This window comes from Candoia aspera, chromosome 6 (assembly GCF_035149785.1).
Source record: "Candoia aspera isolate rCanAsp1 chromosome 6, rCanAsp1.hap2, whole genome shotgun sequence".
NCBI classification, from domain to species: domain Eukaryota; kingdom Metazoa; phylum Chordata; class Lepidosauria; order Squamata; family Boidae; genus Candoia; species Candoia aspera.
This window is the reverse complement of record NC_086158.1, coordinates 4264881-4391266: the sequence shown is the minus strand read 5'-3', so window position 1 is coordinate 4391266 and position 126386 is coordinate 4264881. Positions and strand designations below refer to the sequence as shown.

At 47.3% G+C, this 126386-nt stretch overlaps 2 protein-coding genes across 2 annotated transcripts; one reads left to right on the top strand and one right to left on the bottom strand.

The window, feature by feature from the left end:
- Positions 1–50325: 50325 nt before the first annotated feature.
- ECEL1 (endothelin converting enzyme like 1) lies at positions 50326–94446 on the top strand. Its single transcript, XM_063306307.1, has 17 exons — positions 50326–51209; positions 71387–71455; positions 72052–72162; positions 73467–73559; positions 74400–74524; positions 76278–76500; positions 78440–78538; positions 80197–80271; positions 81983–82086; positions 82755–82813; positions 85501–85552; positions 87218–87285; positions 88587–88711; positions 90550–90615; positions 92072–92167; positions 93711–93787; positions 94254–94446. Exons 1-17 carry the CDS (start codon positions 50448–50450, stop codon positions 94351–94353), a joined length of 2304 nt encoding a protein of 767 aa, XP_063162377.1. The 5' UTR covers positions 50326–50447; the 3' UTR covers positions 94354–94446.
- A 2406-nt stretch (positions 94447–96852) lies between these two features.
- LOC134499591 (intestinal-type alkaline phosphatase 1-like) lies at positions 96853–119753 on the bottom strand. The gene is made up of 11 exons (XM_063306306.1): positions 119619–119753; positions 115004–115120; positions 107518–107633; positions 106616–106790; positions 104419–104591; positions 101650–101784; positions 100482–100554; positions 99670–99804; positions 98938–99129; positions 98122–98238; positions 96853–97183 (listed from the first exon to the last, which is right to left on the bottom strand). The coding sequence occupies exons 1-11, from the start codon at positions 119680–119682 to the stop codon at positions 96927–96929; spliced, it is 1554 nt and encodes a 517-aa protein (XP_063162376.1). The 5' UTR covers positions 119683–119753; the 3' UTR covers positions 96853–96926.
- Positions 119754–126386: the final 6633 nt, after the last annotated feature.

Genomic DNA, 126386 nt, shown 5'->3' with positions numbered 1-126386 from the left:
AAGAAAAGCCACAGGTTACGCCTGGAAAGACGACAAAGAATGGTCTGTTCACAGCTGGCCTAACCAGGTTAGGTAAAATCCACACAGCTGCAGCTGCATCCCATGTTAAACTGAGTGCTAATCTGGGCACGTGTTTATTTTTGTTGGTACAGGTAGTCCTCACTTAACAACTATCCATTTAGTGATGGTTCTGACTTACGACGATGCTGAAAAAAACCTACTTATGACCAGTCCTCACAGTTATGACTATCACAGTGTCCCCGCAGTCACATGATCACGATTTGGGCACTTGGCAACCAATTCACATTTATGACTGTCGCAGCATCCCGTGGTCACGTGATCACTATTTTTGACCTTCCTGGCCAGCTTCTGGCAAGCAAAATCTGGGGAAATGCGTGATTTGGTTAATGACTGCCGCAAAAAGGTCATAAAATTGGGTCAGATTCACTTAATGACTGCTTCACTTAGCAACTGAAATTCGGGTCCCAATTGTGATCATTAAGTGAGGACTACCTGTACTGTGTAGTTGTGTATTGTGTGAACCTGAAAGATGGGTCCATTTGTTATCCAGTTAAAGGGTGGTGTGTGAACATGTAATGGTATGTCGGAATGACCTTGGGAGACAGGAGGAAGAGCTGCAGCCTAGACAATGGTCTGATAAATGAAATTTGAGTCCAAAGGAGGAAGGGTGGCAGAAGGATCTCAGAAGGGACCCTCCTTAGTTTTCAGGAGGGTAAAAGTGAAGGAAGTGAGGGATACTTTCAAACTTGCAAGATTCTGTTAATGCAACCTTATAATAAAGGTGGAGCTAGTACTCCTGTGGGCGCTTCTTGTCTGGACTACCTTGCAAGGCTAACATCAATCTTGCAGGCTGAAAGTACCCCTCCCTTCCTTCACTTTTATTCTCCCAAAAACTAGGGAGGGTCCCTTCTGGAACACTTCGCACGCCCTCCCTCCTTCTGTGGGCTGAGATAGTTTTCGCACACCAGTTGTCCAGTCTGCGGCCCTTCCTCCTGTCTCCCCAGGTCATTCCCACATGCCATTACAGAACACCACCAATGTGATAGCTCTGGAGATAAGGGGGTGGTTTGTACTTAAGGACAGAACGAATATTCTTGCACACCAGCCCCCCCCCCCATTTGGTCCTTGGCATCAACGTTTAAAAGGCTTGAGAATCAAGAGTATAAACTAAGCCTATGGCCTTACACTGGCCTTCACCAGCCTTTGGAACCTGCAGGCATCTGGACTACACCTCCCAGAGTTCCCAGCCAGCCCCTGCCAGCTGAAATTACAGAGATCGGTACTGCTGCTGCTGCATTCAAATAGGGCACATGGATCCATGCACATCACCACACTGCAATGTTCAGGATTTATACTTCCTTTTGCACACAGAATTTTCCTTCCGTTCTCTCAATCCTTGCCCAAGTCCCCCTTACAAGCCTGCCGATCAGGACACAACACACTTAACCCCGCAACCCCCTAAATGGCTGCATTCACACAACATAATAAGCTTGGGAGGGGTTAACCTTGACTAGTTTTTGTGGCTAACCCTAGTTTCCTTGTGCAAACCCAGCCTGTTCAACTAGGGGAAAGTTCAGAGGGTGGGGAGGAACCAACAGATTTCTTGGTTTTGCTCTGGGCCTGCTGCTCTGCAGAAATCTGGCTTTGGGGAGACCGTAACAGTGCCAGAATTTTCCAGCACTGCAGGTGTGGGTGGAAGCAATTCCAGGATGTGGTTAATTATATTTACAAACAGGCAGCTTGGCTGGCGCAGGGCAGGAGTAATCAGGGCTGAGGGTCCATAATGTTAATTATCATGATGTAATTAAAAGCACATAAAAAGCCTCACACTTCATTAAATTAACTTCCCAGACTCAGCGCAATCACAGGAGAGTGGCGTTTTAACCCACCCTGTGCTGTGCTGGAGACAGAATCCGAAAAAATTTGATTTGGAAGCCCTGCGATCGTCCCTTCCCGAGATCTGAGAGGCTGTGACATAGACAAATGGGGGAACATTTCCTTCACTTGCGGCCAACGAGAGGTCTCTGGCTGACACTATGGAATTACAAGGAAAGGAATGATGTAGATGATCTATTAGGAAAAAATTGAAGATGCCACAAGCTCTTTGCTGGGGAAACAGGTGGTTTTGCCTTCCGTCCATGTGCCAGGGGAGTGCTGGTCTGAGAATGGTGCCCTGCAGGTACTCACCCAGGGACCCCTTGGTGCTGTGAGGGTGCTGGAGGGTTTGGGAAGCTGAGCTGATGACAGGCTTAAACTTCACCAACCCGGTTCTACAAAGATGGTTTTGCAGGATTTCTTCTGCTCAAGGGGGGCATGTGGGTGCCCATTGTGGGAATTCACAGGACTTCCTCTCACCCAGAACAAGAAATCATGGTGCCTTCCTACTTCCCACACGTTCCTCAGGCCTCTTTCCCCCTACCTCCTTTCCTCATCACAAAATGTCAATGGTTTTTGCCCAGGGTGGGGGCTGGATTAGATGATCTCTACAATCCCTTCCAACCCCATGAACACCAGCTGATTACCATGTCTGGCTCCCTCCCACTGGCCAGCTGATGGACAGCTTGAGCCCCCCCTCCCCCTGGGAGGCTGATCTTTTTAAGAGAGGCAACGGATGTTTTAAACCTATGTGACACTTACAGTGCTATTTTTGCCCCTTGACTTCTCACAACAGCAAAAAAAACATCCAGAACTTCCAACCATTCACCCTAGAGGCTGGGGGTGATCTTGGGGGCTGCAAACAGGGTGTTGGAGACCACCTGTGGCCCACCATTGGCTATAAGACATCTGCTCTTGTTCAGTTTCCCAGTCTAGTGTTGGCATTTATTCAATTTAAATAGTTGTCCGTCTCACATCGGTGACCTTGCACCAACAAGGATTGCCTATGCAGATCATAAATGTTGAAGAATGTGCTTAAATGGGAATTCTGCTTTAATAAGTATTATTCTGAAATAAGACCCTCTGTAGGATTAAATATTCCATTAAGAACCCTTATGTTTCTCTTTTTTTAAAGGAAATATTTACGGTTAGTTATTGTCAAGATGTCTGCTTAAAAAGCCGGTTGCGGGCAGGCTGTTACTGTGCAGTCCCTATGAATGAACAGCAAAAGGGTGGCTGGATTTCCACAACAGATAGAAACACAAATTAACCGTTTTAACGTGTGCAAACCCAGAAAACTGAGTAAATTGAGCAAACCATGATTCAGTTAGCCGTGGGTGAGCATGTCCTCTGAATGCAGCCAGATAGGAAAGGGAAAAAACTTTAAGGGGTGGGACTTCCCACAGGCAGACATCTAACCCCTTTATAAGACAAGCCAGCAAAAGACAGGAGGGGAGTTTCTTGCTGGCTTGTCTTATAAATGGCAACTCAGTTACCATTTATAAATGGTGAGAAACCTGGGGATCAGCGTTTCACAACCTTCAAAGAGATTCCGCCTTAACTCACCCGCTATAAAAGAGGGTGGGAAATTCGTCTTGCACTTTCCAAAATTCTCTACTAATCCCCAATCCTGGCCTTAAAAACACTTTACTAAAGTCCGAGTAATTGATCTTACCAAGACACGTGGGGCATGGCAGATGTTTTAATGGGGATTCCAGGACTGATCAGGGTTCAACTTAATAGTCTCTTTAGGATTCTATGATTCTGCACCCCACCTTTCACCAGCATAATTAGATATTATCTAGACCAGTGTTTGTCAACCTGGGCAACTTTAAGATGGGTGGACTTCAACTCCCAGAATTCAACTCCCACAAGCTGGCTAGGGAATTCTGGGAGTTGAAATCCACCCATCTTAAAGTTGCCAAGTTTGAAAAACACTGAATTAAAGCAATTGCAGGGTTATTCCTACCTGATCCTGTCCAGGCATTCGTTATATGCAGTCTAGATCAGTGTTTCTCAACCTTGGCAACTTTAAGATGGGCGGACTTCAACTCCCAGAATTCCCCAAGGCTGGCTGGGGAATTCTGGGAGTTGAAGTCCACCCATCTTAAAGTTGCCAAGGTTGAGAAACACTGCTTTAGTTTTTGCTGTTCACAGTTACAGCCAGGAGAGAGAGTTTACTGTTTTTAGACCTTCCTTCATCGCTTGTTTCCACTCTGTGCCATGCGCATGAAAAAGTTCTTCAAAAGCACAGCATCATTATCAAAAAATCAGGCGATGGGAGCACGTTCTCCAGCACAATCAGCTTCCGTGGCCAAAGGATGCTTCTTCACAGATTCTGGACAAAAAACACCCAAGCTAACAATGCGCAAAAGTTCTCCATCATTGCTTTGCCAGGGTCATCAGGAAGAGGGCAGTTGAGGACTTCACACAGCAATTGGGCCCTTGGCCAGTTTTTATCAAAAGCTTCGATCTGCCAAGAAAAATGTTGCAAACTTTTTTCCTAACTCTCTCTCTCTTTACCCCTCTGTCCCAAAGGGTTGATATTTAAAAAGTTCCAAGTCTTTCTTTATGATAGGCTCCTTCGCACCAAAGCACAACCGGTGTGTTCCCACATACGTGTCACCAGGCTGAAGTTGCCACAGCTGCATTCACACATCAGAATAACCTTGGTTAGGGTTAAGCCTGGTTTGCTGTTTCTGGCAAACCGCACCTGTTTGATGAGTTTATGGTTTGCATCAGCAAGCGGACCTGGGTGTTTCCTGAATGCTACCTGCTGTTACAAAGATCTGGAGTACAAATGAAAGCCTGACTCTATCCAAGCTATGAGTATAGGCCTGTCTGTCCAGTGGTCACCAGCAAACCAAGTTGCTTCTGGACCGAACAGCGCTGCCATTAGACCTTCTCTCCCCCCAGTTTGTTCCTAACATTTTCGTTCAGAATCTGCTGGAAGGAAAAAGTATTTTGCCATTTGATGGAGAAGGCTCAAAACCTGAATGGCAGCATTTTGTCATGCAAGGAACATAGACAATGGCTTTGCTTCGCAAAAGCTCCTCTTTGCTGAAAGTGGATATTTGAAGGAGACAATTGGAGTTATTTAAAAGAGAATGATGCTGTGACAAACCACTTCTGTCGCTGGGTGATGGAGTGGAGTTCAAGTTTTATTTCGCCATGACCGGGAAGCGAGGCAGGGGGGCGGGGAGAACCAGGACTGAGGACCGGCAGCTATTGTAAAGCTAGGCTAATATTCACCAATATGATAAAACTGTACTGGGGTTGTACCAGCTCCCATCTCTGCACCCAGACAGCCATTCAGAACAAATCCTTCCTTCCTTAGCATGCAATCTTTTTAAAGGGATGGGGTTCTTGTTTTCCATCTGGTGGGATTGTTATTACGAATAAATTTATAAATAAATAAATATAAATAAATAAATCATTAAGAGTAGCAATAGGAGTAGCAATAATTGATTATGATTCTTACTCCTGAGTTAAGGGATTCTTACTCCTGAGTTAATCATGGATTATTATTATTATTGTTAATGTTAATAACCCATAATAATAATTAGTATTAACAATTGCTGGTCATCTTATGATTGGATTACTGCAATTCACTCTGCGTGGGGCTGCCCTTGAAGACCATCTAGAAACGAAGCTGCTTCAGAATGTGGCGACGGTGATGATGATGATTAGATTTTTATCCTGCCTCTCTCTCTCTTTCTTTCTTTCTCTGTCATCTATCTATCTATCCATCCAACTCAAAATGGTGAATGTATCCAATACTCCTGCCTAATATTTCAACTCCCAGAATTCCCCAGCCATTCAGTGTTTTTCCAGCGTTGCAACTTTAAGAAGTGTGGACTTCAGCTCCCAGAATTCCCTAGCCAGCAAGGTAAGAGGTAACAGATGCTTTTTTATTCTCTGCAAAACATGGTCTCATTTTTCAAAGTGTTGCACAATGCAGGACGGAGAGCGGAAGGTCAAAAGTCTCTCCCCATCTCTTGACATCTCCAGGAGACCCTTTTTGGCCCTGGGGATGCTTCCACTTCCCCATCTGTTCTCCTCTGCTTGGCCACAGACTGCTCTGTGCTGAGAGCTGGAAACAGCCACCAAGTTGCCCCCTGCTTGAACTCAGCTTCCACAGCAGAGCACCAATGACCGTCCCCTTGGCCACAGCAGGTTGCAGCTCCCCTGCAGTCATTGCCTTCAGTCCTGGGAGAGCCGTAAGGACTGCTGAACAGTTGGGCTGTTGCCTGGTTAGCAAATTCAGAGCAACCAACTTTGGGTATCCCAGCCAGGGTACTCCGTCCAAAGTATTCATTTCGGTTTTTAATATCACGCTTCATATTGCTCCCAGCAGAAACACTCCCAAAGTGGCTTAGAGCTGTCAAACAAAACCACAGGCTTGTATTCTAATCAAATGCAGGCTTAGAACAAGCAGCTTAAAATATTTCACGAGCCAGCAAGACACTCCTCCCCTGGAACCCAACGCTTCTAAACATATTAAATCATTGGCCATGTGTGCCATTAAAAGGCAGATATTCAGGTCTACAGCTCAGCTAAAAACGACTTAAGACGAACAAGTTTTTCCGAGGGAGATGCAATTATCAAAAACTATGCAGAGGGAGCCAAATGTATTACTAAAAAGCTCTCCAAGCAACGAGAATACAGCATCAAGACAATGTCCGGGTTACACGGCTTCAGACCGTAGGTGGGAATTGCATCTTTAATGCTTCTCCAGGTTAAATAAAATCAGAGAGATGTCGTCATATGTAGAAGCAATAACATATCAAGGAAAAACGCTTAGTGCACTTCTCGTCTTAATGCATTAGTGTTCTAAGGTACCAAAGTTTTAATAAGGAACATTAAAAACATAAGCCTGCTCCATCTGATATTCGGCCTGGAATATAAGCAGCAAGCAAATCGGGAAGCAAGGCTCTGGAGCTGCTGCTTTTCTGCATGCAGAAAGAAAGAAAATTTTAAAAGACAAGCAAATACGCCAAGTGTCTCAGTCCAAAATTTAGCTATCGTAGCTTTTTACCTCAGAGGCTTTATTCCTTGGTCCTCCTAGCCTCATTTATGTATGTATGTATGTATGTATGTATGTCACCATCCATCTCACTCAGAGAGTGACTCTGGGCAATGTACAATAAAACAGGAACAAAAAATTCATTAAAATACAATAAAACAATGCAATGAAAACAATCTTCTTAATTAAATAATATATTCCAAGAGGTAGACAATAAAAAGTTCTTAATTTATCCTGCAACTTTGCTCCAAAATCTGCATCCATGGTTAGTTCCTTCTCAATTCAAAAAAGTGCATTTTCCCCATTCACCATAGGTGCCATGTCTTTTAAATAAACAGCAGCCTGTGAGCCATTAAGGACCATCAGGAAGACACCTATTTTTACTTCAATTCCCCACAAAATGGTTGTGTTCACATGACACATTTAGCCTAATTATGGAATAAGTCCATTGTCTGAGTTCTAAACCTAGATCTGCCTAAACCTAGTCGAACAGGTATGGTTTAAAACTGCTAAGCCACAATCCGACTAAACTAGCCAAGCTTTCCACATTTTGCAAATTCAGCTGCAAGGCTTTACCTGAAGTTGTGTTTCCCTGGTTAAGGAAGTTGTGGAAATCCAACCATATTGTACAATTAATGTGAAGCAGGGCTCATAGGGTCCTTCTCACACACCAGGAAAGGGAAAGAACACATATGCAGCCAGAAACCTTTTTGAAAAACTTGGATTTCAGGAAATAGGGCTTGGAACATCGCTGTCTGGGGCATTTGCAAACAGGGGAAGTAAAAAAAAAAAGTCAAAATTCAGTAGTAGCCACAATCACACAATCAGAGCCTTGCTCCGTTTTGACACCCCACTACAGACAGAAGTCCTGATGAATATTCGTGACCCTCCATGCTTCCACATTTTAAGCCAACAATGGAGGTATTTTTCTTGTGAAAATAGAAGAAGTGTGTGTGGCCTCTTTCATGCAAGACACTTAAACTAGTTACTAAATTCACTCATTTCCTCAATTTGCACAAGACCCTGAACAATAATTAAACCAACTGGATTCATACAATACACCATGCTTCAAAAACACAAATCAGAACTAAAGTTAATTGAATAGTTGGGTGAATGCACCTGCTGGGGCTTTGCTTGGCCAAGTTATGTGCTTTGTGTGAACACCGCCATCCTTAATTAAAGGAAGAAAACGCTGTGGCCCATAATACTTGGGAACTAATTAAACACTGTCATATAGCAGTTTTGGAAGTTTGGGCCAATTCCCTACAGGTTGAGAAGTTCTCCGGCACTTCTGGAGGAGGTCAAGGTGGAAAAGGCTGTTCTACAGCAACCTTGTGATAGAAATCAGGATTATAATGTTTCCATCCAACTCCTGAGGAACTGAGGCTGAGAAAAGGTGCAATTTACCCCCAGCCCACACAGGTCACTACGGGGACAAGACTGAAACACAACCAGACATCAAGAAAGTTCCATCTCCAAAGCTGTGGCTGTAAATCTGCAGGTGGGGAAATGTAACAGGAGAGAGAGAGAAATAAAAAGAAATTTCGCAATCATCACAGTGTTTGATCCAGGACTTTTTAATGCAAAGAGAGCTTATATTAAGCCATATTATATATTGTATTATATTAAGCTTTAGTCCTGTAGCACAACTTTTTAAAGCAACCTGTTTTTTCTTATGAAACTCTTGTTTAGAGTACAGAAGTAAGCCAGGCCTCTTTTTCTGGTCAGTTGGCAACTCTGAACTCCCTAGCCCAGTGATTCTCAACCTTGGCAAATTTAAGAAGTGTGGACTTCAACTCCCAGAATTCTGGATGCTGGCTGGGGAATTCTGGGAGTTGAAGTCTGCACATGTTAAAGTTGCCAGGGTTGAGAAACTCTGCCCTAGCCCATAAGTGGGCATCCTGCAGCAATCGATCAGGTCAGTTAAAGAACTCCAGCTGCATTAAGGTGTTTTGTGGTTGAGCATGCAGTCTGAAGCCAACCCATTTGGTTCCTTCATAGTTTGGTTCATCGTGCCAAGCCAGAAAGGTTCACTCAATAACTAGGGCTAGCATGGTTGTGGCAGAACTCAGGGGCCCCCATATACTTCATCTCAGACAGATGTTCCCAGTCTACATCTGCACAAGGGACAGTTGCATACCTTGGATCAGGCCCAGAGACAGTTTGCAAGCCCCTCTCTTTTTGAAACAGAGGAAAAGTTTTGGTCTTTGAAAAAAAAAAGTAGAGGAATTCCAGGAGAAGAGGAACTAGAAGTTATGTGCTAAGGTGGGGAAGAGGGGAGGAATCTCTTCAAACTATGATAAAAAGGAAAGAAAAGAAAAATGTGCCAGAAACTGAAAAACAGGCCACCGGATCAAGGAAAGAGATTTTAATTTCAAGCATCAGGTCATTCTAATGAACAGGTAACAAGTTCAACTAAAAATATTGCAGAAGATTGATTTCAATGTGGCTGTTTAATGTCTCTGTGATTTATGTTCTCTGAACATGCACAGTAAATTCTGTATTTTTATGCAACTTGCAACTTGTGTACAGCAAAGTTCCTCTAATTTAGGCGCAGACCAACTCTCTCCAGTGGGGGAATCCTTTTAAGCCACTCTCTGTGATTTGCACAATTCTTTATTTTTAATCTCCTTCATCTCAGAATGTTTTATGTGGGACTACTTAAAAGTTAGGAAGTTTTCTCTTCTCCTTTTTAAAATGAAGTTTGATTCTGTTTATGCCTTGTGAGATTGATCACTCAAAGACGAAGAGGTTGATTTCCTTCCTCACACATTTCAGCTCACAGGGCCAAGAGGTAGTGCGACAGAATGTATTTCCCTTTTATTGTTTTATTGTTTTCTTCCTTTGATTTGCTAGTAAGGGACATAGGCCGTGGGAGCCCTACCTCTCTCACAAGCTGAGGTTAAGGGAGGATACTTTTCCCTAGAAAACAGAGGGTGGTAGCTGAAACTGCCAAGCAACTATACCCAGAGGCATCGGATTTCTGGCAGAAGATGGTTGAGACCTCCAACCATTCACCCTACGGGCTCAGTTCCATTTGCGTAAACACAGCTTCTTTGTGTCTCTGGGTGTGTGCACACACGTGTCTACCTGTGATCATAAGAAGCACTGCCAATTCAACCTTGGAAGAGAAGGATCTCCCTCCCTCCATCCCTTTCTTTGCTGGATCTTCTCCTGTTTCCTTACCAACAGGGCAACCCACAGGTATTTAACAGGTGGGGCAAGCCATGGTCCTATCTGTTAGGCTGTTGCAGACATAGGAGCAGAAGTCAACAATCCTGCCAGAAGACTCCCACGGCCCCCCGAATGGAATGGCCCAGCGGCCTTACGTAGCCCCGTTTCCGACAAAGGCTGGAATGCAGGTGTGCAGTTGCCAAATGCGAACTAAGCCAAGGTTTACACATGAGCTACTGTGTTCCAGCAGAAGTCAGACCATCTAACATGTGAGAAAGCTTGGTGGTGGTTCTGTTACCGCTTACGTGTTATGCCCTACTGCATAACAACCCTTTCAGAAAAATCCATTTTGCTTTTGAAAGAGGGCACTTCGCAGCACTGCGGATGCGGATGGGTAAATGGTCACCCATCTGCTGGCAAGCTGCATCCTGGCTGACTTCAGTGCCAGGATCTGCTGCCGCTCCCCTCGCTGCCCGCCTCCCATCAACAGCAGTATGTTGGCCAAGCCTCTTCCAATAATTCTTTTCCGTCCAACATCTGTGGCACTTAAGGATTTGGCTTGGGGAAGGCTAGGCCTTGTTCTTGCTCATAATTTTCTGGGTCACCTTGCGGAGTTGGGTGGAGAATGCTTTTCCACCAAAGGACCAAGTCGCAGACGGTTGCCAAGGGGGTTGGGATTATTCTTAGCTGACTGCCAAGAACATCAAGACATGGGAACGCTGAGGCACGGGCATGTGGAAATTAAACACAGCACTTAAAACTGTTGCTGGGTTTGTCAAGTGGGGGAGGCACGCAGAACTCCAATGGGGCTGCTGTATTGTGTCAGGCAGAAAGTCTGTCTTGCCAAAAGAGGCAGGACAATTGCTTTTTTCCTAGTCCTCTTTGAGCATCTCAGACACAAGGAGGTCACGAAAATACAGGGAAAGGTTGGAGGGTTTCCGCCCCCTTCTTTCTCTAGCATGGAATTGTAGCACTGAAAAAGCTTCCCTTTCTGGATTTCTGCCTGACGTGGCTCTAAAATGTACAGGAGGAAATGGTTGGCTCTGGCTTACATTTGGTTCTCAACTCTCCCCATTTCTCCCTCCCAGCCACTGGCTGATTCCGATTGTAAAGCCTGCAGGGCAGAGACCTCTCCTGGTCTGCTTTGAAAGTTGGAACCTGTGCTGAATAATTTCCCTCCTTCATTTTGCTAGAAATTAAAGAGCTGGTTGATGGCAAACTGGGGAGAGCTAAAATGGAAGCAGGTGATATTCAACTGTTGAAAATCATTACCCAGAAATTGTACTGTACATAGTTCATGACTGAAAGCTGCCAACTTTCAAAACCCATGTTTCTTAATTGCAATTTTCCAGCATAATAAAAGTAGAACTTCCACATGCAGTGACAGTCTACCTCTTGGGTCATCTTCACATCTTCTTAACCATAGCACAAGCATGCTGTGGTAAGCTTTTTATGCCATTTCCTCCTGACATTCCCATCATTTCCTGCCCAGTTCAGCCCAGAGCAAAGAAACCTGAAAATCATATTTAGCCATTCCACTTTTAAGGTAGTGTTTTCTCTCTTCTCCCACCCCAGTTTTGGCCATGGACTTAACTGCTGATGATGCACTCAAGGCTGGGATCTGCCCAAGTCCTGCTGGCACTTCAGGATGCTGCAGGCACATCCCCTCCCCTCAGGAGCCAAACGTGCCCTCCGTGGGCACTTTTTGGGTTCGGGCTGAAGGAGAGATGGATACATGGCTCCTGCAGACACATCTGCTCTCAGAAGGCCTGACCAGGGTGGTCCTAGGACCTAGGATCCTTGGGGTCCCCCAAGATCCTCTAAGGGGTCTGCAAAATCAAATTTATATGCCAGCCTATATTGAAAAATAACACAATATTAAAATCCCATGAGAAGCAGTAGTTGCAGCGAATGCATCAATTCTAATTTTTAATACAGTCAATAGCAATAAATAACCCATACAAACAAATGCTCTTTTAGGGTCCTCCGTAATTTTTAAAAGTAGAAAGGGGTCCTGAGAGAACAAAATTCAAGAAACCCTGTTATAAATCATCTGACTGATCTTGCGAAGGCTCCTTATAAACGTGGGTTTAGTGCTCTTTTAAAAGCGCACTAGACCAGTTTTTTTAAACAAATCCTCAGAAAGCATTTGTCCTGTGCTACATAAACATCAGTTCAAACCAGGAAAGGCAGCCAAGGGTGGCACTGATATGTGGCTGGATGTATTACAAGTCGTTGTCTGTTTCTGCCAAGTGGTTGCATGTGGCTGTACCTCCAATTGTTGATTACAGTGGGGGACAGATGCCACGTTGCCCACTCCACTCCAGCTCCGTGGCTGTCCAGAGGCTACTTCCAGCTGCTGCCAGCCAGGAGGACAGCACAGGGCTGCTTGGCAACACTGCCATTCCCCGCTTATCAATCACCCCCACTCACTTTACCCCACACCCCTCCTTTACACCTGTGACCTGTGAGCCAGACTATTTTTGGACACGGGTTTAATGCTTGTTCAGAAGAGCACTAGAACCACATTCAGGAAGAGCCTGATTGACATGTCACCGGAAGGGAGCACTTTGACACCTATGACCATTAGCCAGACTTACAAGCAGCTACACGCACCAAACCAAGTTCCGATACTCTTACCATATTATGGACGGAGATCAGTGTTGTTTTCTCGCCAGCAGGCATTACCTGGTAGAAGGGAAACAATGTTGGAGAATCCCCCAATTCAATAAATAAGGGCAGTACCATTTCTCACCCTTGTTATCGCAGAAAATCGGGCTCAGAGGTCAAGGTGAAAAATCTTATGCCAGCATAGTTTTCTACCAGTTCAAGGACTGGTAGATTGCCTTTTAAGACGGCCATCTGGCCGTACCTCTGACTGCGAACCATCATCTTCCTGCTCTCTGTGGGGTTCCCCCAAAATCAGAAACAAATGTTAACCCCAGCAAGGAATTTCAGTATTTTTTATGGGCAAACGATTTATTGCCCAGTCTTCAGCAAGATTCTGCGAAAGGGGACCAGGTAGGCGTTATATTTAGAGGGCGGTTACGGAGACGGAGGAGGAAAGGGCCAGAAAATTCATGCATATCGCAATCACTAGAGAGCTGATTAAATAATGCTGGCGGTTTCTGATGAAAAGGATAAAAGCGAGGAATGAAATTGAGCGCTGGGTGTGGGGTGGAAGCTCTGGTGCTTTCCTCCCTGTGGGGAGGACTGAAGCAACCATTCGCCAGCCTGGAAACAATAGCTGCCATTGCACTGTTTCTTGAAGATTTCACAGCATTCATTCCAGAGCAAATAAAAGCTGTCATTGCAGGAGAAATGATACCAATTGGGGCCTGAAAAGACAGCAAATTGCATACCCGAAACTGCACTGCTGGGGGGGGCAGGGGGAGAGGGAACGGGGAGAGATGCATATTAACTGCACAAATCCACAGTGCAGCTTCCCAACGCACCACAATAACTGTGTTTTACACAATGCCGCTAGGCTGCACCTCAGATTATTTCCAAAGAGGGAGAATATGATACCAGGAGCCCATGGCAGCCCCAAAAAGATGCTTCTGTGCAAACTGCAATAAGGTCACAACAATGCAAGGTATGCGATGACATAATTGTGCAAACACAGGATGTGTCAGTGAACACTTCTGATGCTCTAGAGCAGTGTTTCTTAACCTTGGCAACTTTGAGATGTCTGGACTTCAACTCCCAGAATTCCCCAGCCAGCATGGCTGGCTGGGGAATTCTGGGAGTTGAAGTCCAGACATTTTAAAATGCATAAGGTTGAGAAACACCGCTTTAGACTTTACAGCAGTATTTCTCAAAATTGGCAACTTTAAGATGTGTGGATTTCAACTCCCAGAATTCAGTTCAGTTCTGGGTGTTTCTCAAACACTGCTCTAGAGCAACAGGAGGCTGGTGTTCAAGCTAAACCATTAACATGGTGCATTTATGACAGGATTGTATTAATGATATGGTCCTATCATAAATGCACAATGTTAAAAAGGCTCAATTTGTACACCATCCTCCCCTTGCAATAAATATTATTTATTTATTTATTAAATTTGTTTGGCTGCCCATCTCAAAACGCACACCTCTGGGTGGTTAACAATACTTAAAAACAGAATAAAAATGTCATAACAAAGTTATAGTTGGACCATAAGGAAGGCTGAGCGAAGGAAGATCGATGCTTTTGAACTGTGGTGTTGGAGGAAAATGCTGAGCGTGCCTTGGACTGCCAGAAGATCCAACCAGTCCATCCTCCAGGAAATAAAGTCAGACTGCTCGCCTGAGGGAATGATATTAAGGGCAAAACTGAAATACTTTGGCCACATAATGAGAAGACAGGACACCCTGGAGAAGATGCTGATGCTAGGGAGAGTGGAAGGCAAAAGGAAGAGGGGCCAACCAAGGGCAAGGTGGATGGATGATATTCTGGAGGTGACGGACTCGTCCCTGGGGGAGCTGGGGTGTTGACAACCGACAGGAAGCTCTGGCGTGGGCTGGTCCATGGAGTCACGAAGAGTCGGAAGCAACTAAACAAATAAACAACAAACAAACAAGGTTATAAATAACAAAAATAGCAGAGAAAAAGCCAGGCTAGCACACCAATTATTATAACTATACAACGGGCTCTCCCATACTTCCAGATAATCAAATAAGAACCAAAGAAAAACCACAAAATAATCAGAAGCATTCCCTGATGAAGGGTTAGCTCTCAGGAAGAATTTGAGGAATATTTACAAATATATACAGGGAAGGGAGAAGAAGAAGCCTGGAAAGAAAGGTCTGGAATGGTCTTCACCCCTCCCTAATGTCGTTTGCTTTGACTGTGACATGTGATCCAACTGATGTGGATTGGAAACCAGGACCAAGCATGTCCTGTCATCAAGCCATAGTTAAATAAAGCACGATTTATGCAATAGATCAATCTGTTCCATGAGAAAGGAAGAAAAGCATGAGAAGGTGATGGGAAGGCAAAGTGAATATTCACTTTCTGATGTTAAGACGTTTAGCACCACATGGGCTCTTAGCAGCCTTTTCAAATGTCTCTGGGATCTGAACAGGCCAAATGTCCACTCAGAGATGAAATGAGATGGAGCCTCAGGTTGAGGTCCACAGGCTGTCCCAGAGCAACTGAGCCTGGGCTGTGAAAGTATTTGGAAATCCTCACTTAGATTTTTTTTAATACTGCATTCATTCATTCATTCATTCATTCATTCATTCATTCATTTATATTTCAAATTTCTATCACTGCCCATCTCTCCTGAAAAGGGGACTCTTTTATTACTTTATAAGTAACTCCAGGCAGCAAACATACCTAATACTCCTTCCTCCTCCTATTTTCCCCACAACAACAACCCTGTGAGGTGGGTTGGGCTGAGAGAGAGGGATTGGCCCAAAGTCACCCAGCTGGCTTTTGTGCCTAAGGTGGGACTAGAACTCACGGCCCCCTGGTTTCTAGGCCAGCCTCTTCACTACTAGACCAATCTGGCTCTCTGGAGATGCTCTTACCTTACCTGAGATGAGAAAAGCATTTTTGAAAGCCAACATCCTTCTCTCTGCACTCCTGCAAGTCGGGTACTCCAAAACCCATACCTGTTTGCACCTGTCTGGCCTGATCTAAGCAAAGAGAAACAACCCACCATGTGCTTGTACGTTGTAACTTCTGGAGGGGCATTGGGGATAGTGACATCTTACCCCTGCTGTGTCAGCACCCAGGAAGATCGGGTAGAATTCTTATGGAAACATCCACCTCTGTCCCCTGAACAGTAGCTAAACTTTATGTTGCCCCAACGAAAACAAGGCAAGGCTGAACACCCCTGTTTCCTCCATTTTAACTGTGTTTTTATGTAAATGGCTGAACTTTGATTACAATAAACTGTGGTTGATTCTAAGACACTTGCAGCCTGAATGGCTGCTTTGTTTGTGAACAGTCCCAGATGAAGTCATAAAATCACTTAAGGGAAGGGTGGGAAGGGAACTTAGAGATCATCTACTGCAACCCCCACCCATTGCAGGAACCCATTCGTACAGCATCCCTGACAGGTGGCTATCCAGTTTGTTTAAACACTTTCAGCAAGGGAGAGTCGATGCTTTCAAAGCAATCTGGTCCAGGCTGTGCATTAGGGAGTACTTCCTGTTGTTCTGTCTTGCACTTCAAACCCATTGTTTCTTTTTGTCTTCAGAAACCCCTCTGAACAATTCTGCCTCCTTTTCTCTATGAAAGACATTGCAGGCACTTGAAGCCAGCTCTGCTGTGCTTTCAACGTCCTGCAGTCTGTTCCTAAAACGCAATGCTCACAACCGGATGGGGTATTCTAGGCGCAGTCTGAACAATGTGGAACAGAGAAGAAATTTCTCATATAATATTGACTGTCAATTCAGCTTAGGATTGCATTTGACTATTTTGCTGCTGCATCACCCTATTGTCTCACATGCAATATGATCCAACAAGACACCCAGAAACTTTTCACATGTACTGCTGCCCAATATGACTCCCCTACTTCATCCTCTACTCATGCTTCAGGTTTTCCTACCCCAATGAATAAGTTTTGCTTTTGCCCCTGTTGAAATTCATCATACAGGTCTCTGCTCATTGTTCCAGCTTGTTAAGAAACTCCTGGATTTTGACTGTGTCTTCAACGAGGCACTTGCTGCTATTGCGTCCCCCACCCCCACCCCCACCCACTTCTTCTTTACGTCACCTGCACAAATCCGGGGACCTCAAGTAAAAACTGGGGCTATGTGCAATCTCTAAGCTCAGCTTTTGCAGCCCACAGAGTTCTTTTAACTTAGGCTTAAAAAAAAAAGCCATTACCAGCACACTGTCCCATCACTAAACCTCACCCTAATCCTAACCTTGTCATTCCTAAAATCTTGTCACCCCTAACCCTAACCCTAACCCTAACCCTAACCCTAACCCTAACCCTAACCCTAACCCTAACCCTAACCCTAACCCATTTAGGGGTGGCGCGGGCGTTGTAGAAGGGTTTTACATTCAATAAAAAATGGTGTGTTGCCTAAAAATGGTGTGTACCCTAACCCTAACCCTAACCCTAACCCTAACCCTAACCCTAACCCTAACCCTAACCCTAACCCTAACCCTAACCCAAGAATCTTAACATGGGCAGTGTGTGCATGCAATTTCCTGAGTTTTGCACAAGTCATTAAGCCCCCAGTGAAGCACCCCTGCTTAATTGACATGACACAAATGGGGCTGCCTGGTTGGTGGCCACATCGCTTTGCAACACCATCACCACTCATTTTAGCCCTCACCCTCCTAAACAGTGAAGTGGGGGGTCTTCAAGCCCCCCAAAGATATGGTCTCATTCTGGGAAGTCTCCCTCCCAGCCTGAGACCAGGAAATTGCCATCTGGTGCAGAAAATGCCAGGTAGATGCATCTGACCTGGTGTCAGGCCATTTCCTCCATCCCAGCAAAGCTGATCGTTGCCATTTTTTAAATCCGCCAGGTGGCTTGAAGTCAGAAGGAGGAACTTGCCTTCATCTTCGTAATGCAAGTTCTCTGCTCAAAATAGCATCCCCTAGAAGGTCGCTGCAGGTGGAAGCGAGGTGGCTGGATTGCTCTTTCCCTCAGCTGGCTGGTGCCTTTGGACACCGTGACTGCCACAAAGCTCTTCAGATAGTGTCAAAAGATGGTGGCAGCTGCCATGGCAACCTGCAGCAGCCTGGCATCCAGGAGAAGACATCCCCGCTCAGGTCAGAGGGTTGCAGAGCCCGCTCGAGTGCTGGGAAACTGGCTGGAAAAGCTGGGAGTGTTTGGCATCAGCCCTCCAGCTGCGGGTCCCTCGGAGCCAGCCTCTTCCTCTGCCAAGCACCAGGCCAAAACCCAGGCCAGTTCCATCTGCTCAAAATGGAGCCCACTCCCATCCTTGAACCTGCACGAGCAGCCTCTCGGCATCGGGCTGCTCTTTGCCCCATAAATCAGGACTGGCCTACCTTACAAGGCTGTTGTGTAGCTTCCCACTTCACAGCAGAAGTACAAAGCCTTGGACTGCTAGAAAACTTTATATGAAAGCAATGTTATGAATTACGTATCTGCAAAGAAAGCTGCTGGGGTGGCTAACAACCACAACCTCTGCTAATGCCTTAGACCCATTTATAGTTAGATTTTTCTGCCCTGTCTTGCATATCCATACTCATATTCAGCATAGTGGGCAGGGGTGTCTGCAGGGTATGGTCAAAAAAGTCAAGATGGCACCAGCAATAGTGTGATTAAAACTGCATTGCACATCCAAAATAGGCAGAGCTTCGATCACACCACGGTGGCCACCATCTTGACGTTTTTGACCACACCCTGCAGACACCCATGATTGGGCAGATCCACTTACTTACTTCACTGTCTACTTCAACCTGCAGGCTCCTGGTGAGCCAAAGCACAGGATAAGCCAGATTAAGGCTAACCCCGGTTTGCCTTTTTGCAGCTCTGCATGCTTTTTGCAAACCCAGCCTCGTTTATGGTTTAGCATATTTTCTGTGTGCGAATTCCAAAAGCAGGCGGATTCCATGAGGAGACTGTTTGTGGTCACAGAATCAAATCATGATTAAGAACAGTTTGGGATGGTATCTGAGCTTAGCTGTCCCTTAGACATTAAAACAAGGTGGGCAATCCGTAGCCCCCACCCTCATATGCCCCTCCCCAATTTCTGAACTTTTGATTTTGGGGTTTGATGATTAAATGGATTGATTTTATAGAAATAATGTCACTAAGGTTTAATTAATGGTAAGAGATTATATCTGTATAATATGCATTTATATCTGTATTGGAGAAGGTGGGAAGCCACTCTTTTTTTCTGTTTTCTGCCTAATTTTGCACTTTTATAGTTTTTCTTTCTTCTTTAGTTTTGTATTCTATCTTACCTGTATTCTACATTTTGTATTTTAACTATACTTTGAAAATCAATAAGGTTTTTTTAAAAAAGAACAGTCTGGGATGTATCTGAGCTTGGTGTTCCTTAGACATTAAAGCCCCCACCCTCATATGCCTCTCCCCAATTTCTTCACTGCGGCCTCCAGAGTCCTCTGGTGAAATCACAGGCAGTTTCCTGTCATCATTGTGGATTATGAGATTTATATCCCTGCCTTTATGTTGTACAACTCAAGGCAGTATAATCTCCTACCTCCTGTTTTCCTCACCATAACAACCCTGCGAGGTGGGTTGGAAGGAAGAGAAGGGCTGGCCCAGGGTCACCAGCTGGCTTCCATGCCTAAGGGGGACTAGAGCTCACAGTCTCCCAGTTTCTAGGCCAGCACCTTTGCCACTATCCCAAACTGGCTGTCCCACAAAAGCAGATTTTGGAAGGAAGTGCAAAAGCAGCAATATTTGTCCTGAAACAGGGTTAACGAAGGAAAGCCTCAAAACTCGCCACCACACACACACAGACACACACACCAAGACAACCTTGGCTGATCTCCCTCGGATGGGAGACCACTATGAATTCCCGTATTGAGCTGGACTGGGACAAACCTCTACGGCAAATCGTTTCTTTAACTCTGCTGAGAAAAGTGTATGAATGCCATCACTGGGAGTTCAGTTTGATTCCAGGATCTCTCAACACCTTAAAAAAAAAATCACATGCAGAAAAAAGTGCATGAAAAATATCACGGGAAAAGTTGGCCCTTGCCCACATTTGTAACACAGCAGCACCACCTGTTCATGGTAGGATCTCTTATTCTTCCGAAGAAAGCGGAAGATTTAGAGATGCTGGGTTTCCAGCAAGACCATCCTCCCACCAGACAGACAGACAGACACAATCTACCTCAAAGGTGCTTTTAATGATTATGAAAATGGTACATGTCCAGTGCGCTGAAGGCTTTCCTCCCTCTGATGCATTAAACCACAACTGTTGCAGGCTGGATGGGGGTTATCGGTACTGCCTGTGGAAGGCACCAGATGGGCAAAAGACCCCGGACTGATGCAAAGGGAGATTTATTTGTTGGGTTCACATAACACACTAGTCCTCATTAAAAGGTGGTTGGGGAGATGACACTTCAGCCCTTATCTGAGCAGGCTGTGGGAACCAGGCTGTCACGTTAAGGCAGCTATGGGTTGATTTGGCCCAATCGCGTGTTGTTATTCAGGGTTTAGACTTTGCTGTGTTGTATGAACTTTGCTAGAGCGAGTCACAAAAGCGAGGCTTTCGCTGCACGTTTTTGACAAGTAAATGCATGTTTGGGTTTAAGGCGAGTCCCAGATCTGGAAAGAAAAGATTTATTTATATAATAAATAGTTCTCTCCTTTCCAGATCTGGGACTAGCTTTAAGCCCTAACATGCATTTACTTGCCAAAAATGTGCACATGCACTTGCATAGAGTATTTGATCTTATATCCCTTTAGTATCTGTGAATATATGCTCTGTATGTTTTTTCTTCCTTTTTCTGTTTTCTTTTCTTTTGAAGCATTTTAGAAATATTACATATAATGGTTATTATTCACCCTACAAATGAGTAAATTCTTAAGAGGAGCGCACTGAGTTATCTAGGAAAACGATGTCATTCTTAAGTGTTTGTTTTCTCTGGAAAAGCCTGACTTTGGAACTCAGACTTTTGTTTTGTTCTGTTTTATTATTTTTATTTTATTTTATTTATTTTTCAGCTCTCAGTTGGCATTTCAGCTTGCTTTCCTGTCTGCTTCATTTATCTGTGACTTCAATTAGCTTAAGTAGGTGGATTAGTTTGTTCAAAAGTGGAATAATTGAAGTCAAATGTTGTGCAGGCTAAACAAATCAACAACACAAAATCAAACCAAAAAGTGTTTCCCCCGCTGAGAATCTGGGCCACTGGCAGGTTCTGCCTGGTTTAGCCTTAAAGCTGAATCACAGTCTTAGCTATGGGGGGAAAAACAAAGGAGATATTGATTAATGGAGGGCATATTTGGTCTAGTAATAGAGTAATGGAGAGCAGTTTTGTCTAGCGGTTAAGGGAACGGGCTAGAAACCAGGAGGCTGTGAGTTCTAGTCCTGCCTTAGGCACAAAAGCTGGCTGGGTGACTTTGGGCCAGTCACTCTCTCTCAGCCCAACCTGTTGGAGGCCCCAGCAAATCAGCATGCCTCATTAGCATGTGGATGAGTTTGCTCCAGAATGCAAATTCTCTAGTGCTTCTGGAGGAAGCTGTTTGTTGTCCCTCCCACTTTCCTTTGTCTCAGTTCTACCTCCTTCCACCACCAGAAGAGAAAGCACATTTTTGCTGCTCCTTCCATCTCTGGGCCACATGTTTGGGCCTAGAGTCAGGAGGTTCCCCCTTTTTCCATGCAGCCTTCAGCATCAATGAGGGCTGAGGGTCAATTCAGTTTAAGGAAAGAAAGAAGAACAAGAATCATTTTTCTGATGGATGTAACTGGACCAAATACAATGAGTAAGATATTCTTTTACTTACTTTTAAACTTACTTTGTCGAAGTGTGTAATTCTTTATGCTTGGGTGGGCTGAGTGTGTAAGATCAATAACCTATATTTCTCTAACGTGCTCATTAATGCTATTTTAGATCATATTCTTTTTCTGTGCAAGTCTTTTGCTGTGTTAAGCTCTGCTGCATTCAGCGGTCCTAGCTGTCCACTAATGGCTTCACAACCGATCTGACAGGGTTGTTGTGGGGAAAATAGGAGGAGGAAGGAGTATTAGGTATGTTTGCTGCCTGGAGTTATTTATAAAAATAATAAAGGCAGGATAAAAATAAAATAAATAAATAAATAGTTATCTTTTGGGCAGGGTGGGGTGGGAGGATAGTCTGGTCCTTTGTTTTCATGTATTTATAACTGCAATATTCCCCACTTTCTCTTCCCTCCTCAGATGTGCCTAAGCAACTTGGTTCATCTTACCTATGCGCTATCTTCAGCAAACCATGCATTCAGCCAAGTTTGGTCTCAGCATCACTGATTTCTTTGTTAGAGATTTAACCCGCCAGCAGCATCTGCACTTGGAGGCTTTCGCCAAATTGACAAAAGCTTCAGCACACTATTGCAATGGAAGCTCTGTGCTTTTTGCACGCGTGTGTGATATCGCGGTGCACGTGCAAAAAAGGTGAGCTTGCGTCAGATAAGTGAATGAACCGATTTCCTGGATTTGCCCAATACAGGGAACCATTCCCTAGCCTAAAAGGCTGGGTCTGGATAACCCACCACGCCACAGACGCATGCAGAAAACCAAGCTTTACCAAGCTGAAGGCTAATCCAACTCAGAAGCATATAGTTTGTTGCCTGAGCCGCTTAACCATCTTGGGTGAAAACAGCCATTAGGTCACGCTCCAAAATGACCAAATCTGACTTTGCAGATCATCCCCAAACAGAAATGGAGCTACATGACCCCTCCTGACAAGGCGGGAGGCAGAATGAATGCCCCCCTGTAATATCCAGGCAATTGGAGGTGCCTCTTGTGAACTGTGCGGTGGCATTTTCCTTTCCTGTTCATTTCGCCCTGTGGTGCCAGAACAAAGGTCTCTGGCCCACATCCTCGGCAGAGTGGAGATCATGGCAATAGGCAATGAAAAAAAAAACAGATAAATCAATGTAATGTTTTTAAATGTCACATCTGCAGCAGGCATCATCTTCAGAAGGGGGTGAATGAAGGGCAGAGGCTTATTTCCTGCCTGCGTTGCACCAAGTTTTATAAAGGCCCATCCTAGAAGCACAGGCAATGCTTGAGTCCCCACAGAACTTATTTAGTTGTTTGAAAAGAGACTGACTGTTTAAGGCAGGGCTGAGCCTTCCCAGGTCTTATCCGGGCGTCAGTCCCATGAAGCTCCGAGGAAGAGAGAACCAGGAAGGCTGCAACCTCATCACCAGAAATGGGGAATCTTCTGCTCATCTTCTACTGATCGTGCCAGTTCCTGATGGGCCCCAGGAAAGCATCAGTTGGGAACTGCAACAGACCCGGGGCAAACCCCTGCACATTGCAGAATTCCTGGGGTGCTCTTTGCTTTGCACACCCCACACACCCCTCTTAATCTCTGTCTGGGATGTGGATTTGTGGCTAGAGACAGCCTGCCTTAGGAACGCACACTGATTTGGGACAGTCATCTCTGGTACGTTCACCGGTGTAATGATGCACAGGATGGTGCTGCTGGAGGGGTGCAGCCTTGATTAGGTTTTCAGCGGGTTGAGGCTGCAGCTCACTGTGCAAGATGCCCTGAGAACTTCAGTTTTAAGGAAGGGAGAGAAAAAGAGAGAGAAAGGGATAAAGAAAGAGAAATAGAGGAGGGAGGGAGGAGAGAAGAAGGCAGGGAGGCAGGGAGGGAGGGAAGGAAGTGTTAGAATTTTATTTCCTTACCAAGTTCGTTTCTGAGCCAGGACCAGAGAAACAGGCATTTGCATAAAACTGTTAGGTGGGCGACTGCGCAGGACCCCTTCCTTACAGCACATTATATACATTCCTTTCGGACCCTCCTATAGAATACCACCCCTTACTCAGTTACCCACACTTTCCATATAAGGGACTTCCCTCCATCCTTGCTAGGAACGCTTGACCGTTAACTTCTTCTGAGAAAAGGTATTGTTTAGCTATCCTTGCAATGTGCACCTTAGCTTGTTTCTGTGGGTACAGCTATCTGTCAAGGCCTGGGAGAAGTGGAAGCGAAGAAGGCCAACCGAAATCTTAAAGAAAAGAATAGAACATGGTTTCAGAGCCATAATAAAAGTGTAAATGTTCTAATATATGAATACAGAATATAATTTTACTGAATATAAAATATATTTGTGTGTAAGTTCAATATATGTAAAATCTTCTATAGGAAGGAAGGAAGGAGCATGATGGGTGGGTGAGAGGGACGGAGGGAAGGGAAGGGAAGGGGGAGGGGGGGAGGGGAGGGGGAGGGGGAGGGGAAGAGGAAGGGGAAGGGGAAGGGGAGATTTGAACAGGAGTTGTCCCTGCTGAAATACTGTTTCACACAGGACTAGCATAGGCCTCTGGGCTCTTTACAAACCCCAGTCCTACTAACAGTCTGGCACTGAACAAGCAAGGAAGGGAAATGAGGCGCAGAGAATAGCTGGCCTTTATCTCCATTATATACACTTACCGGGTAAATGGATCCCCCCCTTCCCTGGGTTTAAATTCCAGAGGTCTCAGGGAAGCCGACTGCAGAGAAGACGCACACCCTCGGCTTTCGGGGGGAGCAGAGATGAAGAAAGCCCTGGGCCAACGTTTTCCGTTTGAACAAAAACATCAAGAGAGAGACCACACACAAGACCTGGGAATTAAGCAGGTGTAACGGGCGGTGGGGACAGAGCCAGCTCTACCGTTAGGCAGACCCTCCAGGCCCCTTTTCAAGCCATCTAAAGGGTGCCCCCCCCGCCATCTGCTGTCAGTGGGCCCCACAGATCAACAATGCCGTGTAAAGAACCCCGTTTTTGTCATTGCTCTCTATGGCTCCACCATGAACTGCAACGGAGGGCTCTGCATTTGAATGCACTGATGGAGGAAAGCTTTCTATATCGGTCTCACTGTAGCTTGACTTTTCTGACCCCACCACCCCTGCAGCCCCCCCCTGCTTCATGTGCCTGGTCCCAGACGTGTCAGACTATAGGTCTCCCAATTTCCAGCTAGTCAGGAACCTTGGTTGTTGGTTACACCTGGGGGAAAACAGCTCAGAAATTTAGGGTTGACTTTGTCCTGCCAGAATTGGGCACTTGGTCCTTGCTATACTGGCCAGTCCTAGACGTTTTAGGGGGGGTGGGCTGCTACTATTTGTGGGTTTGTGCCACCAGCTTGCCCAGAAGATAAACAGTGTGCAATGTTTTGTTTCCAAAACCTTCCCCTGGAGATCTGAACCTTTAAATACAATTTAATTGCGGGTCAGCTCTTTGTAGGAAAATCTCTATTAGATCTGAGATTATTAATAGCCTATAAAATGTGTTTATGGAACAGCTGCTTTATGGCAAATATATCAAGGAAAGCCTGCAGTTATTCTCAATGTGGCAAGGTATTTCGGAGGATGTGTCTTAGTTAATTAGGTGAAAAATAAAATGACCCACCTCTATGGTTCTGGGGTGGCTGGCTTTCTTCTCACCTCCCTGAGGGGCGACTGGGTCCAGCTGAGCTGAGCCAGCCTTCACACTAATTGCTGGGCGGCTGCGGGGTGACCAAGTGTGATCCAGCCCAGTGTTTCTCAACCTTAGCAACTTTAAGATGTGTGGACTTCAATTCCCAGAATGCATGCTGGCTGGGGAATTCTGGGAGTTGAAGTCCACACATCTTAACAGAAAGAAACAGTGATCTAACCTAGCCCCCATCCTCCCCAGTGCACTTGAGAGCTATCCTCAACATTATCCTGTGTTCTTGAAATGATGCGCTGACAGTCTGGGAAGATTTGGGATCTTTGATTTCCTTTTGCAAACTAGTGCATCCTTCAGGGAAATATTTATCAAATGCAAACTGTCATGGTGCTTAGATTTGCTTTTATTGATACATTGTCTTCTATTTTTTTCTATTATAGTTCCAATCTTCCATTTCTGTGTTGTTGTTGTTATTCCTAGAGTCCAACTGGATTGCAACACTGTATACATTAAATCGATAAATAATACATAAATAAAAATGAATGCTACATCTCCACATTGCATGTTTGCATCAAATTATAATAAAAGTTTTGATGTGGTGGTCCCTCCCAACAGGTATGGAATTTGGGAATGAAGTTATCTTTCAGCCAAGCTTTGTCTAGTGCCTGGCCAGTTTCAAAACAAATTGTCATTAAGCCATATCATACGTAACTTCCATTGGGCAGTAAGTTTCAAAATTAATTGTCTTTAGGCCATTACACAGAGACCCAATTCGGTGTAGTGGTTAAAGGCACTGTGCTAGAAATGAGAAGATGTGAGTTCTAGTCCTGCTTTAGGCTTTGAAGGCTGCCCTTGTCTCCCAGCTTGGATCTATGTCCATCAGGGGTGTCTGCAAGAAGATAACTTTGATCACATGGTTGTGGGCTCCATCTTGACTTTTTTGACCCCCTCCCTGCAGACACCCCTGTTTCCATGAATTCATTAATGGGTTCAAAAAAATACCCCCTCTATTCTCATATTCGAGGGCGTGCTTTAATAATTGAATAGGTGCATTGCATCATTCAGGGGCTGAACATGTTGACTCTGCTTGTTTTGTTGTCAAAGGTCCCTGCAGGTGGCACAGATACCTGTAGCAACTCATGCCAAAAAACCGACACGTGGGTCATGGAGTCACTGCGTGACCAATGATGTCATTCCAGCTGTGGCGTCAATCAGCCGCATTGTTGGCAGGTTGATAACATGACACATGTGTCACCATTTGCTCCCCCTTGGATCCACCCCGTGAACACCCATGGTCTGGCCTTGGACACTAATCGGGGACATGACTGATTAACCCTTGGATGGGAGACCACTAGGGAATCCCAGGACTGTAGGGTCGACTGGGAAGTCAAAATCATTCCAGAAGGCAATGGCAAATGATTTTCGCCAAGAAAACAATATGGAAGGGTCCACATTGTTGCCAAACGTGCAGCTAGACTTGAGAATCTTTACTTTAAAATGCAGTTATCCATGTTCCAATCCGGAGGTGATGTTGCTTAATTTGAGAGATGTCCTCTCTACAGCCAGCCCAGCAGAGACCCCACCCTGCCTTTCCAAACCCCCTTCAGTTAAAACAGACTGTTTTTATGCTTCTCCATCAATCTCTAGGCCAGTGTTTCTCAACTGTGGCAACTTTAAGATGTGTGGAGTTCAACTCCCAGAATTCCCCAGCCAGCCAGCCAGCCTTGGGGAATTCTGGGAGTTGAACTCCATACATCTTAAAGTTGCCAAGGTTGAGAAACACTGCTCTAGGCCATGAATCTAAATGCTTATTACTCTTCCCTTCCCTTCCCTTCCCTTCCCTTCCTCTCTTTCTTTCTTTCTTTCTTGACAATTAATTCCCCCCTTGCCTGAAAGCAGACAAATGGTGGACAAGCAACGTTTGGTTTGCATTTTCAATTGCAAAAACCATGCCGCGTTGATCATACAAGTGGAAAAATCCTATTTGTCACCTGCTGGTGACATGAATACCTCTGTGGGCTGGAGAAATGAAAGGAAGGGGAGGAGGTTGGTATGCCAAGGGGTGGGGTGGGGGTTGACAGGGCCATTGGGCACAGGTGGGGACAGGAGAACCAAGGGTGGTAGGAGAGGGGGTTCAGGCAAGGCCACAGAAGTGGAATTTGGAAGGGAGGATTTTCCACCCACAGCCAGGTTTTAACAAATTTAGCAATTCTCATGCTAGTTTGATACCCTGATGCAGTTGACCTCTTTACAAATGTCATCCAGGAGTGCCAGATGTTTGCATCTCAGCCTCCTTAGGAAAAGCACAGAAGCACAGGCCTGCAACAATGTTGTCAAGCGTGCCTCAGGGTATCCACTTTTGTTGCAGGCTGGGCCCTCCAGCCTTCTAGGCTGATCACACATGCATGGTCCACCCAGATTTGACCTAACCTTGGTTTCACTCTGGAGGGAGGGAGCAATATTTCGAGATCAAATAGTTAGCTGCCCCTTTATTTTATTTATTTATTCATTCATGCATTCGATTTCTATACCTGCCCATCTCAGCAAGTGACTCTGAGTGGCTGGGATCCACAAGCCTGTGCAGCTTCATCAGAGGCGGAGATGGTTTATTTTGATTTGATTGCGCAATATCAGGCTCCAGAATGTGCGAAAGGATCAGTCAGAAAGGGAGACAGGCTTCAGCCTTGTGGGATCTGCTCTGTTCTTTATCTGAATCTCCAGATCCCTCCTCAGAGCCAGGGGCAAATTTATTTATTTATTTTATTTATTTGTCATATTTTTATTACCGCCCATCTCCCCCACTCGGGGGACCCGAGTTAACAGAGGATCAACCAAAATCAGTGATGCTGCAGCCCCGGAATCTCACACCTTGGCTGGGTTTACCCATGCCGTTAATCTGGTTTCTAAATTATTCCACTTTTTTAAAAAATTGCACAAAACATTCAGCTGTAAGTAGGTTTCAGTCAACACACAGTGCATCTAGCCACTGTTAACTCTAACCAAAGTTAACATGTTGCATGAACACTCCTGCTAGGTCTTTAACTAGCCTGATTAAGCATGTTCCGTGAGGACAGCTATCAAATTGTGGCAGTGTAGGCTGGATTCACACATTTTTTACTCTGATAAATCAATGAATTAGCCCCTTTTCTGAGTTTGGGGCTGGTTCATACTGTTAATATATTGTTTTCTACTACAGATTAAGGTTACTATGGTAACTAATCATTTTGGCCAGGTGAAGAGGTTGAATTTAATTGTCCACTTTTCATGTGTTAATGGTTGCATTGCCTAGGAGAAGAACTTGCCTGGACTTGTTTTAGTTTCAGTTTCCCTTCTGTTTAGGCTTACAGAAAGTGTGCAGCTGAGAGAGATCTCTCCTCTCAGCAAACAACCTTTAAATGTGTTTGTTTTCTGTAAATAATTTTTTTTTTATAGAAATGCCTGGTGTGTGACTTTTCTGATCTCTCTTGGGCCAAATGCTTTCTAGCACTCTGCCAACAGGTTATGGGCCCAGTAAACAGCCCAGTAAACCCAGTAAGCCCAGTAAAACCCAGAGAGAATAGAGAGATCAGCTCCGCACCTCATGCACAATTTAAAGGCAGGTAGCAAAGACCTGTGAAGATTTTCTTTGGAGCCGCCTGGAGATTTTCCAGCAACTGCCGGTCTACAGGACAAAGAAGCCAGCTGAGGTGACTTGCAAAAGAAGGAAGAAGCCATGGCTACCTCCCAGCCCTCAGCAATGCCTCTGGAGCGCCTATCAGAGACCAACTATTTGAATTGGGCCCTGAAGATGGAGATGTATCTTCGCAGAGAGAATCTTTGGCTGCCAATTGGTGAGCAAACCCCCCAAAATCCCAGTGCTGAATGGCTTAGACAGGATGAGCGGGCTAGAGCCACCATTATCCTGGGAGTTGAGGACGTTCAGCTAGTCCACGTGCGAGGCATGCAATCTGCAAAGCAACTTTGGGACTCTTTGAGAGACTTGTATGTAAAGGCAACAGCAGGAAGTAAAGTTACCCTGACAAAAAAGCTGTACAAAGCCTACCTTGCAGAAGGAGATAGCCTTCCTGAGCACCTGCATTATATTCAGCAGCTGTTTGTTGAGTTGCAGGAGAGAGGGATGGAATTTACACCTCTCACAAAATCCTATATCCTCCTGTCCTCACTGAACGAAATGTGGGAGACGTGGATTTGTACCCTGGAGGCTATGCCTGAAGCAGACCTCACCCCATCATATTTTACACGGCGCTTACTCGCTGAATGGGAGAAGAGAGAGGAAAGATCCCCCCCATCTCTTCTGGAAAGCTGCAATACCAGAAAACAAGGGAAAAGAAGGGAAAGGAAGCTGAGGCCACAGCACTAGCCAGCCAGTGATGCTTCACCTGTGGTTCAGCTGGACATTTGCAGAAAGACTGTGCCTTGAGACCCAAGAGTAGAAAGACAGAGAAGAAGAACACAAGGGCAACACAGAAGAAGGCTCTTCAGACAACCCAAATTGCACAGGTTGCTGAGAAGGGTAATTCTGATGTATGGGTGTTAGATTCTGGGGCCAATTGTCATTTATGTAATTGTAAAAGCTCTTTTGTGTCACTGTCTAAAACTGAAAGACAAAGTGTATCTTTGGCTGATGGGTCTGTGATCAAAATTATGGGACAAGGTGACTTGTATTTATCCTGCTTGGGAGAAAGTGTAAAAGGTGTGTTGTATGTGCCAAATTTACAATCAAACCTTTTATCTGTGGCACAATTGGCTGCAACAGGGTATGTCATAACATTTAAGAAAAATGGTTGTGAGATACGTAAAAATGGAAAATTGTGTGCTACTGGTAGACTCCTTGTACATTGTGCAAAATGCAAGGAAGCCAAGCTGCAAGGCTGCAGTTGGCAACACGCCATATCATGACCAATGTGTACACCTGATGCACAGGAGATTTGGTCATGCTAATTTCAAGTATATAGCACAAATGCCACAGCTGTGTGCTGACCTAAAGATAAAACCCTGTGACAAATACTTAGATTGTGTAGTTTGCAAAGAATGCAAAACACTAAAAGCTCCTGTGAGTAAGCACAGTGACAGAGTTACAACTAGACCTTTGGAAATTGTACACTCTGACATTATTAGTCCTTTTGCTCCAAGTCTTGGACAAGCAAGGTATGCAATGACCATCATTGATGATTTCTCAAGATACACATTTATCTACATCTTAAAACATAAAGATGAGGCATTTGAGAAATTTAAAGGTTTTGTGACATGGGCAAATGGAAAATTCCCTAGGCCTGTATCTGCACTCCAATGTGATAGAGGAGGAGAATACCTTTCTCACAAATTCAAAAGGTTCCTAGTGGAAAAAGGGATAGAACAAATTCTTTCTAACCCCTACACCCCTCAGCAAAATGGTGTTGCTGAAAGAAAGGGTAGAACCTTGCAAAATGCAATGGAATGCATGCTTAAAGATTCACATTTATCGTTTAAGTATTGGGGAGAGGCAATATTCACTGCTTGTTATGTACAAAACAGATTGTATAACTCTGTGATTCAGGACACTCCATTCCATTTGTTTTATGGTGTGAAACCAAAGGTAAACCATCTTAGAGTGTTTGGTAGCACTGCTTGGGTTCATATTCCAAAACAGCAGAGAAGGAAAGGAGGCCCCACAACAAAGAAAGCCATCTTTGTTGGCTATGAGCAAAGCCAAAGGAGCTACAGGTTCATAATGGGAGAGAAATTAATAATTAGCAAAAGCGCTTCTTTTGCTGAACAAAACTGGGGGAGATTAAATTCTAGCTCTCCAGTTGATCTGACCACCACAAGAGAACAGCAAGGACTTGCTGATAGTGATCTTTTACCTGATGAGGACATTAAACCAGAAAAGCAAACTGAAGTTCTGTCTGATGAGACAGATGCTTCTCAGGAAAGTGATAGGAGTCAAAATTTAAGCCCTGTATTGCAGATCTCAGAGGAGTAATAAAGGCATTCCTCCATCACGTTTTCAGGCTGAAACAGTAAAGGCTTTTCACATATTCACAGAACCTGAGTCTTTAGAACAAGTGAATGCTTTACCACCTGAGATTGCACAAAATTGGCATTCTGCCATGCAACAGGAATTAGCATCCTTGAAAGAAAATAAAACATGGAAACTGGTAAATCTACCTCCCAATGAACGCTGTCTGGGTTGTAGGTGGGTTTTCAAACTGAAAAGGGATGCTGATGGCAAAATCCAAAAATATAAAGCAAGGTTGGTTGCAAAAGGGTTCACTCAAAGGAAAGATTGAGACTTTGACAAGACTTTTGCACCAGTTACTAAAGGTGAATCAATTAGATTACTGTTAAAAGTTGCTGCACTCAAAGGAATGTCAGTTAACCACTATGACATTCAGACTGCATTTCTCTATGGTGATTTAGACCACAGATTATACATGCAGCAACCCCCTGGCTATGAAAAAGGGGAGAATCTAATCTGTGAACTGCAGAAGTCAATCTATGGGTTAAAACAAGCTGCTAGATCCTGGAACCAAAAATTAGATGAAAAACTGCAGAATTTTGGTTTTGAAAAAGGAAAAGCAGATCCCTGTGTATATATGAAGAAAGACAAACAAGGCTATATGTATCTGTGCATTTATGTTGATGATTTGCTGCTGTTCACACCAACAGAAAAACAAAGGCTTGATTTTGAAGCCTGCAGGAAAAGCCATTTCACATGAAAAAGCCTTGGAACTGTAACAAACAACCTAGGTTTGGAAATACACAGGAAGAAGGATGGTGGCTTTCTGTTAAACCAAAGGGGAGATAATGTTAAAATAATGTGAATGGCAAGACATACAGAGTTGTTAAAGAAAATTGGTTTGTGTCTTATTCTGTAGTATAAAAAGGGGAGTGTTAATATATTGTTTTCTACTACAGATTAAGGTTACTATGGTAACTAATCATTAACTAATCCGGGGAGCCTCCAAGCTTGCACACGCTTTTGCTTCCCTGGGGCTGGGGTGGGTGGGTGGTGGCTTCCAGTACAAGATATTGCTCAGCTACATTATTTTGGATTTGCTTGTTCCTAGATTAATGTGGCTATGATTTTTTTTTCAGCACATGGCTGCCTTCTGGTATGTCCTTAATCTGCCCACTGCTGAGAACAGAATCATAGCAGTCTAGAGCAGCGTTTTTCAAACTTGGCAACTTTAAGAGGGGTGGACTATGCTATGCTGGCTGAGGAATTCTGGGCGTTGAAGTCCACTCCTCTTAAAGTTGCCAAGTTTGAGAAACGCTGCTCTAGACCCAGCTGTGCCTTCCACAGAACAGAGATAGAAATCAGGATATGGCATGATCAGGAATGCCCATTTCCAATCCATATGAGATCTAGATTTGCTGGGAGTTTTAGACCCCAAATATTAGAAGGTGGCCAAATTGAGAAATGTCTGATTTCAGCACAGTGGGAAGGTTGCTTTTGCACAACATACTTACCCGATTCTTGAATTAACCTCTTTGGGATTTGCACAACACATTGAACCCTAACCAAACAGGTGACTTGGACAACTTTCTAATCTTGGACTTACAAAAGAGAGGTGTTAAACTTATGAAGGAGTTCCTGAGAAAAGACAAAGAGAAAATGAAAAGAAATTAGCTTTTGGGACACTATTTAAAGGGATTAAAGATCAAGGTTTTTCAAAGCACAAGGAAAGAATATAAAGTTGGTTTATTTGATCAAGGTTAAAATAAATATGTTGTTTCTTAATGGATTTTTCTCGACTAGGACTGAATGACTAGGCTTTAAAGATTTCTTTACAGATAAGAGATAAGATATGGAAAGAACAGGTTTTTTGTTTTATTTTCAGAGAAAGTGATAAGTTTTGGTGTTAAAAGGAAAGGAATACAAAGTTAGCTTATTTGATTAAGGTTAAAATATATTAGTTGTTATTTCTGGTAACTCTTAATGGACTTTTGCTGATGAGGATTGAATGACGAGGCTTTAAAATTTGTTTATAGATAAGAGATGAGATATGGAAAGAAGAGATCTTTGGGTGTAGTATTAGAGAAGGTGATAAGTTTTGAAATTGTTTATACTTGTCTTGATAAATGGGGAAGTCATTTCTTTATATATCTCTTTTCTTATCTTTTTTCTTTTTTTCCTATTTCCTATTTTTGCATTTTTCTTTTCCATTTTTTTCTCTGCACTTTTTCTTTTTTCTTTTCCTTAGCTTGTAGTTTTTTAATATTTATATCTGTAAACTTTAATAAAAATTATTCTTTAAAAAGCCCATAACCAAACACGGTTCATACAACACGCTAAATCCCCTCCCAAACCCAAACAAAGGTTCAAACTAACTGCGCTTAGCCTGGTGGTTAAATGCACCTGCCAGTGCTTTACCTAACTTGGTAGCACGTTGTGTGAATGTAGGTTCTCCTCCACTGTGCTGCCCACCCTCCCCAACATCCCCTTGAAATGGTCGGTTGAAAGGAACTGGGTGTAAGAACGGGCAAAGCCTCCTCTTTCGCTTGGATAGAACTCAGTAGGGATCTGAATACAAGCGCTTCTCATTCCTGGTGAAAGCTGTGTTCCCACAACACACTTATCCTGGTTCTTGAACCGACCCATTTTCTGGGTTTGCCCCATATAGTGAATCATGAACTAACCAACCAGGCTTGCTTCCAACAAGAATTCATTGACCCTGCTGAACACTAACCACACACAGCATGCTGTGCTATTTCTTCAGCCTTAACCTGAGTTGACGGGGTATGTTGCAGGGATACAACCCATAAAGCCCCATTAATAAGAATAACTATGTTTAGATCTCATTAATTATTTCAATTAGCTTAGTTCATTTCTGTGGAGGTGTTCATTGTGTTTGTATTATGAAGGTTTTAATGGACAGCTGTAAACCGCCATGAGTCTTCAGCAAAGTTGGCTATATAGAAATATAATAAATAAACAGTTAGGCTGTGGGCAGAAAGCCGAAGCACAGTCAACGATTATGAACCACTGTTTTAACAGCTCAAGCCTTCTCAAACTCTGTGTCTGTGTGTGTGTGTGTCATAAGGAATTTGGAGGGACCTGCAAAATTTTCTGTAATATTGTCTGTCAGGCTTAGTATTGATTGATTGATTGATTGACCATGCTCCAAATTTTTATTGGTTTTCTACCTGCTTCCTTTTCTTGGCAGAGGCCTCGAGTTCTCTGAATGACCTACTCTGCAATGATATTTTTTCTCCTCGCCTATCTATTTATTTTGCAAAATGTTTAAATTTATCCCTTAAAATCCCTCATTATGTCAAAAACGTCAATACAGCTTTGCAATTTGCTTTGATTGCAGCATAATATATTCTACAAACCAGGATTTTTAATACAATTGAAATGGACAAAACTCATTTCTCCAGAGTATAGCACCTGACACTTATTGACCATGTGACAAACTATCATTGGATATTAGGAATCCATTGGTATTGACCACTAATAGTTGGGTTTGCCTACTCTTGGAAATATTCATGTGTCTGGCAGGAAATACCGTATACATCTTTTTTGGATGGTTTATAGAAGTGTCTATGTGGATTAGTGATGTTCGGTATTTTTATCCTTTATTTTAAATTCCTACCCTTTCCAAATGGAAAAGTTTATCTTGGTAGTAAAAGAGAGGTGAAAGATGAGCTGTGCGCAAGTCATATTTATAAAATTAAGGGGAGAGTAAGGAAAATGGCATCTCTTTGGGTTTTATGTTTTTGAGGAAGGAAGGAAGGAAGGAAGGAAGGAAGGAAGGAAGGAAGGAAGGAAGGAAGGAAGGAAGGAAGGAAGGAAGGAAGGAGATGAGTGGAAGAAGGAAGGCAGGAAGGTTGGATGTAGTGACTAACAGAAACCTAGGCTGAAGTCTATCCTCAGTCACAGGAGCTCCCTGGATGAGCCATTCTTTATCTTTCGAGCCCACAGGATTGCTGCTATTGGGGAGGGGGCAATGAAGACAAAAGTGCAATGTAAACTGCACTCCTCTCCTGCAGAAACAGGAAATATAAATCTAACATTTATAATATAAATCTTCCAATTTTATTAAAGCGGTATATTTATTTTTTGCTCAGTCATAATCCCGATGATGAAGTCCTTAACTGTTATTCATCAGAGAGTTGCACAAATTTATTTATTGTTTTAGGGTATCACAGCGTTTGAGGACCTGGGCAGCAGGACGCAAGTGTGTAACAGTCCCAAATTGCCCTGCTAGAGATAGTGCCTGGCCTCCACCGTGTTCACACAGCGCATTTACCCAGGTCACTGAAAGGCTTAGAGATTGCATGTGCTCAACATGCCTAGTTTGGTCGGCCTGTCAGGGAACCCCCTTGCTTTGGGGAGTCGACGGTTAGCGGTATGGTCAAAACTGAAACGGGGGTCATATAATAACTGTGTTCAGTGCGTTGTGGGAATCCAGCCATTCTCTTGTGGCAGCCTTGGGAGCGTCCACAGTGGGGAGATCAAAAAAGCCAAGATGGCAGTTGCATGGCAACATCAAAGCCCCACCCCTTTTTACCTCCTATCCATGTAAAAAGGGGCGGGGCTTTGATCATGCCTGTCCAGGCTCACATTCAGACCCTGTCTATCCTTCACGGATTCTCTCAAGCTCAGGTCATAAACAATAAGCTCTGTTGTGTTTATTCTTTATATGATTATTCTTTGGCCATGAAAATGTGTAAATAGGCTTTTTTTTTTTTTTACTCTCATCTCAGTCCCACCAGTCCAGTGTTTCTCAACCTTGGCAGCTTTCAGATGCGTGGACTTCAACTCTGGCCAGGGAATTCTGGGAGTTGAAGTCCACACATCTGAAAGCTGCCAAGGTTGAGAAACACTGCACCTCTCTGTTCATGTCACCTAAGAGAATACTTGTTTTCCCCTGGATCTCATTCATTCAGAACACTGCACAATTTCCCACAGAATTCATCACCAGTTCTGCCATTATCACCCTTCCCTGGAGTGGAACATCCACCTGGATGACACCAATTCATATTTTCTGCCCCACCTTTCAGCCCTTTCATTCATAATTAAACCTACACTTTCACCTTCCTGCAGGTATCCATCAATTCCACTCCGCAAGATCAAATCACCTTCGCTTAGATTTATTACCTCTTTCCCCTTTCTCTTAGTTTCTCACACACTCAGAGTGAGCTTATTGATTTTTCTCTCATTCATTCATTCCATTTGTTAATTCCTGCTTTTTACCATTTAACTCTCCTTACCTTCTAAGCCACCATCTTGCATATGCCAGAGAAAATACTACAGTACGAAACATTTAGTTGGCAGACTCCAACAGTGGAGCCTTGACTAAACTGAAAACTGGAAGTAAGACAAAACTAGCTGCAAACTCTTTCCCCCCTGCCAAGGATATAACGTTTTTCTTTTTCTTAGGCACAGCCTGCTGTAAATATAAGTCTTCTGCAAAAATCCAGATAGCCACTAGAGGGCAGCAAACAGAGGGCCTTCCATGTCTCTTACTGCTGTCTAGTGGCTGTTGGGATCATTGCATCCCAGATCCTAATAAATGGGTCCAAGGAGAAGGATGCAATGTCTGAACTGCTTGAGCGCCAAAGGAGGAAACCGAAGTTGCAGACCTGCTAATCTAATTCAGCAGTTGTATAAACACTGTCTTCCTGTCCCCCACCTCAACTCAAGAGAATGCATCAATGTCTGCAGATGTTTTTTAACTCAACATGTCATGATAAACGACGAAGTCATTAAGCTGCCCTCACTGATTTCTGACAGCAGAATTTGCTACAAAATGCTTTCACATTCAATCCTGCCGTCTTTGGCAGCTCCTGAAGCCCCCGCTTGGCTGCACTCCTGAGATCAGTTTCAGTCACATCCAGGCTGATCAGGAAACACCCACACCCACACCCCAACGGCTTACTCACTTGAGCCCCTGGAGTGCGGCTTAGATCCCACCTTGTGATGAGCAAAGGCTGGAAACTAAAGGGGGACATTTGAAATATTAGGTGAAATTGGTCACATGAAGCACTCCTGGGGATATTTCTAAAGGGCAGAGAAGGACACTTTGAAGTTAAAGGGCAGAGGCTGGCTGAATCATAGGACTGTGGAGATGGAAGGGACCAGAAAGGTCATCTACTCCATCCCTCTGCATTGTGCAGGAAAACAAATGCCACCTTCCATGACAGAGAACTGTCCAGCCTCTTTTTAAAGACCTCCAGAGGTGGAAAACCCAAAACATACCTAGGCTGAACTGTTTCACTGTTGGACAAACCTTAGAATCTGGAAGTTTTTCCTTAGATTGAAATGAATATATGTCCCAGTGTCCCATAGGTAGAACCTAAGGGCTGCATTTGTGCAATACACTTGAACTTCCTCCTTTTCCTACCTTTGCACAAGGAACTGAGCCACACACCAGCCAATGGGCTGGAGTGGCATAACAAAAGCAAGCCATAATGCACGAAACCAAGGTAGCACCAGCAAAGCTGGGCAGATGTAGCTATTAGGACTTTAACTGACCTGGTTAAGTGTGTGGGGAGAATCCATCCAGCTTCCTCGCCAGCAACCTTTAGGTAGCAGCTGTTCAGCCACCTGTTAAGTTTCGTTGGTTTGGGTTTTGGGCATCAGAAGAAAAGTGGGCTAGATAGCATCCCATGGCAGTAAATACAGAGGAAAAGCCAAATGCAAAAATATGGTCCTGGGTTACATAAAGAGAAATAGAGTGTCAAGGTCAAGAAAAGTTATTGTTCCTCTTGAAAAGCATTGGTCACCCAGGATGTTGTGTCCAGTTCTTGGCACTGCATTTTAGGAAGGATATTGGCTCCTGGCAAGCTTGGATCTGCTCTCAGTTAGAATCCAATCTGGCTGTGCAGGTCCTGTGGAACTGACCGAGGCGTGGCCCGGCTTGATTGCCTTGGAAGAGTTCAAGTTGTTAGTCCTGGGAAAGCAGACAAGGTGCCAGGGCTAGAAGCATGGCCATCAGTGTAGTAGGTCCATATCCTTCCTGGCCAGCTAAGTCTTCCCAGGAGAGGACACGTGGTTGGATCCGGTGAGGGTAAATGTACCCTGGAGGGAGGGGGGTCCACCAGTTCTTAAAGAGGTGATCATCTGTCCCCTACTCAGTGGCTGCAATGGTGTTGGACAACCTCTGCCTGTCTCCAACCTTCCCTTCCTAGTTAGTTGAGAAGCTACTCAGAAGTGAATTATCTGGACACTTGTTGGGTTTCAAACCTGGATATAGTATTGAGATAGCGTTGATCGCACTGGCCGATGGTCTCCGGAGGGTCCAGGATAGGGTGCTGCATCCCTCTTGGCCCTTCTTGGTGTCTCCGAGGCCTTTGATACCATCAAGTCATGGTACCCTTCTGGACCAGCGTCGGGTTGGGAGTGGGGGTCGAGGGGCACAGTGTTGTGGAGCTTCTCCTCCTTCCACTGGGGCAGTTACCAGCTGGGGTTGGAGGGAGGGAAGAGGTCTAGCCTTAGAGTCCTGCTTTCTTCAGGGCTCTACAACCTCACCCCTCCTATCTGACATCTACATGAAGCTGTTGGACAAGGTTATCTGTTGGCATGGGGTTAAATACATTCACCATGCTGAAGATACTTAGCTACATATCCCTACCTTGGGCTGACCAAATGAGGCCATCAAGTTCTTTCGCAGTGCCTGGAAGCTGCGCAGGCCTAGATGGGGAAGAATAAGGCTTAATCCAAGCAAAACCAAGCAGCTGTGGGTTTTAGGGCCCCCAGATCTCAGGATCCTCCATCTTTAGTTTTGGAGGAGGTAGCCCTTCTCTAGGCAGAACTGGTGTGCACGGACTGCCTGTTTTCACTGGTTCCATGCTTGCAGTTGGACCTTTTCCATCCTCTTGAGTTTTTTCAACTTTTTTCCCAAGTTGATCTTTCCTCCTGAATTGTCTCTTGATAATGGGCTCCTGGCAACTTGAACAGGTCATCCCCCATGACTCCATGTGGAGTCACCCGTCAGCTTTCCTGCTTCCTGTGCTCTTCAGAACCAAAGGATGGGAGAGTTGTAGGATTATAGTAGGCACACGCTGAAGATCAGAAGGCTTAGAGGAAGAGGAACACTGTTAGAGACGTTACGTAAAGGGATGTGGGAACGACCTTGGGAGACAGGAGGAAGAGCCACAGACTAGGCAATAGTCATGCAAAAGGTATCTCAGCTCGCAAAGCAAAAGGGACATGGAAAGCACCTCAGAAGGGACCCTCCCTAGTAAAGGATAGGAGAGGTGCTTTCAGACTTGTGAGATTCTGTTACTATAACCTTACAATAAAAGTAGTGTTAGTACTCATGGTTGGTGCTTCTTGTCTAGACTACCTTGAAGGGCTGACATCTTGCTAGTGATGGGACCACTCAAGTTGTCTTTGACCGAGTGCAACCTTGCACAGCCCATGATTTCTGCAGCTGGACCCTGAAGAGTCCTTCTCCAAAGAGGACACCCAACAGTACCAGAAGATCTAGAGAAACGGGCAGGAAAGCAACCTTGCCTAATCTGGCGCCCTTCAACCATTTCAGGTTCCACCCAAACACATCTGGATGGCACCAGTTTCTTCAACAATTATGGTGGAGCTGGGTTTTGGGGACTCTCTGAGGAGGTGCAGTTGATATAATCTTGAAGCCTCCAGCAGATGTCTTCACTTTTGTGCAGCAATGGATGGACTTAGGAAAGGTCTTCAGAAGTTCCCTTAGACATCAGGAGCAGAGCAGAGGTGCCCTCCTTCCCTCAACATCTGGCTTGTGCCTCACTTCTCTCAGAAGGAGCAGCAGCGATGGCAGGGCTGGAATTGCAAATAATGGAGTGGAGAGTGAAGAACCGAAGAACAAGGTTCCCTTCCTGTTCTCTGTATAGTATTTACAGGACTGATGTCTGTTACCAGAAAACAACAACTCTTGATGGAGATCCTGGACCACAGTGATGGCTCGCTATATAGGGAGTCCTCGCTTAACAACCATTCATTTAGTGATGGTTTGGACTTATAACAGTGCTGGAGAAAACAACTTAAGACTGGCCCTCATGCTTATGACCATCGCAGCATCCCCATGGTCACGTGATCATGATTCGGGCACTTGGCGACGGGTTCACATTTATGACCGTCGCAGCATCCCGTGGTCATGTGAATGCCATTTTTTACCTTCCTGGCTGGCTTCTGACAAGCAAAATCAACGGGGAACCATGTGATTCACTTAACGACCATGTGGTTTGCTTAACAACCACTGCGAAAAAGGTCGTAAAATCAGGTTGGATTCGCTTAATGACTGCTTTGCTTAGCAACCAAAATTCCAATCCCAATTGTGGTCATTAAGCGAGGAGTACCTCTACTCACTTCTGTATCTGTGGGCACCATGTACTCATTCACATAAGAGACTGAGTGATCACTACAGGAAGAGGCAGAGATTTAGAATACAAGCTGTACTATCATTTCTACTGATGTTCCTCAGTGTCCACTCTTGCAGGATGATGAGATGCCACCATGGCAGATCTGGAGCTGCCTACGGTGCCCTCATCTCCAAGAACTAGTATGGCCCTACAAAGGTCTTGGGTTCTCCGTGGCCCAGCCTGGCTTAACCCTTCCAAGTTAGACCTGGAGAAGTCCTTTCTGCTGGGTAAAGATATATGATAGACTCACAAGGACCTGTTTTTCTTGAGCAGAAGATCTGGCTCTGGGCCAGATTCTGCATTAACATCTTGCACACTATGCGCATCTAAATCTTAAGCTGCCTGCTTTTAAACTTAACCAGAAAGTCGCTGGCTGCTTACTGCAGATTTTTCCCATTCTCCATTCAGGAGCTGCTCTGAGGATCCAAACAGGTTGTTTTCTACCAATCTCATTTACATTTGAATGAAAAGATGCTGAAACTGAATCTCCTCTTGTCCTGCTTCCCGCCCCCAAATCTCCCTTTTCCGCCTCCTCCCACAAGCTCCTGGTGGTCACCAAATATGCCAGTTTCAACAAACCAAATTTGGATGCTGGGGAAGTAATTTGCAAGCACATTCCAGATTGGCTCCTGTACAGATGCATTGTTTTCCCCAACCTGAACACTTAGGAATGCTTTTTAAAAAGCATGAAGAATGTGGCACCTTTCAATTTTTATTTGATTTGTTGGTTTTAGATCCTACCTTTCCTCCAGAGCCCAAGGACATAGTACCCCATCTTCTCATTCTTTTCCCAGAACATCAGCCCTGTGAGGTAGGCTACATACAAAGTCATCACTGAGTTTCTGTGGTTGAGAGTCCAACTTCTTAGCCTGGGATCACTCAAGCTGAGGTCCCATGGTTACAGGCACCCCACAAAACCTGGGGCAGGTCTCCCAGAAGCCTGTTAAAGATTTCCCTTAAGTTGCCATTTTCAATGTCAAAAATTATTAAATATGTGGGGTCTGCATTCACACAACACACTTAATCTGCTTACTAGGTTCACCCCTCTTCTGAGTTCTCACAATACATTGAACCATAATCATACTAGAAAGCCAAGGTTAAGGCTAACCAAGATTTGCATGTTGCCTGCATGCAGCTGCTAGAACATGGAGACCCCTTGGGGGACTTAGGGCCAGTCTCTCCCTCTCAGCCCAAGACCCAGGGTTAGGGTTAGGGTCTACATGGCTGAGTGGAGACACCAAACTGGGTCTCCTGGTCCAGTCCCTGACTGGCTCTCTCTTCTAATAGAACATCAATTGCAAGAGTCACTTTTAGCCCCCTCCCCACTAAGATGGCTACATTGCAATTCCTGGGGTCCTTTGCCTGCCAGGCATACAGCATGGGTCTTCTTGGTTCCTACGGGAGGGCACAGTCAAACCTGAATGGCCAGATCTCCCTTCTGAACTTTGCAGGGTCAGCAGCAAAAGGCCTTGTTCAGCTGCCACGTTCTGAGCCACCCAGATGAACCCCTTAGTGGCCAGCTAGGACCACTGAATGGAGCAGAGTTTAACACAGCAGAGAAACTGCGCACAGAAAAAGAATAGCTTTAATGAGCAAGTCAGAGAAATACAGGTTATTGATTTTACACACACAGCCCTCCCAAGCATAAAGAATCACACACTTAGACAAAGTAGGTTTAAGATAAGTAAAAAGAGCCTTACTGACTTTATTCTTGGTTCAGTTACATCCATCTTCGATGGAAAAATGAAATTCCTTGTTTCTTCTGTTCTTTCTCTAAACTTAATGAACTCTTAGCCCTATAGCTGCGAAGAGCTGGATGTAGAAAGGGGCAAGCACATGGCTTTAGGCCCAAGATGGAGAGAGAAGCAAAGCATGCTTCTTCCCAGATGGTGAAGAAGGAGGAAGAGAGAGAGGAAGTGGGAGTGGCAACAAACAACTTCCTTGCACATAGAGAATTGCATCATGAGATCAACTCATCTATATGCTAATGAGGCACGCTGAACTCCCTTCTGCACTTTGCAGGGTCAGCAGCAAAAGGCCTTGTTCAGCTGCCATATTCTGAGCCACCCAGGGTGGGCAGTGCAAATCTCCCAGAGACCTTTCCAAGGGTTGATGTTTGTTGGGCTTCACCAGAACTGCTGCCTGTGGTGAATGCACCAACATCTTGCTAGTGACAGGGGATGCATCCCACAGGAGTTTTATAGCAGGCCTTCGCCCAATTCATGGTGGAAAAGTTGCAGCCTTATCGGGGTACAGAGTCAGGGAATGCCACCCTCTGAAAAAGAGGGGAACGGTTGGCAGCTGGCTGGGAGTAAACAGGATCCTGGCTCTGCAAGAGCAGGGCTGTTTTTGGACAAGGTGTTTCCTGCACATCTGTCCCTCTATAGAAATGGAGTTTTGTAGCAGAATCCAAATCCTCAAATGTTCTCTTCTTTGCTCCCTTGCTGAGTTTTCCCACCATTTCTTCTGTCTTTGTGGGACAAGAACAGTTCAACATTCTGGTTCCGTTCACACGCTATAAATGGAAAGCCAGCTCTCCTTTCAACAAAGAGAGAGTTAGACAGAAGATCAAAGGCTTCAGGGAGGCCCCACCTTAATTTACCCACTAATGAATGAGGGCGAAAGTATTACCTGCAATTTCCAGGATTCTATTCTGTAGAAATAAACTGACTAAAGACTTTTGGTTTCTTAGTTATTGATAGAGGACTTGAAAGGGGTCCTGGCAGAGGGCATGCTTAGCATGCAAAGCCCTGCTAGGTGGCAGCATCAAGCAGGGTTTGATGGAGCTTGAAAAGCTAAACTTGGTAGACTTGGATGGGAGACCACCAGGAATGCCTGCAACAGAAGGCTAGACTGGGAAGTTGAAAACAACATCCAAAAAGAAGGCAAGCCCAAATCACTTCTGTTTTATGGCTAAGAAAACAACATGGGTTTCTCCATACCAGGAGCTGAGCTCAATTTGCAGGAAATGTTTAACACGGAAAAAGCCTCACGTTCAATTCCCACATTCAGCATTATGGTTTAGGGTAGCAGGGGCCAGATTTTTGCTTGCACAGATCGTGAGTGTTGCTTAATTCCCCCAGACAACTTTGAACAAACAGAATAGGTTAATCCTTTAATTTGTTACCTAATAGATGACAGGAGATCTCAGATAAATGAATCCTAGGGATCTAGTTAAAAAAAAAAAGTAGATCCTGAAGGTGCAAAGCCTGCATGTCTTCCTTCTAGAAGTAGATAAACATAGCAGCTTTGGATTGCCCAGATTCCTGTGTACACAGTTTAAGAAGTTTCCTTTGGCCCATTTGAGCATAGTTTTGCAGATTCAGCCCTAACCATCAAAAAAGCCAGTCTCTGTATTCCTTAATACTGAACATGTATAGACTGAGCAGAAAAATGTTCTATCTGGGGAACGGTGAAATGCCAGGGTGTTTCAGTTTGCAGAATGGTTTCAGTCTGCAGATAGATGCAAGAGGTCCCAATTGTCTGAAAGCTTTGGGGAAAACATTGTCCTCTGTTACTACCCGTCTATAACCAGAAGCAGATCCCCCTTCCTTGGAACCAGGAGCGCTGAACTGAATGTAAAGAAAAAGTTTATTTTATGGAGCAGATCGCTGCTAGCATCCTTCACGGACAACCCCACGTTTTGATGGGATTATACGAGACACATCCTGGAATTTCCGAGATGTAATCAAAAAGGGGGCCCTGCCTGAAGAAATCCCTGGGAAGTGTGATCAGATCTTGTGCCTCAAATTGATTTCAGTTTTATCTTGAGACTTTGCCAGACTCAATTTGGAAAAAAAAAAAAAGTACTTGAACTTAATAGAGGCTCATTCAGAATGTCTGGAAGGGCCATGTATGTGTTCTACTTGTGTGGGGTCCTCCCATCATTCCACTGAAGTTCTGCACAATTCTAGTGCAGGCACACACACACACACGCACACAGACCAGAAGCTAATGAATGAATTGGCTTCTGCTTCCCTGGGTGGCAATGAAAACAAATCCTTGCAAGGAGATGGCTATTTCATTTTTCCTAAAAAAACTTTTGCCAGAAAAATGCCCCAAATCTTCCTTCGGGAGTTGATGCCTTTATATTTTCCTACCCTTACCCCTCTTAAACATTCCCTCAATAACCCTCAAGTGTTTTTACACCCCTACCACAGAAGGCACTTCTCTTAAGGTTAAATGCCCAGCCATATTTCCATTCTGATGGTAAATCGAACGTAGAATCTCTACTTTTTTATCCCCATGTGTCTGTTTAGAATGTAATCCTTCAGGCAGAATTATGTCATTGCTTATTGACGTTTTTGAGCGTCTAAGTATCTGGGCATTTTTAAAAAGGCATTTATAAATATTTATTGTTTCTGTATAATGACTGCAGAAGCGAGATTAAGCCCTTCTTGATGACTCCAGTAAACGCATGGCCAGTAGCTCTGGGGTCTTCCTCTCTCCATGTGTCCCCCCCCCGCCCCCCCTCCCAGCCAGGCTCTGGAGCAAATCAGGCCCTGGCTTCAAATCCAACCTTTGTACATCCTTGTCAAGATAAATACATAAAGGTAAATATACATATGTGGTGCCTTGCAAAGGTTGGAATTGATTAAATCAAGCTCTGCAGCTGCCTTTTATTTTTATTGTCCTGTGTAAGCAAGTGCTAGAATCATTCTTCATGAGCACACATGTATATATATTGGGAGGTGGGGGGAGACTGGATTATACCACTCCTAGTATAGCACATAAACCCCAGCCCACTTTCACCCCTCACCAAAAAATAGAAAGTTCCTGAGGGTCTCTTGTTTGAGCTCCAAATCCAGAAAGGAGAACAACAACGGAAAACACTTGTGAAGTGTCAATATCCAACACGCAGACCCAGAGAAGTTGGTTGCGCTGATTGAGAGGGCAAATGGGTGGTCGCTGAGTAAGTTGTCCAGGGTGTTCCTCACCTACTTCAATGGTTGTGTTCACACAACATGCTTCAACTGGTTAATGAACGAAAGCTTCTTCCCAGCACCACCCACCAGAAATTGAGCCCAAGGAAATCCTCAAGGAGCTTAGCATGCTGAGCGAATGATCCTAACTTTTCCTGACCCAGTAAAGAGTGCTGGGTGGACACGCTGTAGCCACTGAGTTTTGCACAGAATGGTTTCTCCGACAATTGAAGGTGTCCCGCTGAACAGTCCCTGCATTGCTCACGATAAGCATTGCCCACAATTAAGGTGTTGGTAGGCAATCTGGGGCGTGGTGGCGCTGCGGGTTAAACCGCTGAGCTGCTGAGCTTGCCGATCAGAAGGTCGGCGGTTCAAATCCGTGTGACAGGGTGAGCTCCCGCTGCTAGTCCCAGCTCCTGCCAACCCAGCAGTTCGAAAACATGCAAATGTGAGTAGATTAATAGGCATTGCTTCGACGGGCAGGTAACGGCGTTCCACTTAGTCATGCTGGCCACGTGACCACGGAAGTGTCTACAGACAAACGCCGGCTCTTCGGCTTTGAAACGGAGATGAGCACTGCCCCCTAGAGTCGGACGCGACTGGACTTAATGTCAAGGGAAACCTTTACCCTTTACTAGACAATCTGTTGCATCTCTCCGCCCAGCCACATATCTTTTTATGCCTTAAGGCTTCAAAGGTCACTTCAGGGTCCATTTTTGGCAGACCTCCAACTGCTAATCTTTGCTGTCAAGGCCCTTCCCTTTTTTGCTCCCTGCCTCTTTGGCCTGGACTCGGCCCTGTCCCTCGTGATTGGTCCTTCCTCTTTCACACTCAAAATCCATCCAAGAGAGAGGCCGCTGGGTTTCAGATTGCTTCTGAAGCTAGTCGGAACGCTCTGTGCATGTTCAGAGGCACCCTTGAAGGTGACTTCACAGATTCCAGGGCTGAAATATTTGTAAGTTCCAATACCTGGCAAGTACCACTTTTCTACAGGAAGGTCCTAGGTAGAGTTTTCACAGTGTTGACTTTGCACTAATCCTGCTCTCAGAGCAAGAGATCATGACTGACCCGAGACAGCCCCGGTCTCCTTGGTCACAGGCTTGCAGAGTGGCTGTGTGCACACAGCTGGATTGACTAGATCAGGTGTAGATGGCTTTGCAAACTGTGCTAAGCTTCTTCCTCTTCTTTTCCTCCTCCTCCTCCTCCTCCTCCTCCTCCTCCTCCTCCTCCTCCTCCTCCTCCTCCTCCATGGCTTACTCCAGCCCATTTTGTTGGCTTATGGTTCAGTGTATTGTGCAACACACCACAATGGGTCAAACTGGGTTAAGCATGCTGTGTGAATGCAGTCTTTGTGGCTCCTGCAGGCTGCACTGCTTAGATAGGCAGGTGATGGCCATTCCCAGAACAGACTGATCATGCCACTCCTCTGATTTCAAGGCGAGATCCAGCCAAGTGTGAGCCGGGGAGGCGCGTACCCATCTCTCACATTGCTGGTTTGCATGTGGGAATCCACATCCCCTCAGTGTTGCCACTCATTCTAGGAGCCACCTGACTTTCTCCAGCCTCAGCCTCTTTTCTCTAGTGTGGGGTTCACAGTAACGGCCTACCTTAAAGGGTTCTTGGAATGATGACCTGGAGGGTCTGGGAGAATTCTTCAGTGCTGCAGTAAAGCCCTTGCTGGAGAGAGGGGGTAGACTTTCCATTGGGGTAGCATCCGATGGTTGCTTCCCGTCAAGTGCCCGCAGGGTTTACCCAGTGCCAGCACCCCAGAAGGAGGCATGGGCCTCCTGCCCCCTGTGGTGCCCAAGCAGGTCACATCGCAGAGGGTGTCCCTTGCATGGCCCTCCCCACATTCCGGCCCATGTGATTTACCCAGAGCAGAGTGACATCGTCCTATAATGGATGGACTATAAATCTCCACTGGCGACACCCGCTGTGGATGGCGTAGTTACGGTGGGCATGCATCTGCAATGCAGCGTTGGGTTCCCAGTTGGATTCAGTCTGGATATTGGGGGGGGGGGGGAGAAATAAAGGGGGAGGGAGACCCAAACTCATGAAATCGTCAGCCAGATCTTGGCCAGAACAGACCCAGGGCTACACATAGTCAGAGGCACACGGATTCTTAGTCCCAAACCACACGTGCTGACATTAGTCATGAACCCAGAGGTCATTTAGTCCACCCTGGTCTGAAGCAGAAGCATCCTATCATCAGATGTAGACACTGGCGTCTGGCTCACCCTCCCGATGGGCAGCAACAACTGGCTCTCCGCGGTGGGAGGAGGCCCCAGAGGCAACACAACGGAGTGCCTGCAAATAAGCCTACCGTCGGCTTAAAGCACTATTGGAAAGGGGGTTCTCCGCTTAAGCTAACGCGGTGAGGGGCGTCTGTCCCCCAGCACGGATGCCTCCCCTCCCTTCTTACCCGGCTCTACTCTTCGGCTGTGAACACGCAACAGATTTAACCCGGCTTCCGAATTCACCCGCTCGCTCAAGAGATTGAGCCCTGAACTAACCAAATGGGTCGGATTATTCGCACAGCCCCGGGACCCTCGCAAGCTTCGCCCTACCCGAGCTCAGCCGGTGGGGAGAAGGCAGCCGCGCGTTTGGCCAAGCCGGCCGGGGAAGCCCGCCGTCCCGTCCCCCAGGAGGGTCGCTTCGGCCCGAGCGCTCGCTGACCTCGACCGCGAGTTGCCCCACTCCCTGGCGAGGAAGGGACCGGCGTCCCGCCCCGCCCCTCGGGGTCCTCTCCCAGCTGCAGAGGGTCGCGCCCTCCCCCGGCTGCCCGCCCGCCGCCCCCTTCTCTGCGCGGCGCCTCGGAGCGGCCGAAGGGATGAGCTAAGACTTCGGGGCGCGGGCAGCGCCGGACCATTTACATAAGAATACCGGCAGCGCACGGGGGGGCGGCGTGGGCGGGCTGGAGAAGCCCCCTCCCTCCCTCCTCCTCGTCCCCCCCCCCTTTGGATCCGGCGATCACACGATCTGACAGGTACTCGGGGAGGGCGATCAGCCGCGGCGGCGGCGGCGGCGGGGAAGAGGCGGTGGGCGGGTCGGTGGGCTCACGGCAGACCTCGCTGCCTCCGGCGCCACTGCGCGTCCGCCGCCCCCGCCGCCCGAAGCGGTGCCTGCCCGCGCTCCCGCTCCGCTCCGCGTAAGTTGACGGGAAGCCCGTGGCGGCGAGAGGCGGTGAGGGGGCTCAAGGCATCCACCCCCGCCGGACCGGCGCGCGTGGGGGGATCACCGCGGGGGGCGTGTCCGCACCCGCGCCTCCAACTTTCCTTGTGTGCTTTTCTTGGCGGGGGGCGGGGGGCGTCCCGGACAGCGCAACAGATTCGGCCGGGGGAAACCGAGGCGTGGGAGCGGCGCGATCGCAGGGGACAGCGAGGCGGGGGGGTCAGAAGCCTGAGCGCGCCCGAGCTGAGAGAGGAGGACGGGGGGGGGGGTCTCGCGGGTTGCCCCACAGGGCGCGGCGCCAATTGGCTGCGCGCGGGGCAGGGGCGGCGTACGCGTGGGGAGGGGGCGAGAGAGAGAGGGAGAGATCCTCGTCCCACCCCCACACGAAGGCTTCTCCCCTCGCCCGGCGGGGCCGTCGCCTTCCTCGCTTTCCTGCGGGCTGCGCGGAACCGAGGCGGAGGTGGGTGCCCGCCGTCTGGCCTGGGAGCCGGGAAAAGTTCTCGAGGCGAGCCGGCCGCGCGCTCCCTTCGTCCGCCCCGTTGGCGCGGGCAGCCCGGCCTCTCTCGGGGCTCTGGCCCTGCGCCCGGCTCCCCTTTCGGGTCCCCGGCGGCCAGGAAGACTCGCCCGCCTAGGCTGGGCACGGCGGGGAGCGGGCGCAGCCCGTGGCGGGCGTGGTCGGCGCCCCCGTCCGTTGAAGGCGAGGGTCCTGGCCGCGAGCGCCTCCTGATCCCCGCCCTTGGGAAAAGCCCCGCGTGCTGGTCGAGGGGGCCGGGGGTGCGGAGGGGTCTCCCCGAGAACGTCTGCGCGGTGGAGGATCAGGCTAGCAAGCGACGGACGGTGCCCGCTTTCCCGCTCGTAACTGGTCCCAGAGGAAGCGACGCCGATTCGCCGGGCCTCCTCGCTACCCACCCCTCGGTCTCCGGATCCCTCTGCCCCGCTTTCCAAGCGGCTGGAGACCCTCTGGAACCGGCGCGGACTTAGCCTGGCTCCTTTTCGGGCTGTGGCGAAGCGTGCTCATTTAAGGAGGACCCCCCGCTTTCTCTCTCTCTCTCTCTTTGAGGGACACTCAGCTGCGAATAAAGGGAAGATTTGCCAGCCCAAGCTCACTTGGTCTGGCCTTGGAAGGGAAGCAGGATCCGGCCTGGTCAGTATCGGATAAGAGGTCACTAGGAAATTCCAGGACAGTTAGCCGGTGAAATTGGGGGAAAATAGATCCCAGAAGAAGGCACTGGCAACCCATTTCCAGCTCATGCCAAGGGAAAGAGAGGGATGCATCCCTAAAGTGCCGGGAGCCCAGCTGCGTTGCAGATTCCGTTTACTTTCAATTTCAAAGTCCTGCAAAGAGATGCTTGGAATTTGGGCATGGCAGGGAGCAGCCGGTTGGCGTGGTCTCCCTTCTTAGTGTCAGTGCCCAACGTTGCAGATCCAGGCAGTGGCTTTTCTCTTAGTCCCCCCCCCCTTTTTTTTTTTTTAGAGAGAACAAGAGGGAGATGGGGAGAAAGGATTAGTCCCTTTTCTCTCCAAGGGACAGGATCCAGCAAGAACGGACACGCGAAGCGGGAGAGGAGTCGTTCCCTTCCGCGTAACTTGGCTGTTTTCCCCTGCCAGAGTGGGGGAGACTCAGCCATGCGCCTGAAGAAGCCGTAGAAAATCCAGGCTGCGTCCTTCCTGCTGCTCATGAAAATATTTGTTTTCCAGAGCATCCCTCGTCTTGGACTTCTAAAGAGCCGGGTTGCTGGTTGTTCCCGGGAGCATCGTCAGTCATCATAGGAATCCTCTGGATTTCTGTCCAGGATCTCCAACCTGGTGGAGAACCCGCCGCCACCGACTTTGGCGCTTGGTTTGGGCGCCCCCTGCTGGACACGGCTGGAGCACGGCTGTCCAGTGACCTGGGGGCTCCCACCCGCCCCAGCTGCCAGCATGGAGAAGACCTACTCGCTGACGGCCCACTACGATGAATTCCAGGAGGTGAAGTACGTGAGCAAATACAGCAGCAGCGGGGCTCTGCCCAACGGCTTCAACTTGCATCTGGGCTCCGCAGGGGCCAAGAAGCCTCGCTGCAGCTTGCCACGCTGGAGCCGGCGGGAGATCTGCCTGCTCTCCGGCCTGGTCTTTGCAGCAGGCCTGTGTGCCATCCTGGGGTGCATCCTGGTGCTCAAGTATTTGGCCCTGGAGCAGGATGCCTACTGTTTGGAGGGCTGTCAGGAGCGGAAGGCCTTCACCAAGGCCTCCCGGTTCATTGCCACCAACATCGACCCGACGATTGACCCCTGCAAGGACTTCTACTCCTTCGCCTGTGGCGGCTGGCTGCGCCGCCACGGCATCCCTGAGGACAAGCTCATCTACGGCACCATTGCTGCCATCGGCGAGCAGAACGAGGAGAAGCTGCAACGCCTGCTCCGGCAGCCGGTGCGGCGTCCCTACCGGGCCTCGGCCGAGCGCAAGGTCAAGGAGTTTTTTCGCTCCTGCCTGGACATGGCGGAGATTGACCGGCTGGGCGCCTGGCCCATGCTGGAGGTCATCGAGGACTGTGGGGGCTGGGACATGGCCGCCCTCGGCAGGCCAGCCGAGTGGGACTTCAACGAGCTCTTCTACAAGACGCAGGGGGTCTACAGCACCACCGTCTTCTTCTCCTTGACGGTCAGCTTGGACAGCAAGAATGCTTCCCGCTACGTCATCCGGGTAAGTGGACGCCATCTGAACAGCCACCGCAGCTGGAGAGCTGGATAAAGGGGCAGAAAGGGGGGCCCAGAACTGCTGTGGACCAAGGGAGTCCCTTGGTCTCTTGCGCGCAATCTTGGATATATGGAGGAGACCCACCACCACCACCCCTCGCAGGGACACCACAGCCCTCTTTGCATGCAAGGACACCTCCACGTGCAGGGCCTAGCAGCTTGGCTCCCTTGAGATCTATGTTGACCCCTGGTGGCTATTTCTTGACTTGCGCCTGATGGCTGTGAGTGTGATGTTCCTGTTTCCCATGGGGGATTCTTCATCTTTGTCTCCTTCCTGTGTTTGGGGATGTGCAGAAGCACCTCTGAGTGCAGGTCCTCTTGTGTGTACAGATCTTTGTTCCTTTAGTGCAGGGTTTCTCAACGTTGGCAACTTTAAGGTGGGTGGATTTCAACTTCAAACCTGGCTGGGGAATTCTGGGAGTTGAAATCTACCCACCTTAAAGTTGTCAGGGTTGAGAGACCCTGCTTCAGGGTTTATTTTTCAGTGCAATGCGAACTCATCCCCCACTTTCTTCCCATAGACAAACCAATTGATCCCTTTTAAAAAAAACCAGAAGGCTGATGTTATTTCATATGTTTCCAGCAGCTATGAAATGCCTCGCCTCCCGACATTGACCAAAGGAAGCGCCCCTTTCCACATGGTTAAAACCCACAAATGTCCATGGGGAAAAGCAATGTCATGTCTGCCATCATGTCATTGTGGTTTCTGGCAGCCGTCTATGCTTCTTTCATTCCGACGGTGCAGAAAACAAGCAGATGTTTTCAAGGAAATTCAAAGTGGCCGGCACGCCACATCTCTTGTTTTCTTTCTGGCTATTGGGAAAAAACGTTCATCTGCTGTATCAGGAGTTTAGTTTTCCTAATATTGGTGATTCTCAGACGAAAAAACGGGGGCCACTTGTATCCCAGATTGCCCATTCTCCTTAGGGTATCATATTTGAAGCACCAGGATTGTATGAGTTATTTAATTAATTTCTTTTCCCGGGCTTACGGACCGCTTCAGTTGTGAACGACTCTCAGTGGCATTCATCCCAACCTCATAAACTCTGCTACAAAGAATGCAATAGAATAAAAAACAAATCAATTCTATTGCACAAACCGTAGCACCCAACGCATCTGATTTCAGATGGTATTTCTATCTTCCTTTATGCCAAAGCGGACTTCCCTGAATTTGGGGTCCTCGGGATGTATCAGCTGCCACTGCCAGCCTGCATGCCTTGTACTTTGACTGATTGTCAGGAAGTAGATGTGGAAATCTGGCTTTCATTATCCCAGTGGTGAGAACCAAAGCTGCATTTCCATTGCCAGTTCTCCTAAGTTACACAGCCCAAACTCACATCTACCGTTAGCTCCTCACCGAGCAGCACAGCACTTCCATCCGTGAGATGACACCGCTGGGACGGCTTAGCACAGAAAGACTTTGGGGAGGGGGCATTTTGCTCTTTGGCGAATCAGCCGCTGGCTGATGCCCATCACTTGCAGTTGTGCGGTGAAAATCTCTCAGGCTTGACCGTCTACAAGGGCCAAGGTATATTTGCACCGAACAAGGCTAGGGCGCTGCCTAATCATCCCCTCTTCAAACATTGTGCCTGTTTGCGGGCAGAGGAATTAGTCTTTCAACGCAAACCTACGTTTTGTGCGCATTGAATTGAGAGAGTTGTGGGCTTCTGTGGCCCAGAGATGGTTGTGTACAGACGGGAATCAAAAGGTATTACGGGTTAAGAGAAATGGGAGAGCGTCTTGTTCTCAGCTTGGCCTTTTAGTGCTAAATCAGAGATCAGGATCATCCTGACGTGCAACAGGTCATTGGACCAAAAGCCTGGGACTCTTGATGTCATTTGCTGTGATGCGGGGGGTGGGGGGTTAGAGGAAGGCAGACTCCGGTCATATGAAACAGGTGAGGTGCATTTTTGCAGGCAACTGATCACACTTCCCTCCGGGTTTAACCTGGTGATTGAATGCGCAAAGCACTGAATCTTTAATTAACTGTATGGTCTGTTTGCACAATGCACAAACTCACCATTCTGCAACCCAGATTTTCAACCTGATCTTAATTTCAGGCTTATTCATTAATTAAGCATAGGCCTAGTTGCTAAAGTTGGCTTGCTGGTACAAGAGATTGCTGACGTTGAACTTCATTTCCAAGTTCCAAGCAGTGTTTCCCAACCTTGGAAACGTTTAGATGGGTGGGATTCAATGCTGGCTAGGGAATCTGGGAGTTGAAATCCATGCATGTTGGCTGGGGAATTCTGGGAGTTGGAGTCCACGCATCTTAAAGTTGCTGAGGTTGAGAAACACTGATCTAAGCAATAAGAAATGACCAGGGGAGCCATCCTAAATTGCAACCACATCATAAATTGCAAAGCCTGCTGCTTTTTTATATCTGTTGCATATAAAATGTGTTAGCCTTCAATTGCATATTCACAGCTGCCATATTGGTTGACTGATTCCTCTCTGTGAACACCCCTGCAGTGCAGACCGCCTTTGAATAGCTGGAAAGATCTCTCAGACTTCTGCTGGTTTGTTCCCACCTGGCCTCTTCTGCCTGGGCATTGTACAGGTGGTCCTCACTTAATGACCACAATTGGGGCTGGACTTTTGGTTGCTAAGCAAACTGGTCATTGAGTGAATCCGACCCGATCTTATGATCTTTTTTGCAGCGGTCATTAAGGGAATTACCATGGGCATTAAGCGAACCATGTGGTCATTAAGCAAATCATGCGGTTGCCCATTGATTTTGCTTGCCAGAAGCCAGCCGGGAAGGTCAAAAATGGTGATCACGTGACCACAGGACGCTGCGAGAGTCATAAATGCGAACCAGTTGCCAAGTGCCCAAATCATGATCGTGTGAGTGCGGTGACACTGCAATGGCCGTTAAGTGTGAGAACTGGTCCTAAGTGGTTTTTTTCCAGCACCATCATAAGTCCAAACTGTCACTAAGCAAACGGTTGTTAAGCAAGGACTACCTGTAGTCAGAGTTCAAACTCCTTAGATCTATGATATCTCCTGGCCTTTCCCGTCTGAAGTTATTCTCACAGGTTGGACTACCGCTAACACTGTTGTATGGCCCTGGGTAGGGTGGGTGCCCACGGAGAAGGTGGGCAGACTGGTGATGAAATGTGCTTCACAGCGTTGCCTCCCTGCTGCAATGTCTGCGCCAGCATCTCCTTTTATGTCCCCCCTTTTAAGCCTATTGTCTTTTCTATAATAGCGTTATAGTTTATATACAAGTTGGTTATTATGTGTTATCAACTGTAATGGCTTTATAACATTCAATAAAAAATATATTAAAAGGAAAATGAAAGCAGGATGGCGACGCTCAACACCAGTTGCAGACAATTCATCGGTGCCTGTCGCAACATTTGCGGGCTGCGGTCCCGGGCGGTGGCCATCTTGGCATCGGTGCTTCTGCTCGGCAGGGAACGGTGGGGATTGTAGTCCAAAGCATTTGCAGGGACAAGATTGAGGAAGGCTGAAGTCAGGGCACAGCCTTTCAAACCAAGTCTTGCAAGTTTCATTTTGAATGCCAGCTGATTGTGCTCAAGGGCAGTGTGCAAACACACCTGGAATGATGTGTGGAGCGGTAGGCCAGTTTCCACACTCACAGCGCCTCTCCTCCCGGCCGAGCCCTCCAGAATGATTTTTCCTGCCATAAAGGAAATTAAAGTCGGCAGGGTGGATGACCGTTTTTCAAAAGAGGTGATTCACATCTGCATCAGCCAGTTGCAATTTGACATTTCGGCCAAAAGAGACAGCAGGCCCGCATCGGTGGACCGAGACGTATTCCCCTCATTCGGGCCCACGTGACGCGACGTTTGCACGACCCCCTGAACCTGGTTACTCAGTTGCAGCCCTTGTGGGCTCAGACTTGTTTTCTCCTCTTCGTTCCTGGAGGCTGCCTGCTTTTCAGTTCTTGCGCAGCCCACACCCTCGTTTAGCACGCTTCATACGTCGCCTGTTTCATTACACTGGAAATTTGCTTTCCTGCAGGGTGGAGGGAGGCTTATGTTAAAAAGCTGAGCTGGTAGCAAGAGTGGAATTAGCCACACAGGCAGGGCAGGGTGGGTTTTGGCTCTCCCTTCCTCAGTTTAGATTGAAGAATTGAATAGGCAACACCAAAATGGCCAGAAAGCGTTTTCTAAAGAAAGCGAGAAGTACTTCAGTTTGAATTAGCAAGAATGGCGGGACAGAGAAAGGGCATCCTGGCAGGTGGACCTGAACTGCCGACTCGGGCCCAGAAGCAGAGGGGTGCCGCGCTGAGCGCCAGGCCTACGTTGGCACGGCTGTGCCCGGTGGGCCGTTCTGGAGACGAATTGGTTCTTATGCCAAATTAAGAGACGGTTGATGGGAGGGAAAGTTTTCCTTCCTCGTAATTGCAGCCTTGAGCAAAAGCAGCCTGCTGGAATTACAGAGGAGTATGGAATTTATGGGTGGGGGGAGAAAGAGGGGCTGGGGACGAAGCAGGAGCCCTCCCTACACACGGCGAGGAATTCGAACCTCAGAGGGGCTTGCAGAAGTCAGAAAAGTCAAAATGGCAGTCACGATCAAAGCCTTCCCCTTCGTTACGTGCGAGGCCAGTTGACTTCCTGCAGCCGCCAGAGGCTTTTCTCCCCAAATGGCCGTCTCTTCAGATAGATTTCTTCTCGACAGGGAGGCTCCACCAATCTGCCATTTTTATTTGGTTTCCATCCCATTTTGAACCTTGGAAGTTCCCATCTGTTCTCCCTGCCCCCTCCCCCAGCAACAACCCTATGATGTAGGCTGGTCCGAGAAAGAGAGAAAGGGATTAACCCTAAGTGAGCCAGAGGCTGGAAGGAAACTAGAACCTGGGTCTCTAGTCCAGCACTCTAACCACTGTGCCACACTGCCTTGCCCAAGAGCCTTTGAGAGCACTCCCTTCTACAGCAAATTCATCTAGTTGCAGCCAAGGAGGAAGCGCCTGGTTAAAGGCCTTGCAGACGGTTGTGAAATGTCTGTCATCCAAAGCGGCCTTTTGCCTTGGTGTCCAAGGTGCTTCACGGGATGGAAGTGTGTGCGCAAGGAGAGAAAGGCTGGCCCAGCTCTGCCTTTTGAGGTTTGCAGGTGGGACAGATGTTGTGAAGGTCCAAGGCACCTGCAGGCAAGGTTGGAGAATGTCTGGAGCAGTGTTTCTCAACCATGGCCACCTTAAGAGGTGTGGACTTCAACTCCCAGAATTCCCCAGCCAGCCAGGAATCAGCAGGGCTGGCTGAGGAATTCTGGGAGTTGAAGTCCACACCTCTTAAGGTGGCCATGGTTGAGAAACACTGGTCTGGAGTAACCTTCTCTAGAACACCCATCCCAGCTGGAAGACATCAACTGACTATTTTGAAGAGGCTTTGTGGATGAAATTGCACAGTCTGCATGCCTTGCATGCTGCCAAGTTTCTCTGAGGTCATGTGGCGAATGGCATCCCACTTCTGGCTGCCAAAATGAATGCAGAGCTGCATTTGTCCTGTTGATCCGTTGTGTTCCCCGCCCCTTCATTCTTCACCTTCCCTTTCTCTGTGCCATTGGCCTTTAATCAGTAAGAAGGAAGTAGCTTTCTTGCTTAACTTCTATACAGGTAGTCCTTGCTTAACAACCATTCCTTTAGTGACGGTTCGGACTTACAACAGTGCTGCAAAAAAGCAACTTATGACCGGTTCTCTTCTCACACTTACAACCGTTGCAGCGTCCCTGTGGCTACATGATCACAATTTGGGCACTTGGCAACCAGTTCGCATTTATGGTCCTGTGGTTACACAATTGCCATTTTCAGCCTTCCCAGTCAGCTTCTGGCAAGCCAAATCAATGGGGAACTACATGATTCACTTAACAACTGCTGCAAAAAAGGTCGTAAAGTCAGGTCAGATTTGCTTAATGACTGCTTCACTTAGCAACCAAAATTCTGGTCCCAATTGTGGTCGTTAAACGAGGACTACCTGTAACACCATGTACAAAAGCTGCTGCTATTAAATGTAGTTATAATCATATTAGGAATACTTTTATTGACATTAATATCAGCACAGTAGTTGCCTTCTTGGAATACTGTACCAGTAATTGGATTAATACTACTAGTAATGTTAATAATATATGCATTAGCATCACCACCAGTAACAGTTCTGCTAATAACTTTACAAACTGCCACAAATATCACAAGAACTGTTCAGTGAAACCGGGGTTTAACAGACTTTCCCATTTAGCAGGCCAAAATTCCACCCATTCATTGCAGCTCTGGTGCTCCAGACAAGGCAGTTAAATTTGTATTAATTTTACATCAATTTTACATCACCTACAGTGATTTACATCCCGTGCATAATAACCTAATTACATAAACGATGCAAATTACATATTTGGTATCAGTTGACATCCGTTGCTTAATGACACCCTTACACAATGAAAAAGCCACAAATGATAAATTTGCAATTTAACGGATATTCGGGAGTGACAGATACCCTTACCACTAGATGGCCTGTTTAACTGAATTTTCAGTGTAGCGGCTTAGGGGTAAGCAGGGTGGGTGGGTCAAAAAAGTCAAGACAGCGGTAGGAAATTTTGGAGTTCGCACATACATCTTTTGGCTCCCGGGAACCTGAATGCAAAAAGTGATGGCACGCCGTTTCTTTTCTCTTTAGTGCAGGAGTGGAGCATCAGTCTGATTGCAGGAACAAAAACAGAAGTACAGCTGCTGGAATAGACAGCTGCAAATTTATCTGTGCTTTTTTATTCAAGAATAATTCAGAAATCCCTGCAACTCAAGATGCCAGGCTCTGGGTGTCGGTGTGTTGACAATAGCATAAAATATATGAAAGCTAAGAGACCAGTGAGCGTGGGGAAGGGGAGGGCTGTCTCCCGTATCTGAATGGCAATTACTGGTACAATTACGACTTGATTTCAGCACATCCAGATTTAAAAATACAGTATTCTGGTTTTGCAGTGTACCATTCAGTGTTGAAACTTCAGATCTGAGGTCCTAAGAAAGTGTCCGTCCCCCCCAATTCTTTCTGGGCCTGCAATTCTCAGCCAGCATGACGGAGGGCTGGGGAAGGTAGGAATTCGGGTCATTACGTCTGGAGGACTGGTACTAAATGTTGACCCTTGGACGACTGAATGGGCGGTGCAATGACAGAGCGCAAGTTATGTCATTACATTACAGGTAGTCCTTGCTTAACGACTGTTTGTTTATTGACAGTCCAAAGTTACGACGGTCTCAGAAAAAGTGCTTTACGACCTGTACTTGCACTTACGACTGTCACAAACTGTCGTACCACCCCCACAGTCACGTGATCGTAATTCGGGTACTTGGCAACTGGCTTATATTTACGACCAGTTGCAGCATCCTGCGGTCACATGATTGCAATTTGCCACCTTTTTTTGCCAGTTTCCAGCAAGATACGTCCATTGGGGTTTGCTTAATGACTGCAGTGATTTGCTTAACGATCCATGATTTATTAAAATATTTGGTTGCATTTCTGCAATGAAATTTACTTGCTTACTGAACTAAATTATTTTTCAGTTTGCATCACACTCTTAGAGGCTAACCTGCTAAGCCAACTAAAAAAACCTAACCAAGATTAACCTTAGCTAAATTTGGCATGTTGTGAATGCAGATGCTGGGTCCTTGCCTAACCTGGTGAAGGGGGCTGTGGGAACCCAGCCTTTCGTCTAAAGCTCTAAATTCAACATTCAAGCCTGCTTCCTCCCCTCCCCTTCCTGCATCCCCAGATTTGTAGACGGTAACCACGAATGCTCAGTGACAGAAGAGTGGCATAACCCTAAAGAGTCCCCTTTTCGGGGGAGATGGGCGGTGATGGAAATTTGAAATATAAATAAATAAATAAATAAATAAATTTCAAACATGCTCAGAGATGCCCTCCTAATGTTCCAGGGCTGAATTGTTGCTTAGAACAGGTGAACCGGGGCTCCAGTTAAGCTTCTCGCATATTATGTCTTTGTGTGTGTGTGTGTGTGTGTATGTGTGTATGCATGGGTGCGTGCATGAAAAATGTGTAAATGTGCACTGGAAATAGCAAGGACGTTGCTGGAATGTCTGTTAGGAAAATCTGTATCTGTCCAGCCTACTTAACCAGATCAGTCAAAGAAGCTGTCCCGACTGGATGTCCAGGAGGACATCCACGTTGAATGAGTGAGCAGAGAGACAGAAGGCAGCCCACCCCAGCTGTCTTCTCCAACTGGCCATAAATCCAGAGATTTATGGAACTTGTAAGTGGGCCCTCCTTCCCCTTCCGTGCGGCATCTCCTTGTGATACTATCCAACTGAGAGGGACTGACATCGGTTTTACGTGAAGGCTGGATTTCACTTGGATTTATTAGTCATCTCCCAGATTTTTCAGATGTTCTTTAAATCACTGCTCTGTCGTAACACCTCAGGCCACGCAACTCAGAAGCAAGAAGAGGGGAATCCAATGTCCTGCGTTCAAGCTGGAGCTGAAACCTGCTCGGGCTGATTCTGAGAACGCATGCACAAAACCGCTGCCCACAAGCGGGCAAGGCAGTCAAAACGGAGCCTTCTCTCTACATTTCTGAACTGGGAAAATCCCCCTGGTCCTCCTTTTTGCCTCCCCCAGGGGCCTCTCCTGTGGGCCAGGTTAACGTTGTCCTTCTTTTTCGACAGGTGTTTTATTTTCTAAGAAAGCACCAGGGGTGGTTCGGGAAAGGATGGATGGATGGATGGATGGATGGATGGATGGATGATAGACAGACAGACAGACAGACAGACAGACAGAGATAACTTTACCATTAGTTCAAGGGTAAACCATGGGCTTGCTGAAGCTTTGAGGGCTGAATGCCCATGCCCTCCTGTTCAGCTTGGAGGGAAGAATTGAGTGGGGCCACCGGGTTCTGTCCCGGTCTCTGTGCTCTTAAAACTGTTGAAGGCTTCAATGAGGCAGTTTATCCATCATCGTGATCATCTCCTTGTGTGTACAGAACCCGCATAAGCACAGGGTGCCAAACATCTTTCATGGAGTCAGTCCCTATACCTGCATCGGTGGCACCATCTGTAAAAATTCATTTCAGGGGGCGTTTGCTGGTGGCGGGGGCCGACTCTGTTAAAGAGATTCGCCACCGTGCCCTCAAGATGATGGTCATTAATTGGTGGTGTTTGCACAACGTGTCAAACCTGGTTCTTAAGTTTACTTGCTTTCTGATACCTCCCTAAGAGGCCTCATGGCTCCCTGAATTTAATTTAGAAGCTAGATTGTTCTGAAGCAAAGCACTAGCTTCCAGCATCAACCTTAATCACACCATTGTTGGAAGGGTTCTCGGAGGTCATCTAGTCCAACCCCCTACTGAGTGAAGGAACTGCTATAACACTTCAGACAGATGACCCTCCAGCCTCTGTTTGAAGACCCCCAGGGAAGGGGAACTCACCACCTCATGTGGCAGCCCATTCCACCAGCTGACTGCTCATACCATCAGGAGGTTCCTCCTGATGTCTAGCGTGAAACGCCTCCCTTGCCATTTTACCCCATTGCTTCGGACCCTCCCCTCCTGATCTGTATAATTTCCACCCAACTAGCAGCCGTTAAAGGCGCAGGAGCAGGAGCCGTGTTGAAAAGTTGGCAATCCCTTTTAGGGGGCTGAGCCCCCAAAGAGACCCTCTGTGATTTTCCAAGAGAGGCAACCTGCTTGCGTGCTTCCTTTGGCCCTTGCCTGCCCCAACACACACCCATTCCCCCAAGGTTTTCTCTGAGGACACCAGCCAGGCAGGAGGCTGTGGCTGTCTGGGTCTGATCGCCTTTGTGATGACGGCCGGGCAGAGCCATCCCGCAAATTGCCAGTCACCGTCGGGCTCAGCTTCAGTTGGAAGGATATAATAGCCTCACGTCAAGACTAATTGACTTCAGAGAACAGAAATAAGAGGAGTCCTGTTGTGATCATCAAAGATAAGGGCTTCCAACGCTGCCTTTCACCGTGGCTTTCTGGCACCATGCACCAGTTTGCTTAACCTTGGGAACAATGACAGACGGTTGTGTCCAGGAGCCTCGAGGCAGCATTTCCCCAAATCAGGGCCAGGCCAGGCTACAGCAGTTGCAGACTACAGTTCCCATCACCCCCCACTTTTTTTTCATAAAACTTTATTAATTTTCAACAAGAGATGAAATATAAAGAAACAAACAAACAAAAAGACTAAAGAAGAAAAGATCAGAAAGAGAGCAAAATGAAGAGTGCAGAAAAGAAAAAGAAAAGAATAGAAAAAGAATAGCTTCCGACTTTCTTTCATAAACAATTCTAATCCCAAAATTAACATTTCATTTCTTTCAGTTTCATGCAAAGAGTCCAAAAATGGTTTCCAAGTAACCTTTCCAAGTCTTTTCTTTAATCGAAGTAGTCAATTTCGAGATCTCAGCCAATTCCATTAACTTAACCATCCATTCTTCCATTGCAGGTATTTGTTAAGTCCTTCCACCTTCATGCTACAGTTCCCATCAGCCTTAGCCATTTGCTCCTGAGGATGATGGAAGTTTTATCCTAGTCTAATCTGAAGAGCCTGGGCTGGGAAGGGTCCCCAGTGAAGCTGAGCTGTGGATTTAAAAAAAAGGCAGGGTTGAATTTTATCTCTGTTGACTAGGAAACTCACAGCAAATCACTCATCCTTCATTTTTGCCCCTTCCCCACTCTTACACACTGATCCAATGCTGGACCACTCCACAAGGTTGTTGTACAGGTAACAGCAGAATAATCTAAGTGGCTTCTGGCAGTGTTCAGACACGCTTAGCTCTGTGAACGAGCTAGCAAGCATTCATACAGCATACCAAGCTTGGCTACTGTTAAACAGGCTTCCATTCTGGACGTTTTAGCCTGGTATATGAGCCAAACCCATGTGCTTTGCACAGTGCATTGTGCAAACAAAATGTGTTAATGCAGGAATGGGAATGCGCATCAGTTCAACGTAGCCGTAGGACCCTTTGCAATCTGAGTTTTAAACCTGCTTCACTTTTCTCCACCACGGATAGATTTCTCGATTTTCAAACGCCCAGTAGTCTTAAGCCAGGAGGCTTTTAGGCTGTGCCAGTCAGAAAGGTTGTGTTTAATTTAATTTCATATTTCAGTTTTGAGTTCGTCCAGCTCTGTAGCAACTCCGAGCGGCTTACAATGAAAAGATAATTAAAAAGAACTAGAAGACCCGTGACCCATCGGGTCATTGTTTCAGAGATATTTCCTTACCAGATTCCTCCATGCCTTCAACAACGGCAGAGCTTCTAATGGACTGCCTTCGCTGGAAAAGTTCTCAAAAATTCAGACCAACATTCAGAGATGTCTCTGGCTTGAAGGTAGCCCACGCTGAACATCAGGAGTTGACCACAGGAAATGTTTTATGTCATTCTGTATTATGTCATAAAATGTTTTATGATCATTTTTATAAATTTTGCCAAATTTCCCTTCCATGGGGGTCATGGGTCCTGGATTTTGGATGCATTCTGTACATTAGCCCATTTGAGGTACCTTGGTTCAAAAATGGTTGGCTTAAGACACACCATTTTGCTCAGTTAAAGGTTACAGACCCCAGAGTTTTAGTCGTATATAGAGTCATCTGGATGCTTCTTCACTTTAAGACGCAGCTCCTCAACCTGCAGGGAAATTGTGTCTTTCAACAGAGTTGTCTGTGGGAGGGGGTCAAAATCCGCAAGATGGTGAGCATGAGGCCACGACCACCATCTTGAAGATTTTGACCTCCTCCATGCAGACGCCTGTGAATCCCACAAATGGCCTGAAAATTTGCCAATTTTCTGTTAAATTTTGATTATATAATTTCAGGCCAATTATGTGTTGGGCGAGAGGGTGTTGGTTAAGGTTAGAAATAGGAAGCATTTGCCTCCCCAGTGCCTGTCACCCCATTTCTAACCATAATTTCCCCCCAAAGGTATTTAAAAATAATTCTGTCTATCCCCAGTCACCAGAATTCATGCTGCAGTCCTCTAGTGCAGTGTTTCTTGAACGTGGCAATTTAAGGCATGCGGACTTCAACTCCCAGAATTCCCTAGCCAGTGTTTTGAGAAACACTGCAGTAGTGGGTCAGGACAACAAGTTGTTGCGCCAGAGCAAGAAAATGTGTTCCACCCCTGCTTTAGCCAGATGCTAAATAAAAATTCAGGTTTTTATTTCTTTTGCTGGCTGTATCTCACCCAGCTAAATGCCTTTCCTCAGCTCCCAACCAAACACCTGGGATACATGGCATGAACTTGGAGCCACCAGCCATCATGATCAATTGAACATCCATCTTCAAATCAATGCTCCCGCTGGGGAAACAGCATTGATGGTCAAGTAAACCAAAGGAAGCGAACGGTGGTCTCTCCGCTTTAACACAACGACTATAGGTAGTCCTCGACTTATGACTGTTTGTTTAACGATGGCCTCAGAATGGGTGCTTTATGGCCTCTAAAGCACTTCCGAGCATCGCAAAACATTGCACCACCCCCTGCCGTCACGGGATCGCATTTCAACCGGTTGCACCGTCCCGTGGTCCCGTGATCATGTTTTGTGACTTTTTTGCTGTTTTCTGGCAAAAAAAGCCCGTTGGGGAAGCTGGATTCACTTAATGACCTGTGATTTGCTTAGCGGTCACAGTAAAAATGGTCGTAAAATCAGGTCCAGTCACATGGTGACTCAACTTATGAACGCAATGACTTATGATGGAAATTCCGGTCCCAATTGTGGTTGTAAGTCAAGGACTACCTTACGTTCATACAACACATTTAACCCAGGTACAGAATGAACTCCTTTTTTGCGCTGCAGCCATTAAACTACAAGCTAACCAAATGGCTGGGATTTGCTCACTGTGTTAAACCACACTGCAAAAGACTACCTGGGGTTAAAACTAACTAAATTTAACATAGGTTGTGTTAAGGCGATGGCTAAATCTTTAAGAAACGGAGTTAAGTGTGTCCTGTGAATATGGGGGTATGCACCAGTGGTGGTCTGTGGAAATTCACGAGAGCAGCTGCTGGCGTTTGAAATGAGGCCCAGGAAAGAGAGAAGGGCTTTGAATAAGTAAACAATGTACATTTCTAACACAGCCTTTTCTAGCATTCACGATTCATTAATTCCTTAAAACACAGTAAGCACAGATCATTTTTATGTAATTCAAAAAGTCTGTACGTGGGCTCCTTTCCTTGTACTGATAATTGAATTTCACATTTAAAAGAAATGAGGATGCGCTTCCTCTGATCATCCCCATCAGGCACCTGTGGCTTTTATGCGCTTCTTCGCTTTGAAGGCGTGCGCACAGTGCTCTGTCTTGCCGCCTGACCCGCAGACCCTTTGTCCTCCCCAGGCTAGGCGCCTGTAAGCCCAGATTGCTCCGTGTCTCTGCGGTATTCCCAGCTGAATCAAGCATTCATTTAACAATGCTGATTCTCTCCTAGCCGTCGCAGTCTTGAATTTTGAACAAGATCCAAGCCCTCCCTCCCGTCCTCCCTGGCGCACTTCCCACCCAGTGATGTCAGCCGAGTTCCCATTTTCTGACCTTGCGCTGTCCATCCAGCATTTTTACAATAGCTGTGTAAATTGAACCATCCATTGCTCACAGGCAATGTCGGGTTATGACAATGGTGTGCTAAAGCAGCGACAGTGCAGAAAGGAACCCTGGTCCTTGTCATGGGGTGAAGCACGACCGACATGGGGATGGAACGGTTTCAATGCTGGAGGGAAGAAGGAATTGCTGGAAGTTAAGCAAGAAACGCTTAATCTGCTTGGAGAGGTTAGCGAAGAAAGCTATAATTTTAATTTCTCATTGGTTTCCAAATAGGGAGGCTGGCTATCTCACAGAGCCTATAGCCAGCGTAGATAATGAGCAAACACAGGCATCCAGTGAATACGTGATGGTCAATGTATGGTGAATGCAGAAATGGGTCAATTCACCATGCAGGCCAGGCATGTTGTGTGCATGCAGCCACTGAGCACTCCAAAGGCAGGCCCAGAACTCAGTCCCTGCCAATTCATTGTTCGCACAGCCTGCTTACTCCAGTCCCAGTTGGCCAACAGCTGGATTCACACAGCACCTTAGGTAAAGACTGTGCACTGGTCTGTAGGTGTGTAGTTTAGGATGGTTTTGTGCTGCCTTTTGTGAGTCCAATGTAGTGTAGAAATCCAGACAAGGGACTGACTGCATAACTCTGGTTAAGCATACTGTGCAGACTCAGCTGGCATACAGATAGTCCTCGTTTAGTGACCACAATTGGGACCAGCAACTTGGTCGTTAAGCAAAGCAGTCACTAAGTGAAACCATGACTGTGCATATGATCTTACTTCAGCTTTCCTTTGCTTTACAGAGCTGCAAAGGTCGTAAATGCGGGCATCGGTTGCAAAGTTACTTTTTCTTCACCATCGTAACTGCGAATGGTTGCTAAACGAGGTGGTCGCTAAACGAAGACCACCTGTACAGTGCAGAAAGCAAGGCTTGGTGTGCTCACTGTGCAGTCCAAAAAGGGCAACCACCGAGGAGCATGAAACCCAGGGTGGCCGAACCCTTCTTGGCACCCCGAGGGTTTTGCGCGCTCCTGGGCTGTAAGCAAGGCCCGATTTGCAGTTCTGCAGCCGCCCCTCCAGAGGCACCGGGGACCCTTGGATGTCTTCCAGGGCTCCGAAGATGAAAGCAAGACAGGCACAAAAGTGATTGGAAGTGTATCTGACTAGCTGCGAAGATTGATCCCTCCCAGAGAAAGCTGTCGCCGCTGTCAGAATTAGCTGATTGCCTCCGGGCAAGCCGCCCTCCCTAAGAACAGCCTCCCGTAATGGAGGAGGGACTGCCGGGGGTGACTGTCTGCTCGCAAAGTGGCTCAGATTACATGAGCTGGAATCTGGAAGGGGGTCCTGGTCCTTGGCAAACGGGCCATTTGCCCCTGGGCCAAATCACCTGGTAGTGTGAAAGCTGCTCCCCTCGAGCATCCATAGAGTACATTTTCCTATCTGCTCAGCAGCTGCAACCGGCGTCTTTGCATATACAAAACTGGAAGCCCTGGACACTCTTAGAACAGATTACACACAGACATACCCGCAGGCGAGAAGCAGCAGCATCTGAGCAGATTCGGGGGGTGTCTGATGCTTGCTGAGTCGGTGTTGCCACTTACCCTTATTCGAACAAGCTGGGGCCCTGCAAAATGCCACCAGCCGGGGAAAGAGGGGCTCTGCGCCATCCCTTGGAGGATGATATTTTACGTCGTTAAATGATTGTTTTGCTTCATTTTCACTGTGTTGATTTGCACTTATCGCTGAATAATGTAGACAAGCACAACAGCATCTGCAGTGAGGAGCAGTGAAGCCAGAAGGCCGATACGTGCGCAATGATGTCTTCCTACAAATGCCGCTCTTACATTCTTGCATCTCAGCGTCTGAAGAAGGTGCATAAGTCGTTTGTCCCCCCTGCAAAGCCCTGGGACGAGGAAGAGAAATAGTTAAGAATTCACCTATATCTGGGGGCAGAATGAAAGGGACTTTCCAGGCAGGTCAGCTTACCCCAATGCCCGTCATTATACCAGCCTTTCGTGCTTCCCTCCAATATTGGTGGCCAGGAATTCTCCACGTTTTAGTCCAAAACAGCTGGTGGGCACCGTGTTGGGGAACGGCATGCCAGCGCCAGAGCATCGTTCCCTTCGCCTCCGCCTTGTAACTTTGCATTGCAAAGCAATAACCCCATTGTGCTGCTCCCTGCCGCCACTGTCCCATCTCGATAGCTGAAGGAGGACAGGAAATGAAAAAATCTGGGTGAGACAAGGGGCCAAGGAGCAAGCTGATAATGCAGTAAAATCACGGAGAGATGACCAAATGGGAGGGTGGATCTTGGGGTGGGGCAAATTCTCAGCGCAGAACAGCCCCAGCGTGCCCCACAGGCTGCTTCTGTTGTGCAACAGGACACATTTTGTGTGGGTCAGTTTTTCTGCAAATTGGGGCTGCTGAGGACCAAGACTGCTTACTGGTTGTGTTCATACAATGCTTTTGAACTAGGCAGAGTCAACCTATTTTCTGGGTTTCACACAGTACATTGAACCAGTAGTTGAACAGAAAGCAAAAACAACTGAGGAGAGACTTGATAGCAATCTCCAGAGCAGTGCTTGTCAACCTTGGCAGCTTTAAGATGTGTGGACTTCAAATCCCAGAATTCCCCAGCCAGCAATTTGCTTTACAGAGCTGTGAAGGTCATAAATGGGAGGAACGGTCATAAAGTTACTTTTTCATCACTGTCGTAACTGTGAATGGTTGCTAAACAAGGCAGTCGCTAAACGAGGATGACCTGTCTCTAGGTTCTTCTTGTGCTGTCTGACATCTCCTCTGTTGAGATCATATTTAGCAGTATTTTATGTGTGCTATGCGCTGAAGAGCCTCGTGTGGCGCAGAGTGGTAGGCGGCAGTATTGCAACCAAAACTCTCCCCACGACCCGAGTTCGATCCCAGCGGAAGCTGGATTCTCTCTCGGGCAGCTGGCTCAGGTCAACTCAGCCTTCCATCCTTCCGAGGTCGGTAAAATGAGCACCCGGCTTGCTGGGGAGGGTGACGACTGGGGAAGGCAATGGCAAACCTCCCCGCTATAGTCTGCCAAGAAAACGTCGCGAAAGCGGCATCCCCCCAAAGGGTCAGACATGATTCGGTGCTGGCACAGGGGACCTTTCACCTTCACCATGTGCTGAATATCTCTGGGTAGCACAAGGCCTGTTGCGTTGCATGGTGCTGGAGGGTGGCAGCTGGACCAATCAGAAGCTTGTCGTGAGCAGTTTCCATCATTCTTTGCAAAATTGATTGGATTTCCAGGCCAAGCTTCCAGCTCTTAATTTATTGTAGGGATTGATTTTGAATTTTTGTTTTGTTTTAATGGTATTAACTTTGTTGTGTTTTATACTCTGTTTTTATTGCTGTAATGGGACTGAGTTTCGGAATGCACCGAAAGGCAGGGTAGAAAATCAATGCAATACCCCTAACCCCTGACCCAGTATTGTCTGCTAGGAGAGGATCGCTGTCCTTAGCCCATCTGATACTCACCTGAGTTGGCCAGCTGCTAGGAAAAAGAATGGCTCTGTCTGAAAAGGAAAGATGAGATTTGCGTGGGCAAGGTTCTCAAAAAGCCCAGAATATTTTAGTCTCCAAGAAGTGCAGGGGTGTGATCTAGGCAGAAACCAGGACCCCACTTGGCATTGGGACCAACAACTTGGGCGTTAAGCGAAGCTGACGCTAAGTGAAACCGTCCCTGTGCTTATGGTCTTCCTTCAGCTTTCCTTTGCTTTACAGAGCTGCGAAGGTTGTAAATGGCAGGAATAAACAGCATCCCCCCCCCCCAAGTGACTTGGTTCATTTATCACATTTTGAGGTCAGCTAATCAAGACGTTGCCATCGGGGAAATGGTGGCTTAGACCAGTGTTTCTCAACCTCAGCAAGTTTAAGATGGGTGGACTTCAATTCCCAGAATTCCCCAGTTCTGGCAGTTGAAGTCCACATATGCTGGCTGGGGAATTCTGGGAGTTGAAGTATACCCATCTTAAAGTTGCTGAGGTTGAGAAATGCTGAGGTTGGGAAAGACTCTGATCTCATCTCCCTCCAGGTTGAACCTGGTGATTGAATGGTGCACACAAAGCGCTAAATCTTTAGCTAATTTTGCACAGTACACAAACTCACAATTTTGCAACCCAGATCTTAAACCTGAGCTTAATTACAGGCTTATTCATTAATTAAGCATAGGCCAAGTTGCTGAAGTTGGCTTGCTGGTACAAGAGACTGTTGATGTTGAACTAAATTTCTAAGTTAAAGAGTAGCATTTCCCAACCTTGGAAACTTTAAGATGGGTGGGCTTCAATACTGGCTAGGGAATTCCAGGAGTTGAAATCCATGCATGCTGGCTAGGGAATTCTGGGAATTAAAGTCCATGCAGGCTGGCTAGGGAATTCTGGGAGCTGAAATCCATGCAAGCTGGCTAGGGAATTCCAGGAGCTGAAATCCATGCAGGCTGGCTGGGGAATTCTGGGAGTTGAAATCCATGTAGGCTGGCTGGGGAATTCTGGGAGTTGAAATCCATGTGTGCTGGCTGGAGAATTCTGGGAATTAAAGTCCATGCAGGCTGGCTAGGGAATTCAGGGAGTTGAAATCTATGTAGTCTGGCTAGGGAATTCTGGGAGTTGAACTCCACACGTCTTAAACTTGCTCAGGTTGAGAAACACTGGATTAGACAATGGTGACATCCAGAGCATGTCATTAATTTACTACATCACTGAGGAAATAAATTCTGGAGGGTCCAGGGTTAAAGAAAACAAAATTGCAGAATGCTTCATGAAATTGCCTACAGAAAGATATACCCTTAACCTGGTTACTGAACAAATTCATCTTCTGAGTTTGCACAGAATCCTAAACTAACCAAGCAGGTTGGGTTCACCTCACCCACTAAAAAAGGCTTTATTAAAGCTACAGTAGTTAAGTGTGGGCTGGATGGAGCTATGGATACATAGCTGGAGTCAAAATTTTACTCAAAGAGTAAATGTCAATGATTCCATAGGAAATTGGAGATAGGAATCAAAGGGAGACCACAAGGAACCAGCCCCAACTCAGATGCTTTTCTGCATTTTTATTAATGACATGGATGAAAAGATGGAGGAAGGCCTATCAAATTTGCCAAAATCATAAACAATATTCAAAATGATGTTGACCGCTGGGAAAGAAATGGGCCGCAAATCATAGAATGCAATTTAAAAGAGACAAGTCCGTCAGTTGGGGAGCTATTTAAATGCAGGAATATAGGATGGGGGGGGGTGCCTGGCTTAATAAAATATTTATGCATATGAGTCCCTGGGGGGAGGGGGGAGGGGGCAAGGGATGAAACATGAGTTGCAAATATCTCGAATCAAACTCTGCCTCTTTGTCCTTACACTACAGGTAGTCCTTACATAATGACCACAATTGGGACTGGAATTTCAGTTGCTAAGCAAATCGGTCATTACGTGAATCTGACCTGATTTTATGACCTTTTTTGTGGCAGTCATTAAACAAATCACTGTTTGTTTAAACTTGGTTTAAGCAAACCAAGTGTTCGTTAAGAGAATCATGCGGTTCCCCAATGATTATGCTTGCCAGAAGCCGGCTGGCAAGGTAAAAAATGGTGATCACATGATCATGTGACGCTGTGAACTGGTTGACAAGTGCCCGGATTGCAATCATGTGATTGCAGAGATGCTGCAACAGGCATAAGTGTGAGGACCGGTCATAAGTTGGTTTTTCAGCACCATCATAAGTCTGAACCATCACTAAACAAATGGTTGTTAAGTGAGGACTAACCATTTTGGCATTGCACATATTTATGGAAAAGGATTTTGAAATAGTAAAAAATAAAACCCTCCTTCAGTTTGACTTCTTATGGACTGCAGTGTGATTTACCTGCAAATAAAGCAGTGTGATTTACCTGCAAATAAAGGCTTTTGCAGGTTTGGAAATATATGTATATTTAACAAATCCAGAGAAATACTGTTTTATAATTGTTTTATTAGACACAGATCTTTGGGGAGCCTTTGTTCAGATTCCTGCATTAAGAGGAGGTTAAACATGACATAAACAATGTCCTTTCCCAGTTCTAGGGTTCTAAACTTGGTTGGTTTCAATTTAGCTAGTTTTTTGCAGCTTAGGTCACTGTGTGAACCCAGCCAAGGAGGAGTAACCAATGGATCAGCAGAAAATAAAAAGAAAAGTGCCTTTTCTTCTATGCAAGCTAAACACCTGGTGTAGTGAGCCAGTTTGGTCTAGTGGTTAAGGTGCTGGGCTAGAAACCAGGAGGCTGTGAGTTCTAGTCCCGCCTCAGGCACGAAAGCCGGCTGGGTGGCCTTGGGCCAGTCCCTCTCTCTCAGCCCAAGAGCCAATCAGGTGTGGTGTGAGAGTTCTAGTCCCGCCCTGGCATGAAAGCCGGCCGGGTGACCTTGGGCCAGTCCCTCTCTCTCGGCCCAACTGGTGCATTGTAGACCAGGCTCCTCATGGCGCACCCCAGGCAACATGACTTGTCACGGCTAAATAGTCTGCACAACTGGCTGCTGGACCTCACAAGGATTTCCCAGCAAGAAAAAGCTGCATTAACACCGAACTGCTACGCCATACGATTAAAATTTAAAAAACTGGTGTATTTTTTCTCCACCTGAGCAGATTGACCAGGATGGGCTCACCTTGTCCGAGAGGACGCTCTACCTGGGCCAGGATGACGAAAGCGAAAAGGTAAGAAGAAAACGCAGGTTTTCTGGAATGCAATGCCCACCCCAATACCTCTTCTGGGAGGAGGTGGTCTTGCAGATAAGTCGCTCTTAAGATTTGTGGGGAGGGCAATGCCAAGCAACCCTTGCACAGCTGGGCTTCCTTTAGAAGCAGCAGTCAGCTACGTCCATTTCCCACAATGCCTGGGAGCGGCACTATGTTCGGTGCTCCGATGCCTTGTGGGAAATTTAGAGGTTTTACAGGAAGCTCTGGCGTGGGCTGGTCCATGAAGTCACGAAGAGTCGGAAGCGACTAAACAAATAAACAACAAAAACAGGACAGCTGAGCCAATCCTCAGGGGAACAGCTGGGCGACTGGGAAGGGTGAGGAGCGGTGGGGCCAAGGAGGGCCCGAACAGAGGTGGGCAGTACCAGGACTTTTGAGTCTACTGGCAAACAAAAGATGCTCGCGGATGCTCTACCTCACGTGGCCAGATCAGGAAGGAATGCACCATCGATCCGCCTGAGAAGGGCCCTCACGTTGCTTGGCAGTCTGGCCCGTCTGTGGTGCTGAAGTGACCTGAGAGAGGATTTGGAGACCGGATTTCTTTTCTTCTCCAGATCTTGGCAGCTTACGGGGTCTTCATGGAGCGCCTGTTAAACCTGCTGGGTGCTGAGCATGTGGAACAGAAGGCCAAGGAGATTTTGCAGCTGGAGCAGCGGCTGGCCAACGTGAGTGCCCTGTCTTGTCTTTCTTGGTCACGGACTAAGGCTGGCCCAAGAACAGAGGGGGCAGCAACCAGTCCACCCGCTCCCCTTCTGAACAGCCTTTTGGTAGAGCCGGGCAGGGCTTCGGGTTCAAAGGCGAAAAGGCGTTTTCTCAGGATGGTGCTGCAGCCGCAGAAGGCAGCCGTGGGATCCCAGGAAAAGATTCCTGCAGATGCTTGAAGGATTTGCAGATGGGCTGCGGGGGTGATCTCCAAAGTGTCTTTTGACTTTTGAATCCAAAGGGCTGGGCTTGGGGTGGTAACTCGGGACACCCAACTTGCTGATTCTGCCAAGTCAGTTAATCAGTTTTCTGGGTTTGCACAAAATATTAAATGCTAAACAAACTAAGGAGGCTGCTTTGCACAAGACAAACCCAGCACTAAGCCCCAGGAAACCTCACCAAGCTGAGTGTGGGGTGATTGAGCGTGATGGGCAAATCAGGCCCTGGGTTCCTCCTTGGATCTGGATCCCTGTGCAGACCCGCTGGAGCAGTAACGATGCAAGAGGCCGGTGCTGCAGATCCCCGCATGGGGGACTGAGTCTCAATCCTACTGCAGCCTTCCGAGCATTCACTGTCAAACATCCTTGCAGAACTTCACATCTCCTGCTCCTGACAGAATTCTTTGTAGGAAGCCAAAAGATGGAATCAGCTACATCCATTGTGGGAGAAAGATGTTATCCCTGGAGTGGGGAGAGCCCTCCACAAGAGAGAGGGGAGAAATGCAGAATAAAAGTCCTGTCCCCCATCCAAGGGAGTGGAGGCTGGGGTGGACTTTGGGGGGTGCTGCCTGATTAATTTTCTGCAAAGAAGAGGCACACTGATGCCAACCCTTGAAACTAGAAATATCCACAGGAAGATACCAATGTCTTCCCTTCATCTGCTCATAGCCTGGCTGCGTTCATGCAACGCATTTAACCGGATTACCAAACAAACCCGTTTTCAGGGCTTGCACATCCTCTGGAGCCATCCACAGACCTAGGAAGCTGGGTTCACACTGCAGATTAAGCTTTGCAAAAGTTGAAAATGAACATTCAACAGCTGGTCTTCTGTTCTGATGTGCAGATACATTTGCTAGGATTTTACCTGACCTGAGGAAGCTGGTTGGGGGAACGTGACTCTAACACCCTTTCATTGCTTGTGGGCTCTGGCCCATGAAGGAACTGGGGCAAAAAACTCACCTCCTTAGCCTTCCCCAGCCTGGCGGAGGGTGATGGGAGCCAGCTGGGGAAGCTGATCTGATCCGATCCCAACTTCCCCCATTTTGCAGATTACTATCTCTGAGTATGACGACCTGCGGAGGGACATCAACTCCATGTACAATAAAGTGACATTGGGAGAACTGCAACACATCACTCCCAATGTAAGTTGTGGGGGCTGGGATATGGGGCCAGGGAGCAGCAAGGAAGCAGTCAGAAAAGCAGGAGGAACATTCGTTTTTTGTTGCACCACCCACTGAATTGTTAGATTCACTTCTAGAATTGTGAATTTCGAATCACTTTTCTCTTCAATAACTTTTTCCCCCCAGTAATAATAGATGCAAGAATGCTGATATTGGGCGAATTTAACTAAAAGCCAGTGTGAGGGAAAGATAAGAACAACAGCAGAGAAATGTGATTAAATTTGGGAGGGGGTGGGGTGGGATTTCCATTAAGCTGGCAACTGTTTAATTTGGGCTAATGGTGATCAGAAATGAATGCAGGCTTATTTTTCTGAGATTGTCTTTGAAAACAATGTCAGAATATTGCCTTACTAATGTGAATTGTAAGATGGACCAGATTTATGAGCATTTATACCCCTGCTTTAGCAGGAGTGTCCATAAGGTAGAGGTCAAAAAAGTCAAGATGGCAGCCATGACTGTGTAATCAAAATCCTGTCCCATTTTTATTTTATTTTATTTTTATTTTTATTTTTTTATTTATCAAATTTTGCCACTGCCCATCTCCCCCTACAAGAGGGACTCTGGGCGGTTTACAATAAAAGTGGTCAATTAAAACAATAACCATAAAATAGAAATACAATACATAAAATGTAAATACAATTATCAAATACGTTTTTACATGCAGGATTTCCATTGCACTACCATCTTGACTTTTTTGCCCTTCCTGCCATCCATGGCCCAGCAGCAGCTTCAGGAGGGCTGGTCTTCTGTTCTGAAGCAAGGCTTCAGAAGTAGCAGTGCAATTCTTTGTGCCTTCCCCAGCTGAAATGGAAGCGTCTTCTGGAGAGAATATTCCATCAGCATTTTTCGGAAGACGAAGAGGTGATCCTCCTGGCCACCGATTACATGCAGCAAGTCTCAGAGATCATCCGTACAACACCGATCAGGTATGGATGGGGATCAGGGTTGGGAATAAAGGGAGAGCTTGAAACATTGCCCGGCCGCAAAATGGCTGGTTCAGCTCCCGTACTGGTACAGCTGCATGGTTGCCTCATTAGAGGCTGGGTTATATATAACTTGTATAGGCACTTCTATCCAAAAGACAAAACACCCATCTTTGGGCACCCCAACTCCAAAAGGGCAGTCTTTTCAAGGTGAGTGCAAGATTTTGGGGGTTCCCAGAACCCCAAACCACAATCAATTTTGACAGGGAGAATGTGCTTCTAATTATTTATTTGTTTGTTTATCCCGCCTTTATTATTTTTATAAATAACTCAAGGCGGCGAACATACCTAATGCTCCTTCCTCCTCCTGTTTTCCCCACAACAACAACCCTGTGAGGTGGGTTGGGCTGAGAGAGAGGGACTGGCCCAAGGTCACCCAGCCAGCTTTCATGACTGAGGTGGGACTAGAGCTCACAGACTCCTGGTTTCTAGCCCAGCACCTTAACCACTAGACCAAACTGGCAATTATTCTTCCAGATAATGTTGGACTGCAGTTCCAACAATCCTTCTGACAGGCCATGATTCCTAGAGGTGATAGGCCAGAGTTTGACCATGCATTCCCAGTTCAGAGAGGTTTGCAGATCAGAGTTTGGACGAGAGACATTACCAGTAGTGCACAGTACAGTTTACAGATCCTCATTTAGTGGACTTTGGATACAACGGACAGCATTTTGTTCAGGCTCCACCACCATCTCCATTTAATGGGTATCTTCATTAAACTGAGGGCTTATCCCTTAAATCAAGTTTTTACTGCAAATGATGCCGTTTGCATCAATTAAGTAATTACACCAGTAAATTGATGCAAATGGCAGGAATGCAGATTTCACAGATACTTGCCTTTAATGGACATTCCTTTCCCCTGGTTCCAGTAAATTGTGGTTCTACTGTTACTTATCACATTATTCCTGTGATAAAGCCAGTTTCGCAAAAGGGGCAGAGAGGGACTTTTGGTAAGCATGCAGCCGGCTGATGTGAACGAAATAAGTTAGCCATTCCTTCAGTTATTAACCGGCTATTTAATTCCCTAGCATGGCATTTCTTTCTTTCTTCTGACATATGGCCAGCCAAACTCACTTAAGGCCTGTCTGAATCAGGGATTATGTATCAGAATGATATACTGTGAGACAGCGGTGGTGATAGATGTAGCGGGGCCGAGTGACGGCAACATCAGGAAGAAGGAGCATGAGACGCTGGAGAAGTCCCAGGGCCTGAGGAAGGAACTGGAGAGGATGCAGAAAGTGAAGGCCAGAGTGGTTGCAGGGGTGGTGGGAGCACTCGGGGCTGTGACCCCCAAGCTGGGAGAGGGGCTCCCACAGACCCCAGGAGCAACCTCAGAGCTCTCTGTCTCTGTCCAGAAGGGTGCAGTGCCAGGAGCAGCTGAGATCCTGCGCAGAACCCTCAAACTCCCAGGCCTCTGGTGGGGGACCCGAGGTTCACTGAGGAAGACCCATACCACCCATGGGGGTGAGAAGGGAATCTTTATGACAAAAGAAAATTCTTGGAAAGAAAGCAGACATGAGGCCATTTCCTGACCTGTTAGATTTCTGCATGCAAGGACCCTTATAGGGAAACAGCATTCCACTCTGCAGTCTCAGACGATGGCAGATCAGAAACCACTTGAGGGTGCCGACTGCCCCAAATCCCCCACTTTCGCCCAGTAAGGAAAGGCGGCACCCTCGTGCTCCTTCTGTTCCAGGATCCTTCACAACTACATGCTGTGGCGCATTGCGGTGGTGCTGAGCGAACATCTCTCCACCCCGTTCCGGGACGCCATCCACGAGTTCGCCAAGGAGATGGAGGGTGCTGAGAAACAGCTGGAGCTGGCCAAGACCTGCCTGAGCCAGGCCAACAAGCACTTTGGGACGGCCCTGGGGGCCCTTTTCGTCGAAGAATACTTCTCCTCCAGCAGCAAGGTCAAGGTAAGCGACCGCGGCAAGGAAGGGCAGTGGGAAGCCGGATCTGACCCCTAGAAGGGGCGTCCTGGTGCATGAAGATCCCCGGAGCATCCCAACCCGGGATCCTCCAGACAGGTGGGACTTGGGTCCTCATGATCCCCAGCTGTGAAGATTTAGGGAGCAGGAGAGGGGTGGGTAGCCCAGCCTATCCTGAGCACATTGGGTTTGGCGATGGCAGCTTTCGAATCGTGGCGCTGCCCAGTGATGCTGGAGACAGGAATCCCCAAGAGCAGTTAAGAGGAGAGAAACGGCCATATCTCCAAGCGTGTCTTCAGCTCTCTTGACAAGAGGATGCAGTTATGAGCACATCACAATTTATAGGCAATGGATCTGTTGCACCAACAGCACGAGAGGCTGGGGCGGGCAGGGGGGCAGTCACTCTGAGTGACGGAAGCGGTTCTCTTGCTAAGGGCGCTGCCGTATCTCACCATTTCTGCTCTTGGGAGAGGGCTGTGTGCTAAGGCCCCATCCCGCACTGCAGGTCTCCTTCCCTTAGCAAACATCTCTTTTTACAACTCCCAAGGGGGCCCGTGTCGCAAAACAAGACCCGAACCCATACAGGCAGAGTCTGTGTTGAAATTGCAGAAAGCAGAGTGGAGCAGCTAGGAGGAAATGTCGCCCAGTGAGTGAAACGATACAGTAGAAGGCTGTAATCGGGGCATCAGGAACATTTGGAAGAATAAGGGAGGCCCAGCCTGGTGGGAAAAAATGTAAAAGCATCCGGTTTCATTGTGGGACAGGATTGTTTTCTGTAAGAACATAATGGTTGCCCGATTTGGAGAAGGGAGACCCACTGAGGGTGTCCAGAGGATCCGAAAAGTCAAGATGGCTGCTGGGAAACCATTCCATGGATCTCTGAACCCCATTCAACCCATAACCATCGTCTTGCTCGGCTCCCAAATATCCCCTCGAGCAAGCCCATCAGTTTAAGGCGGCGCTTCTCAACCTCAGCAACTTTAAGATGTGTGGACAACTTATTCGACTTCCAGAATCCCCCAGCCAGCATGTGTGGACTTCAACTCCCAGAATCCCCAGCCAGCATGTGTGGACTTCAACTCCCAGAATTCCCCAGCCAGCATGTGTGGACTTCAACTCCCAGAATCCCCCAGCCAGCATGTGTGGACTTCAACTCCCAGAATCCCCCAGCCAGCATGTGTGGACTTCAACTCCCAGAATTCTGGGAGCTGAAGTCCACACATCATAAAGTTCCCAAGGTTGAGAAATACTGGTTTAAGGCATTCTGCGCAGAGCCTGGCTTTCCTCTTCACTGATCCTAGGATGGGACTGTGAGAAAACATTTTCCAGGAAGAACAGAGTTTTGAGGATGGATTTTATTGGCATGAAGGCACATTATAGTGGCCGGAGTCAGGAGCCTCTGCAGGGGGAGATCCAAAAAAGTGAAGATGGCTGCCAAGATCATGCAGCCAAAGCTCTACCCCCTAGTTAGTGCGCTGCATGCACGACACATGTGAAAAAAGGGTGGGGCTTCAGAGGCACAGGTGGGGCCGCCATCTTGACTTTTTTGACCCCCTCCAGCTTTGCTTCCTGCATGCTAAGCCAAGCAAGTGTCCTGCCATTAAAATATGGTCCCTGGGTGATTACTAGGGCAACAAGGCTCCGGTTGCTTAGAAACTGGGGTTGTCTCCCTCTAGTGGCCAGGGTTAGGTTTAACAGACACTTTCCCGCGTGGGTCCCCCTCCAAGGTGTTTTTAAAAACCCCGCCAACAGGTCCTGTTGGGCAAACACGTCTCCGCACCCCTCAACCAATCAGCACATAGACGCGTCCCTCTTGCTGCAGCAACCAGAACCCAAAGAAAGGGGCTGTGATGCCTAGTGCGGACGGTCTTCCGTTGCCAACAAAGGGTCTTACTTCTCCCCTTCTCCAATCCCCTCTTGGGAACAGGTGCAGCGGTTAATGGAAGATATCAAGCACATCCTGGACCGGCGACTCGAAGAACTGGACTGGATGGACGAAGAAACCCAGAGAGCGGCCCGAGCAAAGGTGGGGAGCCAGGGAGGGTCGGTGGGGACGGATCTACCCAGCCCAAGAAGCTGCGCGCTCCGGATTGTGTCATGGAGCACGTGATGCAAATGGGCTGGGTTTTGTGTGGGTGATTTCCAGTTCAGTTTGCACCCAGCAGACTCCCGGTCACTGCTAGATCCAGGTCAGAGCAAGCTCACACGCCACTCAGTCCAGCTAGCAAAAAACAGAGCTTGAAGCTGACTTATTAAGCACCAGCAAACATCAGATATTGTTAACTGGCCAAAAGGGGATTAAAAAAGATGATAATAAAAGGGAGGGAAAAACAGGGAGAGAGAAAAACACGAACAGCAAGGAAGAGATTAAAAGGCAGAGAGTTTAATGCCCACAACTTACAAGTTTTACCTTCTATCTTCTGTACTTTCTATTTTTATAATGGTTTTATAATTTTTATTTGTAAGCTACCCAGAGTCACTTTTGTAGTGAGATGGGCGGTGTATAAATTTAATAATAAAATAAAAATAAAAATAAATTACCTGTATCGAGAACACAGAGGTTTTCAGACTCCCTGGAAACAATCCTGTGGGTAATTAACTTGAACAGTCCCCTCAAATAGTGGCCCTTGGTTATTCCAGCTTTAACCCTTTTATGCTCATAACAGCAGCAGGACAGAGATGGAACGTAGGACACCAGGTGATCCCTCCTCTAGTCTGCATCATTAAAAAATAATTTCTTGGACAGGGATGATGCAGCTGATACTTTGTGCCTCTTGGGCATTCAAAACTAAGGAGATTAAAATAGATTAACTTCAAATACTTTCATTAGGTGGTGCAGTGCAGGGGCATCCTGCGGGGGGTCAAAAAAGTCAAGAGGGCAGCTGCACCGTGCTCATAAAAAGCACATTTGCAGTTGTCCTCTAGATTTATTTTATTCTATTTTATTTTAGCCTTCCATCAACACCCTGGGCTCAAAGGCTGTTCCCCACCTTGGAGGAATTCTGGAGGTGTGCATCTCCCATAATTCCCAGCCTGCCTTAGGGATACACATTCCTTTTGTACACCAATTTTTGGACTTAGAGACTACCTTTGAAATGTGGAGAGCGTGTGGTGGGCACTGTCACAAAATGGCTGTCCCAGGCAGGAGGATAGCCCACTCTTGAAGTAGCTGCTATGTTGGACATGATCTTTCGCAAACACCCATTCACCTGGTGAGATTGCCTTCCCTTAAGGTAGTGTTTCTCAAACTTGGCAACTTTAAGATACATGGACTTCAACTCCCAGAATTCCCCAGCCAGCATGGCTGGCTGGGGAATTCTGGGAGTTGAAGTCCATGCAACTTAAAGTTGCCAAGTTTGAGGAACACTGTCATACGATGTTCTTTATCACTCCAGCAAATGGGCACCTTTCCAAATAAATCACTGGAGATCTTTATGATTATTTCCAAAAAGTACCCCTGACATCCAGATCCATTCTTGCAAATCAAAATGAGCACAGAGAGTGACCTTGTGGTTGTAAACCTGCATGAATTTTAAAGTCTTGTTAAGAAATTCCAGTTGGGTCAGGAGAGCTTTGTGGACACATCACCGTCACCATGCCACGCAGGGAGACGTCGGTTGGGGCCTGTGGGCACAGTGTTGCCAACCTCTTCTGCAGGATGTTTGAAACCAGCTTCTCTTGCAGCTGAAGCACATGATGGTAATGATCGGATATCCGGACTTCCTGCTCAGCCCCGGAGCAGTTGACAAGGAATATGAGGCAAGTATCAGAATCCTGCCTTCCAGGAGCAGATTTCCCATCTGGGTAAACATATCTGTAAAAGGAGACAACTCAAAACATTAAAGTACCCCATAATTTTTAGTTCATGTTTGTTGAATTCAGGGGTCAGCATTAAGGCATTTCGCACAGCCAGCAAAAGAAACGCCCCCCCCACCAATTAAATTAGAAATTTAAAAGTTTAAGGTACACAAGATTGTGAAGCTGTCGGGAAATTTTCAGGAACCTTGTGAGATGTCAGGTGATTCCTTAGGATGTTCTAGCTTGCAGGGCTATAGAACAACTTTCATTTACTTTTTTTTTTAATCTGTTCAATCGTGGCCAATTCTCAGAGACTGCCTGGACAAGTCCCTGCAGTTTTCATGGCAAGGTTTTTTTTGGAAGTGGTTTGCCATTGCCTCCTTCCTGGGGCTGAGAGAGAGGGACTGGCCCAAGGTCACCCAGCCGGCTTTGTGCCTCAGGCAGGATTAGAACTCTCACACCACACCTGATTGGCTCTTGGGATGAAAGGGAGGGACTGGCCCAAGGCCAGCCCGCTGGCTTTGTGCCTCAGACGGGACTAGAACTCTCGGTCTCCCGGTTTCTAGCCTGGTGCCTTCACCACTATGCCAGACTGGCTCTCTGGTTAACTCTACTTACATACTTATTACATTTCTATACCGCCTTTAGCACTCCTTTATTTTTTCCCCCACAATGACCCTGTGAGGTAGGTTGGGCTATGGCCCAAGGTCATCCAGTGATCTTCCATGGCTGAAGGAGGATTTGAACCTCAGCCTCCCTGTACTCTGCCCACACTTTCACCATCTCACCACTTTGGTTTCTGGGTAGTGTGAGAACCACTTGGTAAAAGCACTCGCAGATGATGCTCAGTTTAGGTGGCCACACCTAGCCAACTTTGGCTGGTCTTGAAGAAAAGCTAAGCAGGATTGGATCTGGGTAGTATTTGGATGGGAGACAAACAGGAGTTCAAAACACATCTAGGAAGAAAACAGTGGCACACCACTTCCATACTGCTACCAAGAAAATGGTATCAACATCTCCATGTAGACACCAGGAGCTGAGTTCCATCTGAAGTCTTGCCTTAACTCACCACTGAAGTCCAAAAGCAAAGTTTTAATCCCTGCTCCGTCTGAGTTTCAAAAATTTCTTAGCAGCAGCCAAGCAGAACAAGTTTATCAGGTCCAGACAAAGGGTGAAAGTTTCTGCACGCAGGCCCAAACAGTTGGAGACAAAATACAGAGTAATGGGATTGGGTTATTCAGCACTGTACTGCCCACATAACATCCAGATAGGATTATAGGAGGAGAAATGCCCTATAGATTTTCAATCTCTAGATCTTTAAAAATTTAGATTTTTAAAAATTTAAATTTAGATTTTTAAAAATTTAGATTTAGATTTTTAAAAATCAATAACAGTGTTTTAAATTGTACTTAGTAAGCAATTGGTAACAAGTGCAGATCTTTCAGGACAGTCCTCAAATGATCCCTGAAGCTTGCACAAGTTAGCAGTATAGCTGCTATGTTTTACACCACCTGCATCTTCTGGATAGTTTTCAAGGGTAGCCCTAAGAAGAGTACCTTGCAGTAGTCAAGCCTTGGTAGGTTTGTTCCATCTGCATGCAAAGCAGGTCCTATCCACCCTGAAGCTCAGGTTCTTCCTTAAACCTTTGCATTGACACATGTGTCTTCTGCAGTTTGAAGTCCACGAGAAAACCTACTTTAAGAACATCCTCAACAGTATCAAGTTCAACATCAAGCTGTCGGTGAAGAAAATCCGTCAGGAAGTGGACAAGTCAGCGTAGGTGGCACTTCTCCTAAAACCTCATGGCTGGTCTGTGGGGTGCAGAGAGGTGGTTGAAGGGCACTCATTTGCTCCTCCAGGGTGGACTTGAGGATTCCCTAGAGAGGTGGGGTAAAAGTGATGCTCCTCCATGCTCCAGGATGCTGCCAGAGAAGATTCAGAGTTGGGGTCCCTCAGAGTCTTTCTCCACCTCTTCATTCAACAGGGGTGCACCCTGAAGCACACAGGAGCAGGACACCCATAGACATCGCTACAGCCATTATTATTTGGAACCTAATCTGTTGCCTGAAAAATACTCGGGATCCCACTCAAGAGTCTTTTGTGAAGACTCTTCACCCACTCAAGAGTCTTTTTGTGAACACTGACCAGAGATGGAGCCCATTCAGGGTCAGGAGACTTGAACTCGCTTGTCCTGAGTGCAAAGACGTGGTGGTGGGAAGATGATTCATAGCCAAGTCTGACCCTGAGTTACTGTGTCCACATTCCCCATCCTGGGAGGGTTTTATAGGTGATGTAGTCCTGACACCAGTTGTGTGCTGATCCTTGCAATGATCACAGCAATCGTCAGTCCCACCAGCTGTGACTGTCACCCCCAACGCTCCAGTCTCGGGTTCCCACACTCTGCAGTTGGTCCGGTTGCTGATAACCATGTTTTCTGACTACAGGTGGCTGTTACCTCCTCAAGCACTGAATGCATATTATCTCCCTAACAAGAATCAGATGGGTACGGTTAAGTATGGCTTGTTTGCTGTGAGTGTGTCCTATATGTGTGAGAGATAGGAAGGACAGGCCGCTACAGCAGGGGGCAGCCGTGAGGGTCAAAAAAGTCAAGATGGTAGTCTTTAAAAAAAAGAGTAGAAATGTAAAAAAGGAACAGGACTTCACCTGCAGTCACAGTTGCCATCTTGATCCCCCCCAGATATTCCTGTAATTTAATTTAACTTAATTTAATTCCTGTAAAACCAAGATCCCACTTCACTGGACAGTAGAAAAACAGGGATTTGCACACCAAAATCATGTTGGGCACTGAATTATCAAGGGTAGCTTAAATGTGAAACAGCAAGAGGGCTGTGAATGCCTCCCACCCTCCATATTCATGGATGCCCCATTGGCATTCTGCAAAGCTGCAAAAACATTTTTATTCAGGCAGGGTTTTGCAGCTTCATGGGGAACGGGCACCTGCTGATTTTTTTTCTTTTATATTTTGGGGGGAAACTATTTTATTCTGGGTTTGGGGGTGGGGGGACTGATGAAGTTTTATATGCATTGGTTCCATTTGCATTTGTAGATACTCTCCAGAATCTGCTGATGTGAGTGCTATAAAAATGCTGCTTGTAAATGAATAAATCATATTTATCAGTTTTTATGGTATTTGATACAGAGAGAAATAAGGAGAGGTAGAAATGGAAATAGGAGAGAGAGAGGGAGAGAGAGGGAGGGATCAGTGGCAATTCCCAGGGGGTCAAAAAAGTCAAGATAGCAGTTGTGGCAGAGTGAACAAAGTCCCATCCCTTTGTATGTTGTATGTGCAAAAAGGGTGGAGCTGTGATCACACTACCACAACTACCATCTTGACTTTTTGACACAAACACAAAACACACACACAGACACCCCAATCCCAGACACTGCTGAAATAAAAATTGAAAAGGGAGAAGTCAAACTCCAGAATATTGGGGGCTGGCCACGATAAGTCAGGGAGAGAGAGGATAATTTGGGAGCAGGTATTTCCCAGGATATCGGTGCCACAGCCACAGAGGTTGCTGCGCTGGGTTCACACAACTGGGCCAAGGAAAGATGTAGCAGATGGGTACATTTGCACAGCATCCTAATTTGGATTCACCTTGAGAAGTGCATTTGTGCCTTAATATACAGTATTATATTATATTATATTATATTATATTATATTATATTATATTATATTATATTATATTATATTATATTATATTATATTATATTATATTATATTATATTATATTATATTATATTATATTATAATCCAACCCAATTGTGTGACCTATATAATATAATATAATATATCCAGGAAGCGGGCCTTCTCCGCAGTAGCTCCCGCCCTGTGGAACATGCTGCCCCCGGAGGTGAGGTTGGCCCCATCGCTCCTGGCCTTTCAGCGGAGTCTGAAGACCTGGTTCTGCCGCCTCGCTTGGGGTGGAGAGGGGAATAGATCTACATGGGGATGGTTGTTATAGACCACTCCTCCCACACTTGGACTGTTTTAGATGCTGCACCACTTGGATTTTTTTATTCTTTATTCTTTATTTCTATTTATAGTATTTTTATTGTATTTTATTTTTTGTATTATTCTGATGGTTTTAATCACTTGTTGTAAACCGCCCAGAGGCCTCCGACAGGAGGAGATAGGCGGGGATAAATTAGATAAATAAATAAATAAAATTATGGAAATCCAGCCATTATAGTTCAGGGTACCATACAAACCAGAACATGGATTACTTATAACCAACTTAAGTGTGTTGTGCAAATAAAGGCTTTATGTCTTTGTGATGGCTTTCTAGAAGACCTTAAAAACCTGGGAGTAGGATAGTCCAGACAGATGCTGATCATGTACATTTCATATTGCATTTTGTATCTTTTGTGTCTTTGTTTTGTTTTTAAGTTGTGAGCTGCCCAGGATTACTCTGGAGTTGGGTGGTGTTTAAACCCAATGAAATAAATAAAATAAATGAATAATAAGTCATTTTAGCCAACCCCCAGCTTTTGGGTGAGTGTAGATATAAATTTCCACTTATTTATTCACTCTTTCCCTCCCTCCCTCACTCCAGAAATCATGGGTATCCCCTAAAGAAGTTGGGAAGGATTTTCCAGTCCTGCTAGAAACCCACTTCGCCTTTCTAAAATACAATCTATAACTGAGAAATGGGGAGTTTCTCCTTTTTGAAAGCTGAGATTTAATGACAAGCAATAAGAGAGGTGGGTGGCTTCCCAAATTCCCCCCCCTTTTTTTACAGTTCCAGAGCTCCTCTCAGCCCTAGTTGCAAAAAAAAAAATCAGTTGCACATTTCCCTGCCATCTTGAGTACCCCAAAGCTAGCATACATTCTGAAATAATCTTAACATGATTAACAACTGACTCAAATCACTCTCCAAAACTGGGGGGGGGGGGGAGAAAATATCTGGTCCTGTCCACTTTGCATCTTTACCCCCATCTCCTGCGATCCTCCTTCATCCCAGATATTATGTCCTCCAGCCACCTAAAGGTGGTCACCCAGCTGAACCTGATCATAAAATTGTGGCAATTTTCTCCCTCGTTTCAGAAACAGCTAATGCTGTAAAGAACAGTTTCATTCCAGAGTTTTGCTGCATCTCTTATTTTGGAAAGCCATTCGGGCAAGATGCTTTATGTTTCTCTCCACTAACCCATGCCTTATTTCTTCAGTGTTCCCAGCTGGAATTCTTCAGCCCACACTCTATGATCCTGAATTCCCACAGTAAGTGCTATTTTCCCACCCAGGAAGCAAGAGGAGAGCAAAGAACCAGAGTAAGGAATAACAGTAATTTGGCTGAGCTGGTTTAGATCCTGGTTTAGATCCATTCTGGACCTGATTCCTTGGCACGAATTTCCAAACAAAATCTGCCTGTGAAGGATCTAGGAGGACATCCCATCTCCCAGACAGCCTTTCCAACTTGTTCCAAGCTCTGCAGTTTTACTACATATCGGCAAAGCAAAATAAGTGTTACAATGCACAGTGCTTTTGGAAACTGATGTTTAAACTACAGGTAGTCCTTGTTTAGCAACTGTTTTGTTTAGTGACCATTCGCAGTTACGATGTTGATGAAAAAGTAACCTTGATACCTATCCTCGCATTTACGACAGGTCTGTAAAGCAAAGGAAAGCTGAAGTAAGATCATAAGCACAGTCATGGTTTCACTTAGCGACTGTTTCACTTAACAACTGAGTTGCCAGTCCCAACTGTGGTCGCTAAGCCAGGACTGCCTGTAGCTTCTTTTGTTTTGAACAAAGAAATAGCTGTGTAAGGTAAGAATGAAAGGTCCTGCCCATTTCAGTTTCTCATTTGGCCTTATTGCACTTGAGAATTTTTTTTTTCTAAGTTTGCACTGAAATGTTTCAATATATTGGGGCATACTTCTCTAAGTCTGCACTTCTTTCATTTGTAATTTCATTCGCGTCATACAGTATTTGCAAACAACTTTTTTTTCTAATTCAGTGCATTTTTATACACCAGTTTGATGAGCATGCTGTAGTAGTGGATTCCTGCTCTGTGCTGGGATTTGGAGAACGTGATCTTAAGATCTCTTCTAACTGCTATATTCTAATGATACTAGAATATATGCATTTCTGTGCAGATTGTCTGTAATACGGGTTCTTTTTTAAAAAAAACAAGGTGAACTGCATTGCCAAATTCAATGAGCGACAGTGACTTTTCAGTCTGAGAATTGGTTCAAAAACATAAAAACAGGTAAATTTGCATTCCAGTGCAAACTAGCAAATTTCTCCTCCCTCTCTAATGTGGTTGCAATCAGGGATGTGCTCTGATCCAAAGTGGGTCCTCTTGCCAGGCCACGTATCGGAAGCGGCTCTTTTCCTTTAAGCCCTTATGTTCTTTGCCATCTGCACGAGACCTGTTGGGGGCGGGGGTAGAAGAACCCTGTTTCTTATTCTCTCTGAAATGAAAATTCGGCTGGGAAGCAGGGAGGGCCCACTCATGCCACTCGACTCATCCCTCTCACTTCCAGTGACGGGTTTATTGAGCCCCTAACCAAGAAAGCCAGATTCTTACAAACCCCATTAGGCAGGTTTACTGCAAGGCAAAAGGGGTGAGGTTAGAAAATTGTGGAGACCGGAGGTGTGTGCTTTAGCCCTCATTTACCAGCAAGTAGGATGAGGTGTGGTTTCCTTAACGCCTTTGATCTTCTCCCGGACTTTCTCCTGACTTAGCGGGGAATTTGCTTCCTGCTTACGAGTTACGAAAGGAGGGTCCGTCTGTTCTGCAGCATTTTGAGAGCATTCGCTCCTGTTTTCTGGTCCAGAGAATTTCATTCGTTCCGTATTTGCAAGGGGTGGGGTCAGGTTCCCATCATTGATTCGCCTCTCTCCCCCCCCCCAGCTCACGATGTTTGTCTCACTCTTGCAGGTCCTTGAACTATGGAGGTATCGGTACAATCATTGGGCACGAGCTGACGCATGGCTATGATGACTGGGGTGAGAACCTCCCCTCCTTCCTGTCTATTTCTCTCCTCTGTGGAAGGGCAGTCTTGGATCCGGGGAAGAAGGAGGGCTGGGGGCCCTGTGCCAGAGTTCTGAGCTTGCCCTTCAGTTTAAGAGGGTGGGTGCAGCATCACAACCCCACCCCTTTTTGCATACAGGTAGTTCTCCCTTAACAACCACAACTGAGACCAGAATTTTGGTTCCCAAGTGAAGTGGTCATTAAGAGAATCCAACCCAATTGTGTGACCCATTTTGCAGCAGTCGTTAAGCAAACCACACAGTTCCCCATTGATTTTGCTTTCCGGAAGCCGGCCAGGAAGGGTGAAAATGATGATCATGTGACCACGGGATGCTGAGACTGTCATAAATGTAAACCGATTGCCAAGCACCCAAACTGTGATCACATGACCATGGGGACACTGTGATGGTCTTAAGTGTGAGCAGTGGTTGTAAGTCGTTTTTTTCAGTACCGTCATAAGTCTGAACCATCACTAAACAAATGGTCATTAAGTGAGGACTACCTGTACCTACAAAAAGGGCAAGGCTTCAACAGCAATGCTGCATTGGGGGTATGGAGTTGCTGGTTGTGGGGTTGTGGCGGAGGGAAGCCAGCATCTGGTGTTCCTAAGGGTGCAAAAAGCTGCTCCTTATAAGCTGGGAATGGATTTTTTAAAATAGAAGTCAAAGGTGCCCAATCCATAAGGTCCCACCAGAAGTTTCAGGTTTAGGATGTTGGGTGAATGTAAACCAGCCTTTCTCAACCTTTTGACCCTGGAGGAACCCTTGAAATATTTTTGAGGCCTCAGGGAAACCCTGCACATGCAGACTCAAAGATAGGCCAAAATTATTATCTTCGTTTCATGGATAGGCCTGTATATATGCACTAACAGTGTTTTTAAACTAAAAATAAAGAATGAAACTTACCTCTTTAATGTGAAGTTGCTTGAATTTGAAATGACTTTTTAAATAAATTGTGATCATCCAGGGAACCCTAGGGTGTCACGGAACCCTGGTTGAGAAACCCTGCCATAACCTATATTTCTGCGGCTTTTTTGAGAAGATCAGATCCACTCATTGTTGATCACACATGCATCCAATCCCAAGCAGATTTTGTAGGAGGAGAACCGTGTTCTATGGGAGCCAGAAATCAGGAGTCTGGTAGCCCCTTTTCCAACTAACACATTTTATTAAGAGGCAGGCGCTTTCATGGGCTGCTGCTGTGGGTGAAAGCAACTCCTTCATTTTGCTGGCTGACCACAAGGAAGCTGTCATTTCCCCGAGCGATTGCTTTGCAGGAGGGCAGTACGACCGGTATGGTAACCTGATGCACTGGTGGACTGATGCCTCCTACAGCAAGTTCCGCAAGAAGGCGGAGTGCATTGTGAACCTGTACGACAATTTCACCGTCTACAACCAGAGGGTGAGCCGGGATGCACAACGCCCTGTTCGCTCACAGGGGAGGGGGTCGCTCCCACCCTGAATTTGCAGCCTTCAAATATATGAAATGTGTCCAACTTCCAGATTTGGCCATTTGCATTTTAGCTATAAAGTTGGGAAAGTTCTGTGTTGTGTTTTATGTTGTGTTTTGTGTTGAGTTTTATTTTTTGTTTTGTTTTATTTTATTTTATTTATTTTATTTTTTTGTATGCCACCCAATTTCAACCGACTCTGGGCTGTTTGCAATAATAAATGACATAAAACAGCAGAACACACACAAAAAGTAATCAAAATAGTACAGAAATAACTACAAAATAACCACAAGACAGCAATCCTACGACAAAGCAAAGATAAAACATCACAAACAGGGGAGTTGCACCCCCCCACCCCAAGGGCTTGGGTGGACAGCCGGGTTTTGAAAGACACACTTCCTGGGTCCCACAAAGTGACGCTGCCTGATCAAAGATGCCCAGAGTGGGCACACCCTGTCCAATCACACCAGATGGGCAGAAATAACTGGAGACAGGCAGTCCCTCAGGTAGCCAGGCCCCAGGCCATGAATTTAGCTTTGTAGGTGATAACCAGCACCTGGACTTGCACCTGGAAGCCAGCTGGCATCCAGGGCAGCTGATAGAGCAGTGGGTCACACATACTGAGGCATGCCCCCCATTGCCCGTACCACTGCATTCTGGGCCATCTGGAGCTTCCGAGTGGCCTTCAAGGGCAGCCCGATGTGGAGCGCATTACAGTACAGGTAGTCCACATTTAGTGACTGCCTCATAGAGCGACCATTCACAGTTAGGACAGTGATGAAAAAGGAACTTTGTGACCAGTCCTCACATTTATGACCTTTGTGGGCCTGTCAAGCAAAGGAAAGCTGAAGTCAGATTGTAAGCACAGTCATGGTTTCACTTAGTGACCCTTTCACTTAACAACCAAGTTGCCGGTCCCAATTGTGGTCGCTAATCAAGGACTACCTGTAAGCCATTTGTGAGTTGTCCTCTTTCCCATTTATCCCCAATCACGGCCCAAAAATGCCCCATAGCCTCTTTTTTCTGCTGTTTTTGCCTTTTTTCTCATTCCCAGCCTACGCTTCAGACTGCTTCGTGCAGTCCTTAGCTGTTCCAATTTTAAAGGAATGTTTTCCCTCTTTGCCCAATGTTCAATTTTGCCATGGACACAATCTGGAGTGTTTCATCACCAGTGTAGGGTTGATGCCATGGTCAGGGGTGGCATTCTGCCAAGCACACCCCTTCCCTCCAGGAGTTCCCTGGTGGCATTTTGGCCAGGGCCGCATAGCTTCCCTGAAGGCCGCCACGCGCAAAATGCCTGACCAGCGTTTTCCTTAGCATGGATTGGGCGTTCTTCCGAGAAAGCCTTTGTTCAGAAGCAATCCTGAGGCGTGCACAGCCGCACAGACTGCATTCCACAACATGATTAACCAGCTGAGCTAAAGACGGAGAACCTGCATTCATGCAGCAGGCGAAGCATGGCCAGTTTTAAACATGGTTATTATATATGGTTGTCCGTTGTGAGAAGCCAGCCTGGGGTTCATTTAGAATTGGCTGGGTTCATGCAATGTGTTCATATGTCCAATGAAATAAACCCTACTAGGGCTTAATGGGATGGCCTGACCCATCGTGGCTAGATTTCAGCAATTGCCTGAACCACACGCTCCCCAACCGCATTTTCGCCTAACCCACCATGTTATGAGAACCTAGAAAATGGACTAATTACCAACTTACACATGTCATGTGAGGCAGCCCCTGCGTGTCCAAGGATGTGAAATCTGACTTCCCTCCACCTTCCTTCCTCCTGCAGGTGAACGGGAAACACACGCTGGGGGAGAACATTGCGGACATGGGAGGACTTAAACTCGCCTACTATGTGAGCTTGCTTATTTATTTAATAAATTTACATGGCCACCCATCTCCTATACACGACTGGGCAGCTAACAGTTTAAAAAAGACTAAAAGGCACAAGCAATAATTAAAAGCATACTGTAATCCTCCAAAGTTCCTCTGGAGAAAAGCAGCCCTCGCCCCCTCCCTCACAGAGCAGTGCCCACCCACCCAGCCCAATGTGACTGGCAGAGGGGGGTTGCTTGTGCCCCCAAAGACCACGCCAGGGAGAGAAACGTTGGATCTGACACTCCCGCCTCTCTCCAACCTGATGCTGAGGGCTTCTGGGTCACGAAGGCTAGCCCCCAGGATGTTTAATGGGGATGGGGGGTCCAAAAGGTCAAGATGGTGGCCACAGCTACATGACTGAAGCCCTCTCTTTTCAATTGATCACACAGCTGCGGCCACCATCTTGACTTTTTGGACCCCCAGAGCCTCCCCCAGTAGCCTCTCTGCCTTGCCCCATGGGAAGGCAGCAGTATTTCGACCCAGATTCGACTCCAGTCCAAGAGCATCATTTTCAGAGCTCTGAAATAACGGAAAAACATTTAAGAGCCTGAAAGTGGAGCACTGTCTCTGGTGGGGTCTCTCCCCACCTCAAGGACACACCTGAAGTTGTCTCACACTTCTTACTGTTTGAGGAAAAGGGGCCTTGAGGAGATCTTTGTGCTATCAGGATAAAAGGCCAGAGGGCTATACCACTTCAGACTATGCCTCATCCAGATAATCAAAGATGTCTGCACAGTGTGGTCAAAAAAGTCAAGTTGGCGGCTGCAACTGTGCAGTCAAAGGAGGAGGAGCTTCCAAATAGGCGGCGTTGCAGCTGCCATTTTGACTTCTTTAAACTTTTTTTTTAAATTAACAGAACACCAAGTAAAAGCAAAAACAGTCAAGCTGTGTTCACCCTGTCAGCTTGGTTTTCTACTTGCAAGGAGATGGGTTCTCTTGCTTTGTTTTTACTGCCAAACATGAAAAGAAAAGGGTGAGGGGTCTTTGCCAGTTGACCCTCAGCTCTGTGGATCGGATGGAGCGGAGGTGTTTCGGCAAGGAGGGGGCTGGATGGAAAACCTCATCTGGAAAACTCAACCGCCAAGTCCATTATAAATCTAGTTCTATATTTTTGGGGCAGCACAGTTGGACTTGGGCAGGCAAAAATTCTTCCCGTGCTCCAGATGGCCAGTCCTTTAAATATTTTTAAAGACCCTGGTCACTGTCTTACGCAAACACCGCCTTAAGCAATATTAAATCCTTCTTCAGTTATGCTCTGCCATCCCTTCCAGGGGTGTCTGCAGGGGGTGAGGGTCAAAATCTGCAAGACGATGGGCACGTGCACCCATGCACCCAGATCTTGATGTGCACCCACACCTCACAGACACCCTGACCCCTTTCTTCCACCATAAAGCGAGCATGTCCATCTTGCCTGATGCAACTTTCTCTTGCAGGCGTATCAGAAATGGGTCCGGGAACATGGCCCCGAAAACCCGCTGCTGTGGCTGAAATACACCCATGAGCAACTTTTTTTCATTGCTTTTGCCCAGGTATTGTCCCTCTGCAAGGGGACAGTCCCCCTTGCGGAAACCACGCTGCCCTGGGTCTTTTGGATTCCAGACTGGCGAGGTGAAATCTTAGTTTGCATCTCAAGGGAAAGCTGCCTTTGGTTTTGCACTGGGTGAGAATTCAGTGGAATGGGACCTGGGTTGACGAGATAGAGGTACAGTAGTTAGTTTTAGCCCAAACAGCCTCAAAGGTGTTGTTATCCCTCTGCTCCATTATTTGTGTATCGCAAACAGTAGAGGGAGATTCAATGGGATGTAACTCTCCCTTCCTGCAACTGAAGCAGAGACCCTGAATTTCCTTTCTGTCCCATTCCTTGTGGTCATCTCCCCCCTACCCTGTTGCCACCTGGAAATGGGGCAGAAAGCTGTGGGTCTGGGTAAGCCCTCCAGTTCAGTCCAGCTGCCTCCCACTCGCTGTTGTGGGTATTTAAACAGTTTTTCCCATCCGAGAAAAATCTACATATATATAAAATAGGCAAGGGAATGACTCCTTCTGCAGCAGCTGGGAAGAGCTAAAAACTGACCCCACCTCTCACTGATGGAGGGTTTGGTGAGTGTGTGCTGGCAGTCCCCAGGGCCGAGCCAGTGGCCTCTGCGAACAACTGATGCTGTCCCGTTCAGTGTCCTGCAAAGAGCCAGATAATGCTGCAGGTAACAAACAGCTATGAAAAAGACTGGTTTTTCATTCACTGGGGGCAGAAAAGGCTTTGTTTTCTCCAGATTGACAGCAGGACCCGCCCCTTCCCCTAAATTCCCCCGAATACCCCAAACTGGGAGTTATCCCCCCATGGCAGACTGGTTGCTATCAAATCAGTTCAGCTGCATCAGGAGCAAAAGATGTGCAGGCGGGGGTTGAAAGTGATTTGAACTGAGGAATCATGTAAGTAAAGATTGACATGATGGATGTGGAATAAAATAGAGCAGCGCTTCTCAACCTTGGCAACGTTAAGATGTGTGGACTTCAGTGTGCTGGGGAATTCTGGGAGTTGTCCACACATCTTAACGTTGCCAAGGTTGAGAAACTCTGGAATAGAGGAACTGGGAGAGGGGGTCTTTTGCATTCCTAGCTGCTTTTCCAAACTTCTGCACTAACTTCTGGGACATGCAAAGCACCAAGGATTAATAGACTGGAAGTCAGAGTAGGAAATACTGTTTTATTCAGATAGTAGATACGTAGTCATTGTCTGCTCCTTAGAAACAGGGAAGACAGGATTATTGGCATACAATACAAGGTAAAACACCTAATTAGCCTTAGTACTTGAGACTAGGTTTAGGCTTAGACTTTGGCTTAGACTTACTTCAGGTTTAGACTTAGTTTAGGGTTAGGTTTAAGTGTAGGACGGGGCTTAAGTTTAAGCTTAAATTTAGGCTTGGCTCAGTTTACACTTAAGTTTAGGCTTAGGGTTAGACTTAGCTTAAGGTTAGAGTAAGGGTGCCTAACTTTCAATAAACTCTTCATAACACACTCTGAGCCACGAGCCACGATCTGAGACTCGCTTCAACGTGTCCCCCTCCTTCCCTGCAGAACTGGTGCATTAAACGGCGCTCCCAGTCCATCTACCTACAGGTGCTGACCGACAAACACGCTCCCGAACATTACAGGTACTAGGAGGGGCATCAAGGGTTCAGGCCGGGCTAAGAGGTGGTAACCCCTTCGGGGATTATGCGCTGAGGGTCTGCTGTCCCAGCCTGCCTTCCCTCCCTGGCGCAACTCAGACTTCTTGGCTGACAGTCCCTGGCAACTGGCTGGGAATTCCCAGTGTGGAAGCCCACCCGTTTTAAAGTTGCTGAAGGTTGAGGAACCCTGGTTTAGCATTTTGCTGTTTCACCATGGCTCCTCTTCAGAGGAAGCCACACGAGTGGGCCAAAAACACTTGTGTGATGAGCTCCGGTTCACAGATGCTTAAGCCTCTGAGCGATTGTGAATTGGAAAGGGTTGCACACGCTCCTCCTGATTTGAGGCTCCCGTAGACTAACAGGGCCCTCCTCCCACACTGTTGGTCGATCTCCGTAATCCTTGGCTTTTCCTCCTCTCGCTCAGTGGCGGTCTTTTCTCTCCCCTCTGCAGGGTGCTGGGCAGCGTCTCCCAATTTGAGGAGTTTGGACGGGTCTTCCACTGCCCTAAGGACTCCCCCATGAACCCAACCCACAAGTGCTCCGTCTGGTGAAACGCCAACCTGCCCCGTCCCTGCCTGGAGCCAGCCCGTACCAAAGCGCCGGCTGGTATCGCTCTTCTCTGTGCCACTGGCCGGGCAGAGGGAGAGGAGAAAAGACCTCCTCGACTTTCTAGGGTGGCCTGGGCTCTGGGGACATGCCCACACCTGCAAGCAGCCCCCCCACCCCAAGGTCGTTGGGGCTCCACGTTATAAATAGGTATCACAGGTCCTTCTCAAACACACCTGCCGTGATCTCTGCCCATCTGTACAGTCGCTCAGGTCATACAAGGAACGGCTTCGTCTTCCTTCCAAAATGACATTCTTCTGCTGTTCATCTTGGCCCAGGCCAAAGCTTTTCTGCTTGGCCCCCAGGCCCAGACTTCTTCAGTTTTTTGCTATTCTAGTTTATTGTGCTAACCCAGCTTAAGTTCCAAAACTAGTTGAGGCATCGTGTAACTTTTTTGCTAGCCCCAATAGTATCCTCCCAGGGTTTTGATTTTTTTTTTCTTTAAATTCAGATCGACCAACACAATGGCATTTTATAAATAGTCCATTTCACCGCAAAGCTTTTTTTTTAAGTTTTTTTTTTTTTTAGCTTTTCTCACTACACGCTCTGGGATTATCTCCCTTGACAGTCAGGATTGGTCAACGTCCCTGATTAGAGCGGTGGTCCAGCCTGCCCCTGCATCCCCACCAGCTGGCCATTTATGCTGCCTGTGCCCAAGAAACTGGATTTATGGTTCTGGAGAGAGTATGTGGAACAGAGAAGCACAAATTGTCCTATCGCTCAAACAAGGCCTGGTTTAACCACACAAGCACACTTTCTCCGGGGGATTCCCTGCTCAAAATGTGACTTGTTTGCTTTACCATTATCACAGGCTGGTGCCAGCCTGTCTGATCCGCTCTGGACACTTAGCTCGGAAATAAGCACGCAGAATGAGTCCCAAGGCATGGTCTCTAATTCAGCACCATCTCTCCTTTCCACAAAGCCATCCTAGCCTGCACCATTAGCTACTTCTAGATCTTCAGATATCTTATCTCCCCATTTGTGGGCTTAGCCTGCAAAGAACGGGAGGCTTTGGGTCATTTTTTGGTGTGTGGGGGGGAGAGTTGATTTTTCTAGGGACTGTAGTGATATGTGTGTGGACGTCATCCTGGTTGGGGAATTCTGGGAGTTGAAGTCCACACGGCTTAAAGTTGCCGAGGTTGAGAAACACTGCCCCAAAAGGTAGAGCTACCAGGGAGATCTGTGATGCACATTAAAAAAGAATGAGGGTCCAATCACACGGTGGTGGCCACCATCTTGACTTTTTTGACCCCTCCCTCTCTGTGGACACCCCTGAGAGATACTCATGTGAGAATTGGCTGAAATCAAAAGGCATAAAGGGGTGGAATTTGGCCAGCACTACAGACCAAGAGGCCAGGTGGCAAAAATTCCCTCTAAGCTTAAGAAGGCTGATTTTCAAATCTGCCACTGGCATCCTAAAGGGTCCTTGTCCCCAGAAAGATGGATCCAGACTTTAGCTGAAATAGTTGGAATCTTCGTGGTAGCGACCAGTGTGGGCTCAGATGTGGTTTGATGGGGAAAGAAGTCTAGAGATGTATGTTGGCTTCTTCCCCAACCTGATGGGTTGGATGAGAACTAGAATCCATAACCACTTGAGAATTCTGGGAATTGTAGTCCGACCCATCCCTTGGGTGTGGGGGGTTAGAGAAGGCAGGCCAAAATTCAAATTCAACCAGGCAGCTGCACGCGTGCACGCACTCTCTCTCCTGGCCAGTGGGTGGAGCTGTCCGGCTGGTCGGCCACAACAGCCCTTTGTACATAAAAGTTGCTTCGTATTTTTACCTGCTGCTGATGATGTCAAATTAAAAAAGGCCAAAGCCGTTTTTTTGTGCATGGGCAACAGAGCATCTTGCATTCGTTGATCATCAAACTATGAACAGGTATCAGGAGGAGGGCGGGGCAGGCTGAAGAGCAAGAGATGGCACGTGCATTAAACATCGTGCTGCAAATTCTGTGCTTTGTCTACTTGTGCTTGACATGGCAACACAAGGGAGAAAAGGCTCACTTCCAACACAATGCCACAGTATTGGTTGCCATGTTGGTGCCATCGTTTCGTTTATTTATTTAAAACATTTATACGGCTGCCCATCTTAAACCAATCTCTGGACAGCACACAACCCAAGGATAAAAACAAGCTATACAAACAATGAAATAAAAACAGTCAAACAAATAACTGTTTGTGGTTAGGGACAGATCCCTGTGAAGCCATCCCACCTCCCTGGGAATCGAGACCGGGCTAATTCTGCTCTTGGCCCCTGGCCCAGCCAAGCACTGAATTAAAAGGCTTTCCAAAAGAAGACCAAAGGTGGGGCTATATCTGCAGGAAGAGAAGCCCATAATTTGAATGGTGGGCATAGTCCTTGAATAACAGGAGAAGTTAGAAGCTGTTCTCAGATATTAAGGTGGGAAAGAAGGCCCCGAATTGTCTAGGAACCCACGTGAGGAGAAGATGCTCCATCCAGATGTGAGGAGGAGGGGGAGGAGCAAGAGGGATGTGCCCAGGTGATCCAGAGGAGGGCTAGCAGATCCAGAGGAGCAGAAGAACCAGGGGGAGACCCACAAGGCTGGACTTGGCTGCAGCTGCAGACTTCTCACCGGGCAACTTGTAAGGCTCCAAGCCGCCAGCGTAGGCCATGACGTGGGCAATGTAGGATTGTTCCTGCACCCCGTGGAAGAGGTGGGCCATAGGTCCCTTGGCCATGATGGCCACGTCCTCGCCCCCGTGGGTCTCTGAGACGAGGGGCACAGCGGCCTGCTGGTGGTAGGTGTTGTCCTCTGGGGAGAGGAGGAGACCAGGCATTAGATGGGCAGGAGGGACCTTTCGGAAAATGAAGCTACTCAAAAGGAGGGAGAGCGTGACATGAACTCAGCACCACTGCCTCCCTGGGGTGGCTCAGCTGACCCACTGTGAACGAAGCACGTGCCACCCTTGCCACTACTCCTGGCTCTAAAGAGGGTTGGTGACTACAGGGTGTTTTAACCACACCCATAAAAAGCAAGCAGAGCTTCAATCGCACCATCTTGGCTGCCATCTTGACTTTTTTGCCCCCATCCTGCAAACACCCCTACCTAAGTCAGTGTCTGATGTGCTTGCCCTCCCCCAGCTTTAATTCCACCTCTGGCAGCATCCAGACAATCCTGGCGCTCAAAGCAAAGCAGGGTCTGACCTGGTGAATGCTCAGAAGGGAGACCACGAGGAGATCCCAGGAGCGTAAACTACATGAGAAAGTCTAGGGGGAAAGAATCCTGGGAAAAGGGAATAGCAAAGAATTTCTGCACTGTTGCTAAATTGTCAACTGTGTAATCACTCCAGGGCAGGGTTTCTCAACCTTGGCAAGTTTAAGATGTGTGGACTTCAACTCCCAGAATTCCCCAGCTAGCCCTGCTGGGAGTTGAAGTCCACACATCTTAAACTTGCCAAGGTTGAGAAACCCTGCTCCAGGGAGTTTTTGATATTGGCTGCAGCAGCTTCTTCCTAATACTGTTCTTACTCAAGGCTACCTTCCCCAATAGAGTGCCTTCTGGGCTGACTGGACTATAACTCCTATCATTCCCAGCCACAAGGGCCATCTGGCTGGAAGAGTGATGAGAAACACAGATTGCCCCCATTCAGGATTACGGCTACACCGGCTGGGGATTCTGGGTGCGGGGGTCTTGCTGCATCCAGCTTTCAACCACCCACCCACCCAATTCGGCTCCCGTATCAGCCTTACCAATTTCTTGTATGGTTATGTTTGGTCGGCCATTCTCGGTGACCCGATAGCCTGGCCCGTTGCCATAAACAATGGAGGTGTATGCCTTGCCATCCACTGCCTTTTCGGGGGCCAAACCTGGAAGGAAGAAGAAGACTTCTAAGCAACGTTTCCCAATCTGTTGGCCTCTAGGTCTCTGGGACTACAGTGCCCACCACATGGAATTAGCCTGCTGGCTGGTTTGAGTAGAGTGGGAGGCCTGGGGAGGGTAATCCAAAAATATATGTATTATCTGCCTCATCCTGAATCGCTCTTAGTTCATTGAGCTCCAGGTTATCTCCAAGGGTGGCCCCCATTAGAAGGTTGCTACAGGCAGCAGATGCTGGGGAAAAGAGACACCATGAGATGTAGGAGGACAGTTGTGGTGTCTTCCTCTTCCAGATGTCTCAGATCAGCCCAGGCACCTTGAAACAGCCCCTTAGAGCAGTGTTTCTCAAACTTGGCATCTTTAAGATGTGTGGACTTCAACTTCCAGAATTCCCCAGCCAGCATGCTGGGGAATTCTGGGAGTTGCAGTCCACACATCTTAAAGTTGCCAAAGTTGAGAAACACTGCCCCAAACTATTAAGAGATCTTACCCAGTTCTGTTTTACAAGAGCCTTCATGTTTTTTACCCCCATATCCTGATCTTTCCTGATCCATAGATTCCCCAACAAGCTATAGTGGCTTCAACTGCAGTTCTCATGACCTGCTTGAGGGTCAGCCATCTGCTTGAGATCCTCCTGCCCACAAGCCCACCCAACTCATACCACTCCGTGGAGGAACCCCATGCCATACCGAAAATGGAGGTCCCCCGGAGGGTGTAGCCTCCAAAGCTGAAGACGTGGGAGTGGTCGGCGGTCACAACAGTCAGGGTGTCCTTTTCCTGAGTCAACTCCCCGGCGCGCTGGATGGCTTTGTCAAATTCGATTGCCTCCGTCAGGGCTTGCTTAGCAATACCTTCATGGTGTCCGTGGTCAATCCTGCCTCGTGGAAAGAAAAGATCAACTTTGACTATTCAGCCAACAGATTCCCCACAGAAGTGGGCAATGGGCCCTCTCCATCCTGTTGTTGGCTTCTTGTCCTCTCTTTATACTCCCTACCTCCTCTGAATGTAAAAGCTGCATTCACACAGCACATTTAAACTAATAACTGAATTCACCGATTTTTGGAGTGGGCACAAAGCACGGACCCACAAACTAATTGAACAGACTGGGGGTGGGAGGGTCCTACAAAATGCTAAACCCCCCAAATGTTGTCAACAAGCTTATCCGGTTGTGTGAATGCCTCTGTTTAGAGCTTTCCCTGACTTAGTTTTATTTATTTATTTATTGTCATATTTCTCCCTGCCCAACTTGTACTATGTTGTCCATCTTATGTGAAGATAGCTACTCGTTCCCCCCAGAAGACCCTTCTCTGCTATTGGTTCCTCCTTCAATTGCTCAGGGACCTTGGAAGTCCACGGGCCCGAGAAGAAGGCCTCGCTCATAATGGTGGGGACCAATGGGGTCAAAAGCCAAGATGACTTATCTTCAACAAAGAGGTAGAAGCCTTTGGGGTTGGAACTGAGCAGTTTGATGGCCACCTCAGTCATCTCGGCCAGAGATGGGTCAGTGCTGTTGTCCCGGTTCAGCTCATATTTCATGTCTCCTGGTTCAAAGAGGCCTGAGAAAAACAAGAAAAACGCTGGATGGGCCTTCAGGCCAGCGGTGCAGGGCAAGATGGGCCTCGGCCAATGTCCAGGGCCCTTCAACCTTCAGAGTCCAAACCATTCAGGGGCTGCATTCACCCCACATGCACAACAAGGCCAGAGAAAGACACGGTTGACGGCTGCATGCACAGAACATGCAAAGCTTGGCTGGCGATAACCTCAGTTAGCTTTTGAGTGACTTCCACGCCAAGTGCAACCCGGCCAGTTTGCTTATTTTTTGGTTCAGCCTATTATGCAAACCCAGGTGGGAGAACTCACTAGAAATCTTTAACACCTTTCATTCAATCAGCACAAACAAATGGAACTCTTTTTTTAATGTGCAATTTTGGGATGTGGGTAAACCGCACGTCAGAATTCTGCTGCTTAAAACCTTCCCTCTTGAGCTGGATGGGGAACTTTTCTTTTTTCCTCCTGTGTAATCCCTCTCTCTCACACACACCCCTACATGTGCTGTGAGCTGCCTGGAAAGGACCCCATCTTTGCAATTGGCAACGCCAGCATCTGTAAACCAAGCTTAATGGCTTTCCACCCCAAGCCACTCGCTGCAAATAAGGGGGTGGCCTAAGTTGAGAGAGCAAAGTCAGTGGGACGCACACACACATAGGGGGTGATGACATTTCGAACCCTTTACCCATGAGACGGTCGATGGTCGGGTCAGTGGCAGCTTTCAATAGCTCGGTCCGGTTCCAGACATATTTGCTGCCCTAGGACAGAAACCCAGAGGCTGGTAAGAGAAAGGCCATTTGCAGCCCCGGGTATCTGCAGGGTAGGGTCAAAAAAGTCACAATGGCAGCCACTATGATGCAATCAGAACTCTACCTGCAACCCTTGTGACTCGTTCAAGTATACCTACGGATACCCCTATCATGTTGGTAGAATGCTGGGAAAGCCTTTAGCCCAGGAGAGATCAGAAAAGTCACACACACCAGGCATTTCTATAATAATAATTTATTTACAGAAAGCAAAACAAAAGCAAAACATATTTAAAGGACTTAGCTCTCATTGAGAGCTACCTGGCTTGCTACATGCTGGCAGAGAGAAAAAAAGAGGAAGTAAGAAACAAGTCTGGGCAGGATCCTCCCCCCAGGCGATTTGCATGAAGCACGTGAAAGGAGACAATCAAATACAACCTCTTCACCCGGCCAAAATGATTAGATACAATAGCAGTCTTAATCGTTAGTAGGAAAACCTCAACATATCATTCGTCTGAATGCTGCAGGCGAAATATGGGCTTTAATTCCTCCCTGTTGCTGGGGTGGGGGGGGATCTTGAGGATTAAGAGAAAAGATCTCTCTTCAGACCTCAATCTTTTATTGTGTGCTGAGGATCCCCACACTGGGGAATGAGGGAGAGGCAGTTGTAACACAACAGGCTTTCTAAGGTTGGTGTGAAGCAGGGGCCTTGATGCATGCTTTATATCTCACATGGCCCCCCATCCCTGGTGACCCTGGCTACATCGTGAGTCATGCACATTGGGGCATATTTGGGGGGTTTCGGCAGAGAGATTGCACTCTCTGGGTACAGAATGTCAGCCATTCACAAGTGCAGAAAGGCATGCGCCCTTCCACAGAAAACTAAGGTTCCTACACTTCCCCAGTGTATCAAGTGCACTGGCCTATCATCTGCCATTTTTCTGAACTGGACCATCTTCCAGGTGGGTTGGGCAACTCCCATTCTCCTAGGCTGGCTGGAAATTGTGCGAATTGTAGTCCCAACACAAATGGAGGGTGCCAGATTGGAGAAGAGGCGGATGTTTCATCAGAAAAAAAAAACACGCACACACACACACAACCACTTACCGGGGAAACTTTGAGCCATTCCTCAATGAGGTCTCTTTTATCTTTTCGGGTCCCTTTGGCAAGGTTGTTGGTGGGGTACTCAGGGTCTGGGGTGTCTTTAGGAGTCATATATTTCCTGCCCCCACCCAGGACCACCTGCCAAGGAAAGAACAGTTTGCAGAAAACATTATTTGCCACCATGCACACAGCAGAAAGTTGGTCACCGTAAAACTACAAGGACCCAGCGTCTGCGTGGAGTTCTTTGTACGTCACATTCAGAGTTCTGGGTGAGGGGGGAATGGGGTTATTTTATTATTGAATGCCTCCTTCCCCTTTCTGTTTATACCGGTGCTCTCAAGGTGGCTTGAAACAATTAAAAAAAATAGAAACAGTAATAAAATTGGTGGAGTAAACATCAGAATTAAAATCAACGTCATTGAAATGATTTGTAGGTATTAGCTTGGTGGAAAAGGTGTGTTTTTGCTCTTTGGTGAAATCCTGAGGTGGGGCAAATCCTTGGGGAATGCATTGGAGTAGCCAGCTGACCAGGAAAGTCACCCAGAATTACTCCTCTGCCTCCCTCTAGCACAGCGTTTCTCAACCTCAGCAACTTTAAGCTGTGTGGACTTCAACTCCCAGAATTCCCCAGTCAGCCTTGAATTCTGGGAGTTGAAGTCCACACAGCTTAAAGTTGCTGAGGTTGAGAAACACTGGTCTAGGAGGATGTGCTCAACTCAATAGTGCTGAACTTGGCCACCAAGCCCTGAATGGTTACCTGGAGGAGCACCTTCACCCAGGCAGAACAGGGGTCCAAGTCTCAAGGTCCCCATCTGAGGTTCTGCTTCCTATCCTGCAGGCCATCCATGGGTAGCAGGCCCAGAATTTGCTTCCCACCAAATCCACCCTTCCAGTTTTTTTATGAGCCTTGGAAATTCCTCTCTCCTTGCCAGGTATCTAAGGATGGACTCATACAGCAAGGAGGCTGCTTTGTGGAATTTTATGAAGGTTCAAGATTCTGAGGCTTCTCAGCATCTTGCCTGGGCGTGGAACCTAAGTAGGGTTAGATCTGTTCAGAGGGAGGAAAAGGTACTACTAGGAAGCTCTGGGCCAGACTGGGAAGTCCAAAGGCATTCCAAGAGAAGACAATGGCTTTTGTTTTTTATTTTTATTTATTTAAAAGATTTGTATGCCCGCCCATCTTAAACAACTCAGGATGTGTCCATGAAGGCACCAGGAGTTGAGTGCAGCTCAGACAAGACTTTTACCACTCCTTGCAGACAGCAAGGACTTCAGTGGATCAGCAAGGAAGCTGTGACCTCTCGTGATCCACTAATTCTTTCTCAAGGCTTAATAAGGTTCGCTTCCTGCCAGAAAATAGGCAGGCAATCACAGGGGGCTGGAAATTCAGCCTTTGCCCACCCGAAGAGAGATGAAATAATGATCTGATTCAGTTATTTTACAGTGGAAACTTCTCTTTCTTGTGGCCATTTCCATGTTAAAAGGCAAGGTATAAATGATTAAGTAATCAGAATAAAATTAGGAGCAGAAATCGGCAGGGTAAAGGGATTGCTCCTGTTGCCACCAGCTCCATTCAGCACACAGCTCCCTGCACAAGGAAGTCCCTGGTGGGGGCAAGTGACGGAACATGCCTCCTGGTATCACCATTATGCAAATGACACAGATGATGTCATTTGCATCCTGTGTGCAATGATGTCACAATGTGCGTGGCTTCACTGCAGCTTCTGTCAGAGGCCTATGACCACGCCCTAAGCTTGGTTAATGTTAGCCAGGATCAGGGCCGCAACTAGAGGGGGGCAACCGGGGCGCCGCACTGGGGGGGCACCAAAATGAGCGCTGGGGGGGTGCCAAATGGGTGCAGAATCCATGTTTGCCCCGGGTGACACAGACCCTAGTTGCGGCCCTGGCCAGGATGATCATCTTGTGGTTTAGAAAGGTGTAGTAATCCATCCTTGTCTGGTTGGTTTATGGTTCAGTGTATAGAGCTGTTGGACGTCCTGGCAAATCCAGCATACCTCATTAGCATGTGAATTAGCATGTAAATTGAGTTGTCCCACAATGCAACTCTAAGGAAGCTGTTTGTTGCCACTCCCACTGCCTCTTTCTCTCTTCCTCCTTCTTCCACCCAGGGAGAAGCAAGCATGCTGCTCTGCTCTCCATTCATCAGGGCCATGTGCTTGGGCCTTGATGAAGAATTCTGCCCCTTTCTTCCACACGGCCCTTGGCAACAAAATAGGGCTGAGGGTTTTGGGCAAACTAAGTATTTAGAAAGAAAAGAAGAACAAAGGAACTTCATCTTTTCCACCAAGATGGATGTAACAGGAGCAACAATAAAGTCAGTAAAACTCTTTTTTTACTTATCTTAACCTAATCTGTCTAAGCGTGTAATTCGTTATGCTTGGGAGGGCTAAATGTGTAAGATCAATAACCTGTGTTTCTCTGGCATGCTCACTGAAGCTATCTAAGATAATTTTCTTTTTCTGTGCCAGCTTCTCAGCTGTGTTATAAGCTCTGCTCCATTTCAGTGGTTCTAGCAGGCCACTAAATTGGCTTCAAGAGCAAACTCAGAAAATGGGTTATTTTTGCAACCAGGTTAAAGATGGGGCATGAGGCACATTCACCAGCTACCAATCATCCTACATTACTGTGCTGTTTAATAGGTTGGTCCCTGCCTTTTCTCAAATCACATTTTCAGAAACTGCAGACTCTCACGGAGGCTGGCAGGATGGGTCTGCAAATGAGGCCACGTGGGTTTCCGCTCCTCTGGCTTACCGTGAGGTTCACGTTTTCAACGAGTTGTAAAGCGATATCCTTGCAGCCCTCCACAATCGCTGATTTAGGCATGGAAGAGTCACTATACCAGTTTCGGTTCACAACGTGGGCATAGTTGCCCGCGGGGGAGGCGTGCTGGACTCGTGTGGTGGTCACGATCCCCACCGACTTTCCTGCAATTGAGGAAGAAACGGAGGAGGAAGGGCCATCCAAACAATCAGCCTGAAAGGGAGTGGGGCCCAAAGTGTGTGTGCGCAAAAGAGGCAGAACGGCACCCTAAAGGCTACGTAAAAATGATGCGTTAAAATGAAACAAGCATTCAAGCCAGACACAAGGATAAGTAATCCAAAAGTGGAGTTTCAAAACGGGAGGGCCAGCTTTCCCCTCTGATCTGGCATTTGAGAAATGGCACCTGGCAAACACAGGCTGTGTTTATACCACCTAATCAACCAGTTCAGATATCACGATTAATAATATAAATTTCTATTAACACATTATTAATATAACGATTATTATAAGGACTGTTGCTTGTATATGACCTGCTTTACAGACTCAAAGCTGTTTACAGCAGTTAAACAGCATGAAACAAAATCTCTGAAGTCGTCCGCCTGGGTACAAAACAACATTTTGTACCTCTTTTGGGGGAGATGGGCAGTAATTAAATTTGAATAATAAATAAATAAATAAATAATAAAGTATCTCAAACGCCATAAAGCTCCCCCCCACAACAGCCATCCAGCTGTCCCATTACAAGGAGTCCTCAGGGGCCATGTGGTCTCCTTGGCTATTCTTTTTCTGGTTCAGGAAGCCAGATGAATGCAGCCCATTGAGTTCAATTAGGGCTCAATATATGGCACAAACCCAGAAAACTGGTTAATTCAGTATCCAAGTTCAATGTGTTGTATGAATGCAGGCTCAGAATGATTTCTCTCTGTGCTGAAGGAGCCCTGCTGTGTTTTAGAGCTGTGCAATTAAGTGGTTGCAACTGAAAAAAGAGATTAAATTAAATACCAGGGAAATGTTTAAGTGTAATCCAAGCCTTTTCATCATAGGCCTATGAGAAGTGGTAATAAGTAAGATTTGTACATACCTGGTGAAGAGGTACAGCCTCAAGAATCTGGGTTGGGACAGCTTTAACTTGTTTATAAGTGCTCTTAAGCAGTGAGTTGGCCAAGTTCGTGGGTGACACCAAGCTATTCAGGTTGGTTAAATCCAAAACAGTTAAGAAAAGGGTCTGTTTAAACTGGATCAGTGATCAACCAAAGGGCAAACACAGGTCAGTGATGTACAGGGGATATATGTTACCCCAATTGCAATCAAGTAATAAATCAGTTTAAAAATAAAATTAGAATAGCCAAAACAGAATATATCCATGTATGCAATCACAGCATCTGTTTGGACCAGCTGCAAAGGTTTGTGGGGATGGGGTCCATTTTGCAGTTGTTCTCTTCCTTTCTTTGGGACTGGTTTTAGTTGGTGTTAATGGTGGGGGGAGATTGAGTCCATGGCCCCTCATTTGTGGGGTGCTACAAGACTCAACACCCTCATCCCTCCTGTTTAACTTTTACATGAACCCCTGAGTTGGGTCATCCCTCGCCTGGACTCCTTGGGTGTCAGGCAGCCTATACAGGTAGTCCTCAACTTACATCCATTCGTTTAGCGACCACTCAGAGCTACAACGGCGCTAGGAAAAGTGACTTGTGGTTGGTCCTCGCACTTACAAGCGTTGCAGCATCCCCACAGTCACATGATGGAAATTTGGGCGCTTGGCAACCGGCATATATTTACAACAGTTGCAGTGTCCTGGGGTCACATGATTGCCATTTGTGACCTTCCCAGCCAGCTTCTGACAAGCAAAATCAAGGGGGAACTGCATGATTTACTTAATTACCATGGAAAAAAAGATCATAAAATCGGATGCGGTCACATGATGCCTTGCTTAACAACCACACCACTGAACGATGAATTTTCCGCTCCCAACTGTGGTCCTAAGTTGAGGACTACCTGTTAATTTGATGGATAAATAAGTAAATAAAGGCGCTTTTTTGATGGGTGTGCTCCTGTATCATGGGCCCCCTGTCCCAGATGTACTTCTTCCGCCAGCTCCATCCTGGCCTGCAACAGATTCTGCGTCCGCTCATTTACCCCAAGTCTGCCAACCCCCAGGTTTCCCACTTCCTGCCCTCTCGGTCCTTACCAGCCAGCTGAGCCCGCTTCAGGACAGAACTGACTTCGTTGCCCGCTGTCGTTTTGCACTGATTGAACCGGGCAGCGGCGCTCACACCAATGGTTTGAAAGTTGCCCTTCACCCCACAGAGGTAGGCGGTGGCCGTTCCTGCACTGTCGGGCACTTGCCGGTCCACGTTGTAGGTCTGCAGAAAGCAAGAGACATGGCTGGGAGAAGGTCCCAAGCCTTCGCGTTCCCACGGTTTCAGATCAGCTTCTGGCGGGGGTGGGTGGGAGGGGCAGGAAGGAAAGACCAGCCCTCCTGTTGGGTACCAGAGGCAGGCAGCTACTTCCAGCAGCCCTGTTCAAACCAGCTGTGTGTCCTTTATGCCAGGGTTCCTCAACCTTGGCAACTCTAAGCTGTGTGGACTTCAACTCCCAGAATTCAAGGCTGGCTGGGGAATTCTGGGAGTTGAAGTCCACACAGCTTAGAGCTGCCAAGGTTGAGGAACCCTGCTTTATGGGCTCAAAAGAATTACAGAATGCAGACTGCTTGGATCACACTGATTACAATGGCTGACTCTGATTGCTAATGGCTCTGCGCCTGACCCGGATTGCAGGCTGGCCTTCAACAGCTGTCAAACTTTTCTACCTCAAGCATTTGAACCTGCCTTGAATCTCCCTCTGCAACCCCTTTTCATCTTCTCTGGGTGCTAAGTTTCCCCACCATGGTCCTGCAGGGTGCTTTGCAAGGGGCATGGACAAGGGAAGGCCCCTTTCCCAATCGCAACCCTGTGAACAGGCTTCACCTGTTGAATGAGTGCCCAATGTCCCAGGACCTTTTGGGGGCTGGGAAAGTTGGAGTGCCGGTCAACTAGGAAATCCAGCTCAGAGCTCCAGGGTCCATCACAAACCAAAGGCTGGGCTTCCTACCTTGGAGAGAGCCACGTATGGGAACGTGTCCATACTTAGTGGTGCTTCAGGTAATGCCGGTTCCTGCATGTGCCCCTTCAGGATGCGGGTAGCTGTGATGGTGGGAATGCCCATCCCTGCCAGGGAGACAAATTCAGCATGAGAAAATCTGCAGGTCTGAATTAAACCCTGCTCCAGTCTGCAACAACTGTTCCTTTGGGGGGGGGGGGGATCTCCTCCATCAGTCCCTACAAATGCCAAAGATCCAACTTGTGCAGAGGTCACCTTGTCCCCCCAGAGCACACAAGGTGATTTGGAAGGATATCACTTGTCCTGTCCTTCCTCTGTTTCTACTGCCCAGACCTGCGTTGCAGCCCTCTTTCATTTCCACCACCTGCAAAATCTGCCAGAAGCAACTCTGCAAGGAAATAAATGCATTTCCTCCAGCAGGGGATTCCTGTATCTCCAACTCAGCATTTTTCAACCTTGGCAACTTTAAGACGTGTTGTAATGATTGCCTACTCTAATAGACTCAGACTCACAAGCAGGAACTTAATGATATCTGATTTATTAAAGAATAGTATGCAAATACAGAGAAAGCTGAGAATGAGCAAAAGCGCGCCAAATACAAACTAAAAACCCTCGGCTCAAACGTAATCCCTCCCCTCACCCGGCCGTTGCAAACTCCCCCCCCCCCAGGTGCTGGTAACCGTTTCTGCTGATGTCCTGGGAAAGTAACCTTGAACACACGAGATAACCCAAACACATTCCAATCCAGCTACTAACATATAACAATCCCACGAGATGGAATCCTCCTCCCCTCCCAGACGAAACACGCATCAGCCAAATGACATGTGAAATATTACGATGTACCGGCAACATTGGAACGGTGAACATGACATACCGCCCCCCCAAAAACGTTAAGGAGCAGGTTTGAGAGGATAAGCGAGATGAAAGCGTCGAACTAAAAGAGGAGATTGGACATCACAGGCAAACACCCATTCAGGGTGGGGAAAGTGCTTCCAGCAAATAAGGTACTGCAGAGTGCCACGTAGTCGGCGAGAATCAAGGACCTCCTTCACCTCAAAATGTTGCTGCCCGTCAATCATGATCGGAGCAGGCAGTGGGGGTTGTGGATGCCAGTGATCAGAGTGGTTGACAGGCTTGAGTAAGCTGCAATGAAAAACAGGATGTAAACGTTTCAGATTGTGTGGCAAATCCAGTCTAAACGTGACAGGGTTAACAACTCCCACAATGGGAAAAGGTCCAACAAACTTAGGAGCCAACTTCTTCGAGGGCTGAGGGGACTTAATGAACTTGGTGGAAAGGTAGACCTTATCACCAACTTTAAAAGCAGGTTGAAGGGCTTGTCACTTATCAGCGTGCAGTTTATAGGCAGATCGGGCATCAGCCAACGCCTGTTGAATCACTGGCCACGAATCAGCCAGTTGAGCAGCCCAATCAGAAGCAAAGCAGGGCTGTGTGGAGGGTTGAGGCAACTCAGGAATGTCCCGGCCAAACACAGTATGGAAAGGGGTGTGCCCCGTGCTCTGATGGACGGCGTTGTTATAAGCCACCTCAGCAAAAGGTAGCAGATCAACCCAATTGTCCTGCTGATAGTTGACAAATGCCTGCAAAAATTGCTCCAGGGTCGAATTAAGAGCCTCCGTAGATCCGTCAGTCTCCGGATGCGATGCAGTGGACAACGCCTGCTTGGTACCCACCAGCTTTAAAAATGCCCTCCAAAATTGGGAAGTGAACTGTGTTCCGTGGTCCGTGATCAAGCAGGAGGGGCTCCCATGAATCCGGTAGATGTAGATTAGAAAAAGGCGGGCCAATTGCTGCACAGACGGAATGGAAGCACATGGAATGAAATGGGCTTGCTTAGAAAAGTAGTCCTTTACCACCCAAATCACAGTCTTTCTCTGACTAGGAGGCAAATCCACAATGAAATCCATGGAAACCTCCTCCCAAGGATGGGAGGGGCTGGCCACTGGCTGCAGCAACCCTTGCGGTTTGCCCCCCTTCCGTTTTGACATGGCACAGACAGGACAAGAAGCAACATAACTTTTTACATCACGTCTCAATGTGGGCCACCAAAATTGGCGGCACACCAGGTGCAAGGTTTTGACAAACCCAAAATGAGCAGCCACTTTATCATCATGAGACCTAATCAAAATTTCCCTTCGCAAACTGTCAGGGACATAGAGGCGGTTTTGCTTCCAAGCGAAGCCTCTGTCAAATGTAACATTGTCTCTATTCGCTTGCAACCAAGTGTCAGATTTCAGTTCTAGCAGAAACTGTTGTTGCAATTGCGAGGGAATCGGCGTCCTTCCCCCAGCCGGTGAAACTGAAGCTGGGGGCAGCTGTGCATGAGCCTGACTGCGTGTGACAGCTTGCAACCCCAATTGGGGTGCTGTCCACACTGTACCCACAACGTCTGGTGCCTGGACCGAATCCTGGGGCAGGCAGGAAAGTGCATCAGCCAGGAAGTTTTTCTTGCCCGGAATGAACTTCAACTTAATGTCAAAGCGACTGAAAAATTGAGCCCAGCGGATCTGCTTAGGACTGAGCTTACGGGGCGTGCTGAGCGCTTCCAAATTTTTATGGTCAGTCCAAACTTCAAAAGGACATTTAGCCCCCTCTACGAGGTGGCGCCATGCCTCCAAAGCAGCCTTGACTGCAAAAGCTTCTTTCTCCCAAACATGCCATCGCCTTTCTGTCTCGGAAAATTTCCAGGACAGGTACACACAGGGCTTCAGGCAGTCACCAGCATCCGCTTGCAGCAAGAGCGCTCCAATTGAGAAATTGGAAGCATCCACTTGAACCACAAAGGGTTTAGTGGGATCAGGGTGTTGAAGAATGGATTCAGCAGTGAACAGGCTTTTGAGTTTGTCAAAAGCCAACTGGCATTCAGGTGTCCAATTGAGCAATGCCCCCGGGTTCTTCACCTTGCGTGTGTCCCCCAACCCCTTCGTACGTAACAAATCAGTGAGAGGCAATGCAATTTCTGCGAACCCCTGGATGAATTGGCGGTAATAGTTGGAAAATCCAAGAAAACTTTGGAGCTGCCTGCGGGTACGCGGGCGCTCCCACCCCAAAATAGCTTGAATCTTCGCAGGATCCATTTCAATGCCCTTGTCAGAGATCCTGTACCCCAGGTAGTCAAGCTGAGTCTGATGAAATTCACACTTAGAAAGTTTAGCATAAAGCTCAGCCTTTCTCAGTTTGCTAAGCACCTGTTTCTCCAAGCACTCATGTTCCTCCTCCGTTTCAGTATAAATCAAAACATCATCCAAATAGACCAGTGCACCCTTGAACAAATGTTCATGTAACACTTCATTGATCAATTGCATGAACACCCCTGGTGCCCCCGCCAACCCAAAAGGCAAAACCTTGTACTGAAAAGAACCCAGAGGACAATTGAAAGCAGTCTTCCATTCATCCCCCTCCTGTATGCGGATGCGGAAATAGGCTTCCCGCAAATCCAGCTTAGAGAAGATTCTCCCCTTAGCCAGATGTGCTAACATGTCTTTTATTAATGGCAGAGGATATTTGTTTAATATCGAGACCGCATTTAATCCACGGTAATCTGTACAAAGTCTCAATGTCCCATCCTTCTTCGCTCGAAACAAGACGGGGGTGCCCACTGGCGAATTTGCTGTTTCAATAAAACCCCTGGCCAAGTTTTTGTCCACAAACTCCCTCAACGCCGCCAGTTCCTTTTGCGTCATGGCATAGATTTTTGGTTTGGGCAGTCGAGCGTCGGGGACCAACTCTATCGCACAGTCAGTTTTTCGATGAGGTGGAAGTTGGTCCGCTTCCTTCTCACCAAACACATCCGCAAAGCTTTGGTATTGCTCCGGCAAGCCCTCCAGTGGGGTGACAGCGAAATGCGGGGTTGCTGCCACCACCCTCCCCACTGCAGCCTCCGGAGCGTCGTCCTCCCCAGGGGCTTGATAGAAACCATTGTCAGGCTCTGCCTGAGACCCAATAAAAACACAGACGCTAGAGTAGACTTTACGTTCTGGTTTTATTTGGGAATAGAATGCATGCCCTTAGAAAGCTGAGAGTGAGGGGAGCGCACTGGAACGGGATTTAAATAGCCCGCACTGGTCAGCGCTCCACCCCACCTTACCCCAGGTGCGCCCCACGAGTCCCAACAGTTCGTCCTTGCCAGGTGAGAGGTCGTCCAACCCCCTGCGCCCTGGGCATCGCCTCGATCGCCTTCCTGTGCGGTGATGATCCATTGCTGGGCAATCAGGCTTCTAATTCCTCGAAAGCCTGGGCGCGCCCTTCCAAACCTCGCCTGTTTGGTTGTTATTCAATTTCATGTCAGTTTCCTTTTATTGTTGCTTCCTGGGCTGCCGGACTCGGTCATTACATAGTTTCCTTAAACCCCTTACTGCTTTTTGTGTTTTTCTATTGCCCTTGCCTTATCAGCTCAGGACCCATATCCCTGTATTGTCATGCGAGCCGTTGCGATGTCGCAAACATCACAACGGCGATCATGGCATACTGCCCCCCTTGAGAAAAATCAAGCCGAGGTTTTGGAGGGATATGTGGTGTGGAAGTTTCGGATTAACTCGGGAGCCTGGATGTCTTGGGCAGCGACCCACTCAGGGTGTGGAAAGTGTTTCCATTTTACCAGATATTGGAGGGAGCCCCGCAGTTTGCAGGAGTCGAGTACCTCCTTGACCTTGAAATGTTGCTGTCCGTCTATCATAACTGGTGGGGGGGGGAGTGCATGGGTGCCACCGGGAGGAGTCACTTGCCGGCTTGAGTAAGCTGCAGTGGAACACCGGGTGCAGCCGCTTTAAATTATGGGGCAGGTCCAAGCGCACCGTGACTGGGTTCACGATTTGTGTCACCTGGAATGGCCCAATAAATTTGGGGGCCAGTTTCTTAGACGGTTGCGGTGATTTAATGAATTTGGTGGATAGGTAAACCAGGTCCCCTACCCAAGAAGTTGGTTGTTGGCGCCGGTGTTTATCCGCCTGCAGTTTGAATGAGGTTTGTGCCTCCTTAAGCGCGTCCTTGATGATGGGGCAGGAGTCTGCGAGTTTTGAACCCCAGTCACAGGCGGCCACTGCTGGGGACGGGAGCTGAGGGAGCTCTGGGATGGGGACGAATTCCTGACCCAACACCACCCCAAAGGGGGGGTGTCCCGTGCTTTGATGTATCGCGTTATTGTATGCGACCTCTGCAAACGGGAGTAAGTCCACCCAGTAGTCCTGGTGGTAATTTATATAGGAGCGGAGGAATTGTGTGGCATTAAGGATCTCTGTAGATCCGTCCGTCTGGGGATGCCAGGAGGTTGACAGGGCTTGCTGGGTACCTATTAGTTTCAAAAAAGCCTGCCAAAACCTCGAGGTAAATTGTGTGCCCCTATTGGTCACCAAGTGGGAGGGGCAGCCGTGGAGGCGGTACACGTGTACCAGGAAGAGTTTCGCCAGCTGTTGTGCTGACGGGATCGAGGCACAGGGGATAAAATGGGCTTGTTTTGAGAAGTAGTCTTTGACTACCCAGATGACCATTTTCTTTTGGCTGGGCGGTAAATCCACAATGAAATCCATCGAGATTTCATCCCAAGGGCGTGAAGGTTCAGCCATGGACTGCAGCAGCCCCTGGGGTTTACCGGCCGGTCGCTTGGCCATCGCACACACGGGGCAGGACGCCACATACATTTTGATGTCCTTCCTCAGCGAGGGCCACCAAAATTGGCGTCAAGTTAGGTGGAGGGATTTTAGGAACCCAAAGTGACCAGCCTGTTTGCTATCATGCGACCTGCTGAGGATAGTCAGTCTTTGTGAGTCAGGGACATATAACCTTCCCTCCACCCAGGTGCGGTCCTGTTCCATAGTCACTTTGTTAGGGTTGGCGAGGAGCCAGGGGTCAGATTTTAATGCTGTTATAAAATCTGTACGTAACCCACCTGGCATCTGTGGTTGCCTGCGGCTCGGGGCGGGCTGCGCCGGAGTCGTTTGCAGGGGGGGGGGAGGCTGTCCCCAAGTGCGGCTCTGGGAGACAGCTGCTAAACCCAATTGGGAGTCAGAAAGCACAGTCCCTATGACGTCGGAGATAGGCTCCGCGTCTTGGTGTAGTCGGGAGAGTGCATCTGCCAGGAAATTCTTTTTCCTGGGATGAACTTCAGCTGGAATTTGAACCGGCTGAAAAACTGAGCCCAGCGTATCTGCTTGGGACTGAGGTGCCGGGGCGTACAGAGCGCCTCGAGGTTGCGGTGGTCTGTCCAGACCTCAAAAGGGCAAGTCGCCCCTTTCAAAAGGTGACGCCAAGCCTCCAGTGCTGCTTTAACCGTAAATGCCTCTTTCTCCCACATGTGCCAGCGCCTCTCTGTCTCGGAAAATTTCCGGGAGAGATAGGCGCAGGGCTTCAGGATTCCGGCGGAATCCTTTTGCAGTAGGATAGCCCCAATTGAAAAGTCGGAGGCGTCAGCCTGCACAACAAAAGGCCGTTTGGGGTCGGGGTGGGACAGGATTGGCTCTGCTGTGAACAGCGCTTTCAGCCTGTCGAAAGCGGTGTGACAGTCGGGAGTCCAATTAAGTACAGCCCCTGGATTTTTGACCTTGCGCGTATGCAAATACAGAGAAAGCTGAGAATGAGCAAAAGTGTGCCAAATACAAACTAAAAAACCCTCAGCTCAAACGTAATCCCTCCCCTCGCCCGGCCGTTGCAAACCCCCCCCCCTCCCCCCCAGGTGCTGGTAACCGTTTCTGCTGATGTCCTGGGAAAGGAACCTTGAACACACGAGATAACCCAAACACATTCCAATCCAGCTACTAACATATAACAATCCCACGAGATGGAATCCTCCTCCCCCCCCAGACAAAACACGCATCAGCCAAATGACGTGCGAAACGTTACGATGTACCGGCAACATTGGAACGGTGAACATGATACGTGTGGACTTCAACTCCCAGAATTACCCAGCCAGCATGGCTGGCTGGGGAATTCTGGGAGTTGAAGTCTACACGTCTTAAAGTTGCCAAGGTTGAGAAACACTGCCCCAGCTACACCTGAAGAGTCACAGCCCGGCAAGGGCTAGGCCATTAGTGGGCCTTCCCTCCAGAAATGAGGTTGGGGAGTCCTAGAGCAGCAGTTATAACAGAGATAAGGGGAGGGGACAGAAGTGAGGGGAGGGGCCCCCGAGAATGTTCCCTAACTCTTCTACCCCTCCGAGCATGTGTGTGTTCAACATCGGCAAGATGGAATGTAACTTCTGGGTAGACGTTTTGAGTAAAATTAAACCATTCAGATGGATTGCATAGCACTTGCCCAACAAAGAAATCCCGGGGCAATCCAGCCTGCAAATCAGAAGGTGGCTGAGGCTCTCCCTCCAGCATGCTGAATACAGGAGGCTGGGCGCCATCTGCTTGTAGACTGCAGTCATTCCCCGGGGAGAAAGTGAAAGTGAAAGTAAAGCGTGCAATCCTGGTGCAGGAGCTTCTGCAGACTGGCTAGGCTTCGCCCTGTGGTCGCTACTCACCATCTCCCAAAAAGAGGATGAGGTTCTTGGCCTGGTAGAGGTTGCGTTGCAGTTTGATCGCTCTCCGAATGGCCTCATTTGCCTGCTGATTCCAGAATGATGGTTTCTCTTCTTCCACTTGGAAGACAGGAGGGAGGGAGGAATTAGGACCAACACTGAGTTGTTTTTTTCCTCAATGGGCAAGGGAAGAGGCATGCAATCTTCAGTCGTTGATCCTTAGCCTTGCTGTAGATCAGTGTTTCCTTGGCAACTTTAAGATGGAAGGAGTTCAACACCCAGAATCCCCCAGCTGGGGAATTCTGGGAGCTGAACTCCACCCGTCTTAAAGTTGTCAAGGTTGAGAAACTCTGCTGTAAATGATTGCAGGCAGAGGACAGATCAGCCAATATCTGTTGATCCAGGGCAGATGGAAACTTGATTTTTATTGAACAGAAATGTCTAACCTGCCCCTAGTAAACTCTGAGCAGCCCACAAGACAGTAAGTGGGATAAACACTACAATAAAATCAATATAAACATCGTTTAATAGTTGAACAATGTAAAACGAAATGTTTTAGCAGAAAACTCTGGCTGCGTTACGCTAACTGCTTATCTCCTGGAGTCGAAGTTTCATCCTGCAAGGTGGGAACCGCATTGACTTGATCGGACCCAGCTTCTTTGCGCAGGTCTGCTGAGCCTGCTGAGAGTTTTCTATTCCAATCCTCCCTCTGTAGCAGCTCAGAAAGTCTGTGTTTGCAATCATTCCCCTTCACCCCCATCTCCCACCACCTCATTGGGATCAGGGTATTAGTAAAAACAAACCATCACACAAGCCCAGATACTGCCCAGTTGTTACCTAAATGCACAGCCTGGTAGATCTACCCGTGTTATATTTACAGACTGCCATAATGAGCATCAGCTCCCAGGTATTTACAAACGCACTTAAAAACAAACACACATTTATTATCAGATTTTAATGTGTAAAGCCAAACAGTACAATCAGTGAGGGAAGGGTGGCATTGATGGATATTTTTATTGTTCTTGCTGTTGTTTTAAACTGTTGTGAGCTGCCCAGAGTCACGTATGTGAGATGAGAGGCTATAAAAATTGAAAAGAAAGAAAGAGAGAGGAAGACAGAGAGAGAGAGAGAAAAGAAAGAGGAAGAGGAAGGAGGGAGAGAAGGAAGGAAGGAAGGAAGGAAGGAAAGGAAGGAAGGAAGGAAGGAAGGAAGGAAGGAAGGAAGGAAGGAAGGAAGGAAGGAAGGAAGGAAGGAAGGAAGGAAGGAAGGAGCTTTGGTATCAGTTCAGGAGCTGAAAATAAACCCCAAGGCTCAGGGCAGCCCTGTTCTTGCACCATTAGCGTGTCTTTCCCACTTAGCATGGGTAAGTGTGCAAGCGTTCAGGACTACAGGAACTCATCTTTTGTATATTTGTTTATTAGAGTACCACAGTCTGGCCACAGACAAAGAACCATCCATCGATTGGAATCTGGGGTGCTCATGGGGGGTCAAAAAAGTCAAGATGGCCACCTCACTAGTACAAATGAAACCCTTTCCCCTGTGACTGTCATCTTCATCATCTTCACACACATAACAACCAGGCAGAGGTTTGATTGCATTATTTTGGCCACCTCCTGACATTTTTCACCATAGCCTGTGGTCACCACAATTAGTATTTCCATTTTACAGATGGGAACACTAAGATAGACAGTGAACTGGGGTCCACTGGATCCATCCTTCCTCTTGACATTTGATCCCAAAAATTTGGGAATTGCCAGCTATGGATTACCTCCCCAAAATCTATCACTGGATCCTCTCTGCCACATCTCTGTCACATCACCTAGTCTAGCCTTGCCCTAGTGCGGTGTTTTTCAAACTTGGCAACTTTAAGATGGGTGGACTTCAGCTCCCAGAATTCCCCAGCCAGCATAGAATGATAGAATGCTGGCTGAGGAATTCTGGGAGTTGAAGTCCACCCGTCTTAAAGTTGCCAGGTTTGAAAAACACTGCCCTAGTGGATGCCTCCCAAATGTATTGGACTACATGTCTCATCTTCCCCTGTCAGCCGCTGAGCATTATAATTCCACAAGGAAAGGACTGGAGGGCAGCATTCCTGAATTTTCAGGGGGCAGATATGGAGAAAGAATCGGAGAGAAAAACAGTTCGTAGTTTTTGTTTGTTCGTACTTTGGAGTTTATACTTCAAACTTGGGATAGTGTTGGAGAAGGAGCGAGAAAACTTTGGCCCTGATCCATCATTAGGTTTGTTCCTTTCTTAATTAGGATGGTTATAAATGGAAGCCTGGAAACTTTTCCTTGGCTTTTGCTCCCAAAGTAAGCCAATGTCAAGATTAGCCTGAATGTTTATTTAACAATTTAGCCCCATCATGCAGAATTAAATGCCAATTAAGTGCACAGTTTATGATGCATGAGGGCACTTTTGATAAAATGTAAGAGGTCAGTTCCCAGCCCTGATAAGGCAATAGTCAAATCTGCAACCTGGGGGAAAAAACAGGAAGAGGACAGCGAAATGCATAGGAGCAAATATTTCAGGCATTTTTCTCTACGCTCAGACTGAGGACCGGGCAATCCTGGTCAGAAAATATGATACTCTCTTAGCAGAGGTTGACAGAGATACATATAAGACATTTTTCAAATTAAACACTACCATCGGTGCCCTCACAGCCCTGCCAGGAGTAAATCCACTTTAGTTATTTGCAAAAGTACTAAGGTTGTCCAGCTGGGAAATTGGCTAACACACACAGCAGGATGGTTTTTCTTTTCTTTCAAGAATGTCTGCAGGGGAAGGGGGTCAAAAAAGTCAAGATGGCGGCTGCAAGCATATACATAGTCCTCACTTAATGATCATAACTGGGCCTGAATTTTGGTCACTAAGCGAAGCGGTCATTAAGCAAATCCAACCAGATTTTACAACCTTTTTTGCAGTGCTTGTGAAGCAAATCACATGCTTGTTAAGTGAATCACACGGTTCCCCACTGATTTTGCTTGCCAGAAGGCGGCTGGGAAGGTCTAAAATGGCGATCACATGACCGCAGGATGCTGCGAAGGTCATAAATGCAAACCAGTTGCCAAGTGCCCAAATCGTGATCATGTGACTGTGGGGATGCTGCGATGGTTGTAAGTGTGAGGACTGGTTGTAAGTCAGTTTTATCAGCACTGTCATAAATCCAAACTGCCACTAAACAAATGGTCATTAAGTGAGGACTACCTGTGTAGTCAAAGCTCTGCCTCTTTTTTAATCAGGTCACTGCCATTTTGACTTTTTGGGCATCCCTCCTCCCCAGTCCACAGATGACCCTGTGCAGATGCTTGCTGAATCCTATTGATAGAAAAAACGCATTTTAGCATCTTTACAGTAGTGACCCCATTCTGGCTTCCATGATCACCAAATAGTTGCTGTTTCCCCACCACTGAGGTCTCATCTGATAAAAATCAAATGTAAATAAACCAAAATCCCTGTTTGCTTCCTTCACAAAGTGAATCGTGTCTGAAGTTCTTGAAAGCAATAGTATTTTCTTACACCAGAGCAAAGCCTTGGGGAGGGGAGATGATTTATTGCACCCCAAATTAAATGCCAGCTATAGCTAAAAGGGCTGGATTCCCATAATGAACTAATTGCAAAGAACTTTAGCAGGGCCAATTTAATTAGTATTAACCTTGTTAGTTGTGGGGAGCCAAGTGCATTCTGCAGACTCGGGCTCGGGGATTAGTTTAAGGTCCAGCGTTTTACGCAAACCCGTTAAATGGGTTAATTCAGTAAACAGGTTAAACCTGTTGCATGAACATTGCCCTAGCCATGTTGAAAAGATTGATGCATTGAGTGTTTGGAAGCCTTAAAAGGGTTAAGTCATTTGTGTAGTTGACATTAGAGATTTGCACACATCCCTTTGTTTTCAGAGCAAAGGAGGTCAGTTCAAGACCCAGTTGAGTGTCTGGTGAACACAACCATCGGTTCCATTTTAAGCTTAAAAAGTAAATTCCCTTTCCCCCCCCCCCTCTCAGTCTGACTGAAGAAACACCTCTGCAGGAATGGTGTTTGGAGGCCAGATTTCAAGCCCAGCAAAGCAGATTGGTTTCTCCTTTGCAAAGGAGTGCCAGGGCTGAAGAATGCCACTGCCCAGGAAGTTGAACTTCTTAGTTGGCATTATCCCTGACACAGCTTTGTAGAAGGCAGAACTTTTCCAACCCACCTGCTGAATGTCAATCGATCAAGAGGCAGAAGAAATGGAAAGAGATCCACTCAGGAAAAATCTGCTTAGTGAAAGCAGGAAGCCACAAAAATACTTTATGTATCTGTGCTTGGCCCACATCCTGCTTTTCCATATACTTGCCGAATTTAGGAGCATATCCTTGCTCCTTTCCCCTTCTCAAACTAGATAGGTTATAACAGGCAGCTACCCAACAGGATTAGCCTTCCCTAGAAATCTGAAGCCGGGCTTCTTCACGCAGCCCACTCGGCCAGAGTCATAGAATCATAGGGACCTTGAAGGTCTTCTAGTCCAACCCCCTGCCCAAGGCAGTGTTCCCCCTCTACCCCTGAACCCCTAAGAGGTGCCCTGTCTGCTTGTGCCACCTGACCCAAGCCCAGCCCAGAGGCCTTTCCCTGTTCCTAAATTTACCTGAGATGGTCGCAGTGGTGAACGCCAGCCCTGCCAGCCACAGGCCCAGCCCAGCCCGCCACATCACTGCAGGTAGAGCCAAGCGCTGCCAGCCGGGAAGAATGGACAGCCAAGATCCGGGGCTTATAAAGAAACTGCAAGGGAACTTTGGACAGCGAGATGGCCACGGAGCATCATTAGCACCCACGTTCGTCCCTTCCAGCTCCCTCCTGAGAAGTAGTTATACAACTATTCTCACCAGGAAGTATTGACATAGCTGCAAGGAATTGGAATCATGCCCAGGTTTGATTTCTTTTTCCTTCTTCTCCTTTCTTGTAAGAAAGCTCCCATTTAAAGCTCCTAGTCCTCATTCTCCCATCACAGCACCCCGGCCTTAATTTCTTCCCCGGCTATGAATCTTGGGCTGCTCTAAACAGTGACTGTCCTTGCCTTCTCTTGTGTTTGATCCTCTTGGCCAGCACCATTCCTTCCCCGCCCCTTGATTGTGGTTCATGGATTGTTCTGCTCTGGCTCTAACTAGCTTACATTTTCTCCGTACTGCATTAGTTTCACAGACTTATCTTCCTCCTGTTAGTCCGTCTTCCAGAGAGGTTTAAGACCATCAAGCTGGAGTGTCTCTGGGAGGGTCCAAAAAACCAGAGTTGTGATCAAACAGTTGTGGCCAACTTCGTGAAAAAAAATATTTTTACACCTCCCAGAATATTCCTGGCTGTCAAGTGTGATTTGATTGATTGATTGGTTGGTTGATTGATTGATTAGGTGTTAGCCTGCAAGATCGTTCAGACACAAAGCACAACCAGGAGTACTAGCTCCACCTTTATTATAAGGTTGCATTAACAGAATCTTGCAGGCTGAAAGTACCCCTCCCTTCCTTCACTTTTACTCTCCCGAAAACTAGGGAGGGTCCCTCCTGAAACGCTTCCCACGCCCTCCCTCCTTCTGTGGGCTGAGACACCTTTTGCATGCCAGTTGTCCAGTCCTTGGATCTCCCTCCTGTCTCCCAAGGTCATTCCCACATGACATTTCATTAGGTGTCATCAGTCCTTGTTGACTCTTAGCACCCACATCGACTCTTACCGCCCACATAGAGGGCCAGTTTGGTGCAGTGGTTAAGGCATCAGGTGAGAAACTGGGAGACTGTGAGTTCTAGTCCTGCCTAGGCACAAAGCCAGCTGGGTGACCTCGGGCCAGTCACTTTCTCCCAGCTCTAGGAAGGAGGCAAGGGCAAACCACTTCCAAAAAACCTTGCCAAGAAAACTGCAGGGACTTGTCCAGGCAGGCTCCAAGAATCAAACACAACTGAATGGATAAAGAAAAAGAAAAAAAAAAGTGCCCACATAGATAGATTTTCTCCATGTGTGAATCCCTCATGTGAATAGTTCACATCAAGGGTGAACCCATAGCAAATTTTTGGCTTTGCCCATGTGGCACTGCAACAGCCCAACCTACCAGCCTTGTGCCTTTTTCCATTCCCCCATCCTGGCTTGTTAGACCTTCCTTAAGTGTTTTCCCAATGGGGAATCTGACCCTTCACCAGCAAAATCCAGCAGCCTGTCAGGGTAGCCTTACTTTGAATAAGACACGGACTCACTTAGAGGGTCTAAGGATTTCCGGGTTTATTGAAGCAGAATGCATACGAAGAAAAAGACGGGAATGTGGGCATGGTAGCAAGGTACCCCATTTATACCCTGGTGGTGGACCTTGTCCTCCTCCACCCCCCACTGTTCCCCAAGCCGGGTCCGGATGGGTGACTTGAATTGGTATGGGTCTGACGATGGGCGATTCGGGTGATCTCCGATGGTTTCCTTTGTCTCTTTGCCTTCGTCCGGTGCAGGTGCGTCCCCCGGGGTAATGTGTGGGAGTTCCCCTGATCTGTTAATGGTTTCCATGTCCTGTCCGAGGTGCGCTTCTATTGTCCTGGTGATTGTTTTAGGAGTTTGGGTGCTTAAGGGATGATGTATGTGTTTAAAGGATAATGGTTATCCCTTCCTCTTTCCTGATGGGCATGTTCCCCGTTGTGATGCACTTATGCCTTGCAACGGGGAACATGACATGCTGCCCCCCTAAGAGAATTCTAAGGTGCCGGTTTGTCCGGGTATGCTTTGTGGAAGTTTTGACAAGCCGTTTTGCTGAAACAGTTTGTGCTTGGACCCACTCCGGGTGGGGAAAATGTCTCCATTTGACGAGGTACTGTAGGGTGCCCCTTAGCCTCCTGGAGTCTAGTACCTCCTTAATTTCAAAATGTTGTTGCCCATCTATCATGATGGGTGGGGGCGGGGGGGTTTCATTGTGCCATTTTGAAGGGGTGGCCGGTTTCAGTAGGGCACAGTGGAACACTGGGTGTATGCGCCTCAAATTGTGGGGTAGCTCCAACTTGAAAGTCACTGGGTTGATAATTTCTATGATTGGGAACGATCCAATGAATTTGGGTGCCAGTTTCTTTGAGGGCTGTGGGGACTTGATGAACTTAGTGGAGAGGTAGACCCTATCTCCCACTTTGTAGTTCGGTTGCGCCGCACTGTGGTTGTCTGCGAACTTTTTGTATGTAGCTTGCGCGTCTGCGAGAGCCAGCTGGATGACGGGCCAAACCATGGCCAGTTGTGCTGCCCAGTCATCTGGGGAACAGGGCGGGGTGTCTGGTTGGGGCAGTTCCGGGATTGGAACAAAGTCTCTGCCGTAAACCACTTTGAATGGGGTGTGACCTGTGCTCTGGTGCACTGCATTGTTGTAGGCTACCTCTGCAAAAGGTAGCAGGTCCACCCAATTGTCCTGTTGATAGTTTATGAATGATCGTAGGAATTGCTCCAGGGTGGAGTTAAGAATCTCCGTAGAGCCATCTGTGTGGGGGTGCCAAGCCGTGGACAGTGCCTGCTTGGTACCAATAAGTTTTAAAAATTCTTTCCAGAACCTGGAGGTAAATTGTGTGTCCCTATCAGTCACCAAGCGGGAGGGGGCGCCGTGGAGTTTATAGATGTGATTTAGGAAGAGGCGTGCCAGCTGTTGCACGGAGGGGATGGATGCGCAGGGTATGAAGTGTGCCTGCTTGGAAAAATAGTCTTTTACCACCCAGATGACCATTTTTCTTTGGCTGGGTGGTAGGTCTACAATGAAGTCCATGGAAATTTCCTCCCAGGGATGGGAGGGGCTTGCTACTTGCTGCAACAGTCCTTGGGGCTTCCCCACCTTTTGTTTTGACGTGGCACATGTGGGGCAAGCAGCGACATATTCTTTAACGTCCTTCCTGAGAGTAGGCCACCAGAATTGTCACCTGATTAAATGTAGTGTTTTGACAAACCCAAAGTGGGAGCGGTTTAAAACTTCCTCTCGCAATGTCTCTGGCACGTACAGGTTCTTCTGTCTCCAGGCTAGACTGTTCGTGAAAGATACATGGTGTTGGTTGGTTTGCGACCATGTATCTGTTTTGAGGGCTTGAACGAGCCGTTGTTGCCAGTTCGGTGAAATTGACCTGCGTCTCCCTCCGTTCGCGGGTGTTTGTGCTGGGGTGCGTTGGGTTCTTGTTTGGCTGCGCGTGATGGCAGGGCAGCCCAGCTGTGTGTCGGTCCACACAGTACCCACAATATCTGATGCCTGGCTGGCATCCTGAGGCCATTGGGAAAGAGCATCTGCTAGGAAGTTCTTCCTCCCCGGTATGAACTTTAAAGTTAAATCGGCTGAAGAACTGCGCCCAGCGTACTTTCTTGGGGCTGAGGCATTTTGGAGTGCTGAGAGCCTCTAGGTTTTTGTGGTCTGTCCAGACCTCGAAGGGGCAGGAGGCCTCTTCCAGGAGGTGCCTCCATGTCTCTAGGGCTGCCTTGACTGTGAACGCCTCCTTTTCCCACACATGCCATCTCCGTTCTGTTTCGGAGAACTTGCGGGAGAGGTACGCGCAGGCTTCAGCTGATTGTCAAAATCCCACTGAAGCAGGAGTGCTCCGATGGAGAAGTCGGATGCGTCGACTTGCACGACGAAGGGTCTGGTGGGGTCGGGGTGTTGCAGTACTGGCTCTGCTGTAAAGAGGCTTTTGAGGCATTCGAAAGCCCTTTGACAATCAGCTGTCCAGTTCAGGAGCACCCCCGGGTTCCTTGATTTACGTGTGTCTCCCAGGCCCTTTGTCCAGAGTAGGTTAGTTAGAGGCAGCACAATTTCCGCCAGCCCCTGGATAAAACCCCTGTAGAAATTCGTGAAACCAAGGAAACTTTGGAGTTGCCTCCTCGTGCGTGGGCGCTCCCACGCCAGTATGGCTTGGACCTTACTTGGGTCCATCTCGATTCCCCTCGCCGAGATTCTATAGCCCAGGTAGTCAATTTGTTCTTTATGAAACTCGCACTTGGAGAGCTTGGCGAATAGCTCTGCCTTGCGGAGTTTCCTGAGCACTTGCTTCACTAAGCTTTCGTGCTCTTCTTCGGTCTCTGAATATATTAAAACATCATCGAGATTGACAAACACCCCCTTAAATAAGTGGTCGTGCAAGACCTCATTAATTAACTGCATAAACACTCCTGGTGCCCCCGCCAACCCAAATGGTAAAACTTTATATTGAAACGACCCTAGCGGGCAGTTGAAAGCCGTCTTCCATTCTTCCCCCTCCCGTATTTGTATTCGGAAGTAGGCTTCCCTCAGGTCCAGTTTTGAGAATATCTTGCCCTTTGCCAGGTGGGCAAGAATGTCCTTGATGATGGGTAAGGGGTATTTATTTGAGATGGACGCGGCATTCAAACCGCGGTAGTCAGTACAGAGCCTCAGAGACCCATCCTTTTTTTCCCGAAAGAGGACTGGGGCTCCGACTGGTGAGTTTGCGGGCTCAATAAAGCCCCACGCTAAATTTTTATCGATGAACTCCCTTAATGCTGCCAGCTCCTTCTGGGTCATCGCATAGATTTTGGGCTTTGGTAAGGGTGCGCCAGGGACCAGTTCTATGGTGCAGTCTGTTTTTCTATGGGGTGGGAGTTTGTCAGCCTCCTTTTCGCCAAACACATCGGCAAACTCTGCATATCTGACTGGCAGGCCCTCCAGGGTCGCTGCCTCCAGATGCATCGAGGTAGTCGCCGCTCTCCCCATTGCAGCATGGGGAACCCGATCCCCTGTGGGTGCTTGATAGCACCCATCCAAAAACGTGATTTCCCTGGTTGTCCAGTTTATTTGTGGGTTGTGTTGCACTAGCCACAGGATTCCTAGGATGATTAGGGGTTGGCCCACCGGTGCCACGATGAACAGCAGTCTTTCCTTGTGGCTGCCGAGCTGCAGCGCAACTTTGTCCGTGTATTGGGTGACCGGGCCCCCTCCCGCTGCTGATCCATCCAACTGTGTAAAAACAATATGATGCTGAAGTGGATAGCAGCGGAGGTTTAGCGCAGCCGCCAGGTCCGGGTGCATAAGGCACTTCGAGCAGCCAGAGTCAATTAGTGCCCAAACTTTTTCTGTCTCTCCACCATGGGTTAGGGTGACTTTCACATATAGGGTGGGACAATTTTCACTCACCTCGCAGTCATCGCACCTCTTGTTTTCTTCCACCTGTCCTCTGGCACTCCTTAGGGCAGGTGGCTGGCGTTTCCCGCCGGTTCATCTTTGTCACTTTCCTCTTCTTCAGTGAAGTAAGGGAAGTCCTTTGCTGCGGTTTCACCCATCGTGACTGGCATTTTCCTGGGTGCTAGGGTTGGCTTGGTTGGTGCCTTCCCCGAGCTGTCCCTCACCTTTGCTTTCGGGCAGGCCGCTGCCTTGTGCTCCACCTTCCCGCACCTGAGGCACTGACCCTTTGTGAACCGTCGGTCTCTTTCTTCCTTCCAGGGCTGGGGTCTCGACCTCGCCGGTCCTGCTGTTGTCCGGGGTCCTCTCACCGCCTCTGCATGCTGCGCTTCCCTCTTTGCTTGGAGGAAAGTGTCCTGGGCGTCCTCTGCCTCTCCTGCCAGCCGGATCCACTCCACCAGAGTGTTGGGGTTATTCCTGCACAGTGCCCACCTGAGTACATTCAGGTTTAGACCCTCCTTGAACCGCTCAATGAGGGTGGACCATACTTCGACCTTACCAGCCAGGGCTTGGAACTCCATGGCATAATCTGCCATGGAGCGCTGTCCTTGTTTGAGGGTTTTCAGGGCTCTTTTCACCCTCTCCCTTTCCAGGGGGTCCCTGAAGTGCAGTTCTACTGCCCAGAGGAACTCATTGCAGTCCTCCAGTTCCGGGGCACCTGCCTGGCATAACTGGACATACCAGTCAGTGGCCCATCCTTTTAATTTTATTGCTATGGCATTTACTTTGCCCTTTTCCGTTTGGAAGTAGGGACCCCATTCCTCCATATAGTTCCTTGCGTTTGTGAGGAAAAAGGAGAGTTTTGTGGGGTCCACATCGAACTTAATGCCGAAGTCCTTTATCACCGCGCTGGTGGGCTCCAAGCCACATCTGGGCGTCTAGGTGTGCTTCAGACAGTCGGGGCTCCTTGGTCTAGACGTGGGGATTCCCTCCGTCGGGCTTTGGTTGGCGTTGGTACCATCTCTTGCCGGCTCCCGCTTCATTCCAGCCGTCTCGCCATCGGGGTGGGAGGGGGGGTGCAGCCCATCTGGCGGGTTCTTGGAAGTGGACTCTGCCTGGCACTGTGTCATCCTCCAGACCTCTCCTCCGTCTCTCCGGCTGGTATGTCTCCGAGGGGGGGGTAAGGGGTGTCAGGCTTCTGGTGCCTGGCCCCTCCGCACCCTGGTTGTGGGATTCGTACGCCTCTGCTAACCTCTGGAGCAGCTGCTGCATTGCCTCCAGCTTGTCCTCGACCGCACTCAGCCT

Excerpts from the sequence above, each read along its gene's own strand:
- LOC134499591 (XM_063306306.1), bottom strand. The coding sequence starts at position 119,682 with ATGTGGCGGGCTGGGCTGGGCCTGTGGCTGGCAGGGCTGGCGTTCACC. Across the intron at positions 104,592-106,615 it reads GAAGCGGGCTCAGCTGGCTG|GAAAGTCGGTGGGGATCGTG; the intron begins GTAAGGACCGAG and ends CCTCAATTGCAG. Across the intron at positions 101,785-104,418 it reads TTGAAAACGTGAACCTCACG|GTGGTCCTGGGTGGGGGCAG; the intron begins GTAAGCCAGAGG and ends TTTCCTTGGCAG.
- ECEL1 (XM_063306307.1), top strand. The coding sequence starts at position 50,448 with ATGGAGAAGACCTACTCGCTGACGGCCCACTACGATGAATTCCAGGAG. Across the intron at positions 76,501-78,439 it reads CCTCCAGCAGCAAGGTCAAG|GTGCAGCGGTTAATGGAAGA; the intron begins GTAAGCGACCGC and ends TCTTGGGAACAG. Across the intron at positions 88,712-90,549 it reads TCACCGTCTACAACCAGAGG|GTGAACGGGAAACACACGCT; the intron begins GTGAGCCGGGAT and ends TTCCTCCTGCAG.